The sequence below is a fragment of the Malaclemys terrapin genome, chromosome 13 (genome assembly GCF_027887155.1).
Source record: "Malaclemys terrapin pileata isolate rMalTer1 chromosome 13, rMalTer1.hap1, whole genome shotgun sequence".
Taxonomy (NCBI): Eukaryota; Metazoa; Chordata; order Testudines; family Emydidae; genus Malaclemys; species Malaclemys terrapin.
The window spans coordinates 39,551,213-39,659,539 of NC_071517.1; the positions used below are offsets into that span (position 1 = coordinate 39,551,213).

General features: G+C 51.7%; 3 protein-coding genes across 5 annotated transcripts; 2 read left to right on the top strand and 1 right to left on the bottom strand.

The window, feature by feature from the left end:
• Nucleotides 1–18,106: 18,106 nt before the first annotated feature.
• Nucleotides 18,107–61,489, bottom strand: LOC128847453 (zinc finger protein 420-like). Of its 3 annotated transcripts, none has more exons than XM_054046866.1 (5): nucleotides 61,149–61,489; nucleotides 23,824–24,016; nucleotides 23,171–23,297; nucleotides 22,457–22,570; nucleotides 18,107–21,704 (listed from the first exon to the last, which is right to left on the bottom strand). In XM_054046866.1, exons 2-5 carry the CDS (start codon nucleotides 23,845–23,847, stop codon nucleotides 19,753–19,755), a joined length of 2,217 nt encoding a protein of 738 aa, XP_053902841.1. In that variant the 5' UTR covers nucleotides 23,848–24,016; nucleotides 61,149–61,489; the 3' UTR covers nucleotides 18,107–19,752. The 3 variants fall into 3 exon arrangements, with proteins under 3 accessions (XP_053902841.1, XP_053902842.1, XP_053902840.1); XM_054046867.1 differs by lacking the exon at nucleotides 61,149–61,489 and adding an exon at nucleotides 38,787–38,902 and having other exon boundaries at nucleotides 18,107–21,701; XM_054046865.1 differs by lacking the exon at nucleotides 61,149–61,489 and adding an exon at nucleotides 38,787–38,902.
• Nucleotides 61,490–61,594: 105 nt separating this feature from the next.
• On the top strand, nucleotides 61,595–79,506 carry LOC128847475 (zinc finger protein RFP-like). Its single transcript, XM_054046925.1, has 8 exons — nucleotides 61,595–62,026; nucleotides 69,621–69,716; nucleotides 70,200–70,430; nucleotides 71,151–71,173; nucleotides 72,675–72,790; nucleotides 74,125–74,184; nucleotides 75,434–75,493; nucleotides 76,891–79,506. The coding sequence occupies exons 1-8, from the start codon at nucleotides 61,610–61,612 to the stop codon at nucleotides 77,400–77,402; spliced, it is 1,515 nt and encodes a 504-aa protein (XP_053902900.1). The 5' UTR covers nucleotides 61,595–61,609; the 3' UTR covers nucleotides 77,403–79,506.
• A 13,228-nt stretch (nucleotides 79,507–92,734) lies between these two features.
• LOC128847376 (uncharacterized) lies at nucleotides 92,735–106,310 on the top strand. Its single transcript, XM_054046766.1, has 3 exons — nucleotides 92,735–92,927; nucleotides 100,404–100,711; nucleotides 104,581–106,310. The coding sequence occupies exons 1-3, from the start codon at nucleotides 92,735–92,737 to the stop codon at nucleotides 104,917–104,919; spliced, it is 840 nt and encodes a 279-aa protein (XP_053902741.1). The 3' UTR covers nucleotides 104,920–106,310.
• The last annotated feature ends 2,017 nt before the right edge of the window (nucleotides 106,311–108,327 follow it).

A 108,327-nucleotide genomic window follows, 5' to 3' on the forward strand; every position in this document is an offset into this window, starting at 1 on the left:
AATAATTCCTCTCCCTCCCTGGTATTTATTCCTCTGATATATTTAAAGAGAGCAATCATATCCCCCCTCAGCCTTCGTTTTGTCAGACTAAACAACCCGAGCTCCTCTAGTCTCCTTTCATACGACAGGTTTTCCATTCCTCTGATCATCCTAGTGGCCCTTCTCTGCACCCGTTCCAATTTGAGTTCATCTTTTTTAAACATGGGAGACCAGAACTGCACACAGTACTCCAAATGAGGTCTCACCAGCGCCTTATACAACAGAAGCAGCACCTCCTTATCCCTACTAGATATACCTCGCCTAATGCATCCCAAGACCACATTGGCTTTTTTCACCGCCACGTCACATTGTGGACTCATAGTCATACTCCGGTCTACAAGAACCCCTAGGTCCTTCTCCTCTTCCGTTACTTCTAACCAATGTGTCGCCAGCTTGTAACTAAAATTGTTGTTAGTCATCCCTAAATGCATCACCTTACACTTTTCACAATTAAATTTCATCCTATTTCTGATACTCCAATTCACAAGCTCATTCAAGTCTCCCTGCAGAATATCCCTATCCTCCTCCGAATTGGCAACACCTCCCACCTTCGTATCAACCGCAAACTTTATCAGTCCACTCCTGCAATCGGTTCCGAGGTCAGTTATAAATAGATTAAATAAAATGGGTCCCAAAACCGAACCCTGAGGAACTCCACTGGTAACCTCCCTCCAACCTGACAGTTCACCCTTCAATATGACCCGCTGCATTCTCCCCATTAACCAATTCCTTATCCACCTCTGGATTTTCATATCGATCCCCATCTTTTTCAGCTTAACCAATAATTCCTCATGGGGTACAGTATCAAACGCTTTACTGAAATCCAGGTATATTAGGTCCACCGCATTTCCCTTATCTAATAAGTCCGTTACTTTCTCGAAGAAGGAGATCAGATTCGTTTGGCACGATCTGCCCTTTGTAAAACCATGTTGTAATTTATCGCACATGCCATTAACCTCAAGGTCCTCAACTACTTTCTCCTTCAGAATTTCCTCCAGCACCTTGCACACTACAGATGTTAAACTAACAGGCCTGTAGTTACCCGGATCACGTTTTTTCCCTTTCTTGAAAATAGGAACCACATTAGCTATTCTCCAGTCTAACGGAACCACCCCTGAGTTTACAGATTCATTAAATATTATCGCTAATGGGCCTGCTATTTCTCGTGCTAATTCCTTCAATATTCTCGGATGAAGATCGTCCGGTCCTCCCGACTTAGCCCCATTAAGGCGTTCAAGCTTTGTTTCTACCTCGGATATGGTAATCCCCCATTCCGTTTGCCCCTCTGTCATGGTGCTAGTATCCCTAATACCTTCATTGGCCTCATTAAACACCAATGCAAAATATTCATTGAGATATTGCGCCATGCCTAGGTTATCTTTAATCTCCTCTCCGGCTATAGTCTTCAGCGGTCCTACTTCTTCCTTCTTTGCTTTCTTCCTATTTATATGGCTGTAAAACCTCTTACTATTGCTTTTAATTCCCCTTGCTAGGTCCAACTCTACACGGCATTTGGCCTTTCTCACTCTATCTCTACATTCTCTGACTTCACTAAGGTAAGTTTCCTTACTGATCCTTCCCCTCTTCCATTCTTTGTACGCTTTCTGTTTTTTCCTAATTGCCCCTTTGAGTCGGTCGCTCATCCAGCTCGGTCTAAATCTCTTGCTTAGTAATCTTTTTCCCTTTTTTGGGATACAGGCCTCTGACAGCTCATGCAGCTTTATCTTAAAGTAATCCCAGGCTTTATCTGCCTTAAGATTCATTAATATGTTTGCCCAATCCACTTCCCTTACCAGTCCCCTTAGTTTGTTAAAATTGGCCTTTTTAAAATTATAAACCCTAGTCTTTGATTTAATTCTGTTACTCCTTCCGTTTAGTTTAAACCGGATTAGCTCATGATCGCTGGAGCCCAAGTTGTCCCCTACTACCACTTTCTCAACGAGGTCCTCACTAGTCACCAAAATCAAATCTAAAATGGCCTCCCCCCTCGTCGGTTCGGCTACCACTTGATGAAGGAAATGATCAGCAAGCACATCTAGGAACATCTGAGCCCTATTATTGCTACTAGCGTTTGTTCCCCAATCTATATCCCGGAAGTTAAAGTCCCCCATAATTACACAGTTCCTATTAGTATTTACTTCTCTAAACACATTAAAATAGTTCTTTATCCATATCCTGGGTCGATCCCGGCGGTCTATAGCACACCCCAAGCACTATCCCTGGGGAGGCTCTAGTAGTCCTTTTACCCAGTGTGAGTATTGCCCAGACGGATTCCGTGTTATCTAGTCCATCAACTATTATTTCTTTACAGCTTATCTCACTATTGACATACAATGCCACCCCGCCACCTTTACCTTTGTTCCGGTCTTTCCTAAATAGAGCATACCCCTCCATACCTGTATTCCAGTCGTGACTGCCGTTCCACCACGTTTCAGTTATTCCTATGATATCCGGTTGCAATTCTCGGACCAAGAGCTCCAATTCCTCCATTTTATTACCTAGGCTTCTCGCATTGGTGTATAAGCACCCTAATGTATGTTGTTTAGCCTGTCTCCCATTAGTAACACTATATGTTACAGGCCTCTTTGTGTCCTTCCCCCCTATCCTTCTTATGTCCAATCTCATCTCCCTGGCTATATCTCCTCTTATCTCACTCACCATTTTAATGTTGGAATCTGGCGTGGAGATTAACTGTACATCTCCTAACCGTCTCCCCAAACGTCCTAGTTTAAAGCTCTTTTGATAAAATGAGCCAGCCTCCCTCCCAGAAGTCTATTTCCTTCTCTACTCAGGTGAAGTCAATCCCGCGAGAACAGCTGTCTGTCCCCGAAAGCCTCCCAGTGGCCATACATCCCAAAGCCCTCCTTATAGCACCACTCTCTTAGCCAACTATTTATTCTCACAATCCGATCAGCCCTTTGCTGCCCTTCCCTAGGAACAGGCAGAATCCCACTAAAGATAATCTGAGCCTCTATCTCCTTAAGCGTCTTCCCCAGCCTGGCATAATCTCCCTTGATTCTCTCTAACGAGAACCAAGCCGTGTCATTCGTTCCTACATGAAGGATTATCAAGGGGTTCTTACCTGCTCCTTTTAGGATCCTTTTCAACCGCAGGTCCACATCGCGTATCTTCGCACCCGGTAGACAGCACACCCTTCTGTTCTCCGGGTCCGCCCTGGTCACAGGCCTGTCCAATCTCCTCAGTAAAGAGTCTCCAATTACATACACCTGCCGTCATCTGGCAACAGTGCGATCTAGCAATCTAGTCTCTGACCTGTGTCTGTTCCTATCTTCTCTTAGGCCTGGTCTACACTATGGGTTTAGGTCGACTTTAGCAGCGTTAAATCGAATTAAGCCTGGACACGTCCACACGACGATGCCCTTTCTTTCGACTTAAAGGGTCCTTTAAATCGGTTTCTTTACACCACTTCCAACGAGGGGATTAGCGATAAAACCGGCCTTTGCGGGTCGGAATTGGGGTAGTGTGGACGGAATTCGACGTTATTGGCCTCCGGGAGTTATCCCACAGTGCTTCATTGTGACTGCTCTGGACAGCACTCTCAACTCAGATGCACTGACCAGGTAGACAGGAAAAGACCTGTGAATGTTTGAATTTCATTTCCTGTTTGCTCAGCGTGGAGAGCACAGGTGACCACGCAGAGCTCATCACCACAGGTAACCGTGATGGAGTCCCAGGATCGCAAAAGAGCTCCAGCATGGACCCAACGGGAGGTACGGGATCTGCTCGCCATATGGGGAGATGAAGCAGTGATAGCTGAACTCCGTAGCAGTAAAAGAAATGGCAAAGTATTAGAAAATATCTCCAAAGGCCATGAAGGACCGAGGCCATAACAGGGACACACAGCAGTGCCGCGTGAAAATTAAGGAGCTACGGCAAGCTTACCACAAAGCCAGAGAAGCAAACGGAAGGTCCGGGACAAAGCCACAAACTTGCAGCTTCTACACAGAGCTGCATGCCATTCTATGGGGTGCAGCCACCACTACCCCAACCGTGTGCTATGACTCTCTCACTGGAGAAACACACAGGGAAGACGGTTCGGGGAATGAGGAAGATGAGGATGGAGGTACTGTAGGTAGCTCACAGCAGCAAGGAAGCAGAGAAACCGGTTTCCCCAACAGCCAACTGTTACCCTGGACCTGGAACCAGTAACCCCCAAACTCACCCAAGACCCTCAGGGCACACAGGAGACCTCTGGTGTACCTTTGTAAATATTTGTAAACATTACACATGGTTTAAAAGCAAGCGTGTTTAATGATTAATTTGCCCTGGCAATCGCGGCCAGTACATCTACTGGAACAGTCTGTTAACGTGTATGGGGATGAAGCGGAAATCCTCCAGGGACATCTCCAGAAAGCTCTCCTTTATGTACTCCCAAAGCCTTTGCAAAAGGTTTCTGGGGAGGGCTGCCTTATCCCGTCTGCCATGGTAGGACACTTCACCACGCCAGGCCAGTAGCACGTAGTCTGGAATCATTGCATAACAAAGCATGGCAGCGTATGTTCCCGGTGTTTGCTGGCATGCAGACAATATCCATTCCTAATCTCTCTTTGTTATCCTCAGGAGAGTGATATCATTCACGGTCACCTGGTTGAAATGCGGTGATTTTATTAAGGGGACATTCAGAGGCGCCCGTTCCTGCTCTTCTGAACAGAAATGTTCCCCGCTGTTAACCACGCGGTGGAGGGGAGGGATGAAGTGATCATCCCAGAGAATCGTGTGTGTGTGTGTGGGGGGTGGTTTACTTGGGTTTGTGCCGCATGTTAACCGGGAAACCGCAGCCCCTCCTTTTACATTGAAAACCCATTTTAAATGGACAACCCAATTCATCCTTGATATGGGAAATGCGCTGCTGTTTGCAACCTTTCCCGCATGTTAAGAAGGTTAAAAAAGCCAAAATACTGTGGCCTACCATGGCTGCCTGCAAGCCGAAATATGCGACCTTGTAATGAAAGAGTGTACCCATTGTTCTCTAAAATGTGTCTTTTTTAACCACCTCTCCCTTCTCCTCCACCAGCTGCAAATGTTTCTCCTTCGCAGAGGATAGTGAACATTAGAAAGAGAAAACGGAGGACAAGGGACGATATGTTCACGGAGCTGCAGATGTCCTCCCACGCTGATAGAGCACAGCAGAATGCGTGGAGGCAGTCAATGTCGGACATGAGAAAAGCACAGCATGAACGAGAGGAGAGGTGGCGGGCTGAATGGTGGGATGAAAAGAGCAAGTGGCGGGCTGAAGACGATAGGTGGCGTCAGCTTGCAGACAGACGGCAAGAGTCAATGCTCCGTCTGCTGGAGCATCAAACTGATATGCTCCAGCGTATGGTTGAGCTGCAGGAAAGGCAGCAGGAGCAGAGACCGCCGCTACAGCCCCTGTTTAACCAACAGCCCTTCTCCCCAAGTTCCATAGCCTCCTCACCAAGACGCCCAAGAACACGGTGGGGGGGCCTCCGTCCACCCAGTCACTCCACCCCAGATGATCGCCCAAGCATCAGAAGGCTGGCCTTCAATAAGACTTAAAGTTTTAAAATGCAGTGTGTCCTTTTTCATCCCTCCTCCCCCACCCATCCCAGGCTACCTTGGCAATTATCCCCCTACTTCTATGAGGAACTAATAAAGAATGCATGAATGTGAAAAAACAGTGACTTTATTGCCTCTGAAAGTGGTGCTCGAATTGGGGAGGGGAGGGTGGGGTGGGGTGGTTGGTTTACAGGGAAGTAGAGTGAACCGGGTCGGGGGGGGGGGGTTGGAGGGTTCATCAAGGAGAAACAAACAGAAGTTTCACACAGTAGCCTGGCCAGTCACAAAACTCGTTTTCAAAGCTTCTCTGATGCGCACCACGCCCTGCTGTGCTCCTCTAACTGCCGTGGTGTCTGGCTGCGCGTAATCAGTGGCCAGGCGAGTTGCTTCAACCTCCCACCCCGCCATAAAGGTCTCCCCCTTACTCTCACAGATATTGTGGAGCGCACAGCAAGCAGCAATAACAATGGGGATATTCTTTTCGCTGAGGTCTGAGCGAGTCAGTAAGCTTCGCCAGCGCGCTTTTAAACGTCCAAATGCACATTCCACCACCATTCGGCACTTGCTCAGCCTGTAGTTGAACAGGTCCTGACTCCTGTCCAGGCTGCCTGTGTACGGCTTCATGAACCATGGCATTAAGGGGTAGGCTGGGTCCCCAAGGATCACTATAGGCATTTCAACATCCCCAACGGTTACTTTCTGGTCCGGGAAGAAAGTCCCTTCCTCCAGCTTTCGAAACAGAGCAGAGTTCCTGAAGACGCAAGCATCATTTACCTTTCCCGGCCATCCCACGTTGATGTTGGTGAAACGTCCCTTGTGATCCACCAGGGCTTGCAGCAGCATTGAAAAGTACCCATTGCGGTTTACGTAGTCGGTGGCTTGGTGCTCCGGTGACAAGATAGGGATATGGGTTCCTTCTATGGCCCCGCCACAGTTTGGGAATCCCATTTCAGCAAAACCATCCACTATTGCCTGAACGTTGCCCAGAGTCACTACCCTTGATATCACCAGATCTTTCATTGCCCTGGCAAATTGGATCACAGCAGCCCCCACAGTAGATTTGCCCACTCCAAATTGATTCCCGACTGACCGGTAGCTGTCTGGCGTTGCAAGCTTCCACAGGGCTATTGCCACTCGCTTCTCAACTGTGAGGGCTGCTCTCATCTTGGTATCCTGGCGTTTCAGGGCAGGGGAAAGCAAGTCACAAAGTTCCATGAAAGTGGTCTTACGCATGCGAAAGTTTCGCAGCCACTGGGAATCATCCCATACCTGCAGCACGATGCGGTCCCACCTGTCTGTGCTTGTTTCCCGGGCCTAGAATTGGCGTTCCACGGCATGAACCTGCCCCAGTGACACCATGATTTCCACATTGCTGGGGCCTGTGCCTTGTGAGAGGTCTACGTCCATGTCAATTTCCTCATCACTCTCTTCGCCGCGCTGCAATCGCCTCCTCGGCTGGTCCGGGTTTCGCCTTGGCATGTCCTGGCTCTGCATATACTCCAGGACAATGCGCGTGGTGTTCATAGTGCTCATAATTCCCGCGGTGATCTGAGCGGGCTCCATGATCCCAGTGCTAGCTACGGCGCCTGGTCAGAAAAAAGGCGCGAAACTAGTATCTAATGGACCAGGAGAAGAAGGGAGGGAAGGAGGGAGGGAGGGAGGGCCGAGTGACGACATGGCGTACAGGTACAGGAACAGGGAATTAAAATCAAGAAAGGTGGCTGTGCATCACAGAATGGTCCCCCCAAAGATTAAACTGAAAACCCTGGGCTTAGCAGGCCGTTGATTTCACGGAGGAAGGGGAAGCAAATGAATACAGAACAAATCTATTTTTTACATCTTAAGCTGGCAGCCGACGGTGCAGCATGAGTGATAGCCTCTGCAGTACGATGACGATGGTTACCAATCGTAATATACCATCGTCTACCAAAAGGCAAGGGGCTGCTGCTGTGTAGCAATGCAGCCCCACGTCTGCCAGCCCCACGTCCGCCAGCACCCAGCATCGCCCTCGGCCTCTTCTGGGTGCTTAGCAGACAATACTGGGCAATTGGCAGAAAATAGTATACTACGACTGGTAGCCATCATCATCGAAACAGTAGCATGTCTGCCCAGGTGGCCATGATTGACAGCCATACCAGTACGACGACGATGGGTACCAGTCATAATATACCATCGCCTGCAAGGGGCTGGTGCAATGCAGCACTACGGCTGCCAGCCCCACGGCTATCACTCATGCTACACCGTCTACCGCCAAAAGGCAGTTAGCAGCTGCTGCTGTGTAGCAATGCAGTCCCACGTCTGCCGGCACCCAGAGGACATATGGTGACGGTGAGCTCAGCTGAGCTGAGCGGGCTCCATGCTTGCCGTGGTATGTTGTCTGCACAGGTAACCCAGGTAAAAAGGCGCGAATCTATTGTCTGCCGTTGCTGTGACGGGGGGGGGAGGGGCCTGACGACATGTACCCAGAACGGCTCGCGACAATGTTTTGCATCATCCGGGCATTGGGATCTCAACTCAGAATTCAAAAAAAAGGCGCGAAAGTAGTATCTGACGGACTAGGGGAAGGAGGGAGGGCGGGCCGAGTGACGACATGGCGTACAGGTACAGGGAATTAAAATCAAGAACGGTGGCTGTGCATCAGGGAGAAACACAAACAACTGTCACACAGAATGGTCCCCCCAAATATTAAACTGAAAACCCTTGGTTTAGCAGGCCGTTGATTTGACGGAGGGAGGGGGAAGCAAATGAATACAGAGCAAATCTATTTTTTAAATTTTAAGACGACGGTGCAGCATGACTGATAGCCCTCGGCATCTTTCTGGGTGCTTGGCAGTTAGTGTATGATGATGGTCTTCAGGCCTATTGCACGATCTGCTCCTCAGGGAAAACTCTGCTAATGTGCGATGACCCAACTTGTAATAGGATGGTTAACAGTCGTAACACACCATCTACTGCCAAAAGGCAAGGGGCTGGTGCAATGTAGCCCCACGGCTGCCAGCACCCAGATCGCCGATGAAGGCTACCAGTCTACTGCACCGTCTACCGCCAAAAGGCAGTTAGCAGCTGCTGCTGTGTAGCAATGCAGTCCCACGTCTGCCAGCACCCACAGGACATATAGTGACGGTGAGCTCAGCTGAGCTGAGCGGGTATGCTTGCCGTGGTATGTTGTCTGCACAGGTAACCCAGGTAAAAAGGCGCGACTCTATTGTCTTTCGTTGCTGTGACGGGGGGGGGAGGGGCCTGACGACATGTACGCAGAACCGCCCGCGACACTCTTTTGCATCATCCGGGCATTGGGATCTAAACCCAGAATTCCAAGGGGCGGCGGAGACTGCGGGAACTGTGGGATAGCTGTGGGATAGCTACCCATAGTGCAATGCTCCGGAAGTCGACGCTAGCCTCGTACTGTGGACGCGGTCAGCCGACTTCATGCACTTAGAGCATTTTATGTGGGGACACACACAACCCTCTCTCTATTGGACTAGCTGCTCTTCTCTTCTTCCTCACCCTCCCACCTTCCGTCACCACCTGCTTCCCCCCCCCCGCTCGTTATCCAAACACCCAAACCTGTTCCTGAGTTCTATTCCCCCCTCACTGGCCCTCCTTTTCCTTGGCCTGCTTCTCACAGTCACATGCTTCCAATTCCCTTGTTCTCCCCCTTCCATTCCCCTCTCACTGTCGTCTACTTCTACCTCCTCCTGCACCCTAGAGCATTTCCCTTCAGCCTCGCCTGGCCTGTCCTCCATCAGCTGCTCAAACCCCCACCTAAACTCCACCAGGGTATCTACCTGCATCTCCAGCCCCCTAATCTTTTCCTCCAGTAACACTATAAGGCGACACTTCATGCAAACATACCTTTGTTCCAGCTCTCCTGCTAGGACTATATACATACCACAGCTTCCACATGCGGCCATCTGCATTTCTGTCTGCTGCTGCTTGGCTCATGGCTGCTGCAGTCTCTGCCCACAGCACCTGGGGACACAGAGCACACACCACACCGCGCCCTCCTGCCTCCCCCTTTACCTCCCCCTGCAAACTCCCTCTCAAACTCCCCTGTTAGCCGCCCTGTTTGCTGCCTCCGGTGCCGCTGCTCGCGGCTAAACTCCTTTAGCACCCTCGGATACAGCGCATCCGGCCCCATGGACTTGTGCTCGTCCAGGTTTACTAAATAGTCCTGAACCACTTCTTTCTCCACAGAGGGCTGTTCACCTTCTCCCCATACTGTGCTACCCAGTGCAGCAGTCTGGGAGCTGTCCTTTCTTGTGAAGACAGAGGCAAAAAAATCATTGAGTACATTAGCTTTTTCCACATCCTCTGTCACTAGGTTGCCTCCCTCATTCAGTAAGGGGCCCACACTTTCCTTGAGTTACTCTTAACATCTCTTGCTAGCTGCAACTCCAAGTGTGATTTGGCCTTCCTGATTTCACTCCTGCATGCCTGAGCAATATTTTTATTCTCTTTCCTGGTCAATTGTCCAATCTTCCACTTCTTGTAAGCTTCTTTTTTGCGTTTAAGATCAGCAAGGATTTCACTATTAAGCCAAGCTGCCTGCCATATTTACTATTCTTTCTACACATCGGGATGTTTTTTTCCTGCAACCTCAATAAGGATTCTTTAAAATACAACCAGCTCTCCTGGACTCCTTTCCCCCTCATGAAAAGCAACAGAGGGTTCTGTGGCACCTTTAAGACTAACAGAAGTATTGGAGCATAACCTTTCGTGGGTGAATGCCCACTTCATCTTGCGTCTGATAAAGTGGGCATTCACCCACAAAAGCTTATGCTCCAATACTTCTGTTAGTCTTAAAGGTGCCACAGGACCCTCTGTTGCTTTTTACAGATTCAGACTAACATGGATACCCCTCTGTTACTTTCCTCCTCATGTTATTCTCCCATGGGATCCTCCCATCAGTTCCCTGAGGGAGTCAAAGTCTGCTTTTCTGAAGTCCAGGGTCTGTATCAGGGGTAGGCAACCTATGGCACACGTGCCGAAGGCAGCACGCGAGCTGATTTTCAGTGTCACTCACACTGCCCGGGTCCTGGCCACCGGTCCGGGAGGCTCTGCATTTTAATTTCATTTTAAATGAAGCTTATTAAACATTGCTAAAATCTTATTTACTTTACATACAACAATAGTTTAGTTATATATTATAGACTTATAGAAAGAGACCTTCTAAAAACGTTAAAATGCTTCTCACTGTAAAAAGACCCCTCCATCTCGAGAAGACTCTCCGACTGATAATAAGCCTATTTCTCCTTCTAGCTCTGCTGTGTCTTCTAAACAGCAAAAAACAAAAAAAACCAAAGTCAAGTGCTAGTAACCTCTCCCTTGTCCACTGACAGACCTACTGTGCCTCTAGATTTTTCTAAAAGAAGCTAAACCATTACAAAGTGATGTGCTAGTAACCTCTCCCCTGTATAATGCTAAACCACACTGTTTCAAAAAAAAAAAAAAAAGAACACTTGCTTCATTAAAACCACAAAGTCCAAGAATTCCTGACTACAAAAAACATTAAAAACTGACCCTAATAAAAAAACAAAAAATTATACACTGGCAAAAAAAAAAAACTTGTAAGACCCATGCTTAAGAACGTAGTAGTAATTGGATTTTGAAGTTTATTCTACAGGCTGCGCCCTGTGTTTTAAATAAGTCCTTCAGCATGTATTGCCCTCCCTAATTAAATTTTAAATAATAAGTACCAAAAGCACCTTGTTGCCATTGCCCCTGCCATCTCCTCCATTACACTATTACCCCGTAACACATCCAAATACAGACAATGCCATATATTTAATAAAACCAATGACTAAAGCCTTCACACTTTAGTGATTTATTTAAATATTGTTTGAAAAAATATATTTTTAAAGTTCAAAATATCCCATATAAGTGAACAATTAAATAAATCAGTAAAAATAAAAGTATATAATATCACTACCAGTAAACCCCAAAAATCTGTAATTGCAATTAATGAGTTCTATAGCAAATGTTCCTAAAATTTGCACTCTGTTAAATAAGAGAGGCCCTTATTGTTATTTGGTCACCCAATTAGTAAACAATTAAACAAATACCCAAAGTTTGTTTTGCCACTAAAAATTTTACCTGCATAAAAATTATCCCAGTGACTAATAATGTGACCTGTACTTTATTGCAATACACCCCTTCTTATGCCATTAATATCACTGACCCAAAAGTTGCTGACAAAAATAGTATTAAATATCACTGAAGCTAAAAAAGCATTGCAGTAAGATCTAGCATGTTCAGAAATTCAGGATTTCCGGAATGACCAGCTAATGGCCTTTCAAAATAATCTAGAGCATCAGGCTTGGCTCACTGCCCTTACAGACACATCAAAAGTACCATCTGATCTGTGGCCATAAAGACATACTTAAAAACTTTCTAAATAGAAGTGCAAACATTCTCAGTACTCCTTCCAAGCATATGGACCAGTTAAAAAAGCTGTGGGCTCCCACATACCGAATCCTGCCGAGTCCATAAAAAAAATGCATGTGAAATTAAGTAATTCACCAAAACATCTGAAAAATTAGACCTCCTAGTATGCCCAATCGATTTTTAGGCCTGGTCTACACTACGACTTTAATTCGGATTTATCAGCTTTAATTCGAATTAACCCTGTAACCGTCCACACAACGACGCTATTTAATTCGATGTAAAGGGCCCTTTAAATCGATTTCTGTACTCCACCCCAACAAGCGGAGTAGCGCCAAAATCGATTTTAGCAATTCGAATTAGGGTTAGTGTGGCCGCAATTCGATGGTATTGGCCTCCGGGAGCTATCCCACAGTGCATCATTGTGACCGCTCTGGACAGCAATCTGAACTCGGATGCACTGGCCAGGTAGACAGGAAAAGCCCCGCGAACATTTGAACTTCATTTCCTGTTTGCCCAGCGTGGAGAGCACAGGTGACCACAGATACCTCATCAGCACAGGTAACCATGCAGGCTGATAATCGAAAAAGAGCACCAGCATGGACCGTGAGGGAGGTACTGGATCTGATCGCTGTATGGGGAGAGGATTCAGTGCTTGCAGAACTTCGTTCTAAAAGACGAAATGCAAAAACTTTTGAAAAAATTTCCAAGGGCATAATGGAGAGAGGCCACAATAGGGACTCTGAGCAGTGCCGCGTGAAGGTCAAGGAGCTCAGACAAGCCTATCAAAAAACAAAGGAGGCAAACGGTCGCTCCGGGTCAGAGCCGCGGACATGCCGCTACTACGCCGAGCTGCATGCAATTCTAGGGGGGGCTGCCACCACTACCCCACCTTTGTTCGTGGATTCTGGGTCGGGGATAGTCTCGACGCCTGAGGATTCTGCTGATGGGGTAGAGGAGGAGGAGGAGGATGAGCTTGCAGAGAGCACACAGCACTCCCTTCTCCCGAACAGCCAGGATCTTTTTATCACCCCGACTGAAGTACCCTCCCAAGCCTCCCAAGCCAGTACCCAAGACTCTGACCCCATGGAAGGGACCTCAGGTGAGTTTACCTTTTAAAATATAAAACTTGTTTTAAAAGCAAACGGTTTTTAATGATTACTTTGCCTGACTTTGCATTCGCGGTCAGTTCAGCTACTGGAAAAGTCTGTAGCTACTGGAAAAGTCTGTTAACGTGTCTGGGGATGGAGCGGAAATCCTCCAGGGACATCTCAATGAAGCTCTCCTGGAGGTACTCCGAAAGCCTTGCCAGAAGGTTTCTGGGCAGTGCATCTTTATTCCCTCCTCCATGGTAGGACACTTGACCACGCCATGCTTGCAGCAAGTAATCTGGTATCATTGCCTGACAAAGCCTGGCAGCGTATGGTCCCGGTGTTTGCTGGCATTCAAGCAACATCCGTTCTTTATCTTGTTGTGTAATCCTCAGGAGAGTGATATCACTCCTGGTAACCTGGTTGAAATACGGGAACTTAATTAAGGGGACAGAGGTGGCCGTTCCTACTGGGCTGTTTGCCTGTGGCGGAAAATAAATTCTTCCCTGCAGTTAGCCAAGCACAGATGGGAAATTGGCCCTGAGTTTTTCACGTTTGGCTAGCAGGGATCTTCCCTGTTACCAGCCACGCGGTGGGGGGAGGGTACCGTGATCATCCCAGAGAATTCATGGCGGGGGGGGGGCGGCGGCGGGGGGGGTAGTTTGGTGCCTGCACGGATCTTCCCTGATACCAGCCACGCGGTGGGGGGAGGGGTACCGTGATCATCCCAGAGAATTCATGGCGAGAGGGGGTGGGGTTAGTTTGTTTTCTGGTGCTGGTGAATGTTAACAGAAAAACCGCAGGACTCTACTTGCCTGAAGGGGCCCAGACAAGCCCCACCACACTGCCCCCCCCACAACTGGCTGAGATTGGCCAGGCTTCTGCAGCACTCTACAAGCTATGCTTGGTATGTGGGAAAGGACGGCGCAGAAGCTTACCATGGCCGCATGCAAGCCGAATTCTGTTGCCCAGACCTGTGATCTCTAGCAGCAAAGCCACGGGCACTCAGCATTAAGAGGCAAAATGCGACCTTGCACAGAAATCACATGTGCTATGTAATGTGAACAGTGTTGGTCACCGTGAAAGAGTATAAGCATTGTTCTGCAAAATGTAGCTTTTAAAACAATTCTCTCTTTTTTCCCCTCCCTACAGCAGCTGCAAATTCCTCAAGCCTCCCTCCTCCATCCCGAAGGTTATCACAGATAAGGCATCGTAAGAAGAGAACGCGAGACGAGATGTTTTCGGAAATTATGCAATCCAGCAGGAGTGACAGAGCTCATGTGAATGAGTGGAAGGAAACAGTTTCAAAGTATAGGAAAGAAGTCAGTGAACGTGAGGACAGGAGGGACCAACGTGAGGAGAGGAGAGACGATCGAGATGAGAGATGGCGGCAGGAAGACCAGAGGATGAAGGATGCAACGCTGGGGCTGCTCCGGCGTCTGGTGGAGGTTCAGGAACGGCTGCTGGAAAACAGACTGCCGCTTCAGCCCCTGTTCCACCCTCCCCCCTCCCCATGTTCCGTATCCTCCTCACCCAGACGTGTAAGAACGCGGGGGGCGAGGCTCCGTACACCTTCCCATTCCACCCCAGTAGACAGCCCAAGCAAAAGGCTGTCATTTTTTTAACCTTTTCTTTGTGGCTTTTTCCTTCCCAGCAATCCTCCTCCCAAATACCACCCGGGTTCCCTCCCTCTTTTTCTAATCTATTAATAAAGAATAAATGATTTTTAAATGATAGTGACTTTATTTGGTTTGAAAGAAAGCTGGGGGAAGGGGCAGGGTGGGTTCCTTACAGAAAATCAGTCAATAAAGGGGGCGGGTTTTCATGAAGGAGAAACAAACAGATATTACACACTGTAGCCTGGCCAGTCATGAAACTGGTTTTTAAAGCTTCTCTGATGCACACCGCTTCCTGGTGTGATCTTCTAATCGCCCTGCTGTCTGGCTGCGCGTAATCAGCAGCCAGGCGATTTGCCTCAGCCTCCCACCCCGCCATAAAGGTCTCCCCCTTACTTTCACAGAGATTGTGGAGCACACAGCAAGCAGAAATAACAATGGGGAGATTTCTTTGGCTGAGGTCAGAGCGAGTCAATAATGATCTCCAGCGGCCTTTTAAACGGCCAAATGCACATTCTACCACCATTCTGCACTTACTTAGCCTGTAGTTAAACAGCTCCTGACTCCTGTCCAGGCTGCCTGTGTATGGCTTCATGAGCCATGGCATTAAGGGGTAGGCTGGGTCCCCAAGAATAACTATGGGTATTTCAACATCCCCAATGGTTATTTTCTGGTCCGGAAAGTAAGTCCCTTGCTGCAGCCCTTTAAACAGAGTAGTGTTCCTGAAGACGCGAGCGTCATGAACCCTTCCCGCCCAGCCCGCGTTGATGTTGGTGAAACGTCCCTTGTGATCCACAAGTGCTTGCAGCACCATGGAAAAGTACCCCTTGCGGTTTATGTACTCGGTGGCTTGGTGCTCCGGTGCCAAGATAGGGATATGGGTTCCGTCTATTGCCCCACCACAGTTAGGAAATCCCATTGCAGCAAAACCATCCACTATAGCCTGCACATTTCCCAGAGTCACAAACTTTCGTAGCAGCACCTGAGTGATTGCTTTGGCTACTTGCATCACAGCAGCCCCCACAGTAGATTTGCCCACTCCAAATTGATTCCTGACTGACCAGTAGCTGTCTGGCATTGCAAGCTTCCACAGGGCTATCGCCACGCGCTTCTCAACTGTGAGGGCTGCTCTCATCTTGGTATTCTGGCGTTTCAGGGCAGGGGACAGCAAGTCACAAAGTTCCATGAAAGTGCCCTTACGCATGCGAAAGTTCCGCAGCCACTGGGAATCGTCCCAGACCTGCAACACTATGCGGTCCCACCAGTCTGTGCTTGTTTCCCTTGCCCAGAATCGGCGTTCCATGGATAGAATCTGCCCCATTAACAACATGATCTCCAAAGCACCGGGGCCCGTGGTTTCACAGAATTCTGTGTCCGTGTCCATGTCCTCATCATGCTTGTCGCTGCGCTGCCGCCGCCGCTGCCTCCTCTCCTCGTTTTTCTGGTCCTGGCTGAGCATAAACTCCACGAGAACGCGCGAGGTGTTTACAATATTCATGAGTGCTGTCTTGACCTCAGCGGGCTCCATGCTTGCCGTGGTATGGAGTCTGCAGTGTTCACCCACCCAGGAAAAAAGGCGCGAAAATGGTTGTCTGCTGTCCGTTGCTTTCATGCAGGGAGGGAGGGAGGGAGGAAGTGAGGCTGTACCCAGAACCACCTGCGACGATGTTTTTTGTCCCATCAGGCACTGGGATCTTAACCCACAATCCCAATAGGCGCGGGAGACTGCGGGAACTATGGGATAGCTATGGAATTGCTACCCACAGTGCAACGGTGCAGAAATCGACGCTAGCCCCGGTACTTGGACGCACACCACCGAATTACTGTGCTAGTGTGGCCGCACTCATTTCGACTTTATACAACCTGTTTCTCAAATCCGAATTATCTAAATTCGGATTAATCCCGTAGTGTAGACATACCCTTAGTCAGTGCTCCTGAGATTACATCTAACATTTAGATGGAGTTAAAAAGTCAATAGACATTTTGGCCGTTACAACCCCCACAGCTTCAGTGTATCCATAAACTGAAGCCAAAAAAAGTTGTTACTCTTCATGACTACATTTGCTAAAAAAGTAGAAGACAAAGAACTACCCTGACAAGACACTTATTTTTTTCAAGCTAATAATAGCTGTGTGTATGTTCAAGCCACCACATTACAAGACATACATTTTAATCTCATTACCACTGCAAGCAATCATATTATTTACTGGCCTGCAAATAGAATTTTGCAAGAAGCCCTTAAGTTCCAAATACCCTTTAATTAGACTAGTTTAGTACCTGATCGATTTCAAAATTTGTTTTCACTGTTACCAAAGATTCAAAAAATCTCTGAAGTACAAAAGCAAATTCACATGCTTCAAAATATGTATCAAGTTAAAAAGTATGCCTTTCAGACAGCTTATAGAGTATCCATCTTATGTACTAAGTATGATGTATTGTGTTATATAACTAAAATTGTACAATAACCCCATCATATTAATCGCTATAAAAATGTTATTGCTTGTGTTGTGCAGAAGTATGTTATTGTTGTTGTAAAAAACATAATAATAGTAATACCTTTCATGTCCATGCTCATCATGCATTGTCATTACATCCAATCAAAACCCCTAAAATTAAAGCATCTAATGTAAAATCTGAATTCCAAAATTTAATGAAAATAGAGATTTAAGAATGTTTGTTGTACTAGTAGTACAAAAGGGGGGGTTGTGGAAGCAGAGAAAAAACCGACAGAAAGGGGATGCAATACATGACAGTTCGTTAGCAAGAGTCAGGCTAACTGTAACCCTGATAACGCGAGATTTGTAGAAGCGAGGATTGTGTGAGGCGGGTGAGAAAAAACTGTGTAAGAAGTCATTATGACCTGGTATAGATAAGGTGTAGAAGACCTTGTGTAGATAAGGTATAGAAAATATTGTATGTTGGCAAGAGTCAAAACAAGTGAAGAAATGAGATATCAAGATGGCCTATGTATAAACAAAATGCAGCTGTCCCTCATTATTTCTGTAATAAAAAGTATAAATGCTTGCTGTAATTAGTTACCGGAGAGAGAGACCTGCTTAGCTCTCTCCCTCTGCGCAATTGTGAGAGTTAATAAAGCATCTGACTTGCTGTACCTAAACAAATAGTGAGAACTCTGTTTTCCTCCGACATGAGGTTATAGTCCCATGTGAAAATGTTCGATATCAGGGCAGTCCAGATGGGACTGGAGATCTCCGTCTTATGACTCAAACTTCCTCTGAATAAAGTTCAACAAGATCTGAGAGAAAAGGATCAGGTCCCAAGAGTTTTTATACAGATTTTTGCAGCCTCTCATCAGCAGGCAGTCCTTGGGAGAACTATTGTTCACTAGGCTTTTGAAGTAACCTTCTATTTCCTAAACATCACCAGTAATTAACTACATGGATTAACATAAGGTAATTATCCATAAAGAAGTTCATAGACAGTTTACCACAAACTTTAAAGAGACATGCAATGACATTATTACACCCAAGTTTCATCTACATGTTATTATTCCCTTTTGATCATTGAATTAACAGAATACAGCCCTAGACAGAACTGTTTGGTTCCATTGTTAACCTCTAACAAGATAAAGGCAAACATAGACTAGTACAAGTATCAGAGGGGTAACCGTGTTAGTCTGGATCTGTAAAGTGACAAAGAGTCCTGTGGCACCTTAAAAACTAACAGAAGTATTGGAGCATGATTTCAACAGTTTCCACCCCACCATCAACCTCAGCCTGGACCAATCTACAAGGGATGTCCACTTCCTAAACACCACGATACAAATAAGTGACAGTCATGTTAACACCACCCCACCCCACCGACCACTATGCCTACCTTCATGCCTCCAGCTTCCATCCCTGACACACCACATGATCCATCGTCTACAGCCAAGCGCTGAGCTGTAACCGCATTTGCTCCAACCCATCAGACACAGACCAACACCTACAAGATCTTCACCAAGCATTCTCAAAACTATGATACCAGCACGAGGAAATAAAGAAACAAATCAACAGAGCCAGACGTGTACCCAGAAGCCTCCTCCTGCAAGACAAGCCCAAGAAAGAAACCAACAGAACTCCACTGGCCATCACCTACAGTCCTCAGCTAAAACCTCTCCAACGCATCATCGGTGATCTACAACCTCTCCTGGACAATGATCCCTCGCTTTCACAGGCCTTGGGAGGCACGCCAGTCCTCGCCCAGAAACAAACCGCCAACCTTAAGCATATTCTCACCAGCAACCACACACCGCACCATGGAAACTCTAACTCAGGAACCAATCCATGCAACAAACCTTGATGCCAACTCTCCCCACATATTTACACCAGCGACACCATCACAGGACCTAACCAGATCAGCCACAACATCACCGGTTCATTCACTTGTACGTTCACCAATGTAACATACACCATCATGTGCTAGCAATGCCCCTCTGCTATGTACATCGCCCAAGCTGGACAATCCTACGTAAAAGTATAAATGGACACAAGTCAGATATTAGGAATGGCAATATACAAAAACCTGCAGGAGAACACTTCAACCTCCCTGGACACACAATAGCAGATTTAAAGGAGATCCTGCAGCAAAAAAACTTCAGGACCAGACTCCAAAGAGAAACTGCTGAACTTCAGTTCATTTGCAAATTTGACATAATGAGCTCAGGATTAAACAAAGACTGTGAATGGCTAGGCAACTACAAAAGCAGTTTCTCCTCCCTTGGTGTTCACACCTCAACTGCTAGAAGATGGCCTCCCTGATTGAACTAACCTTGTTATCTCTAGGCTGATTCTTGCCTGTATATTTATACCTGCCTCTGGAAATTTCCACCACATGCATCTGACAAAGTGGGTATTCACCCACAAAAGCTCATGCTCCAATACTTCTGTTAGTCTATAAGGTGCCACAGGACACTTTGTTGCTTTTTATAGACTACTACAGTTACCAACTTCTTCCAAGTCTTTAACATAAGTTTACATTTCAAAGCTCAAAGTTATCTAACATGGATACACTTTTTTAACATGTCTCTAAAGGTTGAACTGGGTCTATTACATGCAAGTTGCTTAACCCTTTCTCTCCCAGTGTCACAGAAGTTTAGCTCCTGTGTGGATTCTCCCATGTTGAAGAAAGTTTGACCTCCGTATGAAACTTTTCCCACAGTCCAAGCACTTGTGGTGTCTCTCTCCTGTGTGGACTGCTTTATGATTAATAAGGTGAGACCTCTGTATGAAACTTTTCCCACAGGCCAAGCACTTGTGGGGTCTCTCTCCTGTGTGGATTGCCTGATGTCTAATAAGGTGATACCTCTGTATGAAACTTTTCCCACAGTCCAAGCACTTGTGGGGTTTCTCTCCTGTGTGGACTGCTTTATGTTTAATAAGGTGAGACCTCTCTATGAAACTTTTCCCACAGTCCAAGCACTTGTGGGGTCTCTCTCCTGTGTGGATTGCCTGATGTCTAATAAGGTGAGACCTCTGTATGAAACTTTTCCCACAGTCCAAGCACTTGTGGGGTCTCTCTCCTGAGTGGATTGCCTGATGTCTAATAAGGTCTGACCTCTCTATGAAACTTTTCCCACAGTCCAAGCACTTGTGGGGTCTCTCTCCTGTGTGGATTGCCTGATGTTTAACCAGGTTTGACCTCCGTATGAATTTTTTTCCACAGTTCAAACAATTATGTGGTCGCTCTCCTGTGTGGATTGCTTGATGTTTAACAAGCTTTGAACTCTGTATGAAACTTTTCCCACAGTCCAAGCACTTGTGGGGTCTTTCTCTTCTGTGGATTGCCTGATGTCTAATAAGGTGTGACCTCTGTATGAAACTTTTCGCACAGTCCAAGCACTTGTGGGGTCTCTCTCCTGAGTGGATTACCTGATGTCTAATAAGGTCTGACCTCTCTATGAAACTTTTCCCACAGTCCAAGCACTTGTGGGGTCTCTCTCCTCTGTGGATTGCCTGATGTCTAACACAGTCTGACCTCCGTGTGAAACTTTTCCAACAGTCCAAGCACTTGTAGGGTCTCTCTCTTGTGTGGATTGCCTGATGTTTAACAAGGTCTGACCTCTGTATGAAACTTTTCCCACAATCCAAGCACTTATAGGGTCTCTCTCCTGTGTGGAATGCCTGATGTTGGAGAAGGTCTGACCTGCATATGAAACTTTTCCCACAGTCCAAGCACTGGTGGGGTCTCTCTCCTGTGTGGATTGCCTGATGTCTAATAAGGTCTGACCTCTGTATAAAACTTTTCCCACAGTCCAAGCACTTGTGGGGTCTCTTCCCTGTGTGGATTGCCTGATGTTTAACAAGATGTGACCTCCGTATGAAATTTTTTCCACAATCCAAGCACTTATGGGGTCTCTCTCCTGCATGGATTGCCTGATATTTAGAAAGGGCTGATCTGTTCCTGAAACTTTTCCCACAATCTAAGCAATTATGTGGTCTCTCCCCTGTATGGATTGCCTGATGTTTAATAAGGTCTGACCTCTCTATGAAACTTTTCCCACAGTCCAAGCACTTTTGGGATCTCTCTCCTGTCTGGATTCTCTGATGTGTAATTAATGCTGACTTCCAATTCAAACAGTTTCCACACTCGAGGCATTGAAAGGATTTCTCTCCCATGTGGCTTTTCTCATGGTTATTAAGATCTGAGCAGTTACTGAAGCTTTCCCCATGGGCCAAGCATTGAAGGGGTTCCCCTGCAGTATGGATTGTCTGATATGTCACAAGCTGTGATCTGAGAATGAATCCTTTTCCACATTCGAGGCACTGATAGGGTTTCTCTTCCTTGGGATTTGTCTGCTGGGCTGTGGGATCCTTGTCTCCTCCCCCACATATAATAGATTCATCCACTTTCTTCCTTGGGTGGTTTTTCAGTTGCCTCTCTGACTTGTGCCAATTACCTCCGGCTTCTCCCTCTTCAAAGCACTGGGATATACTCCCTTCAGCTCTTCCCACAAAGGTCCCCTGTGGTTCCACTTGCCCAGGAACTTCCTCATGATGATTCCCATCCTTCTTCTCATCCACTTTCTCATCACCTGCTTGGAGATAGAGACAATCCAGATAGGAGTCATTGTGCTAGGGAGAAAGAGGAATAGCAGCAAGGGAAAACCCAACACGCTAACACTGTGAAGACTGAGTGTTGCGGAGTGTGGGGGAGTCAGGGTCCTGCACCCCTCTTCCTGAGATTCACTGCGACTCTCAACCAGCCAGTAAAGCAGAAGGTTTATTTAAGGACAGGAACACAGTCTCAAGCAGAGCGTGTAGGTCCGACCAGACCCCCTCAATTAGGTCCCTCTGGGAGGTTCAGGGAGCTTAGACCCCAGCTTGGGGTTTCCTGCGTTGCACCACCCAGCCCAAACTGAAACTAAACCCAAAACTCCTCCTGCTGCTCCTCTCTTCCCTTTCTTCAGTCTCCCGGGCAGAAGGTGTTAATTCTCCCCACCCCCGTTCCTGGCTCAGGTTACAGCTCAGGTAGCTCCCTTCAAGGGAAGTCCCACATCCCCACTGCAACCCCCCTGCAACATTCCCAGGTCAAATCTGCCCTGCTCCCTGCTCCGTCACACTGAGCAACTGTATTTTGACTGCAGATCCCACCCAAACACTCCCAGGGATGGAAAGTTGGGAAGGAAACTCCTGCAGCTAACAGGACGTGTGGAAAGCCGTGAATGATATCTGTTGACTACAGCCCTGGCAGAAGTGAGGAAGAACTAAGGGGTCTTACTCACAGCATATTTTTGGGATTCTCAACTTTATCCTTCATTCACCAGATGGTTTCTGTTTCAGTCCTCACCTGTGTGACTGCCTCTCGGGATCTGTCTTTCCTCACAGGCCTGGAGATCCGGGACCCACAGTTCTTCCCCTCGTTCCAGGTGGGAGATCAGTTCAGGTTTGGGAATGGGAAATCCTGTGCAGGGGGTGAAAAGAGGCATGGTCAGGGCACATGGAGGATTGGAAGATTGTCTGTCATAAAGGGCATTCTTTGAGGAGTACCTCTCCCCATGATCTACTGGGGGAACATGGAATCTAACAGGACGGGAACATGATCACTGAGCCCTCTTGGGAGAAGCAGATGTCTGCGGAAGTGGGGGAATTTTTACACCCTCACAAGGAGTTCCCAGGATCTATGTGCTGTTGGGCCTTGCTGACGCGCACACAGCTCTGGAGTTAGACCATTTCCTATTTCTAAATCTGCAGAGTCCAGAGTCTTCCCCAGGGCTGGAGCTATTCCCAAGAAGGGAAATGAAGAGGGATTTTGTGCGTCAGTAAGACAATACAGACAGGACAACGAACGACTTCTGCCCCCCCGAATGCTGGAGGGGTGGGCATGGTTTCGCATGTCCATTAGGTTTTGACACCTGTGTCCCAATGAAAGTCTCGCTCATGTGGCAGCTGCGCATTATGGAACCCATTCCCCTCCAATCTAACTGAGCAGGGGAGAACGTGACCAGAGTCAGAAATGAAGACCTCATGGCTTCTAATAACCAAGGGGACAGGAATCCCTTACCCAGCGAGGTCACCATCTCATAGTTCTCCTGCATGACGTCCCTGTAGAGGGCTCTCTGACTGGGGTCCAGCAGAGCCCCCTGACCCTGGGTGAAATAGACAGCCACCTCCTCGAAGGTCACCAGCACCTGAAACAACAAGAGTCCCCCACTCAGCCCCTGCTGCACCAGCCACAATCCCGCTAGTCACAGGAGGGGAAGAAAAAAACAAATTTCTTGGAAGCTCTTGGAGGACCAGAGTAGCAGAATCCTACCCCCACCCCCATGCTGCTCAGAGCAGCCAGGAGGCTTCATGAGATGGGGAGAAGGTGAGAGCTCCTTGTCCTCCCCAGCAGATGGAGGAGGGTTAGGCCTTCTCACTTCCCAATTACCACACACTTGCCAGCCACAGGCTGATATGGGAAGCAAAGCTGTGACCCAGGAACAGGAATCCCAACAGCTTCCCTTCGTATTTCAGAGCAGCCTCTGGCCAGTGGGTTGAGGCTCCAGCACTGGGAGTCTGGAAAATGTTCCCAGCACTGTCCAGGCGGGTTATGACCTCTTTGACAAATGGTGGTATGCCTCCTCCTACTCAGAAAATCAGCAGGTTTATCACACCCTGTCTCCTCCCTGCCTCTCCCTCCCGCCGTCCAGCAGCTCCCTGAAAATCCCCTACCTGAGCTGACTCCATCACAGCCATTTCCCTTCCCTGTCCCCTGGAAGACGGGACGATCTCAAGTGAAATCTTGATATGATTCCTCAGCCTGTCAGGGCGATTGGGAAGGTTTCAGAAGAGGCTTGAGTGCATGTCACAGCCCGATTCCCCGCAGGCTCTTTCCTTGCAGACAGATGCTCTGGACTCTGCCACGCTGGAAAGAAACCCAGTTAGTTCATTACCACCCAGGCCAGGGCCCTCCCAGCACAACTAAATCCCACAAGGCACTTTTAAACTCTCCCATAAAAGAGTCTCTGAGCCCAACGCCGGAAAAAGAGCAGAACCAAAGAAGGCACCTTGGGGGATTCCCCCTGACATTATCGTGTCACCCCTCTAACTCTCCCCTTCCCCCCCAAGTAGTGCGGTGTTCAGTCGAGTCAGGAACTGGCTTTTACTCTCTCAGCTCCTCCCCTTGTTCCTAGGGGGATGCAGGGAATGGATCCGGGCAGGTCTGGGATCTGGGAACCTCCCTCCCCATTTGTTGTTCCTGGTTTCCCCTTCCAGTCTCTCCTCTCTCCCTTTTTATCTTTTTCCCTTAGGAGAACCAGCGACTGCACCATTGTCCTGGGCCTTTGCTCTCATTAGGCAGCTCAGTCACTGCCACTGCTAACAGGGGTTTGATCCTGGCTGTGTCCATGGGGGCAGCAGCTCTGGGACTCGCAGACACAGGGAGCCCCCTCCTCATGTAGGCCAAACTCACCAGCCAGTCCCTGAAAGGGGCCCTTTGTGCTGAGTCACTTTCCTGCCCAGTCCCAGCCCTTTACGCCCAGGTCTCTCCATCACCTGCAGGCTGCGGCTCAGGGGCTGCTGTGGGCAGAACCCGGGGCTGCCCCAGGGGCTGGTTCCAGCCACCACAGCAAGTCCCCACCTGGGCTGGGCACAGAGGGGATTTAACAAAGGTCTCTCCTCTGCTGGGTAAGAAGCAGCTTCTAGGTTTGGGCTCCCTGGTCAAAATACAGGAGGCAGCAGCTTCGGACCCAGGCAACTCCAGAGCTCTAATATCCTGAGCAGAGAGAGACACACACCCACCACCTCCTCTCCCTTAGCAATCACTGCCCTACAGCCAAAATGCTTCTCAAATAAATGTAGTCAAACTTTACTACTTCTGGGTCACTGAGTATGAAAATGATGCTTAAAATTGTTGATTGGCTCTAGTTTTCAAGATATGCTATTGGATATATACGACCCGTGACTTGGGAATGGCGGAGGATAAGTGAGTTATAAAGGGAAGGGATCTCAATTTAAACCAGAAATGACTAAAATACATCTTTGACTGGATCAATGAATAAATCTATTACTGGGTTTGGACAGTACTTGCTTTTTAGGCAAAACAATGAATGATGCAATCTGAAGCTGGTATTGCGTCATACATGATATGAATTGCATCATGTTATTCCCAGAAGTCGTGGATGATGCAATCATAACGAAGCTTACATCTCTCGGCTGAACAAACTGCCCTATATCAGCTCTAGAAATCATACAGTGTTGTGCTCTCTTATTTGTCAGTGTTTGATTTTGCAAAGGGACACAGTTCTGTTTAGCCAAAGTGAGCAGAGATGCCTCGTACTTGTGTGAACAGTGCAGATAACTTCTGCTATGTTTGTGGTGAAGTGACTTTTGCATCACAAAAGTGCAGCATAACCACTATGGTTAAGAAAGCCTATCACCTTTATTTTGGCTGCAAAATTGGAGATCAGGACAAGAGGTGGGCCCCACACATATGCTGCAACACTTGTGCAACAAATCTTCGCCAGTGGTTGAACAAGAAAAGGAAATCTATGCCTTTTGCAGTGCCAATGATTTGGAGAGAGCCAACAGATCATACCAGCAATTGTTACTACTGCATGGTGCCTCCAGTTGGGAAAGGTGTGTCAAAGAAGAAAAAGTGGACTGTGCATTATCCAAACATTCCATCAGCTATACGCCCAGTACCCCACAGAGAAGCAATGCCGGTTCCTGATGCACCAGAATCATTCTCACTTGAGTCAGACGAGGAAGAGGAAGAAAATGAAACTTCTGGTCCTGAACCATCAATGTCACAGGACCCACATTTTCTCCCATCCTCCTCCTCTGAACCACACCTCATAACACAAGGTGAACTGAATGACCTTGTCAAGGATTTGGAACTACCCAAGAGTAAGGCAGAGCTGTTGGGCTACAGACTACAGCAGTGGAATCTCCTGGCAGGTGATGTTAGGGTTTCCATCTTCCGTGACAGTCAAAAGCATCTTGTCCCATTCTTCTTCATGGAAGGTGATCTTGCAGCCTCCAACAACATCGATGGTGTGATGGCAGCCCTCAACATTGTTCACGATCCAGGTGAATGGAGACTGTTCATTGATTCATCGAAGATGAGTCTTAAAGCTGTTTTACTGCATAATGGAAATGTTTTACATCAATTCCAGTTGGTCATGCAGTCCATATGAAGGAAACCTCTGACAACATGAAACAACTTTTGAGGTGCATAAACTATGACCAACATCAGTGGCAGCTTTGTGGCGATTTTTGAAGGTTGTTGCTCTCTTGCTTGGTCTGCAGACTGGATACACAAAGTACTGCTGTTTTCTCTGCGAATGGGATAGTCGTGCAAGAGATTCCCACTACATCAAGAAAGACGGGCCAAACCGACAGTCATTGGAGCCTGGGAGGAAAAGTGTTCAGCATCCACCACTTGTTGAATCAAGGAAGATTTTGTTACCACCCTTACACATCAAGCTGGGTCTGATGAAGAATGTTGTCAAGGCCATTGACAAAACACAAGCAGCTTTCAAATACCTCCGTGGAAAATTTCCAAGGTTAAGAGAAGCTAAGATAAAGGAAGGTGTCTTTGTTGGTCCTCAGATTCGTGAACTTCTTCCAGATGATGCATTTGACCATGCACTGCGTGGCAAGGAAAAGACAGCATGGAAAACCTTCCAGTTAGTGGCAATACATTTTCTCGGAAACAACAAGGCAGACAACTACAGGTTGTTGGTGGAAAACCTCCTCAAGGCATACAAAAGCCTTGGTTGCAACATGTCACTAAAGATACATTTTTTGCACTCTCATCTAGATTTTTTTCCACCGAACTGCGGAGCAGTGAGCGACGAGCACGGCGAGCTATTTCACCAGGACATTGCAACAATGGAGAAACGCTATCAGGGCAAATGGAACCCATCAATGCTTGCGGACTATTGCTGGACAGTGACAAGAGATGCTCCATTTAATGAATACAAGAGACAAACCAAGAAGCTCTGAGTAGACACTGAATAGGACTAAACTATGTACAGAATAGTTTTTTGCCTTTTGTTTCATAATAAATTGTATTTATATAACCCTTTTGCTGATTTTTAAAGTGTTACATAAACAGGACAGGTGAAATATTATCATGTAAAGCAACCATAAACACATGAAAAGACCTAGGTTTACAATTTATGATTAAAACTCTACTATCTACACAATATACATAGACATAAAATGTAAAAACTTAAATATCTTAGAAACAGTAGCCAATAAGTTGTTTTAATTGTCATATTTGAATTCAGCACATCAAAATACATAATAAATAGCACATTTTATCTCTGAAGCAGACGACTTCTCAAAAATTGTAGACCAGTGTAACCAGCGCTCTCTGGTGGCAACACCCGATTAATGAGCTGCCTGGACTCTGCCCCCAGGGACAGGCAGTGTTATCTAACCAGGGCACAGTATCTAGCCTGTCTGACTCATCAAGGACCCCGCCCCCCCAGCCTCTGCTTGAACCAAGTCAGAAGAAAGACTTGCAAGAAAGCAATGACAAGGACATGGGAGACACACCTAAACCCCTCCAGACAAGGGTGACAGGATCAAAGCAACTCCCCTAGCCTCATTTGCAAAGAAGATGGGACAGGGCGGCACCTCCATTAGCATACAGACTGGAGAACAGAGATTCCAAGTTAAGAACTGCACTGAACTCTGGGACCAGAAAAACAGGGAAGCAATGCATCATGGGGGAGTCTCTGCTCCAGATGTTAATGAATCCAAGCCTGCCAATTCTCAATTACTGAGAGACAATTTACACTCATTGATATATTTGCTTTTGACAAACAACTCTCTGTATAACTTTTCATGAATGATGTACCCAAGTATTCGGACTCTAATATCTAAACTGTATTGTTAAATTTATTCCCCTAAATTTGAATTATTGCTAATTATGTATTTCATTATCTTTTACTTTTAAAATGAACTTTGTATTTGTGGATAATCTAAGCACTATACCCAGATGTACACACACTCTTTTCTTAACCTGTGTGTTATGTAATATTTTTTAACATTAGCTTTAAAAGATCCTTTATTGGTATCCCAAATACTGACGCTGCCTAATTGCATTGTGAGCTCCCTGGAAGGAACACCACCCATAACCAGGAATGGTCAGTTCCTATTGTCTAGCTTGAACAAAACAACTTTGGCATACGCCCTTGAGCCATCAGTTTACACATAAACAAATCTAGTGATCTCCCTTGGACCATTGTTGTTTCCCTACAAAACCCCCTACCCACGCTCAAGTAAGTGTTCTGATGCCTGGATCCAAAATCTGCATCAGTTCCATTGGGACTTCATCCTCTCCTGACTGATCATGCTGGGGGCTCTGCCTGTCTCCAGCACTCCAGACCCTCAGCTACCACCATCACCTGGGAGCCCCGATCGATGCAAGCATCATGGAGTGGTGAGAACCCAGCTCTCTCTCTCTCTCTCGGTATAGCGTTCTGACCCTGACTTGTTTGATCAGTTATAATTTTGTAAATCTGACTTTTATAAACAAATGTAAGTTAGATTTAATATTATAACTGTTTTGTTTGGCTCCCCTATGGTTATTACCTGGAAATAAATAACTTTCATGGTTAAGCTGGTTGTTTCTCTCCCCCTCTCCCTTCCCCCCCCACTGCCCGTGGGTGTTTGTGGCTACCCCAGTTGCACTGCAGCAACGCTCCTCCTCGTACCTAAACGAAAGATCCCCGCAGCACCCAAAAATCCTGTGGGGTTTGCTCTTCAAGTGGGTTACTATCAAAAAGACTGTAACGTGAAAGTGGAGACAGGGACGTGCTGAACCTGGGGGCACATGAGGGTGCGAGCTTGGAGGTGCTGCTCGACCCAGCCTGCTGAGTCCAGGGATATATAAGGGGTCAGCTTGGGAGTAATGATTAACCCGGTCTTCTGTGTGTGTGTGTGTGCGCATGCTCACATCTGATTCTGGAGCTGGAGGAACCCAGCCCTAGGGAACCTAGGTCCTGCAGGATAGTTCCATTGGGAGGGGAATTGCAGCAGGGAGAAGTAGAGCGCTGTATCAGAACAAAAGTGACACAAACAGTACATTGATAGAATTACAGAATTCCCCCCGCACCCTCAGAAAAGTAACACTAATAAATGAGTGTACACCAAAGTAACGGGCAAAGCTGGTAACCGCAGGCAGAGGCTGATCTCATTGGCCCATCCACACTCACCCCCTGCCATACCCAGCAGTGACTCTGGTCTGTCACCAGTGTGGCTGAGATCTGAATCCTGCACGTAAATCAGACCAGGGCCCTGGGCAGCCCGAGTGCCTGTGGATATTTGCCTTGTAGCTTCTGATCCCTGAGGGGCTAGTCCCCTGCTCATCCCCAATGCTCATTTCACCAGTTCCAGGAAACATGTTCAGCACCTCATGCTCTCCTACCCCATGGGGCAGAGGGGCTACCATTGCTTGTATCTCTTACCATCCCTGTGACCAGTTACTGCATCGAGTGCAATTCCCTTCCTGATGCCGTGAATGAGGGATTCCACTGATTGCTCCTGTAAGGATAAGGCCTTTTCCTGTAGCCATATTGTGAGGCCTACGGCCTTTGTCTGCAGCCATATTAGGAGAGCAGGAGCCATGAGCTAAGAAGCAGGAAGTCACATTATCACATTCCATCTAAATTACATTAAAACAATGTAGTATCAGGCTGTTAAAAAGGAGACCCTGTCCTAATAGCCCCCACTATCACCAGATAAAGAAACAGATCTTAAAATGGTTAAAGAAATCTTAGTTTGGTAGCATTCCAAACCACTTATGTATAGTTGTGGTTGGGAAATCCTCATTTCTTTATTGTTTTGTCTCTATGGTCCCCACTTCCCTCTTGTTTCTCTGTATGATCTCTGTCTGGTTCTTTGATTGTTTCTGTCTGTTACATAACTAATTTTGGAAGATGTAAATTAATTAAGGGGGTGGGGTATGATTCAATGGAGAATTTTGTTACAATGTTAGGATTGGTTAGTAAAATTTTAGTAAAATGATTGGTTAAGGTACAGCTAAGCAGGACTCAAGTTTCACTATGTAATCTGGGGTCCAAAAAGGAGACGAGCAGAAAGAATAGAAAAAAGACCTGGAAGAAGAAGAACTCACCTCTAAGTCACACCGCTCCAGATCCTTCTGGGCCCTACCAATAAACCCATTCCACTGAAACCTCCCTGCCCTGGACCCTGCTCCACAGAGCCTCCATGTCCCCTGGCCACAGCACTATGGGGTCATCATCCATAAATGTCATCGAGTCAATGGGACAATGAAAGGAGACATCCAGATCCCTGGGAGGGGCGTTCCTATGGAGACCCACAATTGTCCAGAGTCCCCAGTATCAACAGGGATTTTGGGGTGAGGGGGTCCTGCTCCTAGAGAGGCTGCCCAGAACATCACAAGATACTCTTCATGGTGACAGTGACTCTGTGTGTGATTCGCTCTGGTAAGAGATTGCATCAGACAGCAGTTTGGCAGAGATGGTCTCTTGTCTACACACCAGGCTTTTTGGCTACTAGCCCTGAACCTGGTCTACAAGGTCTGCTCCCCTAACTCGGATCCCAGAGGAGTCACTTGTTAGTGCTTTGCTACCAAGTTCCCTCTGGTGATTCGTGGAGCCAAATTAACCTGTTACTGGTCTCTAGACAAAACCCCTTTATGTCTGCTCCAGCCAGGGCTCTGCTCATGGAGTTGTCCCTGTGAGGCCACTGGGGTTATTTGTCAAGCCCTGCTAACATATTCCTGGGCTGCAGGCAAAACCTCCCACATCCACCCAACTCCCAGGGCTCCTTGCTAGCGTTACAGCACAAGTGGCAGCCAGCACAATTTCCTAGTGGTAGCCATTACCGAGATCTAGGTCCAGATGCCCTTTAGAAGGCAGCAGGGCGCATGCTCAGAGGCAGAAACTAAGGTACTTTTACTCTGGAAATATAGCTGCTGCTGAGTGAGCTTTGGCATCCAGGGGGTTCGTCAGGAGTTTTGTATGTATCAGCGGACCCTAAACTGGGATTTAGGCTCCTAATCCCAGATGTATGTGTTTAGCCTGGGGTTTGGGTGCCTATGTGTCATTGTGAATCTAGCCCTGTCTCTAATGTGGCCACATGTAGCAGAAGCACCTGGGTTCATTGGATGTGAAGAACATCAGGGTCTCCTTCCTTTCAAAACACTTCTCAGCATTATCAGCAAACCCTTCCCACACAGCCGCCACGAGCATGCTCTTGTGCCGAGTTGCCCACAGATATCCCAGGATGTGACGAAGGGGGATGTTCTTAATGTTTTCTCGGAATACTGTATGTGTGCCTCAGTTTCCCCAATGTGTTACTCAAGCATGAAGGTGGTGGGATACAGGTGTGTGATCATTGCAGAGACCCCTAGAAGGCAGGGGTGACTGCAGATTGGCTGCCTGGGCACAGAGAATGGCTGAACACTCTGTATCCTGGTTAGTGGTGGCCAGAGCCATCCTCTGCAAGGAGCCAGGCAAAGGTGTTGGAGAACAGAGAGAGAGGGGGAGGCTAGATGACCTGTTTGCCCAGGAAAAAGACAAAAAACAGAGGACGGTAACTGGGTGTGACTGAGGCTGGGCGGCTGAAAGCAGATCAGTCCCCTGGTTTGGAACTCACTACTTCACTCCTTCTCTTTGGACTTAGGAAAGCTACTGTGGGTTACACCTGGACTACACAAAACTTTAAAACTCTTCAGGAAGAGATCAAAGGCCTGATAGTTAATAGTATTTGGGGGAAGGTCTCCTGAACTTGTCTGTGGTTCCCCTGACTGCCACTGTCAAAATTAAGGCCACCTAACTTCTGAATGAGAGCGTCCACACAGGGGTTTAAAGCGCTTGAACTAAGGGCTTGTCTACACTACCGTCTGGATCAACAGCCAGAGATCGATCCAGTGAGGATCGATTTATCGTGTCTAGTATAGACGCAATAAATCAATTCCAGTACTCCATCTCAATGAGATACGCAAGGGGAATCGATGGCAGAGCATCTCCCGTCAACACACCACAGTGAAGACACCACAGTAAGTAGATCTAAGTACATTGACTACAGCTACGTTATTCACGTGGAAGAAGTTGTGTAACTTAGATCGATCCCCCGTAGTGCAGACCAGCTCTTAGGTGCATTAACTTCACACCTTTAGTGTCAGACCATGCAGACAAGCCCTCAAAGAGTAAAAGGAAGGAAATAGGAGAAATTGGTGTGTGTGTGGGGGGGGCAGTGGAATCCCCCACTAGTTCCTTTAGTTTCAAATGCTTCAACTTGTTTTCCATGAGGCCCACAGACATTCAAATGCAACATTCAAGTGCAGACATTCAAATGCAACACCTGGCAAAGGAGCAGTAGTAACAGGCACACAATCAGTATCAGAGTTTTCAGCCCATGAACAATAATGGGTCATTTAACATCCGAGTCAGCAGTATAGTCTGTGTCTAAGGCCTGGTCTACACTACGGGTTTAGGTCGACTTTAGCAGCGTTAAATCGAATTAAGCCTGGACACGTCCACACGACGAAGCCCTTTCTTTCGACTTAAAGGGTCCTTTAAACCGGTTTCTTTACACCACCTCCGACGAGGGGATTAGCGATAAAACCGGCCTTTGCGGGTCGGAATTGGGGTAGTGTGGATGGAATTCGACGTTATTGGCCTCCGGGAGCTATCCCACAGTGCTTCATTGTGACCGCTCTGGACAGCACTCTCAACTCAGATGCACTGACCAGGTAGACAGGAAAAGACCCGCGAACGTTTGAATTTCATTTCCTGTTTGCTCAGCGTGGAGAGCACAGGTGACCACGCAGAGCTCATCACCACAGGTAACCGTGATGGAGTCCCAGGATCGCAAAAGAGCTCCAGCATGGACCCAACGGGAGGTACGGGATCTGCTCGCCATATGGGGAGATGAATCAGTGCTAGCTGAACTCCGTAGCAGTAAAAGAAATGGCAAAGTATTAGAAAAGGTCTCCAAGGCCATGAAGGACCAAGGCCATAACAGGGACACACAGCAGTGCCGCGTGAAAATTAAGGAGCTACAGCAAGCTTACCACAAAGCCAGAGAAGCAAACGGAAGGTCCAGGGCAGAGCCACAAACTTGCCGCTTCTACGCGGAGCTGCATGCCATTCTAGGGGGTGCAGCCACCACTACCCCAACCGTGTGCTATGACTCTCTCACTGGAGAAACACACAGGGAAGACGGTTCGGGGAACGAGGAAGATGAGGATGGAGGTACTGTAGGTAGCTCACAGCAGCAAGGAAGCGGAGAAACCGGTTTCCCCAACAGCCAGGATATGTTTGTTACCCTGGACCTGGAACCAGTAACCCCCGAACTCACCCAAGACCCTCAGGGCACACAGGAGACCTCTGGTGAGTGTAACTTTGTAAATATTTGTAAACATTACACATGGTTTAAAAGCAAGCGTGTTTAATGATTAATTTGCCCTGGCAATCTCGGCCAGTACATCTACAGGAAAAGTCTGTTAACGTGTATGGGGATGGAGCGGAAATCCTCCAGGGACATCTCCAGAAAGCTCTCCCTTATGTACTCCCAAAGCCTTTGCAAAAGGTTTCTGGGTTGGGCTGCCTTATCCCGTCCGCCATGGTAGGACACTTTACCACGCCAGGCCACTAGCACGTAGTCTGGAATCATTGCATAACAAAGCATGGCAGCGTATGGTCCCGGCGTTTGCTGGCATGCAGACAATATCCATTCCTTATCTCTCTTTGTTATCCTCAGGAGAGTGATATCATTTACGGTCACCTGGTTGAAATGGGGTGATTTTATTAAGGGGACATTCAGAGGCGCCCGTTCCTGCTCTTCTGAACAGAAATGTTCCCCGCTGTTAACCACGCGGTGGAGGGGAGGGATGAAGAGATCATCCCAGAGAATCGTGTGTGTGGGGGGGGGTGGTTTACTTGGGTTTGTGCCGCATGTTAACTGGGAAACCGCAGCCCCTCCTTTTACATTGAAAACCCATTTTAAATGGACAACCCAATTCATCCTTGATATGGGAAATGCGCTGCTGTTTGAAACCTTTCCCGCATGTTAAGAAGGTTAAAAAAGCCAAAACACTGTGGCCTACCATGGCTGCCTGCAAGCCGAAATATGCGACCTTGTAATGAAAGAGTGTACCCATTGTTCTCTAAAATGTGTCTTTTTTAACCACCTCTCCCTTCTCCTCCACCAGCTGCAAATGTTTCTCCTTCGCAGAGGCTAGTGAACATTAGAAAGAGAAAACGTAGGACGAGGGACGATATGTTCATGGAGCTGCAGATGTCCTCCCACGCTGATAGAGCACAGCAGAATGCGTGGAGGCAGTCAATGTCGGACATGAGAGAAGCACAATATGAACGAGAGGAGAGGTGGCGGGCTGAAAAGAGCAAGTGGCGGGCTGAAGACGATAGGTGGCGTCAGCTTGCAGAAAGACGGCAAGAGTCAATGCTCCGTCTGCTGCAGCATCAAACTGATATGCTCCAGTGTATGGTTGAGCTGCAGGAAAGGCAGCAGGAGCAGAGACCGCCGCTACAGCCCCTGTTTAACCAACAGCCCTCCTCCCCAAGTTCCATAGCCTCCTCACCAAGACGCCCAAGAACACGGTGGGGGGGGCCTCCGTCCACCCAGTCACTTCACCCCAGATGATCGCCCAAGCATCAGAAGGCTGGCCTTCAATAAGAGTTAAAGTTTTAAAATGCAGTGTGTCCTTTTTCATCCCTCCTCCCCCACCCATCCCAGGCTACCTTGGCAATTATCACCCTACTTCTGTGAGGAACTAATAAAGAATGCATGAATGTGAAAAAACAATGACTTTATTGCCTCTGCAAGCAGTGCTCGAATTGGGGAGGGGAAGGTGGGGTGGGGTGGTTGGTTTACAGGGAAGTAGAGTGAACCGGGTCCGGGGGGTGGGGGTTTGGAGGGTTCATCAAGAAGAAACAAACAGAAGTTTCACACAGTAGCCTGGCCAGTCACAAAACTCGTTTTCAAAGCTTCTCTGATGCGCACCGCGCCCTGCTGTGCTCCTCTAACCGCCCTGGTGTCTGGCTGCGCGTAATCAGCGGCCAGGCGAGTTGCCTCAACCTCCCACCCCGCCATAAAGGTCTCCCCCTTACTCTCACAGATATTGTGGAGCGCACAGCAAGCAGCAATAACAATGGGGATATTCTTTTCGCTGAGGTCTGAGCGAGTCAGTAAGCTGCGCCAGCGCGCTTTTAAACGTCCAAATGCACATTCCACCACCATTCGGCACTTGCTCAGCCTGTAGTTGAACAGGTCCTGACTCCTGTCCAGGCTGCCTGTGTACGGCTTCACGAGCCATGGCATTAAGGGGTAGGCTAGGTCCCCAAGGATCACGATAGGAATTTCGACATCCCCAACGGTTACTTTCTGGTCCGGGAAGAAAGTCCCTTCCTCCAGCTTTCGAAACAGGGCAGAGTTCCTGAATACGCGAGCATCATGTACCTTTCCCGGCCATCCCACGTTGATGTTGGTGAAACGTCCCTTGTGATCCACCAGGGCTTGCAGCAGCATTGAAAATTACCCCTTGCGGTTTAAGTAGTCGGTGGCTTGGTGCTCCGGTGACAAGATAGGGATAAGCTATCGCCACTCGCTTCTCAACTGTGAGGACTGCTCTCATCTTGGTATCCTGGCGTTTCAGGGCAGGGGAAAGCAAGTCACAAAGTTCCATGAAAGTGCCCTTACGCATGCGAAAGTTTCGCAGCCACTGGGAATCATCCCATACCTGCAGCACGATGCGGTCCCACCAGTCTGTGCTTGTTTCCCGGGCCCAGAATCGGAGTTCCATGGCATGAACCTGCCCCAGTGACACCATGATTTCCACATTGCTTGGACCTGTGCCTTGTGAGAGGTCTATGTCCATGTCAATTTCCTCATCACTCTCTTCGCCGTGCTGCAATCGCCTCCTCGGCTGGTCCGGGTTTCGCCTTGGCATGTCCTGGCTCTGCATATGCTCCAGGACAATGCGCGTGGTGTTCATAGTGCTCATAATTGCCGCGGTGATCTGAGCGGGCTCCATGATACCAGTGCTAGCTATGGCACCTGGTCAGAAAAAAGGCGCGAAACTAGTATCTGATGGACCAGGAGAAGGAGGGAGGGCGGGAAGGAGGGAGGGAGGACCGAGTGACGACATGGCGTACAGGTACAGGAACAGGGAATTAAAATCAAGAAAGGTGGCTGTGTATCAGGGAGAAACACAAACAACTGTCACACAGAATGGTGAAACTGAAAACCCTGGGCTTAGCAGGCCGTTGATTTCACAGAGGAAGGGGAAGCAAATGAATACAGAACAAATCTATTTTTTACATCTTAAGCTGGCAGCCGACGGTGCAGCATGAGTGATAGCCTCTGCAGTACGATGACGACGGTTACCAATCGTAATATACCATCGTCTACCAAAAGGCAAGGGGTTGCTGCTGTGTAACAGTGCAGCCCCACGTCTGCCAGCCCCACGTCCGCCAGCACCCAGCATCGCTCTCGGCCTCTTCTGGGTGCTTAGCAGACAATACTGGGCAATTGGCAGAAAATAGTATACTACGACTGGTAGCCATCATCATCGAAACAGTAGCATGTCTGCCCAGGTGGCCATGATTGACAGCCACTCCAGTACGACGACGACAGATACCAGTCATAATATACCATCGCCTACCAAAGGGCAAGGGGCTGGTGCAATGCAGCCCTACGGCTGCCAGCCCCACGGCTATTACTCATGCTACACCGTCTACCGCCAAAAGGCAGTTAGCAGCTGCTGCTGTGTAGCAATGCAGTCCCACGTCTGCCGGCACCCAGAGGACATATGGTGACGGTGAGCTCAGCTGAGGTGAGTGGGCTCCATGCTTGCCGTGGTATGTTGTCTGCACAGGTAACCCAGATAAAAAGGCGCGAATCTATTGTCTGCCGTTGCTGTGACGGGGGGGGGGAGGGGCCTGACGACATGTACCCAGAACCTCCCGCGACACTGTTTTGCATCATCCGGACATTGGGATCTCAACCCAGAATTCCAAGGGGCGGCGGAGACTGCGGGAACTGTGGGATAGCTGTGGGATAGCTACCCATAGTGCAATGCTCCGGTAGTTGACGCTAGCCTCGTACTGTGGAAGCGGTCCGCCGACTAGAGCACTTAGAGCATTTTATGTGGGGACACACACAATCGGCTGTATACAACCGATTTCTATAAAACCGGCTTCTATAAATTCGAACTAATTTCGTAGTGTAGACATACCCTAAGACAATGGGTGTTTATACCAGGGGGTAACTAATCTGCATTAGCTATCCCAGTGTGAAAACATAAAAGAGGAAAAGCACTTTAGTTTCACCAAAAGGTAAACTAGGTGAGGTCAGCACTGCATCCTCCTGCCTGACCAATGCAAAGGAGAAACAGAACAGTTCATTTTAAAAAATGACTTTGGCCGCACAAATCAGTACATTTGTCATAATGAAGAACATCCCTGAAATGTATCAGAACAAAAAACGTAGCACCCATAAAAGGCTGTGAACTTTAAATAGGCCATTAGAAGTATAAACAATGTAGTAGAAAAATCAACACTGATGTATGCAATAAATGAAGTCCCAGAAGAGTAAGATGTGCACTTCTATGTGTGCAGGATGGGGGGTTACTCACACACATAAGGTTTTAAAATCAATTTTCAGTTACAAGTGGTGGTGGGGATATCACATGTTCCCGGAAGTGCAAAATGGCATGGAATGTTACAGGATTGTACAGCCATTCTAGATATATGGATCCTTTGGAAGGGGTAGCTGTAAAAGCACGAAGTTAGTACGCCCCAAAGGTCCAGACACAACAAGGTAATAAAAGAAAAATAAAATTTATTTATGTATTTAAATCAGTCAGCACTGAACTCAAATTACAATAGTGCAATAGAAACAGGAACTGTTACAGTGTTACCCTGAGATGTGATTGTCAAGCTACTAGTAAGTGTTAATATTTCCCATGATTATTTGCTATTAAAAATATGAATTCCATGGCACAATGATGTCCCTCTGCACAATGTTAATGAAGTTTAGGATGAAGAGCTCAGAGTAATATAAATAATATTTTTAAAAGGAACTAATTTAAAGGCATGAGACTGCACAGACTGGATTCCCAGGAGAGTCAAACGCAGGGGACCAGGCACCCTGGCTAAGACACATTTATGAAGCGCTGGGCGGCTTTACACAGACATAGAAACTGTGAACTGGATTCTTTTAAACACTAAAAGTAAGTACCTGTGACAATGATATTTTTTCGTGGGGGGCTGTAAATATTTCCCTGGATCAAGTCTCCTTTAGCAGCTCAGTAGCATCTTATACAGGAGAGGGGCCCTGTCCATGCACTGGGCCTTTAAGGACACGGCCCTGGGAAATGGGAGCTGAGATCCTGGCAAGGGGGCAGGAAAAGCCCCTCTGCCCCACCCCCCTTATTTTTGCAACCACTGCAGCTGGCTCACCCCATCGGGGGGTGTTTTACCCCCCGCACCCCGGCTCCCCCCCCCTCAGCCCCCACATGCCTCTGTCCCAGCCCCAGCACGGCCCGGCCGGGCTCCCCCGCCCCGCACACACCGGGAGCTGGCGGCAGTTTTCCCGGGCCCCGGGCAGGGAATCGCAGCCAGCTCCGCTGGGAGCAGCCCGGGGGTGACGGGGCCGGTGTCTCTTACCTTCCCTGCGAGCGGGGTGAACCGACACACACAGCTCTCGCTCCCAATGCCCTACTTGGGTGTACTGAGCATGCGCACCGAACTGAGCATGCCCAGTACCCTTCGCTGTAGCCACTGCCCTCTCTCTGCCCTTACTTCTGCCTAGGATTTGCTGCCTCCTCTTTGGAGGGGTTTAAAAGGATTAAGGGGGCAAAGCGCAGCGCGGGGCTGTCAGGGTCTGAGCAGGAGACAGTAATTTACTGGCGGGAAGGCTCAAGCTACTGTAGCTAGCAGCAGAAGAGGGGCTGAAGGGGAAAACTCGGGGGTGGGAGCCGGGGTTAAGCAGCGGGGGAGTAGGGTGACCAGATCACTGACAGGAAATATTGGGATACGGGGGGGGGCAAAAAACAATGACAACAAAAAAAGGTAAAAAAAAAAGCCATTTTACAGGTGCCGGGGGAATTAGCAGGCCCCGGCTGTGCCGCAGCCCCGCCCCCCCTCAGGGCCCTGGGCACATGCGGCACGTCCCACCGCCCCACGGGGAAGGAGCCGCTGGAGCTAGAGGCGCGGGGCTCTGTAACCTGGCAGCTGTGGGGGAGAGCGGCTCAGGGCCGCATGAGTGGCCACGTAAAGTTTATTGGCCTGGCTTGATCACAAAACGCAACCCTCCCCTTTTGCAACTGGGAGCGGTTTCTGCCACGCAGCGTAGCAGTTTGGTAAACTGTTTGTTAACTTGCTACCGCCTGTCCATGGGGTTGCGAATCAGGAGGGGATGGGGTATGTGGTCGAAAACAATCCCGATCTACTTCCTGACCGGAGTGGCCGCTTTCATTGCATTCGTGAAAGGGGAGGTAGGGTTTGTGGGTATGGAGCGTGCCCCTGAGCCCAAGTTGAGACCACAGTGGTCCCTTTTCATTTTTTTCCACTGCAGGGATGGGGTATGTGGTCAAAAACAATCCCGATCTGCTTCCTGACCAGAGTGGCCCCTTTCATTGAATTCGTGGTCGAAAACACTCCCGGTCTGCTTCCTCTGGGGGATGGTTGCAAAACGGGAGGAATGGGGTTTGTGGTCGAAAACACTCCCGGTCTGCTTCCTCTGGGGGGATGGTTGCAAAACGGGAGGGACGGGGTTTGTGGTCGAAAACACTCACACTCTGCTTCCTCCTGGCTAATGTGCCAAATTGATCTATTGCATGATTGATGCATGCTGTTTCAGTTTTTTGTGTGTGAATCCGTGAAAAGGGAGGTAAGGTTTGGGGGAACGGAGCATGCCCCTGAGCCCAAGGTGAGACCACAGTGGCCCCTTTTCATTTTTTCCACTGGCTTCTCCTTGCCTAGTTCTAATGACTGGGCTGCTCATGCACCTGTCACTGGTCCAGGGATGGTTGCAAAATGGGAGGGATGGGTTTGTGGTCGAAAACACTCACGGTCTGCTTCCTCTGGGGGATGGTTTCAAAACGGGAGGGATGGGGTTGTGGTGGAAAACACTCCCGGTCTGCTTCCTCTGGGGGATGTTTGCAAAACGGGAGGGATGGGGTTTGTGGTCGAAAACACTTACGGTCTGCTTCCTCTGGGGGATGGTTGCAAAATGGGAGGGATGGGGTTTTGGTCAAGTGGCGGGGGGGGGGTGTCTTGCAGACTGGATACTGTGCCCTGATTCCCCAAGAAGACCGTTATTATCTGTGACTGCAGAGATCTTAACACAGCATTGAGCATAAAATGAGCTTTAACAATATGTTGTGACTACTTACATTAAAGAAATCCAGTCCACCTTGGTTTAGGAGAGAGACCACTGATTGACCAATAAGAATCGGTTGTTGCAGATCCCCATAGTGCAATTTTTTTTTCTTTTCCATTGTCAGTGCAGCTTTTATTTTGGTGAGTTTTGCACACAGATGCAGAAATGTGGACTTGCGCATCCAAAAGTTCTGCAGCCACTGGTTATGAGCCCAAGCCTTCATTGTTTCAGAAGATTTTTTGCCCTTGGGAAGGATGTAAGATGACACCATATAATACACTACACTGAATATTTGTGAATCAGCTTCTACACACAAGTCCAGCACACAGGCCTTGCTGTCTTTTCACTGCAGTCCTTGATCTTGGTGACAAATCTGTAGAGAATTACTGGAACCATAAACTCCCTGAACATTAAATCTCACCAAATGAGGGTCAATCCATCCTCATCATTATATCTACTCATTATACTCCAAACCCGTACATAGCCACTATATGAACTTCATACCCTCATATCTCAATGCCTGTACTTTGACCCATCAACCTTTTACCCCCAATCGGGGATATTGCAGATTATGTATTCCTTATGCCACCTGATTTTAAACCAAACTTTGCATCATCGATAATTCTGTACAGTATTCCCTGATAACCAGAAACTTCTATGCTCAAACTCTGTTCACTTTTTTTTTTAAATCATCTTAATAAAAATTTTAAATCTGTTGAAACTGGTCTAGGTCTAGGCGAGAGAATGTCTCAGGGCCGTCCGGGCGTGGGGGAGGGAAGTGGTGCAATTTGCCCCAGGCCCCGGGGGCCCCACAGGGGCCGCCATGAATATGTCGGAGGCTCCCCCTGCATCCGTCTTCCTCCATCCCCCGGCGTCTCAGTGCGCCGTGTCCGGGAGCGGGCCTGGCGCGCTGCAGCGAAGCAGCTGGTATACATACCATTAAAGCATTTAATGTTTTTAAATAATGTATTTAGTGTATTTTCAAATTATTACAAAGCAATTTAGGGGGACCCTTCCATAAAAAAAGTTGCAATACTCTAGTAACATGTATTTGGAAATGTAAAAAATAACCAGTGAAATACATTCAAAAATTAATTTGTAATAATTTGAAAATACACTAAATCCAACATTTGAAAACATTAAATGCTTTAATGGGATGTAGACATTTGCAGTTACATAATGGGCTCTCGCTGGGTGATGGTGATGGTTGGTGCAAATGGGCTGTCGCTGCCTGGGGGTGGTGCTGCTTGCCCAGGGCTCCGTGGGAGCTGGGCTCTGGGTTGGGGGGCGCCCGGCTCACAGGGGCTGGGCTCAGGGATGTGGGGAGATGGGGTCACGGGGGTGTCCGGCTCAGAGGGGCTGGGCTTGGAGCTGGGGGTCATGGCTGTGGGGGGATGGGGTCAGGGGGTTGTCCGGCCCCTCCCTTACCATGCCGCTTACCCCCTCTACCGGAGCCTCAGCGTGCCACATCCAGGACGCCGGGGGATGGGATGGGGGAAGACGGAAGTGTGGGGAGTCTCCGACATACTCCGGGCCTGGGGCAAATTGCCCCACATGCCCCCCCCCCTCTGGGCGGACCTGCTGAATAGTGGTGACTGGGAATGGGCCGGGGCGGGGAGGAGGGAGTGTAGCAGATGACAATTTGAGGTGAATATTCTCTTGGCCAGATTCTACTGGGTTTATGGTGCTGTGTGCTATGGACTGGAGTGAATAACCAAGAATCTGATTAATAATTATTCTCTAAATTCAGCTTTCTTCTTTCTCTCTCTGTGAATTATCACTAATTCAAAATAGTGGTGTGCAAGTTGACTGGATAATGATAATAGCATAATCTCTTGTTAGAACATTGTAAACCCTACTACCTGATTTTTATATAATACACTCACTATACATAATACAAGAAATCCCTGATGTTAGAACCTGGCTATGCCGCTGCTGTAGAGGGCTCATCACCCAGCAGCTGGGGGCCACCATGTGGGCTCGGCAGGGCTGCTGGCCATGGGGCCAATGGGTGTGGGTGGGATCTCAGGAGTCATGTCCCAGGGATATGCCCCACTCCCCAGCACTGCTCCAGCTCTGAGCTGTCTCCACTGCCTGGGACCTGTGGGGCCCCACCTGCCTCCCCAGGGAAAGAGCCACCTGGGATTGGTGCAGAGGCTGGGCCAGTCTCAGCCAGTCCCAGAGGACGGCTGGGGGACGGGGACAGTGTGGGAGGCTCAGCTGGGTCCTGCCAGGCATGTGGGTCCTGAGGGAGCCTTGCCCGGGTAGGCCCTGCTCCTGCTCCAGCCTGGCTGATTGCACCCCCAAGGGACGGAGTTATCCTGCCCCAGGACAAGCTCTGTCTGCGCTGCCGGCTCAGCCTGGCAGACACAGTCACCTCCCATCAGGGCCGGGTATTGTGGCTGGAGGTTAGGGTGTGGGAGAGTAGGTCTCTAGTGGGTCTGGGGGGGTGCTGTGCAGTGGGGGGTGGGGAGATCTGTGTGTGTTGGGGCACTGGGAAGTGTGCAGGGGTCTGGGTGGGGCACTGTGCAGTTGTGGCAGTGGGGTGGTGGGGGGCACTGGGCAGTGAGGGAATCTGTGGGGGGGCTCTGGGCGGGGAGGGGCAGGGCACTGTGCAGTTGTGGGAGGGCTGTGGAGGGTCTACAGCTAGGGGGCACTGGGCAGTGAGAGGATCTGGGGGGGTTCGGAGTGGTCTGTGGGAGGGCACTGGGCATGGGGGTTTGTGGGGGTCTTTTCACGTATTCACACACAAAAACGTGAAACAGCGCGCCTCAAGTGTCCAATAGATCAATTTGGCACATTAGCCAGGAGGAAGCAGACCATGAGTGTTTTTGACCACAAACCCCATCCCTCCTGATTCGCAACCCCATGTACCAGTGACAGGTGCATGAGCAGACAAGTCATTGGAAATAAGGAAGGCGGAAGCCAGTGGAAAAAATGAAAGGGGCCACTCTGGTATGACCTTGGGCTCAGGGGCATGCTAGCCAGGAGGAAGCAGATCGATGAAAGGGGCCACTCTGGTCTCACCTTGGGCTCAGGGGCATGCTCCGTACCCCCAAAGCTTACCTCCCTTTTCACGGACTCACACACAAATACGTGAAACAGCGCACCTCAATCGTAAAATAGATCAATTTGTCACATTAGCCAGGAGGAAGCAGATCAACCAAAGGGGCCACTCTTGTATCACCTTGCGGTCATGGGCCCGCCCCGAAGGGGAAGAAGCATGATGGGAGCGCAGGGCTGGGCTGGCCAGTGTGCGTCTGGCAGCTTCCGGTTTGTAAACAGTGCCATTGTACTGGGCTGGGTGGAGCAGGGTTGTCCCTGCCGTGCCATGACCCATCTCCCATTGCCCCCAGCCAGCCCATCGCTCTGAGGACTCTGCCCCCCATGTCCCCTTTTCCCCCCTTGGGGACCACAACTATGTTTAGCACCAGGCCCACAAAAAGTTAATCCAGCCCTTTTTGGGGTGCAGGCTCTGGGATGGAGTTGGGGTGCAGGAGGGTTGCAGGCTATGGGTAGTTTGAGTGAGGGGTGCAGGCTCTGACCTGGGGCATGGGATTGGGGTACAGGAGGGGGTGCAGACATGTGGGCTCTGGGAGGGAGTTAGCAACTCAGCACGTTATATAAGAGAAATGAGCTGCAGTGAGTGATTTCATATAGGCATAGAAACTGATAGAAGACACTTTTACATATTCAAAATGTGAGAGGCAGAGTTCGAGGGAGGGAGGGGGAAGGGAGTGCCTGTACAATATTTCACCGCATTCAGTCTCCTGGCTGGATCAGTAACGTAGATGTGCACAGGGCTGCCCAGAGGATTCAGGGGTCCTGGGGCAAAGCAATTTTGGGGGCCCCTTCCATATAAAAAAGTTGCAATACTATAGTAACATGTATTTGGAAATTTAAAAAATAACCAGTGACATACATTCAAAAATTAATTTGTAATAATTTAAAAATACACTAAATACATTATTTAAAAACATTAAATGCTTTAATGGTATGTATACATTTGCAATTACATAATGGGCTGTTGCTGGGTGATGGTGATGGTTAGGAAGGGGTCGGGGAGGGTGCCCCACCCCTTACCATGGCGCTTACCCCCTCTCCTGGAGCCTCAGCGTGCTGCGACCAGGAGCGGCCCCGGAGAGCGTTGGAGCCACCGCGCTGCAGTGCGCCAGGGCCGCTCCCAGACGCGGCACGCTGAGACACCGGGGGAAGACAGAGGCGGGGGCAGCCTCCGACATATTCATGGGGGCCCGTGCGGAAAATTGCCCACTTGGCCCCTCCGTCTGGGCGGCCCTGGCCCTGCAACACTTGTATAAGATAGAGAGGAGCTACGTTGATTCAGCTTTGACAGGCTAGGAATTGGAGGCCTGTGCCTTTAAGACCCCAGCCCCAGGAACCCGCCCCCTGCTCCGAGGCTGACATGCAGCGTCCCTGTGAGAACAACAAAGACAGCCTCTGCCCCCCCACACACCCCTAGATTAGCGAGCACAGTGGGTGGCTCATCCCACGGGGTCACTGTTTCCCCCCCTCCCCCTCCCTAAACGGGGTTTTGTACCCGCACGGGGTCTGGCAGTGTCTCCCTCCCCCCCCCCGCCCCGGCTTAACCCCGGCTCTCACCCCCCACCACCGATTTTTGCCCTTCAACCCCTCTTCTGCCGCTAGCTACAATAGCTTGAACCCCCCAGGCCAGTAAAATTCTGCCCCCTGCTCAGACCCTGACAGCCCCCCCGCTGCGATTTGCCCCCTTAATCCTTTTAAACCCCCGCAAAGAGGAGGCAGCAAATCGTAAGTAGAAGTAAGGGCAGAGAGAGGGCAGTGGCTACAACGAAGGTTACTGGGCATGCTCAGTTCGAGTGAGCATGCTCAGTACACACAAAGTAGCAAAACGGGAGCAAGAGCACTTTGTGCTTGATACACCTTGCCGCCACAGGCCAGGTAAGGAGCCGAGTCCCTCCCTCCCCACTCCCCCTGGCTCCTCAGCTGAGCGGCATTCCTCCTCCCTCCAGGCTTGCAGCTGGAATGCCCGCACAAGCCTGGAGGGAGGGGGGTGGTGGCCTGCTTCCAGTTCCTGGAGCTGGTGAGTAGGGGCACCGGGTGGGCAAGGGGGGCTGGCAAGGGGGCTGCTCCCCCACGAGGGCGATGGGGGGCTCAGCTGAGGCGCCAGGACGAGGGGGGAGGGGTGGACGTTACCCCCCCTACAGGGGCGAGGAGCCGGCCAGGCTCCATCCCAAGCCAATAAACTTTACATCGCCACTCGTGCAGACCCCGAGCCGCTCTCCCCTGCCGGGGTCCAGAGCCCCCCTGCCCGCCTGGTGCCCCTACTCACCAGCTCCAGGAACTGGAAGCCAGCCACCACCCCCTCCCTCCAGGCTTGTACCAGCATCACAGCAACAAGCCTGGGAGGGAGGAGGAATGCCACGTGCTTGGGTAAGAGGCGGGGCCAGGGCGGGGATTTGGGGAGGGAGCCAATGGTGGAAGGAGAGGGCGGAGTCGGGGGTGGGCAGGGGCGAGAGCCCTCCAGGGAGGGCAAAATTGCTTGTCTGTCCAGTGTCCCCACCGCAAAGCGGGCGGGACGCGGGACAAACAAGCAAATATCGGGACAGCCCCGATAAAATCGGGACGTCTGGTCACCCTAGGGGGGAGACGCTGTCAGACCCTGTGCAGGGACAAAACCCCCACTTAGGGAGGGGTAGAGGGGGAAACAGTGACCCCGTGGGATGAGCCACCCACTGTGCTCGCTAATCTAGGGGTGTGGGGGGGGGCAGAGTCTGTTTTCGTTCTGCTCACAGGACGCTGCATGTCAGCCCCAGAGCAGAGGGCGGGTTCCTGGGACTGGGGTGTTAAAGGCACAGGCCTCCAATTCCTAGCCTATCAAAGCTTAATCACCGCAGCTCCTCTCTATCCTATACAAGTGTTGCAGGGCCAGGGCCAGGGCCAAGGCTGCTCGGGGGGGCGGGGGCAAGTGGGGCAATTTTCCACAGGGGCCCCCATGAGTATGTCAGAGGCTGCCCCCGCCTCCGTCTTCAACCAAGCCCCTGTGTCTCAGCACGCCACGTCCGGGAGCGGCCCTGGTGCGCTGCACAGCCGTGGCTGCAACGCTGTCCGAGGCCGCTCCTGGACGCTGAATCCTCTGTGCAGTCCTGCGCAGGGCTACATTACTGCTCCAGCCAGGAGACTGAATGCGGTGAAATATTGTACAGGCACTCCCTTCCCCCTCCCTCCCTCGAACTCTGCCTCTCACATTTTGAATATGTAAAAGTGTCTTCTATCAGTTTCTATGTCTATATGAAATCATTGCAGCTCATTTTTCTTATATAACGTGCTGAGTTGCTAACTCCCTCCCAGAGCCCACATATCCACACCCCCTCCTGTACCCCAATCCCCTGCACCAGGTCAGAGCCTGCACCTCTCACTCAAACTCCCCATAGCCTGCAACCCTTCTGCACCCTAACTCCATCCCAGAGCCTGCACCCCAAAAAGGGCTGGATTAACCTTTTGTGGGCCTGGTGCTAAACATATTTGTGAGTCCCCATGGGGGAAATGGGGACATGGGGTAGGGGGGCAGAGTCCTCAGAGCGACCGGCTGGCCGGGGGCAATGGGAGATGAGATGGGTCATGGCATGGCAGGGACAGCCCCATTCCACCCAGTGCAGTACAATGGCACTGTTTACAAACCGGGAGCTGCCAGACACACACTGGCCAGACCAGCCCTGCGCTCCCATTGTGCTTCTTCCCCTTCAGGGAAGTTCCATGCTGCACCATGCTCCCCGCCCCACCCAGCACCCCTCTGACTCCCTAAGCCCAGTGCCACACCACCCAGAGACTCCCACAAACCCCCATGCCCAGTGCCCTCCCAGAGACCACTCCCCCACCCACTCAGAACCCCCCCACAGATCCTCTCACTGCCCAAAACCCCGTAGCTGGAGACCCCCCACAGCCCTCCCACAACTGCACAGTGCCCTGTACCTCCCTGCCAAGAGCTCACCCCCAGATTCCCTCACTGCCCAGTTCCCCCCACTGCCACAACTGCACAGTGCCCCGCACAGAGCCCCCACACTTCCCAGCATCCGGACACACACAGATGTCCCCAACCCCCACTGCACAGCACCCCCCCCCAGACCCACTAGAGACCTACTCTCTCACACCCTAACCCCCAGCCACAATAGCCGGCCCTGATGGGAGGTGACTGTGTCTGCCAGGCTGATCCGGCAGCTCAGCCAGAGCTGGTCCTGGGGCAGGATAACTCTGGCCCCTTGGGGGTGCAATCAGCCAGGCTGGAGCAGGAGCAGAGCCTACCCGGGCCAGGCTCCCTCAGGACCCACATGCCAGGCAGGACCCAGCTGAACCTCCCCGCCACCCCCCGCCGTCCGCTATGACTGGCTGAGACTGGCCCAGCCTCTGCACCAGTCCAGGTGGCTCTTTCCCTTGGGAGGTAGGTGGGGCCCCACAGGTCCCAGGCAGTGGAGACAGCTCAGAGCTGGAGCAGTGCTGGGGAGTGGGGCAGATCCCCGGGACATGACTCCCGAGATCCCACCCACACCCGTTGGCCGCCTTGGCCAGCAGCCCTGCCGAGCCCACATGGTGGCCCCCAGCTGCTGGGTGATGAGCCCTCTACAGCAGCAGCATAGCCAGGTTCTAACATCAGGGATTTCTTGTATTATGTATAGTAAGTGTTTAATATAAAAATCAGGTAGTAGGGTTTACAATGTTCTAACAAGAGATTATGCTATTACCATTATCCAGTCAACTTGCACACTACTATTTTGAATTAGTGATCATTCAGAGAGAGAGAAAGAAAAAAGCTGAATTTAGAGAATAATTATTAACCAGATTCTTGGTTATTCACCAGCCACTTTGCTCCAGTCCATAGCACAAAGCACCATAAACCCAGTAGGATCTGGCCAAGAGAATATTCACCTCAAATTGGTATCTGCTACACTTCCCCCCGCCACTCCCAGTCACCACTATTCAGCAGGGCCGCCGGGGGGGGTGGGGGAATTTGCCCCAGGCCCTGGGGGCCCCACAGGCCTCATGTATGTCGGAGGCTCCCCCCGCCTCCGTCTTCCCCCATCCCATCCCCCGGCGTCCTGGATGCGGCGCGCTGAGGGTCTGGGATACGGGGTAAGAAACATGGTAAGGGAGGGGCCGGGCACCTCCCCGACCCCATCCCAACCATCACCATCATCCAGCAACAGCCCATTATATAATTGCAAATGTATACATACCATTAAAGCATGTAATGTTTTTAAATAATGTATTTAGTATTTTTTCAAATTATTACAAATTAATTTTTGAATGTATTTCACTGGTTATTTTTTACATTTCCAAATACATGTTACTGTAGTATTGCAACTTTTATTTATGGAAGGGGCCCCCTAAATTGCTTTGCCCCAAGCCTCCTGAATCCTCTGGCCGGCCCTGCTATTCAGGATATAGCTAAGTGAAAAGGTGGCATGTCTGAAGCATTTAGCAGGCCATTGAAAACTAGTATAGAGTTATGTAGCTAGCCCTGAGAACATTCCTTAATTCTGAGCACTAGGTCTGCAGCTAGTCAGCAGTGAGACGCAGGAGACATAACTTGAACCTTAAAGCACCTTTACCCCTCTTTCCTTCACAGACTGCACTAAGCACAGTTTAGATAGGGTTACCATATTTCAGCAAGCAAAAAAGAGGACGGGAGGAGCCCCGTCCTAGCCCCGCCCCTGCCCCTCCCACTTCCCGCCCCCCCAGAACCCCCAACCCTCCCCCAGTTCCTTGTCCCCTGACTGCCCTCTCCTGGGACCCCTGCCCCTAACTGCCCCCCAGGACTCCACCCCCTATCTAAGCCTCCCTGCCTCTTGTCCCCTGACTGCCCCAACCCTTATCCACACCCCCACCCCCAGACAGACCCCTGGGACTCCCACGCCCCATCCAACCACTCCCCACCCCCTGACAGCCCCCCCCCAGAACTCCCAACCCATCTAAACCCCTCTGCTCCCTGTCCCCTGACTGCTCTGATCCCTCTCCCCACTCCTGCCCCCTTAAAATACGTTAAAATGTATTGCTGGCACATGAAACCTTAAATTAGAGTGAATAAATGAAGACTCGGCACACCACTTCTGAAAGGTTGCCGGCCCCTGCTGTATCTGATCCACAGTATCTGTCACACTTCTGGGTCTCATGGAAATGAGTACACTTTGTGTACAAAAGAGTGCCTTAAGTATTTCTCTCTTAAAAAAAAAAATGTCTTTAACATTCTATCGTAAATTTTTCTACAAAACCAGTGATGTCCATGAGAGGTCTGCACATAGCTCAATGCCAGTATATAGTAGCCTCCAACTTTTGTACAGCTTTCCAGTGTTTTATAGTGAGACATTCCAGGGCCGCCCAGAGGATTCAGGGGGCCTGGGGCAGGCCAGGTCTGAGATGATGCACATACATTGCTTAAGCAGGTACAGTTTCAGCTGCATGGCCCTCAATTTGTGAATCCCTGAAGAGGATTTAGAAATTGAACATTTGTTACGGATCTAACCCTCCCCCAGAGAGAACAGGCATCAGCTCTGCCCAATGACCAGGGGGGATGAGTCTCTCGCAGGTCAGGCAGGTTTCAAACCCTGAAGGTTTAGAGTCTGTTTGTCGTGAAGCATCTTGTCCCGCCTCTATCGGGGGGTAGGGTGGGGGGGGGGTTGTATTGTTTTTTGAACATCCAAATTAAAGAAATTAAAGGAATAAAGAGGGTGAAAAGAGATTTTTTTCCCCAGCAAACTAGTTGAGAATAGGCCTTTGAAGATCAGAGAAAGCAGTGTGTCAGACATTCTCCAGGTTTTGTCTCACTATCATGGTTGATAAGAGGGAACTGCAAGGGGAGAAATAAATTTCACCCACTGTACCCGTTATGCCCTCACGCGGGAGCCTAAGGAGATATAGGGTGCATGTGCACCCCCAGACAATGCTGTTCAAAAAAAACAAACCTCACTCATAAGGCACATATGAACCTACTGTGGGATTCATACAGACACATACCCGAAGAAGAAACTGAAGTTCCTTTTTAACTTTAGTCATTATACTTTTTATAGATTGTGTCAGAAATAAAGGAAGTGTCCCTCACTACACATCAAAATATACGTGCAATATGATTTAACTGAACTATGCCTTGCCATGACCAGACATGCCAAACTCTATCACCCAGAATAGTGGCACTCAACCTTTCCAGACTACTGTATCCCTTTCAGGAGTCTGATTTGTCTTGCATACCCCCAAGTTTTACCTCACTTAAAGACTACTTGCTTACAAAATTAGACATAAAATTACAAAAATGTCACAACACACTATTATTGAGAAATTGCTTACTTTCTCATTTTACCATATAATTCTAAAGTAAATCAATTGGAATATAAATATTGTACTTATTTTTCAGTGTATAGCATATAAATAAGTATAAGCAAGTCACTATCTGTATGAAATTTTAGTTTGTACTTACTTTGCTACTGCTTTCTGTAGCCTGTTTTAGAACTAGGCAAATATAGGGTTACCATACATCCGGATTTTCCCGGACATGTCCGGCTTTTGGGGGCTCAAATCCCCGTCCGGGGGGAAATCCCCAAAAGCCGGGCATGTCCGGGAAAATCGGGAGGGCTGGGTGGTGCTCGGCCGGGGCCGGCGGTGCGGGGCCGGGGGCATGGTGCCGGGCCGGGGTCCGGGCTGGGAGCCGGGTCGGCCGGGCCGACGGGGAGCCGGGTCGGCCGGGCCGGCGGGGAGCCGGGTCGGCCGGGCCGGCGGGGAGCCGGGCCGGCGGGGAGCCGGGTCGGCCGGGCCGGCGGGGAGCCGGGCCGGCGGGGAGCCGGGTCGGCCGGGCCCGCGGGGGGCCGGGCCGGCGGGGAGCCGGGTCGGCCGGGCCCGCGGGGGGCCGGGCCGGCGGGGAGCCGGGCCGGCCGGGCCCGCGGGGAGCCGGGCCCGCGGGGAGCCGGGTCGGCCGGGCCCGCGGGGAGCCGGGCCGGCGGGGAGCCGGGTCGGCCGGGCCCGCGGGGGGCCGGGCCGGCGGGGAGCCGGGTCGGCCGGGCCCGCGGGGGGCCGGGCCGGCGGGGAGCCGGGCCGGCCGGGCCGGCGGGGAGCCGGGCCCGCGGGGAGCCGGGCCGGCCGGGCCCGCGGGGAGCCGGGCCCGCGGGGAGCCGGGCCGGCCGGGCCCGCGGGGAGCCGGGCCGGCGGGGAGCCGGGCCGGCGGGGAGCCGGGTCGGCCGGGCCGGCGGGGAGCCGGGCCGGCAGGGAGCCGGGTCGGCCGGGCCCGCGGGGAGCCGGGTCGACCGGGCCCGCAGGGAGCCGGGCCGCCGGGGAGCCGGGGTCCGGCAGTGCTGGGCGGGCCGGGGGTGGTGGGCCGGGGCCGGCACCCCAGGGCCCGAGCCGACCCAGGCTGGAGCCGCCGGGGGGGCTAGCCTGGGCTGCGCCTCCTCCCCCCCACACCCTCCTTACCTGCTTCAGGCTTCCCGCGAATCAAATGTTCGCGGGAAGCAGGGGAGGGGGCGGAGACTTTGGGGAGGGGGCGGGGTTGGGGAGGGGGTATGGGCGGGGCTGGGGGCGGGGGCGGGGGCCGTGGAGTGTCCTCCATTTGGAGGTACAGAATATGGTAACCCTAGGCAAATATCTAGATGATTTAATGTACCCCCTGGAAGACCTCTGCATACCCCCAGTGGTATGTGCACTCCTGGTTGAGAGCCAGTGCCCTAACACACCACAAATATTGTATGTCTTTCTACCACTATATGAAGAGACCATGATAATATGGCAAATTTTAGCACCACCCAAAGTTGAAAGCTCGCAGAAGAATAAACTTTCCTGCCAAAAGAATCAAGTCTCTTGGTGTCTTTGTCCTTGGGGGTGGGTGCAGGCTGGCCATGCCATTCCCGATGGTTGACTGACTCCACCACCAGGGAGTTAGGTGCCGGGTTGGAGTACAGGTAGTCATGTCCCTTAGCCGGAACAAAGTACTTTTTTTCTGCTTTCTTGGAGATGGGCACCAAGGAAGCTGGGGTCTGCCACAGGGCAGTCGATATGTTGGCCACACCCTGGTGAAGGGGTAAGGCCACACGGCCTGGTGTCAAGGAAGACAGAACATTGAAAAGGGTGTCCAATGGCTCCTCCATCTCCTCAGCCTGGAGTTGGAGATTCGAGGCTACCCTTTTGAGGAGCTCCTGGTGAACTTTAAAGACCTCTTGTACAATGGACGGAGGTGCTGCTATGGTCTCCTCCGGTGCCGGCGAGGGGGCTGTCCGGCTACCAGGGCGTCAGGAGGTGCCGCTGGTTTGACTCCCAAGACCGAGTCTGGGCCCGGTGCTGCCGGTTCAGTGCCTGTCGACTTCTGACTCTGTCGGGGGGGGACACCGAATGGGTCTGGGACGCCCCGGTTACCGAGCGGGGTCTCGCCTGGGCAGGCAATTGCGGCCACGGTGCCCATTGACACCATTAGCCCTGCCACGGTGCCCCTTGCCACTGACTGGCTTGTGTGCCGAGCGGTGCAGGCTGCTCTTGGGGCCTGGAGCTGCTCGGGGACTGGTGGCTGGGTGCCGTGCCGAGGTCGCCGTTGACCGCACGGTGTCATAGGAGCGACAGGAGCATCTACGGTCGTGCTGGTGCCGACCTCGAGATCTGGACCTCGATGACGATGGGGAGTGGTACTCGACCGAAGTGCTGCTCTCATAGTCGTCCCAACGATCGTAGCTTCGACGCTTCGGTGCCGGTAACGTCCGAGGAGAGCTCCATCTATGGTGTCTAGCGGAGCGGGCACTCGAGCCCGAGCGTCCATAATGATAGCATTAGAATCTACTCCTGTAACTCCTATCCAAAGAGGAGCATCGACGCCGCTTGTCTCGGTGCCTGTGCTCCCAATGGGGAGTGGAGAACCTTCGAGGCTCCCGCGCAGGTGAATCAGCCAGTCTGATCGGAGTGGAGGACTGATGCGAGCTATGTGAGGACCTCGGCGAACAGGGCGCACAGTCCTTGGAGTGCGGGCTGTCTCTTGCTGGGGAGGGCTGGTGTGCTCTCAATGGCCACTTCCCTCAGGGCCGGGGGCCCATCTCGGGTGGCGCATCCGGCACCGGGAGGGAAAGGATGTCATGTGCGGCCTGTGGAGCCTCCGGCATCGACGGCATTCTCACCGTGGGAGAGGCATGCGTGGACGTGACCAGACTACTCCACTTGGTGGGATCAGATGTCTGGGTCCCGGGGGGGATCATGGGCTGCCCAACTCAAGTCCGGCCTCAACCCTGTCCTTTTGTCGGCGCTGCTGAGTCTTCCCTTGCTTCGTAGCAGGTGAGCGGTGCCCACTGGTGCAAGGTGCCTCGCTCCGCACCGAGGATGAGGCACCTGGTGCTGAGTCCGATCGGCATGCCAGTGCCGGGGCCAACACAGATTCCATCAGCAGGGCCCGGAACCGGATATCTCTCTCAGATTTCGTTCGAGGCTTGAACGACCGACAGATCTTAGAGAGATCGGTTACGTGAGTCTCTCCCAAGCAGCGAAGACACTGAGTGTGCGGGTCGCTTCTTGGCATAGAACTGCGACAGGAGTCACACGACTTGAAGCCTGGGGCATGGGGTATGCCTCGCACCAGGCAACAAACTAAAGAAGTTATCCAATTAAAGGGAAGATGAGTACTGGAAGGGCTACAGCCAGGCTGGAGCACAAAGTTCCGACTACCTTCACTGGTGGCAAGAAGGAACTGAGGGTGGGGGAAGTGCGCAGCTCCCCTTTTAGTGTGCTATAGAGGCGCCACTCCAGGGGTCACAGCGGTGCTCCCCCACTACGGGTACTGCTAAGGTGTAAGCAGAGTCAGGATGAGCTCTACCCTGACATCTGGTGGTGAATTATGGCAAGTGTGGAAAAGAACTTCAGGGGCTGATCTTGTTTGCATAGGCACAGCCACTTGCCTGGCATGAAACAACAGCAGCTCAAAGTGGTTACTTTGGCTGGTGTGGGATCCCCAGTTTTCTCTGTTATTGGGGCAGGAAGAATAAAGTTTTGTTACCCTGATTCTGTGAATCAAGGCCAGTGGAACTGTTGTATGACAGAGGGACTGAGTGAGTCCTTCACCATTACCTAAGTAGCACTTGCTTGACAAGGGGCATGGGTTACAACCCTCCCCCCCCCCCCCCAGTGAATGGAGAGAGGATGGGGATAGGCATTTCTACCTGGTGGTATGGGTGCCCTCTGAGGGCTTGACACACCAATTGCACTTCCTCCTCTCTCCACTGTTGAATGTCAGAGCTAACTTTGATTCCATTAGGAGTCTAGTTACACACTGCTGAGCTGAATTCACTTTGGGTCAATGGTGCACTAGCACTGGGGCTCCCCAATTTATTAAGAACTGAGATCACTGAGTGCTGTGTTAACTAGTGGGGGAGCCTGAAGCTATATTGCTGAGCAGTTTGTGGGGATGACTGGAGGAGCAGTGGGCGGCGCAGGGCTGGTTGGAGCGGCCCAAGGAACGGCGAGTGGAGCTGTTTGCGGGGACGGCAAGAGTGGCTCACAGGTCGGTGAGCGGAGCAGCTTCTAGAGCGGAGCAGTTTGTGGGACGGCAGGAAGTGGACTGGCTCGTGGTGAAGGCTGTGGTGGAACCCCACGGACAGACAGACGGCCGGCCTCGGATCACGTAAGGTGCCCCTTAACACCCTGCATGCCCCCCCCCTTTTGCTCTGGGGCTACACTGACCAGGAGGTGGTTGCTGGACCCAAGCGACTTTGGGGGTGTTGGACTTTGGGGACTCTGGGTGATTTTTGGGTTGCTGGATTCAAGAACCCAAAGGGAAAGGACACAGCCCAATTTGCTGGGGTGGGTTTTTTGCTCATGGTTTGTGTTATGAATCCTGTTTGTGGTGTTTTTCCAATTTAATGCTGATGTCGTTTACCTCATGTTATTAAACATTTTCTGTCACACTCAGACTCCGTGCTTGCGAGAGGGGAAGTATTGCCTCTTAGAGGCACCCAGGGGGTGCTTTGTAATTGTCCCAGGTCACTGGGTGGGGGCTCAAGCCGGTTTTGCATTGTGTTATTGAAACGGAACCCCTAGATACAGAACCCGGCCCTTGTTGCTGCCAACTTAGATGGGCAGAAGGGTACACGGAGTTGCATGCGATGCTAGGGGGTGCAGCCACCACTACCCCAACCGTGTGCTTTGACTCCGTCAATGGAGAAACAAGCAACAGGGAAGCGGGTTCGAGGTAGGAGGAAAATGATGATGAAGGCAATGAAGAGAGCTCACAGCAAGTAAGCAGAGAAACCGGTTTCCCCAACAGCCAGGATATGTTTATCATCCTGGACCTGGAACCAGTAACCCCCGAACTCACCCAGACTCTGAGGGCACACAAGGGACCTCTGGTGAGTGTACCTTTGTAAATATTACACAGGGTTTAAAAGCAAGCGTGTTTAATGATTAATTATTAATTTGCCCTGGCAATCACGGCCAGTACAGCTACTGGAAAAGTCTGTTAACGTGTATGGGGATGGAGCGGAAATCCTCCAGGGACATCTCCAGAAAGCTCTCCTTCATGTACTCCCAAAGCCTTTGCAAAAGGTTTCTGGGGAGGGTTGCCTTATGCCGTCCGCCATGGTAGGACACTTTACCACGCCAGGCCAGTAGCACGTAGTCTGGAATCATTGCATAACAAAGCATGGCAGCGTATGGTCCCGGTGTTTGCTAGCATGCAGACAACATCCATTCCTTATTTCACTTTGTTATCCTCAGGAGAGTGATGTCATTCACGGTCACCTGTTTGAAATGGGGTGATTTTATTAAGGGACATTCAGAGGTGCCCATTCCTGCTCGGCTGAATAGAAATGTTCCCCCCTGTTAGCCACACGGTTTGGGGAAGGGGTGAAGTGATCAGCCCAGAGAATTGGGTGTGTGTGTGTGTGGGGGGGAGTTGGGTTTGTGCTGCATGTTAACCCGGAAACCCCAGCCCCTCCTTTTACACTGCAAACTCATTTTAAATGGACAACCCGATGGGTCCTTGGTATGGGAAATGAGGGCGCTGCTGTTTGAAACCATTCCCACATGTTAAGAAGGTTAAAAAAGCCAAAAGACTGTGGCTTACCATGGCTGCCTGCAAGCCGAATTCTGTTGCCTGGCACTGCGTGAGTGATCTCTCACACGAAACCGGCAGGCCCTCAATATAAGAGGAAAAATGCAACCTTGTAACGAAAGCACATGTGCTCTGTAATGTGAACAGCAAAATTTAACGTGAAAGAGTGTACCCATTGTTCTCTAAAATGTCTTTTTTAACCTCTCTTCTCCTCCACCAGCTGCAAATGTTTCTCCTTCACAGAGGCTAGTGAAGATTAGAAGGAGAAAACAGCGGACTCGGGATGATATGTTCACGGAGCTCCAGATGTCCTCCCACGCTGAAAGAGCACAGCAGAATGCGTGGAGGCAGTCAATGTCAGAGTGCAAAAAAGCACAGTATGAACGAGAGGAGAGGTGGCGGGCTGAATTGCGGGCTGAACAGAGTAAGTGGTGGGCTGAAGATGATAGGTGGTGTCAGCTTGCAGACAGAAGGCAAGAGTCAATGCTCCGGCTGCTGGAGCATCAAACTGATATGCTCCAGCGTATGGTTGAGCTGCTGGAAAGGTAGCAGGAGCAGAGACCTGCTACAGCCCCTCTGAAACCAACAGCCCTCCTCCCCAAGTCCCATTGCCTCCTCACCCAGACGCCCAAGAACACGGTGGGGAGGCCTTCGGCCACCCAGTCACTCCACCCCAGATGATTTCCCGAGCATCAGAAGGCTGGCCTTCAATAAGTGTTAAAGTTTTAAAGTTTTGAACTGCAGTGTGTCCTTTTCCTTCCCTCCTCCCCCACCCATCCCGGGCTACCTTGGCAATTATCCCCCTAGTTGTGTGAGGAATTAATAAAGAATGCACGAATGAGAAGTAACAATGACTTTATTGCCTCTGCAAGCTGTGCTTGAAGGGGTGAGGGGAGGGTGGGGTGGTTGGTTTACAGGGAAGTAGAGTGAACCGGGGGCGGGGCGGAGGGTTCATCAAGGAGAAACAAACAGAAGTTTCACACCGTAGCCTGGCCAGTCACAAAAATGGTTTTCAAAGCTTCCTGATGCGCACCGCACCCTGCTGTACTCTTCTAACCGCCCTGGTGTCTGGCTGCGCGTAATCAGCGGCCAGGCGATTTGCCTCAACCACCCATCCTGCCAAATGTCTCCCCCTTACTCTCACAGATATTTTGGAGTGCACAGCAAGCGGCAATAACAATGGGGATATTGGTTTTGCTGTGGTCTATCTGAGTCAGTAAGCTGCACCAGCGTGCTTTTAAACATCCAAATGCACATTCCACCACCATTCGGCACTTGCTCAGCCTATAGTTGAACAGGTCCTGACTACTGTCCAGGCTGCCGGTGAACGGCTTCATGAGCCATGGCATTAAGGGTTAGGCTGGGTCCCCAAGGATAACGATAGGCATTTCAACATCCCCAATGGTTATTTTCTGGTCCGGGAAGAAAGTCCCTTCCTCCAGCTTTCGAAACAGACCAGAGTGCCTGAAGATGCGAGCATCATGTACCTTTCCCGGCCATCCCACATTGATGTTGGTGAAACATCTCTTGTGATTCACCAGGGCTTGCAGCAGCATTGAAAAATACCCCTTGCGGTTTATGTACTCGGTGGCTTGGTGCTCCGGTGACAAGATAGGGATATGGGTTCCGTCTATCGCCCCACCACAGTTTGGGAATCCCATTGCAGCAAAGCCATCTGCTATGATCTGCATGTTTCCCAAAGTCATTACCCTTGATATCACCAGGTCTTTCATTGCCCTGGCAACTTGGATCACAGCAGCCCCCACAATAGATTTGCCCACTCCAAATTGATTCCCGACTGACCGGTAGCTGTCTTGCATTGCAAGCTTCCACAGGGCTATCGCCACTTACTTCTCAACTGTGAGGGCTGCTCTCATCCTGGTGTTCTGGTGCTTCAGGGCAGGGGAAAGCAAGTCACAAAGTTCCATGAAAGTGCCCTTACGCATGCGAAAGTTTCGCAGCCACTGGGAATTGTCCCACACCTGCAACACGATGCGGTCCCACCAGTCTGTGCTTGTTTCCTGGGCCCAGAATCGGCGTTCCACACCATGAACCTGCCCCAGTAACACCATGATTTGCACATTGCTATGGCCCGTACTTTGTGAGAGGTCTAAGTCCATGTCAATTTCCTCATCACTCTCGTTGCCGCGCTGCAATCGCCTCCTCGGCTGGTCCTGGTTTTGCTTTGGCATGTCCTGGCTCTGCATATACTCCAGGACAATGCGCGTGGTGTTCATAGTGCTCATAACTGCCGCGGTGATCTGAGCGGGCTCCATGATCCCAGTGCTATGGCGTCTGGTCTGAAAAAAAGCATTAAACTGATGGAGGGAGGGAGGGGCGAGTGACAACATGGCGTACAGGTACAGGGAATTAAAATCAACAAAGGTGGCTGTGCATCAAGGAGAAACACAAACAACTGTCACACAGAATGCCCCCCCCCCCAAAGATTGAACTCAAAACCCTGGGTTTAGCAAGCCGTTGATTTCACGGAGGGAGGGAGAAGCAAATGAATACAGAACAAATCTGGTCCATCTATTTTTTACATCTTAAGCTGGCAGCAGATGGTGCAGCATGACTGATAGCCATCGGCATCTTCTGGGTGCTTGGCAGAAAATGATGTACTATGATTGCTAGCTATCATCGTCAAGAATCAGATGCCCAGAGTGGAAAGTTTGGTGCAGTATTTCTTAGAGGAATCTGCTGAAGAACTTTCCCAAGTGCCTCTGATTGAACTCACTGAGGAGTACGACGATGACGGATACCAATCGTAATACACCATCCACTGCCAAAAGGCAATTAGCTGCTGCATAGCAATGCAGCCCCACGTCTGCCAGCCCCACGTCAGCCAGCACCCAGATCGCTGATGATGGCTATCAGTCATACTGCATCGTCTGCTACCAAAAGTTAGCTGCTGCTGTGTAGCAAGGCAGTACAACGTCTGCTGGCACCCAGAGGACATATGGTGACGGTAAGCTGAGCGGGTTCCATGCATGGCGTGGTAAGTCGTCTGCACAGGTAACCCAGGTAAAAAGGCGCAAATCGATTGTCTGCCGTTGCTCTGATGGCAGGGGAGGGGCCTAACGACATGTACCCAGAACCCCCCGCGACACTGTTTTTACATCATCAGGCATTGGGATCTCAACCCATAATTCCAATGGGCGGCGGAGGCTGCGGGAACTGTGGGATAGCTACCCACAGTGCAACGCTCCGGAAGTCGACGCTAGCCTTGGTACTGTGGATGCGGTCCGCCGACTTAATGCACTTAGAGCATTTTATGTGGGGACACACACAATCGACTGTATAAAACCGATATCTATAAAACCGGCTTCTATAAATTCAACCTAATTTCGTAGTGTAGACATATTCTCAGTCATTGTCTTACACAAATTACTAAGATCCATTGTACTTTTAATTATAATTTTGATTGTTCAGCCGCAGTCACCACCCAATCAGCATCTTCACTGACATGAGCGGTAAATATCTAAGGGACACAGCCCTGAGCACCTGTCCATTTGCCTTTCTCACCACAGCTGGATTTCCATTTCTGGTCCCAGGTGTCTGCTCCTCCAGACTCTCCCAGGCCCCCTGTATTTGTCACTAGATCTCCTCCTGCAGCCAGACTGGACAAGTCACCTGAGAGCCTTGGAGACAGGAGATCTCTGGTTAGCCCATCCCCTGTACAGCGCAGGAGCCCCAACGCCAGTTCCCCTCACACCCGCTGCCATCTGCAGAGAGCCAGGAATCCCGGAGAGCTGGGGAAACTGTGCAGGGAAACAGAAGCAGTAGCCACCAAGCTAAGAACAGGTGTGACAGCTGCTCACTTGGCCAGCACTGAACCAGGGACCCCTAGAGCTCTCTGTTTATCCCACACCCTGTGCAGTGCAGGACCCCTAGTGAGAGATCACACAGGCTGCCCTTGGCCGTTGGGTCCCAGACGTCACCGGGTGGGGAGGAGCTTGGTCTCCGTACACCACTGAGTCTCTGGTCTCTGCTGGGACTGACAAAAAGGGAGAAAATGGGTGCATGCCTTGCTGGGTGTGGTTGTGTTACAGGATTACTTGCCCCACTAAGGCCCAGGCTGAGATCCCAGCACATTCCACAAGCCCCTGAGCTGCCATCAGATGGACTTTCAGCCTCTGTCCATGTGGTGGAGGGGTAGGAATTGGGTTATTGCCCTGGGGGAGATTTACCTGCCCACAGACAATTTTAACAGTTCTAAAGCTTTAACTTTTTGAATCTCAGTGTCCAGTGTCATGAATTAGTTATTGTCTGACCAAATTATTTGTCTGATCCCCCCCTAATTTCCCACAGCTGTGAACATTTAAATTGGTAACAATTGGAATGAAATGCTGAAACCCAGATTGTTGTGCAACTGTGAAAGTTTAAATCAATAAATATAAAAATTGCTTAAAATAAACATTATCTGTCAAAATTATATAGTATAAAAAAACAGAATTCCACCAAGTCTGACTATCGCTCCTTAGGCTACATCTTCACTACGGGGGAGGGGGGGTGTGTCGATTTAAGATTTAAGATACGCAAATTCAGCTACGTGAATAGCGTAGCTGAATTCGACGTATCGCAGCCGACTTACCCCGCTGTAGGGACGGCAGCAAAATCGACCTCTGCGGCTTCCTGTCGACGGCGCTTACTCTCACCTCCGCTGGTGGAGTAAGAGCGTCGATTTGGGGATCGATTGTCGCGTCCCAATCGATCCCCGAGAAGTTGATTTCTACCCGCTGATTCAGGCGGGTAGTGTAGACCCAGCCTTAGACACACAGACCCTGCTCCTGCAGGCTCATCCTCACAGGGGGATGTGACATCCATTTGAAACCCCAGTGACCCTCCCCACCAGCAAAGGGGCTGATTGCAGGGCCAGAGCCCTAGAGGTACATTTTTCACCAAAACCTCCAGGGCTGTAATGTTACAGGTGGGGCCCTTCCAACTGAACAAACAGCCTGAGTCAGTTCCAGGAAGGGAAACACCCCCTTGCTGCTGCAGGCGGGGCATAGTGTGAAGTCAGGAAATTGAAACTTACACTGCCCAGAGGGAGCCATGGCTGCAGAGAACCCCATGGAAAGTCTTCAGGAGGAAGCGACATGTCCAGTCTGTCTGGAGTATTTCACAGAACCAGTCATTCTGGAGTGCGGGCACAATTTCTGCCAAGCCTGCATTGCCCAGTGCTGGGAGGGATCCGATACAGCCGCCTCCTGCCCTCAGTGCAGAGAAACTGTGCAACAGAGAAACCTCAGGCCCAACAGGCAGCTGGCAAACATGGTAGAAATCGCCAAGCGGCTGAGTTTACAGGCAGCAAAGGGAACAGGAGGGGACGGGGTGTGTGGGGAACACCAGGAGGATCTGAAACTGTTCTGTGAAGAGGATCAAACCCCCATCTGTGTGATCTGCAGAGAGTCCCGGGCTCACCACGCTCACACTGTGATTCCCATACAGGAAGCCGCCCAGGAGTACAAGGTACCGATTTTCTGTCCAATATAATGGGTAATAACTTTCTATTTGAATTACAGGTTAATGGCATCACAAGTTTCCTGAGATAGGTGTAACTGTGTCATTCAGCTGTGTGTATCCTTCATTGCATGAAAGATGCTGCACAAATTAATGATATTCCAGCCTGGCAAGAAAGGCAACAGAAAGATTTAAAAATTGTCTGATGTGGGAAAGTTTTCTCTGAACAGCAGAATCCTCTTCAAACCCAACTCCCACCAGTGAAATAAGGGAACTGTCTGCAGACCGGAAGTTATTAAATGACCAGTGAGGTTTGATTCACAAGAGCTGCAGGCCAGTCTATGTGAGAGTGCTGCCTTCAGACTGGAGAAGGGGGCGTTACAAGCTGTGGCTATTATTATTGATTGTATCACAGTGTTTATTATGGTTATTGGCATCCCAGCAGCCCTTACAGACCCCAGATGAGATCTGACCTCGATTGCAGAGGGCCCTGCACAAAACCCAGTGAGGGACAATCCCTACCCTGAGCCATTTACAGTCTAACTCAGGGGTAGGCAAACTATGGCCTGCGGGCCACAACTGGCCCACGGGACCATCCTGCCCGGCCCCTGAGCTCCTAGCTGGGGAGGCTAGCCCCCTCCCCCCTCCCATGTTGTCCCACCCCAGTCTAACTGGACAAGAGAGACAAAAGGTGGGAGGGAAAACTGAGGCACAAAGAGAGGAAGTGACTTGTCCAAGATCACTCAGTAGGTCAGTGTCAGAGCTGGGTATAAACCTCCATTTTTCCAAGGCCAAGTCCAGTGTGTAGCCCCACAAAATGCTCCCGCTCCCGTTTTGCTACTTTGGGTGTACTGAGCATGCTCAGTCGAACTGAGCATGCCCAGTAACCTTCGTTGTAGCCACTGCCCTCTCTCTGCCCTTACTTCTGCTAACGATTTGCTACCTCCTCTTTGGGGGGGTTTAAAAGGATTAAGGGGGCAAATCGCAGCGGGGGGGCTGTCCGGGTCTGAGCAGGGGGCAGAATTTTACTGGCCTGGGGGGTTCAAACTACTGTAGCTAGCGTCAGAAGAGGGGCTGAAGGGCAAAAATCGGTGGTGGGGGGTGAGAGCCGGGGTTAAGCGGGGGAGGGGAGACACTGCCAGACCCTGTGCGGGGACAAAACCCCCGTTTAGGGAGGGGGAGGAGGGGAACAGTGACCCCCTGGGATGAGCCACCCACTGTGCTCGCTAATCTAGGGGTGTGGGGAGTGCAGAGTCTGTTTTCGTTCTGCTCACAGGACGCTGCATGTCAGCCCCAGAGCAGAGGGCGGGTTCCTGGGGCTGGGGTCTTAAAGGCACAGGCCTCCAATTCCTAGCCTATCAAAGCTTAATCACCGCAGCTCCTCTCTATCCTATACAAGTGTTGCAGGGCCAGGGCCGCCCAGACGGGGGGGGCCAAGTGGGGCAATTTTTTGCAGGGGCCCCCACGAATATGTCGGAGGCTGCCCCCGCCTCAGTCTTCCCCCGGTGTCTCAGCGTGCCGCGTCCGGGAGCGGCCCTGGCACACTGCAGCGCAGTGGCTCCAACGCGGTCCGGGGCCGCTCCTGGTCGCAGCACACTGAGGCTCCAGGAGAGGGGGTAAGCGCCATGGTAAGGTGTGCCCCCCCCCCCCCCGACCCCATCCTAACCATCACCATCACCCAGCAACAGCCCATTATGTAATTGCAAATGTATACATACCATTAAAGCATTGAATGTTTTTAAATAATGTATTTCGTGTATTTTCAAATTATTACAAATTAATTTTTGAATGTATGTCACTGGTTATTTTTTACATTTCAAAATACATGTTACTATAGTATTGCAACTGTTTTTATGGAAGGGGCCCCCAAAATTGCTTTGACCCAGGCCCCCTGAATCCTCTGGGCAGCCCTGTACATGGCTACGTTACTGATCCAGCCAGGAGACTGAATGCGGTGAAATATTGTACAGACACCCCCTCCCTCCAACTCTGCCTCTCACATTTTGAATATGTAAAAGTGTCTTCTATCAGTTTCTATGCCTATATGAAATCACTGCAGTTCATTTCTCTTATATAACGTGCTGAGTTGCTAACTCCCTCCCAGAGCCCACATGTCTGCACCCCCTCCTGTACCCCAATCCCATGCCCCAGGTCAGAGCCTGCACCCCTCACTCAAACTACCCAAACTACCTATAGCCTGCAACCCTCCTGCACCCCAACTCCATCCCAGAGCCTGCACCCCAAAAAGGGATGGATTAACTTTTTGTGGGCCTGGTCCTAAACATATTTGTGGTCCCCCAGGGGGGAAATGGGGACATGGGGCATGGGGGCCAGAGTCCTCAGAGCGATGGGCTGGCCGGGGGCAATGGGAGATGGGTCATGGCACGGCAGGAACAATCCTGCTCCACCCAGCCCAGTACAATGGCACTGTTTACAAACCGGGAGCTGCCAGACGCACACTGGCCAGCCCGGCCCTGTGCTCCCATCATGCTTCTTCCTTTGGTCGATCTGCTTCCTCCTGGCTAATGTGACAAATTGATCTATTGTACGATTGAGGCGCGCTGTTTCACGTATTTGTGTTTGAGTCCGTGAAAAGGGAGGTAAGCTTTGGGGGTACGGAGCATGCCCCTGAGCCCAAGGTCATACCAGAGTGGCCCCTTCCATTTTTTCCACTGGCTTCCGCCTTCCTTATTTCCAATGACTTTACCTTTGGATGGGGTTTGTGGTCAAAAACACTCACGGTCTGCTTCCTCCTGGCTAATGTGCCAAATTGATCTCTATTGGTCAATTGAGGCGCACTGTTTCACGTTTTTGTGTGTGAATACGTGAAAAGACCCCCACAAACCCCCATGCCCAGTGCCCTCCCACAGACCACTCTGAACCCCCCCAGATCCTCTCACTGCCCAGTGCCCCCTAGCTGTAGACCCGCCACAGCCCTCCGACAACTGCACAGTGCCCTGCCCCTCCCCGCCCAGAGCCCCCCCGCAGATTCCCTCACTGCCCAGTGCCCCCCACCGCCCCACTGCCACAACTGCACAGTGCCCCACCCAGACCCCTGCACACTTCCCAGTGCCCCAACACACACAGATCTTCCCACCCCTCACTGCACAGCACCCCCCCAGACCCACTAGAGACCTACTCTCCCACACCCTAACCCCCAGCCACAATACCCGGCCCTGATGGGAGGTGACTGTGTCTGCCAGGCTGAGCCGGCAGCGCAGCCACAGCTTGTCCTGGGGCAGGATAACTCCGGCCCTTGGGGGTGCAATCAGCCAGGCTGGCAGTCACGACTGGAACACAGGTATGGAGGGGTATGCGCTGTTTAGGAAAGACCGGGACAAAGGTAAAGGTGGGGGGGGGGCATTGTATGTCAATAGTGAAATAAGCTGTAAAGAAATAATAGTCGATGGAATAGATAACACAGAGTCTGTCTGGGCAATACTCACACTGGGTAAAAGGACTACTAGAGCCTCTCCGGGGATAGTGCTTGGGGTGTGCTATAGACCGCCGGGATCGACCCAGGATATGGATAAGGAACTATTTAATGTGTTTAGAGAAGTAAATATTAATAGAAACTGTATAATTATGGGGGACTTTAACTTCCCGGATATAGATTGGGGAACAAACGCTAGTAGCAATAATAGGGCTCAGATGTTCCTAGATGTGCTTGCTGATCAATTCCTTCATCAAGTGGTAGCTGAACCGACGAGGGGGGGGGGGGCATTTTAGATTTGATTCTGGTAAGTAGTGAGGACCTCGTTGAGGAAGTGGTAGTAGGGGACAATTTGGGCTCCAGTGATCATGAGCTAATTCGGTTTAAAATGAATGGAAGGAGTAACCGAATTAAATCAAAGACTAGGGTTTATAATTTTAAAAAGGCCAATTTTAACAAATTAAGGGGACTGGTAAGGGAAGTGGATTGGGCAAACATATTAATGGATCTAAAGGCAGAAGAAGCCTGGGATTACTTCAAATTAAAGCTGCATGAGCTGTCAGAGGCCTGTATCCCAAAAAAGGGAAAAAGATTACTAAGCAAGAGATTTAGACTGAGCTGGATGAGCGACCGACTCAAAGGGGCGATTAGCAAAAAACAGAAAGCGTACAAAGAGTGGAAGAGGGGAGGGATCAGTAAGGAAACTTACCTTAGTGAAGTCAGAGAATGTAGAGATAGAGTGAGAAAGGCCAAAGGCCAGGTAGAGTTGGACCTAGCGAGGGGAATTAAAAGCAATAGTAAGAGGTTTTACAGCCATATAAATAGGAAGAAAGCAAAGAAAGAAGAAGTGGAACCACTGAAGACTATTGCCGGAGAGGAGATTAAAGATAATCTAGGCATGGCGCAATATCTCAATGAATATTTTGCATTGGTGTTTAATGAGGCCAATGAAGGTATTAGGGTTACTAGCACCATTACAGAGGGGCATTCAGGATGGGGGATTACCGTATCCGAGGTAGAAACAAAACTCGAACACCTTAATGGGGCTAAGTCGGGAGGACCGGACGATCTTCATCCGAGAATATTCAAGGAATTGGCGCGGGAAATAGCAGGCCCATTAGCGATAATATTTAATGAATCTGTAAACTCAGGGGTGGTCCCGTTAGACTGGAGAATAGCTAATGTGGTTCCTATTTTCAAGAAAGGGAAAAAAAGTGATCCGGGTAACTACAGGCCTGTTAGTTTAACATCAGTAGTGTGCAAGGTGCTAGAGAAAATTCTGAAAGAGAAACTAGTTGAGGACCTGGAGGTTAATGGCAGATGCGATAAATTACAACATGGTTTTACGAAGGGCAGATCGTACCAAACAAATCTGATCTCCTTCTTTGAGAAAGTAACGGACTTATTAGATAAGGGAAATGCGGTGGACCTAATATACCTGGATTTCAGTAAAGCGTTTGATACTGTACCCCATGAGGAATTATTGGTTAAACTGAAAAACATGGGGATCGATATGAAAATCCAGAGGTGGATAAGGAATTGGTTAATGGGGAGAATGCAGCGGGTCGTATTAAAGGGTGAACTGTCAGGTTGGAGGGAGGTTACTAGTGGAGTGCCTCAAGGTTCAGTTTTGGGACCCATTTTATTCAATCTATTTATAACTGACCTCGGAACCGATTGCAGGGGTGGGCTGATAAAGTTTGCGGATGATACGAAGGTGGGAGGCGTTGTAAATTCGGAGGAGGATAGGGATATTCTGCAGGGAGACTTGAATGAGCTTGTGAATTGGAGTATCAGAAATAGGATGAAATTTAATAGTGAAAAGTGTAAGGTGATGCATTTGGGGATGACTAACAACAATTTTAGTTACAAGATGGGGACGCATTGGTTAGAAGTAACGGAAGAGGAGAAGGACCTAGGGGTCCTTGTAGACCACCCCCAGGCAGCGACAGCCCTTTTGCACCAACCATCACCATCACCCAGCGAGAGCCCATTATGTAACTGCAAATGTCTACATCCCATTAAATCATTTAATGTTTTCAAATGTTGGATTTAGTGTACTTTCAAATTATTACAAATTAATTTTTGAATGTATTTCACCGGTTATTTTTTACATTTCCAAATACATGTTACTAGAGTATTGCAACTTTTTTTTAATGGAAGGGGCCCCAAAAATTGCTTTGTATATGATGCAAATTGGAAGAGTAAAGTAAAAAAAATCCCTTTTCACGGATTCACACAAAAAAAAGTGAAACAGCATGCCTCAATCATGCAATAGATCAATTTGGCACATTAGCCAGGAGGAAGCAGACTGTGAGTGTTTTCAACCACAAACCCCATCCCTCCCGTTTCGCAACCATCCCCCCAGAGGAAGCAGACCGGGAGTGTTTTCCACCACAACCCCATCCCTCCCGTTTTGCAACCATCCCCCCAGAGGAAGCAGACCGGGAGTGTTTTCGACCACAAACCCCATCCCTCCCGTTTTGCAACCATCCCTGGACCAGTGACAGGTGCATGAGCAGCCCAGTCATTGGAACTAAGCAAGGAGAAGCCAGTGGAAAAAATGAAAAGGGGCCACTGTGGTCTCACCTTGGGCTCAGGGGCATGCTCCGTTCCCCCAAACCTTACCTCCCTTTTCACGGATTCACACGCAAAAAAGTGAAACAGTATGCCTCAATCATGCAATAGATCAATTTGGCACATTAGCCAGGAGGAAGCAGAGTGTGAGTGCTTTCGACCACAAACCCCGTCCCTCCCGTTTTGCAACCATCCCCCCCCCAGAGGAAGCAGACCGGGAGTGTTTTCCACCACAACCCCATCCCTCCCGTTTTGCAACCATCCCCCCCCCCAGAGGAAGCAGACTGGGAGTGTTTTCCACCACAACCCCATCCCTCCCGTTTTGCAACCATCCCCCCCCCCCAGAGGAAGCAGACCGGGAGTGTTTACCAAACTGCTACGCTGCGTGGCAGAAACCGCTCCCAGTAGCAAAAGGGGAGGGGAGCACTTTGTGGGGCTACACCGGCCTGCACTAGAGGAGATCACTGGGCTAAACGCTGTGTGGACCCCAAGCACCTAGAGGCCACACACAAAAGGGCTCCAGACAGCTCAGGTCCATGCCAAGTACCACTGGGATTAGACTGGATTGTAGCAAAACTAGCCACAGGCAGGAGCTGACCGGTGCCAGCCTGACCTGTTCTAGTGTGTACGTGGGCAAGGAGCAGCCAAAGTGGTTCTATTAGTCCCACCACGCAGCCTTTTGAACTCTTCCAGAATCCACTGCTTCTGGGATCTTTACCAAGGAATGGGACAGTGGGGATCTACCCAGAGCGCCTTGTCACTGAAAGGGTTTAGGGCAGCACTGGGGCAAACCCCAACAGTTCCTTATACAAATCTGCCTAATTAGGGGGGCCACTGAGGCATCCCCAGAATATAGGACATCCCAAGCCTGCCTGCATGGGCCCTCCCGCACCTGAATCGGTCAGCCTGCATGGGCCCCCACCACCTTTGTCAGCGTGCCCCCACCTGCATCATTCTGCATGGAAGTGCCACACCCCTGCCCCCACCCTCACTGGTGTCCTCCTGCATCCTCGGTCTCCTCTTCCCTCTTTTTCACTGGACAAAGCCTCATCCAGTTCTGAGTCCCTACCAGACAGGGATAGTGCTCCACAAAACTGGGACTGTGCAGCTTCAAACCAGATGAATGGCCTCCGGACGTCTCATGGGGTTTGCCCTGGTGCTTAAACCAGCTCCGCCCAACCAGTGCAGTCCCCAGGGCTTCAGGGCTGAAATCCCGGCTCCTGTTGAAACCCTGGTGGCTTCTGAGATTTGTATCACTTTGTTCATTAAACCTCAAAAACAGATTTATTGATTCACCCCCATGTGACTCCAATGTCCTGTTATGCGCTATACCACTAATCAATTCACAAATACCGATAAAGCTTTGTTATGATTTAGATCTCTGTCTAATTACTAAAAAGACTGAATCTGAATTGGTAACGAGTCTGATGAATATGACACACTCCCAGTCTGCATTGATAAGGTTTAATCTCCTTGGTGGCCCTGATGTCACAAAGCGATTAGGACCAACAGTCATCTTGGATGAAGAAACAAAAAGCTCCATACCCCTCACAACCATTCAAATTAAAGTTCCCAAATAATTTGTTTCTTCAGGAAAAAATCCAGACCCAATTGAAGAGTCTGAGGGATGAGAGAGAAAAGCTGCTGGGATTGAAAGTGACGGAAGAGGGGAAAAGCCAGGAGTATCTGGTAGGTGCCTGTTGTTATGAACCAGCAGAGACTGGCAATGGGAGGTCTGTTCGGAGGCAGACTCCAGTGTGGCCTTCGTGAATGTGGACTTGTGTGTGTTTCTCCATGATCATGGATTGCTGGGTCCCCGTGAAGTACTGTCCACTGTGTCCGGTCATTTCGTGCATTAACATGTTTGTTTCTTTTTTCTCCCCTGGTGTCTCTGTCAGTGTAGTGCTGAGTCCTGCCTCTTGCTGCTCTGGGTCTGAATTTACGGAGACCATAAATAACAGAATATGCTAACATGACAGTCATGGAAACCTCCCTTTCAGAGATATATGGGCTGAAGGGGAAGCTGTGAGAAAATCCTCTCCCCAGGGTAAAGTCAAATGTCAGAAATCAGGATTTTCAATGAAGTTCTCCCTCCTGCACACTCAGCTCTCCATGAAAGGACCCCAGGCTCCATCCATGTCCCTGACCAGCCCTTTTCCTATTTTCATACAGAAACAAACACAAACCGAGAGGCAGAAAATCGTGTCTGAATTTCGGAAACTGCGGCAGTTCCTGGTGGAACAAGAGCGACTCCTGCTGGCCCAGCTGGAGAAGCTGGATGAGGAGATTGTGAGGATCCAGAATGAAAATGTCAGTAAACTCTCCGAGCAGATTTCCCATCTCAGTGAGCTGATCAGTGAGATGGAGGGGAAGTGTCAGAAGCCAGCGAGTGAATTCATGCAGGTGAGACAGGAAAAAAGAGAGGCACCAACTCCATGGGTGCTTAAGGGCTAGAGCACCCATGGAAAAAAATTAGTGGGTGCTTAGCACCCATCGGCAGCCAGCTCCCCCCACAGCCCCCAGCACCTCCTGCCCGCTGATCAACTCCTCCCCCTCCCTCCCAGCGCTTTCCACCTCCCTCTATCAGCTGTTCCACAGTGTGCAGAAGGCACTGGGAGGGAGAGGGAGGAGCGGGGATGGGGTGCGCACAAGGGAGGTGTCAGAAAGAGGCTGGGTAGGGGGGGAGGGGGGGCATGAAGAGGGAGGGCGGGGGTGGGGCATTGGGGAAGGGGTGGAGTGGGGGCAGGGTTTGGGGTTGAGCACCTCCAGGGACAATTAGAAGCCAGTGCCTGTGGTTAGAAACATCCCAGATCCCCACACAGGGAAGAGAGGGTTCCTCAATCATAAGCACTGGGGCCAGCAGTCAGCGATCTCAGTGTAACTCGGCGTGTGCATTGCTGACATGTGAATGACTATTGTTCTTTGGAGAGTCACAAACACAGAGATATTAGAGATGGAAAAGCCCCATTAGCTCAGGGAATCCATGGCCCTGGGGCAGGGGCAGGGCCTCTTTTCCCCATATTTGAAAAATCCCTTCCCTGGGATCCTCTGTGTGCATCAAATGGAACTGAGATTCTTTCCTCTCTCTCTCTCTCTCTCTCTCTCCCTCTCCCTCCCCTCTAGGATGTCAGAAGCACCTTGAGCAGGTACATGGCTCTCTCTCACTCCCCCTCACACTTCACAATACTGGGAAAGAGCTTGATGGTGATGTTAGCACTGCATCTCCCCAGGGCTCTACAGTAGAATGTGTGGGGAATATTACATGTTGGACACGAATCTCTCTGATCAACTTCATCCTGAGTTTCTCAGCCTTGCACAGAAGACTCTGGAATTATCCATTCAGTGGGAACGACTGACCTAAAGTATTTCCTAGAGATGTCACCTCCCTGGGGGACTGGCTGCCTCAGGATAGTGGAGATGGAATATGGGCCTGTCACTGCTGGGGCCCTGGTTACCATTCAGCCCAGGGCAGCAGTGGTCAAGAGTCTTTCCCACCTGAGGACTGTTTGGAAACCTGTGTGGAATGAACTGGGGAGTGGGGAGTTGTTGCCTCAGTCTAGTTCAGGGGTCTCAAACACGCGGCCCGTGGGGTTCTTTCATGTGGCCCGCCAAGCTCCCACACCCGCCCCCCCCTTCCCCTCTGCCTACCCCGTGGCGCTGCGAGCCCTGCGGCGCCACAAGCCCCGCACCACTCTCTGAAGCAGCTGGAACTATGTCCTTGCAGCCCCGGGCAGGGGGTGGAGGCTGGGGAGTAGAGGGCTCCATGCTCTCGCTTCCAGGCACTGCCCCCCGCAGCTCCCATTGGCCGGGAACGGGGAACTGCGGCCAATGGGAGCTTTGGGGAAGGTACCTGGAGGAGCAAGAGCAGCACATGGCGCCGTTCCCCCATCCCCCCCGGAACTCCGGCTGCTTCCTGGAGCGGAGTGGAACAGAGTGGAATGGGTCCAGGGCAGGCAGGCAGGGAGCCTTCCCTGGCCACGGTGCGCGGTGCTGCCACCCCGCAGCCACTCTAGTAAAGTGGTTCTGGGCCGGAGCCCACACCTCGCACCCCAACCCCCTGTAAGGAACCCCCTGCCACATCCCACATCCTCCCACACCCCAACTCCCTGCCCTGAGCTCCCTGCTGCACCCTGCACCCTGACCCCCGCTGCACCCCTCACCCCTCCTGCACCCCACACCCCAATTCCCTGCCCTGAGCCCCTGCCGAACCCTGCACACTTCCTGCACCTCAACTCCCTGCCCTGAGCCCCCATGACACCCCACACCCGTCCTGCACCCCCTCAGGGCAGGGAGGGAGCAAAGCTGGGGTGAGGACTTCAGGGAAGGGGTTGGAATGGGGGCAGGGAAGGGGCAGAAGAGGCGGGGCAGGGAAGGGGCCTCATGGAAGGGGTGGCAAGGGGGCAGGGACAGGGACAGCAAGGGGTGGGTGTCAGTGATGCTGCCCTCGGGCCAATGCACTAGTCCTCATGCGGCCCTTGTGGTCATTTGAGTTTGAGACCCCTGGTCTAGTTCCTAGGGGACAGATTTCTACAGCTGGGAGAAGCAGAGGAATTCTAACTCCAGGCCCATTAAAGCAGCGACGCCCTAGCAACCAGTTATAATGAGTCACACAAAGAAATGTAATCACGTGAAATTCTTTCTCTCCAGGTGTGAGAAGGGGAAGTTCCAGCAGCCAGAGAAGATTTCTCCGGAACTGGGAGAGCGAGCCAGTGATTTCTCCCAGAAAACTATTGCGCTATTGGAGGCTCTGAGGAAGTTCAAAGGTACCTAGAAGGGATCTGGGAGGGGAAACTGGGATCAGTATCTAACTGTGGGTAGAGAATGGCGCTGGTCAATTGGTTCATAATTAGATTATGCTGCTATTTAATTGTTGGATGAGAATGCCACACACTTAGGGTTCAAGACACTCAGACTGATTAATTCAACCCCTTATTTATTCCAAAAGCATGCCTTGCCATTACAATTACTGTTAAAGTAAGAAATGACAGATATACTGAAATAAATACTGCCCACTTACCTTCTCCTGGGGCATAGGCAGGTTATGATGCATTCCTCCTATTATGCTCCGACTACCCCTTACAATGTCTGACATATTATACACATCCAGATTATATATTTATTAGTTCTTTTCCAATACCTTTGTGTGTTATTCATTGTAAGTATCTTCTAACTGGCAGGACATTTGCTGTCCAAGCTATTTTCAAGTTATTCTCGTTTCTGATTCGTTCATTACCAGTCATTACACACTGATGTTCATGGGTCACTTTGACCCTTTTCTCCACATGGGATTTTTTGGACTTTGCTAACTGCTCCTGGGCAGTACATTTTGCGTGTCTGCTGTCTTTAAGCACATTGAGGTCAAAACATCTCTTTGTCCTACATAGCAACTTATGAACACATCACTTAATAACACGGTCACTAAAGGCAACATTTCCCTTATGTCAAATACGATGATTTCTGAAAATCTTATTTCATTGTATAAAAGAAAAGGTTCTACCAATCCCAAATGATCGGACACATTACCTCCCAGGTTAACAAATGTTTCAGATCTTACCCAAATATATGCTACAGCCATTTCTTATTAACTAAACTAAACTTTATTAAAAAACAAAAGAGAGAGAGTATGGGTTAAAAGATCAATATACATACAGACATGAGTTTGATTCATTGAGGTCCAGATTCATAGCAGAGATGGTGAGCTTTCTAGTTGTAAAGAGTTCTTTCAAAAATAGTTCATAGTCCACTGTCCAATATCACCTTCAGGGCGTACCAGCATAACTGCGACCTCAGTCTTGACACTCAAACTTCCCCTGATGAAGCCTAAGCAGCTCTGAGATGACAGAATCAGGACCCAAGGATCTTTTATACAATTTCATGCCATTTGACAAGTTGGGAGTTCAAAAGGACATTGGTTCCATTGCTGGGAGATGCCTGAATGAGAGCGGAAAGAGATTTCAGACCTTTTTACATTAAATACCTGAATGTGTCTGTCTGTTTCTGTGTCATGATGAAAACACAATTCTAGGAGTTCAGAGTGGTGATGCTGTTATAAATATGAAGCCTGAAATCTCACCTCTCTTATCTTTTCCCCCTCCAGACACTCTGCTGTCTGCACTGGAGAGAAAAAGAGGGGAACCACTCGCAGCACACAGACAGGGTGAGATTGCAGCCTCTTCCCAGCGCTGGCCCCTCTCTGTGGCCCCACCCGTGCTCCACTTCCTCTGAGACCCTGCTCCCTGGCCAGGCCAGAAGCAGAGCCAGGCTCCCACCCAGGGAGCCCAAGCGGAACTGGGGAGCCCTGCACCCTCCACCTGCCCTGGGTGGCACGCTCCGGGGAGTGGGGACATGGGGCGGGGACTGCTCTCACTCAGATGGGTGGCAGGGTTGTAGAAATTTTGGTGGTGCCCAGAACCCACTCCCCACCACCTGCCTAAGGCTGTGGGAGGGGGGTTGGGTGGGGGGAGGAGGTCTGGGGTGCAGGTCCTGGGTTGGGGATTAGGGTGCAGGAGGGGTGCAGGGTGCAGATTCTGGGATAGAGTTTGTGTGCTGGGTGCAGGCTCCGGGCTGGGGCAGGGGGTGGGTGTGCAGGAGGGGGTGAGGGGTGCAGGCTCTTGGATGGAGTTTGGGAGTGGGGGGTGGTGCAAAGGGGGGGGTGCAGGCTTTGGGAGGGAGTTTGAGGGCAGGAGAGGGTGTGTGGGAAGGGGGAGGGGGTTTGGGAGGGAGTTTGGGGATAGAAGGGGATGCAGGGGTGAGGGCTGTGGGTCTGAGGATGAGGGGTTCATGATGCAGGAGGGGGCTCAGGGATGGAGCAGAGGATTAGAGTGTGGAGGGATGAGGGCTGTGGCTGAGGGGTTTGGGGAGTTGGAGAGGCTCAGGGCTAGGGTGGAAGGGCAGAGTAAGGGCAGCCTGTCTTCCCATTAGTAGATGGGGGACACTAGGACCCGGGGGCAGCAGACAAGGGAGAGGCAGGCGGGGAGGCCTCACAGCAGGGGGACGCGAGGAGGCGGGGTGGCAGGTGGAGGCCAGGGACCCATCCAACACTCTCCCGCTCCCTGACTGCCCCCCCCCCGGACTCCCCTTACCATTCTGGCTCCACGTGTTTGTAAAACACGCTGCCCAGTGGGTCGGTTTGTGTGTTACACAGGGCTGCAGACAGAGGGAGGGGGAAGCAGGGGAGGGCTCTGGCTGCTGGAGGCCAATGGGAATGGGTCAATCGGCCCAGCCGCCCAATCAGCAGCTGCACTCTGCATGGAAGGGAGGGAGGGAGGCGAAGGAGAAAAAAAACCTGGACATTTTAACCTTGTTTCTGTGTCATGATGAAAACACAGTTCTAGGAGTTCAGAGTGGTGATGCTGTTATAAATATGAAGTCTGAAATCTCACCTGTCTTATCCTTTCCCCCTCCAGAAACTCTGCCATCTGCACTGGAGAGAAAAAGAGGTGAACCACTCCGAGCACACAGACAGGGTGAGATTGCAGCCTCTTACCTGCGTTGGCCCCTCTCAGTGGCCCACCCCTGCTCCACCTCCCCCGAGGCACTGCCCCCCGGCCAGGCCAGAAGCAGAGCCAGGCTCCCACCCAGGGAGCCCGAGCGGCACTGGGGAGCCCTGAACCCTCCACCTGCCCTCGGTGGCGCACTCCGGGGAGTGGGGACATGGGGTGGGGACTGCTCTCAGGCCCCACAGAAACCCAGCCAGGGCAGGTGGAGGGTCAAGGGCTCTCCCCAGCAGATAAGGCTCCCAGCCTGGCCAGGGGTCAGGGGCTTGGCGGGAAGAGGAGTAATGGGGCAGGGCCACGAAGTGTGCAGGGCCACCAGTGGTGGGACCTTGTGCAACACCCCCAACTTTTACCAAGGGTCCGGAACTCCTGGGAAGATCCAAAGCTGATGTCACACAAACAATCCTGACACCAACCTTAGTGCTGAGTTCATGCCCACGCTCATGAACAGAAACACTCACTAAGCAGCACCTGAACAGAGCTCTCTGTCCTGAGGGCTGACACATCCCTCTGCTTTACCCCGGTGCAGGGTGTCTCCCCACCACTCTTCTCCAACATCCTGCCTTTCCTTTGGGCAGGACTGGGCTCTCCCATTGGAGCTGCTCACTGATTCACGGACTGGGGAGATGCTCTCCCTGTCATGCTGGCAGCTCCTCCCTTCTCTCTGGACTGGGGATGTTGCTACCCCACCCAATGCCACCTCCTACTCTCTGGTCTTCAGCAGCTCTTCCCCAATGCTACATCATCCTCTTTATTCCCCAGTGTGGGAATGGAGGCTGCACAGGGGATGGAGCTTCCCTCTGGGGTATAGAGCTGGTAACGGCCTCCTCTGCTCCCTCCTCAATAAAAGCTTCTGACACCTTCCTGGCTGTGTCTCTGCCACTGGGAATGGAGCAGCCCCAGCAGAGGGAGCAGGGAGCTGAAGCTTCTGGAAGCAAATGAGAAACACACTAGGCCCTGGTCTACACTAAGAGGGTGGGGGCGTCGTCCTAAGATACGCAACTTCAGTCTCAGGAACAGCGTAGCTGAAGTCGACGTATCTTAGGTCGACTTACCTCGTCGTCCTCACGGCGGCGAGTCCACTGCTGCCGCTTCCCCATCGACTCCGCTTCCACCTCTCATGGCGGTGGAGTACCGGAGTTGACGGGGAGAGCTCTCGGGGATTGATTTATTGCGTCTCGTGTAGACGTACCCTGAGGAATTGCAGTGACATCTCTGCTCAGTCTCAGGTGCCCAGAACAGAGGCAGGTCCCTGGGATCCAGGACTGACCCAACCAGAACTGGGCTGCTGGGGAGTGTGAGAAATGGCCCTAGCCTCCCACAGAGCCCAGCTCTGCTCCTAACGCTCTGATTCTCTCTCTCCCCAGTGAATGTGACTCTGGATCCAGACACGGCTCATCCCCAACTCGTCCTGTCTGAGGATCGGAAAAGTGTGAGATGGGGAGACACACAGCAGGATCTGCCCGACAATCCTGAGAGATTTGACACTGACCGCTGTGTGCTGGTCTGTGAGGGATTCACCTCGGGGAGACATTGCTGGGAGGTAGAGGTGGGAAATAGGGGAGGCTGGGCTCTGGGGGTGGCCAGAGAATCTGTGGGGAGGAAGGGACGGATCAGCCGTAGCCCTGAGGGAGGAATCTGGGCTGTGGAGCGGTGGTGGTGTCAGTTCCAGGCTCTCACCTCCCCTGTGACCCCCCTGCCCCTGAGCCAGGCCCCCAGCAGGATCCGGGTCTGTCTGGACTGTGACCGGGGGCAGGTAACATTTATCGATGCTGGTGACGAGGCCCTAATTTTCACTTTCCCACCGGGCTCCATCCCTGGGGGAAGAATCCGACCCTGGCTCTGGGTGTGGAGATCCCAGCTCACACTGTGTCCCTGAGACACCGGGGAGGGGGAGGGGGGCACAATATTCCACTGGGGACCCTGAGATCAGCTTCTCTATCCTCACACACCCTAGTCTCTGTGACCACCATAGAGAGCATTGAGTGAGCAAGGTAGTAAAGCCGATCTCATCACTGCCCCAGGCATTGTGCAGCCTGTTTGTCACTGTCCTCTATGAGCCAGGAGGATTCTGGGGATCCTGGGTCAGACAGTGCCACTGAGTCATGGGGGGAACAGCCCACTGGGAATGGAAAAATGGGTTTCTCTAGCCAAGTAATCCTAGCCCCTATGGCCTGGAGGACTCCTGTCTACCCAACCCAGCCTCTTAGCTCTATGGCCCCTGGAAGCTCCTCCCCCCTCCCTCCCTGTAGTACTAGGCATGGGAGGGGGAGCGGGAAGAACTTTTTGGGTGCACAAGGGGAAAAGGGGCCCTGAGGGGCAGATGTGGGAGCTGCAGAGTCACAACTGGTTGAGGGGCTGGGGGTAGAATTAATGTGGAGCTGGGGACAGACATATGTGGGGAGGCAGGGCACAGAATTAGTTAATTGGTATTTGGTGTTTTGGGAAGAAGCTGGAAGCTCTGCACCAGCCGGGAGCCTGGGAGAGGGAGACCCAGAGACTGGGGAGTGTGCATTCATCCCAATATCCAGTAGAAATGAGTGACTAGCATAGACACTTCCTACATCGGTAGAAGGGGATTTACAATCAATGCAGTAAATCCACCTCTAGGAGAGGCAGGAGCTAGGGCAACAAAGAATTCCCTTGATCTATCTGTGTCTACATCAGGGGTTTGATTGAACTAACTACATCACACAGGGTGTGAAAGTTTTCACAGCTCTAAGCAATATAGCTAGGCTGACCTAAGGTTTAGGGGTGGATCAGGTCTCAGAAAGAATAATGGTATATCTACACTACAGTCGCTACTACAGCAGAGCTACCGCACTACAGCTGGGTCACTGAAGTGCCATAGTGTAGATGCACCCTGCATTGACGGAAGTGTTTTTTCCCTCGCTCTAGTTAATCCCTCTTTCTGAGAGGCTGTAGCCAGGTCACCAGAGGAATTCCATTGTCTGCACTGGGGGTTAGGTCAATCTAGCTGTGGCACTCAGAGCACACAATGTTGTGGAATCTCCATCTCTTGAGATATTTAAGAGTAGGTTAGATAAATGTTTATCAGGGATGGTCTAGATGGTATTTGGTCCTGCCATGCGGGCAGGGGACTGGACTCGATGACCTCTCGAGGTCCCTTCCAGTCCTAGAGTCTATGAATCTATGAATCTATGTTTCCCAGCCCTGAATAATGTCACCAGATTGACCTAAGTGTTAAGTGTAGAGCAGGCCTAAGAGGGGTTTCCCTGCAGCTGGCTGAAAACACAGGGGCTGAGGGATTGGCTGGCAGCTTGGTGTGTGTGAGATGCAGAAAGCCAAGAGAATCAGTCCTGACTGTGATCTCGGCAGGAAACTGAGTGACAGAACTTCCTTCAGGCCCAGGGTTCCCAAACATAGATTTCTGAGTAAGAAAACTGCCGGCTGCTGTTTGTTTGTATGGTGTTCAGGGCACAGGAATGTGTGGACGTTGTTCGTAAATAATAAGGATTGCACCAAAGAAATACCTGACTCCTATAATCAATTTCTCCTGCCAATGGAAGAACCTAGCAAGGCCCCAAACACTGGCTAACTGCTGAGGTCAAAGGAGCAATGGTACAACCCGAGTCAGAATCTAGACCTGTGGAGGCAAATGTGTTGTTGGGTAACATTTGCGGGAGCTCCAGCAGCAAAGAGCCTGTGCAGAGGAGCAGATTGCTGCTAACTGTGGTCTTGAGCATGTCCAGCTTTGTGGGCCGAGCAGTCCCCATTGTCCCTTCTCTCCGGCCTGACACTCCTCTGCCCAGAGTCAGACACACCAAAACATGGATCCCTGGCTCGTATTCCCCCCAGCAGAACCAGTCAATGCAGTGATAATGAACTCGGTATTGGCCCAAGGAGAAAAAATGACAGGAAGAGACTGGGGCAGCTGGAACAGGGTGGAGGATTGGGGTGGGGAGTGGGTTCGATTGTTACTTTCCCTTTTGTATTTGGAGTTTTACAAAATTAAAACCTAAAATCTTCTTTCTAGCTCTTAGCTCGTGTTTTGAATGGGCCGGGCTGTAACCTTTAGACTGCGATGACATAAATCTTAGAAGATTTACCATAAAATCAACCTTCAGCTCAAGGGTTGCTCTGGATTAATGAGTTGTTGCCATTTTCATGCGTTGTCACTAGCACACACCGGCTGCCTCTGACCTTAACCCAGGGAGCCCCTGTAGCCCGGGGGGTCCCAGGCGGGGGGTTAGATGTTCAGCAAGACACAGCCAAGCCAAGGCTCCTCTGCACACACATTGTCACTGAAATCACTCACGCTTGTTTAGTTCCCCCCTATAGCTGTTTCAGTGCAAGTCTGTGTGTGGCTGTGGACACCCTCATTGTGTATTAATATAACCCTTCTGCCAGGGGGAGCTGGCAGCAACCAGGGCTGGGTTCAATATCTAGGGATTCCTCTTCAACAGTACAACACAGAAGCTGCTCCAGCCCCCACCCAGTAACCTGGGAAAATTACAACCCCCTGGGCACCTCTGGGAGGCAATACTTCCCCGCTCGCAAGCACAGGGTCTGAGTGTAAAAATGAAACTTTTAATGAAAGGAGGGAAATCACACGGCATTCATTTGGGAAAATGCTGCAAGCTGGATTAATAAACATAAAACTATGAGCAACAACCACCCTGGAGTACATTGGGCAGCTCAGAGAGGCCTCACGGAAGACCTCTCAGATGGAGCAAAAAGAGCTGCTGGTCGTATCGGAGCCTGCACAGGTGGCGGAGGAAGGTGTGTGCCAATATGCCCCATGTCAAGCCACCTGCACTATAAAGCACTGGTTCTCAAACTTTTTTTTTTTTTTTGCGGACCACTTGAAAATTGCTAAGCAGGGCCGGCTTTAGCAAGAGCGGGGCCCGATTCCTGGGGGCGGGGCTTGCAGCAAGCCCCGCCCCCAGGACCCGAGCCGCGCCGCGGGGGGGGGACCCGAGCCGCGCCGCGGGGGGGGGGACGGGGGGACCCGAGCCCGGCCGCGCCGCGGGGACGACCCGAGCCGCGCCGCGCCGCGGGGATGGGGACGGGGGGAGCCGAGCCGCGCTGCAGGGACGGGGACGGGGGGAGCCGAGCCGCGCCGCGGGGACGGGGGGGGACGGGGGAGCCGAGCCGCACCGCGGGGACGGGGACGGGGGGAGCCGCGCCACGGGGACGGGGGACGGGGGGAGCCGCGCCGCGCCGCGGGGGCTGCGCGCGGGGGGGGGATCCGAGCCACACCGTGGAAGCCGCGCGGGGGGAGGGGGGATCCGAGCCGCGGGGACCAGGCCGGGCCGGAGCCGGGCCCCGGGGGCCGGGCTGGAGCCAAGCCGGGCCAGAGCCGCTGGGGCCTGCGGGAACGGGCCGCGCCTCCCCGGAGCCCTTCTCCCGCCCCCACCCCAGCTTACCTCGTGCTGCTGGCCCGCCCCTGCTTCGTCTCAGACTTCCCGCGAATCTCTGATTCGCGGGAAGCAGGGGAGGGGGCGGAGCATTCAGGGGAGGGGAGGAGGGGGAAGTGAGCTGGGGGCGGGGCGGACAGCTGCAGCGCGGGGCCCTCTTGGCACGGGGCCCAATTCAGCCGAATTGGCTGAATCGGCCTAAAGCCGGCCCTGTTGCTAAGGGTCTCAATGGACCACTTAATGATCTTTGCAAATGTTGTTTGTACCGTTAGCTAACTATTGTAAAAGCGCTTTGGATAAAAGCACTACATAAAAAAAACCCTTAATAATAAATGTTTTTTGTTCTACAAATTAAAGCACACAACTCATATTTTAATATCAGTGGTCTTACCTTTCTAATGCAATGTATGTGTCCTCTCTCCCCTGCTGCGGCAGCCCCCAGGCTGGGGCTGGGAAGGAGGGGAGGTCTCTCCCTCTCTCCCCCACCATGGCAGCCACAGAGCTGGGGCTGGGAAGGAGGGGAGGTCTCTCCCTCTCTCCCCCACCATGGCAGCTACAGAGCTGGGGCTGGGAAGGAGGGGGGGTCTCTCTCTTTCTCCCCCATTGCAGCAGCCCCCATGCTGGGGCTGGGAAGGAGGGGAGGTCTCTCCCTCTCTCCCCCACCATGGCAGCCACAGAGCCGAGGCTGGGAAGGAGGGGAGGGCTCTCCCTCTCTCCCCCACCATGGCAGCCACAGAGCTGGGGCTGGGAAGGAGGGGAGGTCTCTCCCTCTCTCCCCCACCATGGCAGCCACAGAGCTGGGGCTGGGAAGGAGGGCTGTCTCTCCCCAGCAGCCACAGCTCTGGAGCTGGGGAAAGTCGGTTCTTTCTCTGGCTGCCGCTGCCCTGCACATCCCAAATTTGCCCCACCCCCTCTTCTCACCCCACTGCCCCCCCCCAAGGCCACCACCTCACCTTACATGTGTGTCTTCTCCAGGGTCCAGGCACCTAATTAGTGAAGCCATGCCTACAGGGATCCACTAAGTAGGTGGGTGGCCCTTCATTCTCTCGTGTCTGGCTGCCCGGGCGCACACTTTAGAGGGAACTATCCGTGGACCACCTGAATGGAGCTCGTGGACCACTGGGGTCCACGGACCACAGTTTGAGAACCTCTGCTATAAAGGACCTATTGGAAAAACCTTGGAGGTGGGCGGGAACAAGCTCGTCCACTTCTAAATGCCCCTCCCCCAAGCTAGTGGGAGAGACCACTGGACCCAGGATCCAAATGAATACAGGGGACAACTAATGAAAAATGGGGATGGGAGTGAAGGTCACAGGGTCAAAAGAAGGGAACCGGATGGGGACACTGAGCAGAGAACCACAGACAGTGCCCACTGCTCCTCAAAGCTGTCAAAGGAGTCAGTGGACGCTGCCCAGTGGAACTGTGCCCAGATGCGTGAAACCTGGGAGGAACAGAAATAGGCCCCCAAAGTCGCAGAGCACCCCCTCATCCAGCATCCTCATCCTAGTATTATAGATGGAAACTTTGGCCACGGCCAGGAGGAAGTTGATGAGGAGGTCTCGCAACTTCCTGGGGCCATGGATAGGGTGTGTGAAAAGGAACAGGTGTGGGGAAAAGTGCAGCCAGAACCTCAACAAGAGGTTCTGAAGGAGCCGGAATAGGAGCTGCAACCTGGCACATTCAAGATAGGCATGTGTCAGGTTCTCCCTCACGCCGCAGAAGGAGCAGGCCTTGGGTATGGAGGTGAACCGCGCCAGATATATGCCCATGCTCACGGCTCCATGAAGAAGCCGCCAACCAAATGTCCCGGGCGGGCCATGGGACCAAGGTGGAATAAAGGTTGGCCCACCGGGGCTCCTCATCCTCTACAGGTGGAAGGTAGTCCCGCTATTTGGTGTCGGGGCAGGACATGAGGGTGAGGAAATGCAGTGTGTGGAGCATAAGCGTGTACAGTTGGTCCCTGGACACACTCCGGAACTGAACCTGCTGCAGGGAGGCCAGGCTCAGCTCGGTCCTAGTGCAGTCTCACTTCTTGAGGGTGCAGTTGAAATCTCCACCCAGGATCAGACACTCGTGAGGATCTAAAGAACCAAAGAAGGCGGACGCCTGCTGGAAGAAATGCACTCATTCCGGGCCAGATCTCGGGGCATAGACGTTGACAAGATGCAACATCAGCCCTTCCACCCGAGCCTGGAGGTGCAGTAGGCCACCCAGCATGACCTTGATAGTCCCCAGAACCTTGGGCTATAGATGCGGGGAGAACAGGGTCGCCTGATGAGCTGAAAGGTGGCTAAAGTAGACCCTGTCCCAACACTCCAGTTGCCAGCTAGCTTCGGCGGCTGGATCCGTGTGGGTCTCCTGCAAGAAAATAACTGAGTACCCCCCCCCCCCGAAGGAAGGAGAGCACCTGGCACCTGTGGAGACCCACCCTACAACCCTGAGTGTTCAAAGTGGCAAAGATGGATGGCAACATAAGGAGGGCGGGGGATAATCCTCATGGTCAGGGATGCTAGCGGTGCCCATTGGACCCCGCAGCAAACTGTGACCAAAGCCATCAGGGCATCACAGAAGCAGTGAGTCCACTAGTAAGCATCAGCATCTTGCTTCCTGGTCCCTTTGCCCTCCCCCAAAATGACCCTCACGGTCTGGAGAACAAGATGGAAATCACCCCAGTGCTGAAGAGGAAGATCCATTCTGTTCAAGGAGCCATAGGTGTCCTCCAATAAACGGCGCAGCTCGTCCCTCTGCACGATGGACCCTGGAGCATCTCCTAATTCGACCCCCTGCCAGCTCCATGGCCTATCAAGACAGGCAAGCAGGGATCAGATCCCCGCCACGGTGCCCGTCCCACCGGCACTGCACCACCTAAGTCATCATGCAGCACTAGGGACAATGGCAAAGGGAGAACTGCAGCTCCGGATGGGTCAGGAGAGGGAAAAACCAAAACCACCTCCCAGGAGCCCTCGTAAAAAGAAAAGAAGGCAACCCCGGGAGCAGCAACAACAGGAAGGGGGAAGGAAAAACGGTTAAGGACAGTATCAGGGGCCGTAGAGGGGTCAGGGAGAGGGGCAGGATATGGACCAATGACAAGGCCAAGGAGAGGGACAAAATCAGGGCCCTGAGTGGCAAAGCCACCGGGACACAGCACCTCTCGACAGGGCACGGTGGTTAAAAGGACAGGAAGAGATTGGGGCACCCCCACAGCGCTAGGCCCAGGTGCCTTGATAATGAAACACCCAAGATTACAGGACTGGGGGGGAAAGGCACCCTTGGGCTCGGACTCCAGCCACTCAGCATCAGCCGTTGCCACACTGGGCATGGCGGCCTCAGCCGGAGCACTAATCATGGCCAGGCAGATGGTCAGGTCCTGGGGTGCCTCAGAAGCAATAACGGGGCAACAGCCAGAGACAGGAGAGAAGGGGGAGCAACATGGTACAAATGCCCTGACCGAGGCCCTCTTATAGGGGATGTCAACCCCCTGGGTGGTAGAGGTCAGGCCCAGGGCCTGGATCTCAGCAAAAATAGAGGCAAAGTCCCCACCTACCTCTATAGGGTCCCCCTCGACCGGGGCCTGACAGCCAGGGCAGGAATACCTCAGCACCTACAGGGGGCACAGTTGGCAAAGGGGCAGGGGGGACTCCAGGACAGGGGTGGTACTACCCTCCACCGCGGCTGCAGTGACCTCGGCTGACTCCTGCCAATGAACATCAGCAGGGGAGGCGGCGGAAAACCCGGCACCAGCAACCCCCTTCATAGTCTTACAGGGGGTCCCTTCCCCCTCACCAACGAGGGGGGCTGCTGGGCCCACGCTCCCTGCTTACGGTGCCTCCCTCACACAAGCACCCAGCTCCCCGAGGAGTGGGGCTGGCCAGCCCAGTCAGAGCCAGGGAGTGAGGGCGCTGACGGGAGGGTAAGGGAAGACGAGGGCAGGGCAGGAGTGAAAGGGACAGATTTCCCCTGAGGCAAGTCCCACTCGATTCCGGCCACCGATCCTACCACCCTCTCTTCTGCGGGCCCTGGTCTACTGCCCACCACAGCGGTGGGGCCTGCACCGCCGGCAATGATAGGGCCAACGCCCTTCCAGGTTTCAGGGGTCCCAGATGCCCCTCCAAGTACCTCCAGACATGCCCCACCACTCGGCAGAGAAAGCACCGGGCCTGCCCTGAAGAAGAGTAGACCTGGTACTGGGTGTCTCCAGAAGGACCTCTCCAGAGCCTCCCCCTCATGCGCCGCCGGCGGTACTTGAACCTGCATCTGCTGGCGGAATGATAAAACATGGCGGAGGGCAGGGTCCTTGCAGCTCAATGGAAGGGAGCTGAGGACGGAGAGGGGCTTCCCCATGGTGGAGAGGAATGGCAAAAGGATGGCATTGGGGATGAAGGGAGGAACAGAGGAAAACACCACCTGTACGCCCAGGTCTTCCAAAGGTCCAGGGGGGACATGAACACCCCCCACCACCAATCCCCTCTCCACCACCTCCTGGGCAGTGGCCTCTGATGTCAGGAAGAACACCACCTTCCCAAACATCTTAGAGGCCACCACCACGGCCATGGGTCCCACCACCCACGCCATCACCCGCATGTAGGTTTCCACATGGGGCGAGGCCGACACCAGGAGGCAATGCACCCTGTGCTCCCTGGTGAGAGTGGGAAAGGGGCCCCGGCTGCTGGGAATGGTAGTCAGGGAGGCAGCTGGAACAGACGGCAAGGCGGCGAACGGAGGGGTAGCAGCTACCTGGGCGTACACCGTGGGAGCCGAGGGAGCAGCACCTCCAGGGATGGTAAAGGGAACAACTGGTCCTGGAAAAAGCGGGGCCGCGGCTGTCGGCAGGGCTGCAGCAAGAGAAGGGACCACTGCCATGGGAGGTTTCGCCTTTGGGGCGGAGCCCTTGCCCTTCTTCTATTTCCTTATGATAACTATCCTTACACCTCTTGTCAAACTGTCTGTAATTGACCATCTTGATTATCACTACAAACTTTTTTTCCTGGTGATAATAGGTCATCTTAATTAATTAGCCTCTTAGAGCTGGTATGGCATCTTCTCTGTATGTGTATATATATATATACTCTTATTATATGCATCCAATGAAGTGGGCTGTAGCCCACAAAAGCTTATGCTCAAATAAATTTGTTAGTCTCTAAGGTGCCACAAGTACTCTTGTTCTTTTTTCTAGAAACACAGTGGAAAGGCACTGATACAGACTGCTAGGCCTAACTAGGTGTCAGGGGCCAAGACCTGTCTTGATCAGGGGCTAAGCAAAGAAAGTAGAGACCCCCTGAAAGATCACATCAAGGACTGCTGACATCACCATTGTCACCTGACTCTGCACAGCCTGGCCTAGTGCCTGTGGGGAGGGTCAGTGAGATGATTATCAGACAAACTCTGTGTCTGGGCATGTCCATCCATCTCCTCATCCTCTTCTCCCAGGTTCCGGCTGCAGAGAGAAAGGTTTGCCCAGTAGCGAAGGCGCTAAGTTACCCTGAGCAGACCCAGGTTCATTTCCCTGCTCTGTGTGAAGTCAGGCAAGTCACTTATTCTGTCTGGGCCTGAATGTCCCCTCTTCTAAAATGGGGGAAACAGCCCTTCTGCATCACACAGCAGTGGGGAGGGGGGGGCAGATGGGGTCATGTGTCCCCCAGATTTGCTGCCTGGTTTGTAGTGACCATGCTCATATAGACAGAGAATGTTCAGTAACATCAGCTGAAGGCACTGCCCTCACTCTGCCCCTTCCCCCTCACTGTTGGCAGGTTGTCTCTGCACAGCAGTATGGTGAGGCTAAGCACATTAGCATTTGTGAGGTGCTCAAACAGTGCAGTGATAGGGGCCAGGTAAGAACCTGGAATTGCTGGAAGTGCAGCTGTTTCCTGTCACATCAGATAAAAAAAATCACATTAGGGTTGTCACAAACTTTCCTAATTTCACACTGACTCTTTCACTAGCTGGTGTTTCTCTTAAGACGCCAGCTCTTGGGATCCTGTGATTATGTGACAATCTCAGCTCTCACTTTAACAAAGGTCAGTTTGCTCTCATGGATGAGTAGAAAAGGTTGAGAATGTGACCAGAGTGAATCATGAACGCTCAGAAACAAACAAACACTCCAGAATGTAATTTTTAGAAGAAAACCCTTCATGTTTTCTTCATCCAACCTCAAGATTTTGGATTACGTGGTGCTGGCTGTACTGCCTTGGCAGTGATCAGTTAATGTTTTCCGGCCTGGCTTCTCCAGCAAAGGCTCTAAGGAGCTGAATATAAAAATGAACATTCTAATTTATCTCTTTACTTCACCCTTCCTCCAGGGGGCCTGTGCCCATTTGCTGCTTGGGACCACAGCCTGGCCCCATGCGCATTCCCACACCTTGCCCTCTCTGTTTCCTTCTGTTGACTGTGCTGTTTTAGATAAATGATGACATTAAATTAGGGGGCTTTCCATGGGTAGTGAATAGAGAGTTAAGGCCTGAATTCTCACAGTATTGTCAACTCCAAACTTTTAAAAATCGTTAGTCAGAACCCCTGAAATGTTGAGATTGCCTTAAAAAGCATGAGTCTTAAAAATAATAGTTAATAATAAATGTTAGATTCTTTCTAGTTGCCGTCTGGCTTCTCAAACCTTTAGGTTGCATTTGGATCACATTGTTAAGTTTTTCTCTGCAATCAAGAAAGCTAGAATCTTCCTTTGTTTAGGAAACAAAGGCCAAGAATCTCACCTCATCACATGCTTCCAGGAGCTGGGGCTTTAACAAACACACCAAATATCAGGCAAAAAAGACGGTTACTCACCTTTGTAACTGTTGTTCTTCGAGATGTGTTGTTCATACCCATCCAATTAGGTGTGCACGCGCTGCATGCACAATCGTCAGAAAAATTTTTACCGTAGCAACACCCGGTGGGTTGGCTGTGGGGCCCCCTGGAGTGGCACCTTTATGGCACTGGATATATACCCCTGCCGACCCAGCGCCCCCTCAGTTCCTTGCCAGCTACTCCGACAGAGGGGAAGGAGGGCGGGTTTGGAATGGATATGAGCAACACATCTCGAAGAACAACAGTTACAAAGGTGAGTAACCGTCTTTTCTTCTTCAAGTGCTTGCTCATATCAATTCCAATTAGGTGACTCCCAAGCCTTACCTAGATGGTGGGGTCGGAATGAGATATCGCTGAGCGCAAAACCGCTGATCCAAATTCAGCATCGTCTCTAGACTGCTGGACTATTGCACAGTGAGAGGCAAAAGTATGCACTGAAGACCAAGTGGCAGCTCTACAAATTTCCTGTATTGGCACTTGTGCCAGGAAAGCAGCCGATGAAGCTTGGGCCCTTGTGGAATGGAATTGACACCACCTTGGGAAGAAAGGCAGGGTGAGGGCAAAGCTGCACCTTGTCTTTATGGAAAACTGTGTACGGAGGTTCCGACATAAGGGCTTTGATCTCAGATATGCGCCTCACTGAAGTGATGGCTACAAGGAAGGTTGTCTTCCAAGAGAGGTAGAGAAGTGAGCAGGTGGCCATTGGCTTGAACGGGGGCCCCGTGAGTTTGGAAAGGACCACGTTAAGGTCCCACGCCAGGACCGGTTGTCGCACCTGCGGGTAGAGACAGTCCAGTCCCTTAAGAAACCTACCGACCATTGGGTTGGAGAAGACAGAGCGACCATGTTCTCCTGGGTGGAAAGCCAAAATGGCTGCCAGGTGCACCCTAATAGATGATATCACCAGACCCTGCTGTTTTAGGGATAGGAGATAGTCCAGGATGAGAGACACCGACGCCTGCAAAGGGGGCATTTTGCGCTGAGCGCACCAGCAGGAGAAATGCTTCCATTTGGCCAGGTACGTGACTCGAGTGGAGGGTTTTCTGCTATCTAGCAGTACCTGCTGCACCGAGTGTGAGCAGAGTAGCTCCGAGTGAGTTAGCCATGCAGCATCCACACCGTGAGGTGGAGGGATTGCAGGTTGGGGTGACAGAGGTGGCCATGGTCTTGTGAGATCAGGTCCAGCCAAAGCGGGAGTGGAATCAGAGCATCTACCGATAACTCCAGCAGCGTGGTGTACCAGTGTTGCCTGGGCCATGCTGGGGTGACCAGAATCATAAATGCTCTGTCCCTGCATACCTTGAGCAGGACCTTGTGGACTAGAGGGAACTGAGGGAAGGCGTAGAACAGCTGGTCCTTCCACGGGGTCAGGAAGGCGTCTGACAGCGAACCCGGGGAACTTCCCTGGAGAGAACAAAACATTTGGCACTTCCGATTGCTGCGTGAGGCAAACAGGTCAACCTGGGGAAACCCCCACCTCAGGAAGATGGAGTGAATGACATCTGGACGAATCGACCACTTGTGAGACTGGAAGGACCTGCTGAGGCAATCTGCCAGTGTATTCTGGACCCCCAGGAGAAAGGACGCCACCTGATGGATAGAGTGGGCTATATAGAACTCCCACAGTCAAATGGCTTTCCGACAGAGGGGGGACAACCGGGCTCCCCCTTGCTTGTTGATCTAGAACATAGCCACGGTGTTGTCTGTGTTTGGAGGTCTCCGAGGTGGGCACCCCATCCTAGGGATGAAGCATCTGTGACCAGGGACAAGGATGGTTGAGGGGAGTGAAATAGGACCCCTTCGCATACTGTGCTGGGATCCAACCACCAGCAGAGAGAGGTTAGGACCGTTTCCAGGACGGTGACCACTACACTCAAGCTGTCCCGACCTGGACGATATACTGTTGACAGCCAGGCCTGAAGTGGGTGGAGCCACAGCCTGGCATGCCTGGTCCCATACATGCAAGAGGCCATGTGCCCCAGAAGGCTCAGGCACGTTTTCACCATTAAGGTTGGGATACTTTGAAGGCTGCAGATGAGGTTCACCAACGACTGGAAGTGGACCTCTGGTAGGAGAGCTTGGGCCAGTCTGGAATCTAAGACTGCCCCAATGAACGCTATTCTCTGGGTTGGCTCCAGAGTCGACTTTTCGATGCTGAGCAGGAGGCCCAGCTGACGAAACATGGCTATTGTAAGTAGAATGTGGGACTGCACTTGTTCCCTGGTGCGACCCCCAGATAAGCCAATCATCGAGATACGGAAATATTTGTATCCACTGCCGACCAAGGGAGGCTGCCACAACAGCCATACATTTGGTGAATACTCTGGGGGCCATGGAAAGGCCAAAAGGAAGGACCGTGAATTGATAGTGTTTGTGGTTGACCACAAATTGAAGGAAACGTCTGTGCACTGGATGAATCTCTATGTGGAAGCCCATGTCCTTCATGTCGAGGGTGGCGTACCAGTCTCCAGGATCCATAGAAGGAATAATGGTCTCCAGTGATACCATATGGAACTTCAACTTTACCATGAATTTGTTGAGTCTGCGCAGCTCCAGGATAGGCCAAAGCTCACCCTTTGCCTTGGGGATTAGGAAGTAATGGGAGTAAAACCCCTACCCTTTAGCTCCCTTGGAATCTCCTCGATTGCTCCCATGGTCCAGAGCGTTTGGGCCTCCTGTATAAGGAGACTCTTGTGAGAGGGGTCCCTGAAGAGAGACGGGGAGGGAGGATGGGAGGGAGGTGAGAAAGAAAATTGGAGAAAATATCCCTTTTCCACCATGCGAAGAACCCAAAGGTCTGTAGTTATGAGAGACCACGCATGGTGGAAACGGGAGAGACAATTCCGGAATGGAGGGGAAGGATCCTGGATGGTGATTGGTACACCGTCCTTGGGCGCACCTTCAAAAGTTTTGTTTGGGCCCCGCCAGTGGCTTGGGTGGGCCTTGGTTCTGACCGGGCTGATGGCCAGTGGATTTTTTCCTGCCACCTGGCCTGCGCCTCCTATAAAAATTCTGCCTCGACAAAGAGCGGGGTAGGACTGCGGGTTAAAGGGTCTACGCTGGGTGACCGGTGTGTGCATTCCTAAGGAGCGCATTATAGCCCTGAAAAAAGAACAAGAGTACTTGTGGCACCTTAGAGACTAACAAATTTATTAGAGCGTAAGCTTTCGTGGACTACAGCCCACTTCTTCAGATGCATATGATATATATATATGCATCCGAAGAAGTGGGCTGTAGTCCATGAAAGCTTACGCTCTAATAAATTTGTTAGTCTCTAAGGTGCCACAAGTACTCCTGTTCTTTTTGTGGATACAGACTAACACGGCTGCTACTCTGAAACCTGTCATTATAGCCCTGGAATCTTTGAGGCTCTGGAGCCTAGAGTCCATTTTGTCTGAGAACAGGCCTTGCCCTTCAAATGGAAGGTCCTGCAGGGTTTGCTGCAGTTCTCGTGGCAGGCCCGACATCTAAAGCCACGATATGTGGCACATGGCTATGCCCGATGCAAGGGTCCTGGCAGCAGAGTCTGCAGCATCTAAGGATGACTGTAAGGAGGTCCCCTCCACTAGGGCCCCAAACTCATCCCTGGACTCTGGAGGCACTAACTCTTTGAATTTTAACATGGAATTCCATGAATTATAGTCAAAGTGGTTCAGGAGCGCCTGCTGGTTTGCGACCCTGAGCTGCAGCTCCCCGGAGGAGTAAATCTTGCGCCCGAACAAATTGAGATGCCTGAAATCCTTCGATTTGGGTGCCGGAGCCTGCTGCCCATGCTGCTCCCTTTTGTTCACCTAGGCCACCACTAGTGAACATAGCTGAGGGTAAGTGTATAGGTACTCATACTCCTTGGAGGGAACAAAGTATTTCCCCTCCACTCCTCTAGCCATTGGAGGGATGGAAGCAGGTGTCTGCCAGATTGTTTGGCAGTGGTCTGGATAGTACATATGAGGGGCAAAGCCACTCAGGACGGAGCCTACACTGATAGGATGTCCACCACTGGGTCCTCCAACTCTACCACTTCCTCCACTTGGAGGTTCATATTACGTGCCACCCTATGTAGGAGGTTTTGGTGGGCATGAAGGTCTATTGGAGGAGGACCCGAGATTGTTGTCCCCACCACTGCCTCATCTGGAGAAGACAAGGAGGATGCCACGGGGGCTAGAGGGTCTGGTGGCACCTCCTGTTGTGATGGGTCCTGCTGCCCAGGGTCTGGAGCTTGCCCAGAGGTCAGGCTGCAGTTTCCATACCACCTGGAGCAGGACAGCTTATGGTGGCCTTTGGCACCCGAGGTTCTGAGTGGGCTGAGCAGGAGGCCCCTATCAGGATGCCCTTGGCTTGGTGGTACGCCCACGGGGTCCAAAAGGACCATTGTGCAGGTCCTTGACTGGGATTATGGCTCTCCTCCTGCCAATGTCCAGCATCACCCTCGCCGTGGGCAGGAGCAGAGTAGCCTGGACATGAGCTCCCCTCAGACTGTGATGAGCGTGAGGCAAAATGTGAGGGCCAAGGCGGTGCTGAACGCGACTTCGTCGACTCTCCAGGACGTGGTGGAAATCAGTACCGGGTCGCCGGTGAGCAGTGCCGCCGAGACGCTGGGAAGCGGTGCCAGGACCGAGACCAGTGCTGAGGTCTGGCTCAGTACTGAGATCCAGACCTTGACTGCGACGACTACTGTCTGCAGGAGCGGTGCTGGGATCAGCTCCGGGAGGGAGATCGGCACTATGAGTGGTGCTGGGAGCGACGTCGGGAATCCGATCGGTACCATGAGTCGGAGCCATGTCGTGAGCCAGAGCAGTGCCATGAATATGACCGACAACAAGAGTATGAGCAGTGCCATGAGGGAGAATGGCATTGGGACTGCGAGCGTCATCAGGACTGCGAACGGCGTTGGGAGCAGGATCGAATCTGGGACCGGTGCCATGCTTTCGCCAGAGGAGTTGTCAGATGGATCAGGGTTGGCTTGCCCCTGGACGGTACCACAGGGGCCGGAGGTGGTGCCGCAGTCTGCGGTGATGCTGATTCCATCAGGGCAATGAGGTCTCGCACCGCTGCGAAGGTTTCCGGCATCGATGGAAGCCAGGGCTTGACCACGGTACGCGTCGGGGAGCCTGTGTGCACCGGATTCAATGGCTTCTCCCTCGGTGCCGGAGCCAATGGTGCCAACGTCGGCACTTGCACCCTAAGTCATTCTGTAACTGGACGCGACTCCGAGGTTGGCCTCAGGGGTGCCGGCGACTGCTAAGGCAGATCAGTCATCTCTGGCCTGTGGTGCCGCTTCTGGCTAGGCAAGAGAGATCGGCATCAGACCAATTGCATCGGTTGTGGTGCCAGAGAGGTCTGGTGCCGTGGGTCTCTGTTAGAGTCCATCCGCGGTGCAGTACCTCCTGATGTTGCTGGGGCGCCGCGCACCGAAGCGCCCGGTGCCGGGTCTCAGCGCACCACTAAAAGCCACCTCCATTAGGAGCAGCTTCAACTGAAAGGCCCGCTCCTTTTTGGTCCAGGGCCGGAACGCTTTACAAATCTTACACTTGTCAGTCTGGTGAGACTCCCCTAGGCACTTCAAGCAGGAGTCGTGGGGGTTGCCTGTTGGCATAGGCTTGCAGCAAGCTGAACAAGGCTTAAAGCTCGGAGCCTTGGCATGAGCCCAAGAGGCAGGCAGGGAGGAAGGGGAAAGACCCCTTCCAACCCACTATTCTAACTCTGTGTACACAACAACTGTAACTATAACTATACCAACAACTATAACTACACTAACTATAATAACTATATGTAAGCAGAGTCAGGATGAGCTCTACCCTGACATCTGGTGGTGAATTATGGCGAGGGTGGAAAAGAACTTCAGGGGCTGATCTTGTTTGCATAGGCACACCCACCCACCTAGCCTGGGACAATAGCAACTGAAAGCGGTTACTTTGGCTGGTGTGGGATCCCCAGTTTCTCCGTTATTGGGGCAGGAAGAATAAAGTGTTGTTACCCTGATTATGTGAATTAAGGCCAGTGGAACTGTTGTATGACAGAGGGACTCACCATTAACTAAGTAGCACTCGCTAGACAAGGGGCATGGGTTACAAAACCCAGTGAATTAAGATAGAGAGAAGGAGGGAGAGTGGGGCTGGGGCTGGGGCTGCCGCTGCCCCTGCCCCCACCCCTGCCCTTCTGAGGGTCTGGAATACTAATTGCACTACTCTCCACTGTTGAATAGGAGAGCTAATTTTATTTCCATTAGGAATCTAGCTAGAGATTGCTGAGCTGAATTCACTTTGGGCCAATAGTTTACCAGTACTGAGGCTCCCCTACTACAAGCTGAAATTGCTGAGTGCTGTGTTAACTAGTGGGGGAGCCTGAAGATATATTGCTAAGCAGCTGGCAGAGTGGAGCAGTTTGCAGACGGTTGGAGTGGCCCACCGAACAGTGAGCGAGTGGAGTAGAGCAGTTTGCGGGGGCGGCTGGAGGAGTGGCACAGTGCGGCTGGTAGAGCGGAGCCATTCGTGGTGAAGGCTGCAGCAGAACTCCACAGAGAGGCAGGGCAGTCAGCCTCGGACTATGTAAGGTGCCCCTTAACACCCCGTGTGCCCCCTCCCATTTTCACCCAGGCTGGGGTGGGGTAAAACTCTGCAGATAAACTTTTGAACTCTGGGGCAGCACTGACTAGGGGCAGAGACTTTTGGGTTGTTGGACTTTGGGGTGATTGGACTTAAGACCCTGAGGGGAAAAGGACACTGCCAAACTTACTTGGAGGTGGGTCTTTTGCTCATGGTTTGTGTTATGAATCCTGTTTGTGGTGTTTCCCCAACATAATGCCGCATTGTTTCCCTCCTTTATTAAAAGGCTTTTGCTACACTCAGACTCCGTGCTTGTGAGAGGGAAAGTATTGTCTCCTAGAGGTGCCCGGGGGGAGGTATGTAATTGTCCAGGTCACTGGGTGGGGGCTCGAGCCGGTTTTGCATTGCGTTATTGAAACGGAACCCCTAGATACTGAACCCTGCCCTTGTTGCTGCCAACTCAGAGTGGCAGACGGGTTTCATATACAATATATAGGAAAAAGAGACACTAGGGAAAGTGGAGAACAGCAAAGCCGCGCTCCACAGTTCCAACGATCGTCACAGGCAGTAAGAAGGAACTGAGGGGGCGCTGGGTCAGCAGGGGTATATATCCAGGGCTATAAAGGCCCCACTCCAGGGGGCTCCACAGCTAACCCACCAGGTGTTGCGAGGGTAAAAATTTCTCCAATGATCATGCACATGGCGCGCATGCACCTAATTGGAATCGATATGAGCAACACATCTTGAAGAAGAACCATGCTCTGAAGTGTCCCTAGCCTCTGTTTGCCAGAAGCTGGGAATGGGTGACAGGGGCTGGATGACTTGAAGATTCCCTGTTCTGTTCATTTCCTCTGAAACACCTGGCATTGGCCACTGTCAGATGACAGGATACTGGGCTGGATGGATTATTGGTCTGACCCAGTATGGCCATTCTTATGTTCATGAGACTCATTATAAAATCATGAATGTTGGCAACACTTTTGACACGGAGGCTTTGTTAAACTGAGCCAGAGGAGCCTTAGCGTACGTCAGAATCGGGCCACTGAAATATTGATTAAGCAATTTTTGGCCTGTGAATTGAATATCCCTAGACTTGGAAGGATTCGACTTTATTGGTAGATGTCAGTAAATGTTGATTTCACTGTACACACACAAACCATGGAAAAAATATTTCCATTGATGATAACCAAAATTTACAAATAGCCCAGTAAGAAAAATGCTGCTTGAGAACTTACTATAATTTAATTTAAGGATATTGACTTAGTATATTTTGACATGTGAGGCTGAATTTGTGTTTTAACGGTTACAAAGTTTTAACTTTTTGAATCTCCGTGTCTACTGTCATAAACTAATTATTGTCTGACTAAAATAGTGTCTGAATACCCCCCCCCAATTTCCCACAACTGCGAACAATAATATTGATAAAAACTGAAACCGTGAAAGTTTAAATAGATAAATACAAAAATATTTTTTACAAATAAATATTAATCTTATCTGTCAAAATTACATATTAAATCAAATGAATTCTGCCAAGCCTAAATATGACTCCTTAGACACGCAGTTCTGTCAGCTCATCAAGACAAGGGGAAGCTGATGTCCATGTGAAGCCCCAGTGACTCCCCCACACACGCACCAGCAGAGGGGGCTGATTGCAGGATCAGAGCCTTATTGCTACATTTCTCACCAAAGCTAGGGTTACCATATTTAAAAAATAAAAAAAGAGGACACTCCACGGGCCCTGGCCCTGCCCCTTTCCCACCCCCGCCCCAACTCCACCCCTACTCCACCCATTCCCCCAAAGTCCCCGCCCTAACTCCCCCTCCTCCCTCCCAGCCACGCGAAAAGGACTGCCCAAGTGCTACCGGCTTCACAGTTTGCCGGCAGCCGTCAGACTCTGCGCCCCGGCCGGCGCTTCCCCAGCACAGCTGGAGCCCGGGAGGGGAAGAGCCCAGCCGGGGGCACAGGGTCTGGAGGCTGCCCGGCAAACCCGTGAAGCCGGTAGCGCTCGGGCTTTGGGCAGCCCCTATGCCTCCGGACCCTGCGCCCCCGGCCGGGCACTTTCCCTCCCGGGCTCCAGCTGCTCTGCTCCTCCCCTGACTCTTTGGCTCTGTTTAAGAGCCAAGCTGCCCGAGCCAGCGCTACCGGCTTCGGGCAGCCCCCTTGCCTCCAGACCCTGCGCCGCCGGAGCAGAGCAGCTGGAGCCCGGGAAGGGAAGTGCCCGGCTGGCGACTCGGGGTCCGGAGGCACGGGGGGCTGCCTGAAGCCGGTAGCGCTGGCTCGGGCAGCTTGGCTCTTAAACAGAGCCGAAGTCTGAGTCAGGGGAGGAGCAGAGGAGCCGCGGGAGAGGAAGTGCCCGTCCAGTATTTTTCCTGGACATGTTCGGCTTTTTGGCAATTCCCCCCGGATGGGGGTTTGATTGCCGAAAAACCGGACGTATGGTAACCCTACGTGACTGGTGCCCGGGGCTGGGGGCGCAGCTCCAGCCCCAGGGGGACGCAAATCCAGACAGTGCCAGCTCCCTGCAACGCGCTGGCGTCCACAACCCCCCCGGGGGCGCCCCCCAGCCCTGTGATGGCTGCCGAGCGGTGCCCAGAGACACCCCCCACCCAAAGGACAGGGGCCTGAGTCCCCCCTCCCCCGACGGCTTGCTGCATCACGGGGCAGGTTGGTCGCGTCGCAGGGGCCGCTGGGAGTTGTAGTTCTCAGCCGCTCCCCTCTCCCGGCTCTCCCTGGAGTGTGAGGCCCGGCCGGACTACAGCCCCCAGCATGCCCTGGGCAGGAGCCGAGTGTCGCACCGAGATGATGTCACAGCGGGCGACCAACACACACAGATTCGGAGATCCTAGCCTCCCTATTTCCCCGGACATGTCCGGCTTTTTGGCAATTCCCCCCCGGACGGGGATTTGGGGACCAAAGAGCCGGACATGTCCAGGGAAATCCGGACGTATGGTAACCCTATTTGCCAAAGCCTCCAGGGCTGGAACATTCCGGGTGATCTGGCTTAGGGTTACCATATTTCAGCAAGCAAAAAAGAGGACGGGAGGAGCCCCGCCCTAGCCCCGCCCCATCCTGCCCTAGCCCCGCCCCTGCCCCACCCACTTCCCGCTCCCCTCAGAACTCCCAACCCTCCCCCCCGCTCCTTGTCCCCTGATTGCCCCCTCCTGAGACCCTCCCTCCATCCTAACTGGCCCCCTAGGACCCTACCCCCTACCTGTACCCTGACTGCTCCAACCCTTATCCACACCCCCACCCCAGACTCCCCCCCCCAGAACTCCCAACCCATCTAAACCCCTCTGCTCCCTGTCCCATTGACTGCTCCAATCCCTCTCCCCACTCCTGCCCCCTAAACAGCCCCCCCAGAACTCCCCCCCCCCTCGCTCCTTGTCCCCTGACTGCCCCATCCTGAGACCCCTGCTCCTAACTGCCCTCCAGAACCCCATCCCCTACCTAAGCCTCCCTGTTCCTTATCCCCTAACTGCCCCTTCCTAAGACCCCCCTCCCTAACTGCCCCCCGGACCCTACCCCCTACCTGTACCCTGACTGCCCAAAACCTTATCCACATCCCCCCCAGAAAGCCCCCCCGAACTTCTGACCCCCCCGTCTCTTGACTGCCCCTTTCAGAACCTCCATGCCCCTTCTCCGACCCCCTGGCTCCCTTGTTGTTGGCCTTCAGTTCGCCTAAGGTCTCTGTGAGCTTGCTCAGGAACTGCCTGAGCCGTTCGTCCCGGCACGCTGGGGAGTGGGGGAGGAGGAGCAGGGGAGGAGCTCCTGACTGCCGGAGGCGATCTGCGAATGCAGGGAGGGAGGGAGTGAGCTCTGCTGCACGGGGGAGGAGGGACTCTCTCTGGCTGTTGGAGCCCCATGTAAGTGGCACCATCCGGCTGGCTGCCCTGTTAGCCGTGCGCGCTCTGCATGGGGGGGGGAAGTCCGGACATTTACAAATTCCCCCCGGACGCTATTTTTAGCTCAAAAATCCAGACATGTCCGGGGGAATCCAGACAAATGGTAACCCTAGTCTACACTATAGTCACTAGAGTGGCACAGCTACAACACTACAGCTGTGTCCCTGAAGTGCTGTAGTGTAGATGCTTCCTACGTTGACAGAAGTGGTTTTTCCATCGCTTTAGTTAATCCCCCTTTCTGAGAGGCTGTAGCCAGGTCACCAGAGGAATTCCATTGTCAGCACCGGGGTTAGGTCTATCTAGCTGTGGCACTCAGCGCACACAATGTTTCACAGCCCTGAGTGACATCATTAGGTTGATCTAAGTGTTAAGTGTAGAGCAGGCCTAAGAGGGGTTTCCCTGGAGCTGGCTGAAAACACGGAGTCTGAGGGACTGGCTGGCAGCTTGGAGTGCTTGAGGCAGAAAGCCAAGAGAAGCAGTCGTGAGTGTGATCCCAGCAGGAAATGGAGAGACAGAGCTGGCTTCAGGCACAGGGTTCCCTGGAAAGGCAGATGTGGAGTTCTGAGTAAGGAAACTGCCAGCTGCTGATTGTTTGTACCATGTTCAGGGCACAGGAATGTGTGGACATTGTTTGTAACTAATAAGGATTGCACCAAAAAAATACCTAACTCCTATAATCAATTTCTCCTGCCAATGGAAGAACCTAGCAAGGCCCCAAACACTGACTAACTGCTGAGGACAAAGGAGCAATGGTACAACCCAAGTCACAATCTAGACCTGTGGCAGCAAATGTGTTGGTGGGAAACATTTGTGGGGAGCTCCAGTAGCAAAGAGCCAGTGCAGAGGAGCAGACTGCTGCTAACTGCGGACTTGAGCATGTCCAGCTTTGTGTGCCGAGCAGTCCCCATTGTCCCTTCTCTCAGGTGCAGGGAGATGCCCCCAGCCAATGGTCCCTGCATGCCAGACTTGGAGAGGGAGCATAACCCTGACAGGAGGAGACTGACGCTGGGAAGAAGGGTCCTGCACCTAGAGCCTGAAGGCATGTGGCCACTAGTAGAGCATGTGTCCAACCTGCAGCATCCCTGCAGCACAGCCAGGGCCTGGGCAGGAGGCCTGGGACATGTGAGAGACAGACTGTGAACTGCCCTGACATTCCAGAGATGCTGGTTGTGGTTCTCCCATGCCCACAGAGCGGGGTGATGTGTTTTCCTTTCACCTTTACCATTTTTTTCCTTAATTTTTTTTTATTACTTGCTGTTTAATAAATTGTATTTGTTCTGAACTCTATGCAATGGTCAGGAAAGAGATCAGGGAAGCTTCCAGAGTGGAGAGAGTACCCTGGACTGGGGACATCCTAGCCCCTGTCCTGAGTGACCATGACAAGGTTGGGGGTAGAGCCCCACAGGAATCCTGGGCCCAGCCTTGTTGGGGTTACAAGAACTCTGCCACACAGAACAGTGGAAGGGGAGACCTCGAGGTTAGGCAGGTCTCTGGGTAAAGGGAGTGGAAGCGAGGTCTCAGATCCTTTTGCTAGCCAATTCCACCGGAGTGGTGTATAAGCCAGGGAAGTTCCCCACAATAGTGGGACTGTTCCCCCACTTTCTTATGTGCACATCGAATGTTTTTTACTAAAATTAAGTCAGTATTTTAGGCAAAAGTGTCAGAGCGGCCACCAGCGAGAGCTGTTGGCTGTATTCTGAGGCCACCAAAAAATTGGTGGTGAGAACCCCTGGGATAGATAATTGATTTGTGATGATCCCTTCTGACAGTAAAATCTATGATTCTAACAGAAGCCAGACACACAGAGGCCAAGCACAGTGTGGGGATATTACTAGGACCCAGGAGCAGCTGGGTGGCAGCGATCCCTGGGGTCAGTCTCGGCAGCAGAAAGTGACTCGCAGCCGCTGCGGTTGTTAGAATAAAGACCAAATACTTGCCTATTATCCCAGCTGTTTTTCCCATATATAAAGGTATAGCAAGACAATCAATCAAAGAGGCCCAACAGCAAGGAGGCCCAGCAGATGTATCCCATTACCCCTACCCCTGGACCCTGGAAAGGCAATCAATCAAGGGGGCCCAACAGATGTATCCTATTTACCCCTAGAAAGGAATTTAAAATTCCATAGGTCAGCAGAATGTATGCACGTTAAGTCATTTGTTACTGAATATAAAAAGGCTTGCTCTACGCTTGTAGGGTGTGCTCCTCCCTCTGGCATGAGTCGAGGGGGACACCCGCTCAGCTGACTGATCAATAAAGAACTTGAAGCCGTCTTCTCGACTCCCGTGCCTCCTTGGGGTAATTGGGCAGCTCCAGGGGGAAACGAGCCCATTTGGCTAACAAATGGCGACTCCGCCGGGACTTCTCTCCCTGTAGAGGGCACTGACCGACGGCCGAGGGCGATTCCGAGGAGTGGCCACCTCGAGCGGTTGGTTTGCTCGGGCCTCGGATCGTCACAATCGGCCGGGGCGGCTGTGTCCTCTCTAAAGAGAACTCTGAAGGACACGGAAGCAAGACGGCTTCAGAAGAAGGGGAAGTCTGACTGCCGGACGCGGCCACTTCGGGCGGTAAGTGCGTTTACCTCCTGGGTTTGAGGAATAACGCCCCCGAGGTGTGGGTTGGACAGTGGAAATCCCCTAGGCAGCCTGTATACGGGAAGGTATGTTAACATTATTGTAGCTTTGTAAATGTCTTGTTGTTGTGTTTTTGGTTAAAGGGTAAGCAAATAACGGCCAATGAGTAACGTAACTAACTCCACAAGTCCATGGGCCGTTTTTAACAATTATTGGGACTTGGAGCAACCTCAGGGATTACTCTTGTCTATAGGAAGGGTAATCTTGTTTCTCCTCTTAATGGTGTGTTGGAAACCGAGATTGTAACTGATTAAAGGATCTGTGTGAAAGATGAATGAGTGCTGCTGACAGGTCTGAGGCTTAAGCTGACTTCAGCCGCCCCAAGACTCCTGCAAGGGGAAACCCGATGACCAGGATATCTTGATTGCAAGGGGGGTCAGCCGAACCTCATGACCCAGCGGATATCTGAGTTAGAACTAGATCTATACCTCTTCCCCCTCTTGATATCTCTGTCTCGGAAAACTCTGGGTAAAGCATAATGGGGTCCGGACAAAGCACCTTCTCCTGGACACCCCTGGGATGTATGCTGGATAACTGGAAGGCGTTTAGACGCCAGGCTGATTATGGAATTGTATTATGTAAAGACAAGCTTGTAAAATTCTGTACTCTTGAATGGATGACATTCGGGGTGGAATGGCCCGAGGGAGGGACGCTCAAACCAGGGGTTGTACAAGCAGTACATAGCATTGTGACCTGGGATGGGCATTGGGACCAATATCCCTATATAGATATTTGGCAGGACCTTGTGGCCAATCATCCCCCATGGTTGCAAAAATGTAGATCACAAACTATTTAAACCTTAATGGCCCGTGCCCCTGTTATGAAACCCTGTTTCCCTGTTAAGAAATCTTGTCTGCGGGCTATGATTCCCTCTGCCCCTGATCCTATGCCCCCTCCCCCTTTGTATCCTGGCCTCCCGGCTCCGGTACCCTCAATTGAAATCCCCACCCCCTCCTCTGAGGATAATGCCTCAACTGAAAAGGGTGAGCCAAGCGACCAGGACTTTTCCAAACGGGAGCCCCCTCCGATCTCTCTGAGCTCCCAGGTGTCTAACCACACCAGGAGAAAGACTGGCCCCGTGACAGCTCAGAGCTCTGAAACGCAGTGGAACTTGTCATCTGACTATAACCCTGGGGATATTCGGTTTACCCTTATTAGCTCATCGAGCAAGGGTGGCCCGGGACTCCAAGGGCCCCTGCAACAGAATTATTTGTGTCCACTGCGGGAAACTGTAGCCCCTGAGGGTAATCTCACTATGGTATATGTTCCCTTTACCACTAGTGAGCTATATAATTGTAAGGGGCTTCGGGCAAGAATATAGAGGAACTTTTAGAAATAGCCATGAAGGTTTATGATCGGAGGGATGATGAGGAGCGAAAGAAAGGGGCCCGTGTTTTGGCCATGGCCCTGAGAGAAGGATATGCAGAAAGGGGGGACAAGGTTAAGGAGAAGCCAGGGCCACCTGGGAGGGGACGGGACCCCCGCCTGGGTCGAAACCAGTGCGCTATCTGTAGGGAAGAGGGGCACTGGAAGAATGAATGCCCCCGGCGACAGGCTATGGGAAAGGAACGTAAAAACAAAACCCGGTCCTTCCCCTCCTTTACAACAACACGGGACGTTCAGGGGAGGGATCTTCCCCATAGAGAAGCTGAGGGACCCAGCGGCCCCTCCTGACAGCACAAGCTGCCAGCCTGGATCCCACGGTAAAAATTAAAGTGGAGGGCCGCCCAATTGAAGCCCTTATTGATACTGGGGCCACTCTTAGTTTGCTCCCCCTTAATAAGGCCCCCCGAGATAGAGCTCGGGGACGTGCCATAGTCCAGGGGATAGAGGGACAAACTACAACTTTGGAAAAAAAAAAAAAAAAAAAAAAAAACTTTGCCTCTCCTAGTAAAAATAGGGGACCGTCAAATTTCCCATCAGTTTGTTTGCAGTCCCTCCTGCCCCATAGCGCTGCTCGGACGAGATATCCTCACTAAATTACAGGCGGAGATCTCATTCGATAACGGGACAATGGAAGTCAGAATCCCTAAGCAACAAGCCTCTAATTACCAGATGGCTCTCATAAATGCTAGAGATCACTCCCTGGAATGTAAGGGAAGTGATGGAAGCCAGCTGCGGGGGGGCGGGGGGGGCTGAATCCCAAGGTCTGGGCGGAGGAAGGAGGCGTGGCCCGAGCCAGGAATGCTACACCAGTGCATATTTCCCTTAAGGAGGGAAGCAGCCCAGTCCGAATTCGACAATACCCCCTTAAGTTAACCACTCGGATCGGGTTAAAACCCCTGATTCAAAAGTTTTTGCAGTGCAGGTGGTTAAAGGAAGACACGTCCCCATACAATACTCCAATAATGGGGGTGCCTAAGCCTAATGGGCAGTATCGGTTGGTCCAGGACCTAAGACAGATTAACAAGTTAATAGCAAAGACTGTTTGCCTTTGAGTGGGAGGACCCAGATACCCACTACAAAGCTCAATACCTTTGGACCGTTGTCCCACAAGGACTTACCTGTGCACCCGAGATTTTTGGCAGCCAGTTAAAAAGGGACCTCGCCCCATTCCTGGCTAAACACCCTTCATGTAACATAGATCAGTACTGCGATGATCTGCTCTTGAGTACTGAACAGAGACAGTCTGCAAGGAGCAAACTGTAGAGCTCCTCAATCCCCTTGGGGTACAGGGATATAAAGTATCAAAGGAAAAAGCTCAGTTGGTTAAGCAGCAGGTCACCTTCCTTGGATACCACCTCTGCCAAGGGAGTCGCAGTCTGGGCAAAGAAAGAATCCAGGTTATACTTGATAGCCCTCAGCCCCGGAACCCCCGAGAACTAAGGGCTTTTCTGGGACTGACTGGCTTCTGTCGACTCTGGATCCCTGACTACGGGGAAGAGCCAAACCACTGTATGAATCCTTAACTAAAGAGGGTCTGCTCCATTGGACGTGGACCAAAGAGATGGAAAAAGCATTTCGAGAGCTAAAAGAAGCCTTGGTTCAGCCTCCCGCTCTAGCCCTCCCCGACCCTCGGAGGCCGTTTACTCTATACGTTCACAAGAGGGGAGGGGTGGCTGCTGGAGTTCTATGCCAAAGGTCGGGACCCACCTGGCGACCCATTGGATACTACTCAAAGGTGTTGGACCCTGTCGCCAAGGGGTGGCCTGCCTGCTTACGGGCCGTTGCAGCGACCGCTCTCCTCGTACAGGAGGCTGAAAAGTTGACCCGGGGGGGGGACACTGAGGTTGTGGTTCCCCACGGGGTGCCTCAAATACTGGGGACAGGCGCTGGGGAAAAGCATTTAAATCCCAGTTGACATACCAGATATGAGGTAGGGCTCTTGCTAGCCCCTAACTTAACCTTTAGGACAGTTAGCTCCCTCAACCTAGCTACCCTATTGCCTGACCCTTGGGTTTCCTATGAGACCAGCCCCACTCATGACTGTATTGAAGTCTTGCAACAGGTGTCCCAGGCACTCGGTATACAATGGAGGCTGCATACCCCCTGGAGGTCGCAGAGCTCGGGTCAGGTGGAAAGAATAAATAGAACTCTCAAGGATACCCTCACTAAACTATGCACAGAGTCTAGTTTAAAGTGGCTTGATGCGTTACCACTCGCCCTTAACTGCATTCGAAGGGCCCCACGTAAGGGTCTTAAGCTTTCACCATTTGAACTGGTCTTTGGGTTCCCTCCCCGAATACTTATCCCAGGATTCCGGGAGGATGTAACCTGGGAAGTGGGAAATGACTTACTATGGAAACAGGTTTCCGGGTTGCAATCTGTTTTGTTACAGCTGCATCGACGCGGCGCCATTCCAGGCTCTTCCCTTGGACCAGACCGTGCATCCGTTCCGGATCGGTGACCAGGTCCTTGTCAAGAAGTGGAAACGCGACCCCCTTACGCCAAGGTGGGACGGTCCACACACCATTTCGCTCATCAGCCAGGCCGCAGTTAAAATTCTCGGGAGCGACAAATGGACACATCACACCTGGGTAAAGCGGTTTCTGAATCCTGACCAGGGAACCAATCCCACGGACGAGGACACCGGCCCTCTGCCCACCCCGGCCCCGGAAGCCCGGGGTGGCACGGGCGAAGACACCGTCTGGGAGTATCAAGGACTCGATGGGCTAAAAGGACTGTTTAGGAAAAAGCAATAATGAACTCATTATTGATATTTCTGTTCATAGGTGTCTATCACGGCTATGGTTGGGAGAATAGGTTTATACAACTGGGAGAAACAATAGCGAGTTCCTTCAATCTTAGTAGCTGCTGGGTTTGTGGAGGTCCAGGGGATTGGAATGAATGGCCTTGGGTAGCACAGCCAGTGCAAGCTAAATGGTGGATCAGTAATTTAAGTATAGTCCACAAAGGAACAGAAGTTTGGGATGAGGATAGTAACCCTTGGTGACTCTATTCCTCTGAGATGGGGATCCTTTGTCTAAACCGAACAAAACAAGAAGGGGTATATGTGGGCAAAAGCCGATGTGACTGGACCCTATCTCTAGGATTTGACTGCTATGATCACCCTAGTTGCCATACGTATGACTGTTCTAAATATCAAGGACGGTGGAACCATACCCACGTAAAACTCACTAATCATAGCTGGGTAAGTTGTTCCTACCAACAGCATACCGGCAAGGGCTGTTAGGCAGTTGGACAAGATGGGTTCTTTGATGCCCTCTTTCTAAGTTGCCAGCGAGATAATACCGACAGTAAGGATCACGTGGTACGCTGGTATCAGTGGGCATGGCAACATTCTAATGGAACTCGAGTAACCCATTTTAATCATTTTTGGTCTACTACCAATAGCCCTAAATTTGGTTGTAATTGCGCTTGGAAGGAAGGGGCTGGGCCTTGGAAATGTGACTATTGTAATCCTGACGGTACATCTATTGTATTAGGGGGACCCCTGGAGATGGGTAACTCTTTGTATTACGAAGAACCGGGCCCCGAGGACTATCCCGAAACCTGGGATGGCCCCTTTGCGAATGGACAATGGGCCCTAAAAGGCCATTACTGGATATGTGGGCAATACGCTTATCGAAGATTGCCTCCAAATTGGTCAGGAATATGTTAAGTTGGGTACATTAGGCCCTTGTTCTTTCTACTACCCCAAATTCAGGGAAATAAGTTAGGAATTAAGGTATATGACGACTTGATTAGGAAGAGGCGGTCCGTTGATTCCGCATTGATTGCTGGAAGCTCCCAAGTTGGGGGGGGCTCAAGAGTGGCTCCCTGTGTAATTGCATTAGTCCGACGAATGGCTAATCAAATTGTACGCCAACGCATGATGGCATTATATCAACCGGTAAAAGCTGAGGATTGGGGGCCATAAGGCTCTCAAAATGCTTTTAAGGGGGGAGAACCTTGTTAGAATAAAGACCAAATACTTGCCTATTATCCCAGCTGTTTTTCCCATATATAAAGGTATAGCAAGACAATCAATCAAAGAGGCCCAACAGCAAGGAGGCCCAGCAGATGTATCCCATTACCCCTACCCCTGGACCCTGGAAAGGCAATCAATCAAGGGGGCCCAACAGATGTATCCTATTTACCCCTAGAAAGGAATTTAAAATTCCATAGGTCAGCAGAAAGTATGCACGTTAAGTCATTTGTTACTGAATATAAAAAGGCTTGCTCTACGCTTGTAGGGTGTGCTCCTCCCTCTGGCATGAGTCGAGGGGGACACCCGCTCAGCTGACTGATCAATAAAGAACTTGAAGCCGTCTTCTCGACTCCCGTGCCTCCTTGGGGTAATTGGGCAGCTCCAGGGGGAAACGAGCCCATTTGGCTAACACGGTGACTCTGGTTCCCAGGCTCCTGGCGAGATCCCCGAGCCCCGGCGGCTGGTGCTGGGAGCCCGGAGCCCTGGCTGCAGCCGGGAGAGGGGAATCTCCAGCAGGGCCCTTCCCGCTGCTCCCCAGGAGCCTCTCCCAGGGCAGAGCCCCCAGCCCGGCCAGGCCCCTTCCCGGCCCGGCCCCTACCCCAGGGGGGCCCCGCTCGGAGGGAAGGTAAGAGAGACCCGCTCCCCCCCCCCGTCACACCCGGGCTGCAGGGGGAGGGTTTGGCCCCAGGCTGCTCCCAGCGGAGCTGGCTGCGATTCCCTGCCCTGGGCCCAGGAAAGCTGCCCCCAGCTCCCGGTGTGTGTGGGGCGGGGTGAGCCACACCTGAGGGAGGGGGCGGGATAGAAGGGGGTGAGAGCCGGAAGGGGACAGACGAGGGACAGGGGGCATCGGCAAGAGGGGAGAACAGGGAGGCGTGAGGGGGCAGGAGGCGGGTGAAGGGGGATCCAGGGCAGGATGGGGTGGGGCAGAGGTTGCACTGAAGGGAGGATGGGGCAATGCCTGGGAATCAGGCTGTGGGAGGAGGGGGATTATGACACTGAGGGAAAGAGGCTGGAATAGAGGGAAAATGTAAGTGGGGGTCACTGCAAGGGAAAGGGGGGATGTGTGTGTGGGCGGGAGGCTGGAGGGAGACTGCAAGAGCAAGAGGAGACCCATCTGGGGAAGGGAGAGCCATGGGGCAGGAATAAGACAGAGGGGTGGGGAGCAATACAGTAGCAGCTCCCCACCCCATGAGGTAAGGGAGGGTGAGGGGGCTGCCCTGCCCAGCAGCCAGTGGGGATTTGTTCCCCTACAAATGGCCAAACCAACAGTGGGGGCTGGGCAGGGTGACCATTCATCCGAAATTGGGCAGGACAGTCCCAAAATGCAGAGTTCAAGTCCCGGTCCCTGGGCCGAATGACTCCAGGACACCATTTGTCCCAGATTCCCTGTGCCAGGGCTCTGCGCCTGCCCAAAGCTTGGGGAAGCGCCAGCCTGTTCCCTGTGGGTGGGGCTGAGCTGGGTCTTAGCCCCGCTTGGCCACAAGGCCCTGCCCCTGCTCCTTCTGTTTCCCCTTCCTCTCCAAGGTCCTGCCCACTAGCCAGGCCAGAAGCTAGTTCCGGGCCATAATAAGCATCACCAAGGCTGCAGTGGGGAACCCAGACCCTTCAGCTGCCCTGGGCAGCGTGCCCTGTGGGGTGGGTACCCAGGCCAGGGACTGCTCTCAGGCACCCCAGCTCCCTGCGCAGGGGAGGTGGAGGCCTGGGATTCCCCACAGTGGTCCAAGCTCCCTGGGAAGCTCTTAGCCCATTCTGGCCTGGCCAGGGGGCGGGGCCTCAGGGGAAAGAGGTGTATTGGGGGGTGGGACCTTGGGGGACAGGGGGTGAGGCCATGGAGGGGGCGGGGCTTCTGCATGTGTCCTGCTTTTGCTTTTTGAAAGGTGATCAACCTAGGGGTAGGGGGCGAGTAGGAGACTTCCCCTGAAGGGCTGAGAATTTACAAGGCAAATGTCCACCCAGAACCCCTCCCTCGCCCCACACACACCCTGCTCCCAATTTCATATTTGTGTTTAAAGACAATCTCATCATTTGGGGGGGTCTGACTCCTGGGCTAACAGGACTGAACAGGGGCTGGTCTGATTTCAGAGCAGGATTTGGTTTCCAACCAGAGACACTGTGAGCCGCAAGGAGTGGAATTGGGGTTTGGTTCGGGTTCAGTGGCAGTCAGTGTGTTCATTTCCAG

What these genes read in the sequence shown, in the direction of transcription:
- LOC128847475 (XM_054046925.1), top strand. Translation starts at nt 61,610, where the DNA reads ATGGCTGCAGAGAACCCCATGGAAAGTCTTCAGGAGGAAGCGACATGT. An exon ending in GGAAAAGCCAGGAGTATCTG is followed by an intron (nt 69,717 to 70,199) that starts GTAGGTGCCTGT and finishes ATTTTCATACAG; the next exon opens with AAACAAACACAAACCGAGAG. An exon ending in ACTCCGAGCACACAGACAGG is followed by an intron (nt 75,494 to 76,890) that starts GTGAGATTGCAG and finishes CTCTCTCCCCAG; the next exon opens with TGAATGTGACTCTGGATCCA.
- LOC128847453 (XM_054046866.1), bottom strand. Translation starts at nt 23,847, where the DNA reads ATGGCTGTGATGGAGTCAGCTCAG. An exon ending in TGAGATGGTGACCTCGCTGG is followed by an intron (nt 22,571 to 23,170) that starts GTAAGGGATTCC and finishes CCCCCTGCACAG; the next exon opens with GATTTCCCATTCCCAAACCT. An exon ending in CCCGAGAGGCAGTCACACAG is followed by an intron (nt 21,705 to 22,456) that starts GTGAGGACTGAA and finishes TCTATCTCCAAG; the next exon opens with CAGGTGATGAGAAAGTGGAT.
- LOC128847376 (XM_054046766.1), top strand. Translation starts at nt 92,735, where the DNA reads ATGAGGTCTCGCACCGCTGCGAAGGTTTCCGGCATCGATGGAAGCCAG. An exon ending in CTCCGAGGTTGGCCTCAGGG is followed by an intron (nt 92,928 to 100,403) that starts GTGCCGGCGACT and finishes TGATCAATAAAG; the next exon opens with AACTTGAAGCCGTCTTCTCG. An exon ending in GGACGCGGCCACTTCGGGCG is followed by an intron (nt 100,712 to 104,580) that starts GTAAGTGCGTTT and finishes GCGCCATTCCAG; the next exon opens with GCTCTTCCCTTGGACCAGAC.